Source organism: Glycine max, chromosome 4 (genome assembly GCF_000004515.6).
Source record: "Glycine max cultivar Williams 82 chromosome 4, Glycine_max_v4.0, whole genome shotgun sequence".
In the NCBI taxonomy this organism is placed as follows: Eukaryota; Viridiplantae; Streptophyta; class Magnoliopsida; order Fabales; family Fabaceae; genus Glycine; species Glycine max.
In genome coordinates, this window is record NC_016091.4 from 50,379,324 (window position 1) to 50,520,074 (window position 140,751).

Consider the following 140,751-nt stretch of genomic DNA (forward strand, 5'->3'; position numbering starts at 1 on the left):
TTATCACACCTAAGTCTAAATGGAAGTCTAAATCAATTCTATGATTAGCTATTCTTATAATAAGTACAAAAGATCAATTTCGATGAGACGTACCCACATCTAACATTTCCAATCCTGATCTATCAAGTCTCTTTAGATAAGGTATGATCATATGTACCTAACAACAAATGGTATAAACTGATGCAACAAAAATTCTTAGAGGATAAGGCATGTCCACGTCTAATAACACAATGATTCAACATTCATCCTTCAGCTAAATACCCAATTTAGTTATTGGATGTATAAAGTAATGATACTTGAGTTCCTGAATTTTGAAAATAAATAAAATTTTAGTTCTCAATAATATGATAAATTTATTGTACCTTTTATTTCTTTTGTTAACGTAAACGACAAAGTCTATATGACATCATTAAATCGTTTTGACACTGAGAAATTTGTTGAGCATGCTGATGACTTGTGCGAATTAAATTGTCATCTGAAATTCCGATAGATCAATTTATCAACTCAAAACCAAAATCTCTCTCTCACACACACACACAACTAAAATCGCTTGCTCTGTTTTCTTCTGACTTCGCTATGAGCTCAGATGCGAGTAGAGAACGAGGTGCATCAACCATGGTACATTTTCCCTTCTTCTCCATTAGAAACCGGGAAAGAAATGAGAGTTATTGTGCGGAAAGTGTGGTAAACATATTATGTGTTAGTAGAAGCTTAGAAAATTAAGCTGAAAATTGTTCCTTGACATAAATAAACCTCTATATTGGTAGAAGTTGAAAACAAAAGGGTAGAAGCTGAAAACATAGCAAAAATACAATTTTTTGGGTTAAAAATTGTTACAAATTGCATAAAAAACACTATTTGTGGCGATTAAAAACTGCCATAAATTACTTTTTTTTTTTTTGCAAGAATAAAAGCCATCTTCTTAAATCCAGAAAGAAAAATAAATCTTCTTTGCCACGTTCTTCAATTTTTGTCCCTTTATTTCTCCCATGGCTTTCATGGATGATTCAAACCCTCTCTACAACTTTCAAGGCACAGGACACCATAGGATACTGTCTCCGACCCCAACATCATTTGACACTTACTACTACCAGAGCGTGCTAAGAGGAAGAGGGCTTCTTTTCGCAGATTAGCAGTTCTAGCCTCCGGGTGATGATGTCTCGAATCTTGACGGTGGTGGTGGTGTCGGAGGTGGGTGATGGCGGTGCAGAAGGTGGCATAGAGGCTGAAATTTTTCAGATTTGAGTGTTTTGGGTTTGGATCTCAACGCAAAAATAAGGAACAAGATTTCTTGGAAGTGTGGGTTGGGGGAGGTGATCCACTGGAAGAGGAGGGGGAGAAGGTCGGGCCAGGCGGCGACTATAGACAATGTTACAGAGCTTTTTGGTGATGGAGTCGAAGATAATCAAATTTTTCATGACAAATTTGTCCACCTCAGCACACTAGGAAAAATTTTGCTCACAAATTCGTCCACAAATTCCACCTACAACATTCGTTTTCTTTGTGGAAGATATGTAACGTTTGAATTAAATTGTCGGCACTTTTCGTAAATTTAGGGAGAAAGTTTTATTTGATTAAATAATCATTTTTGTTTTTAATATGTATAAGACTCATAAATATGTTCTAAAATTTAAATTTTAGCTCCGAAGAGATAAAAATCCATTAAAGAGCTTAAGTATGGAGACATAAAAATTTCATAAAAATAATTGTCAAACATGAGTGTTAAATAGATTGGATCAAAACGTAGTACGTTTCCATTGAACTAATTTGTTAAATCGTTTAATTTAAAGATAAAATATAATTTAATCTTCATCTTTCTTCTTTCATTTTTATAGTTGCAAGCATGACATTAGAATAAAGAATGAATTTTTCACATTTTTTTTGCTTTCTGGAATTAAAATTTGAATTTTCATTATTCGAGAATAAATTTATTCGCGCTCTATAAAAAATGACTATTTATTCAATTTATTTTTTCATCTTTGTGAGATCAATGAAGCTGTGGTGCTGTCACGTGGTTGGTACGATGCCTTGTTTGAATGGTCGCGGGCTCGTGGGTATATATTGCCATGAAATCTAGGTGCTATTGATGTATCTTTTACCAGTTAACAAAAACCATGTGGTTCAGGCACACCATCAAATTGAACCTTTGAAAATATTACTCTCAAAGTGCTTACATTATTTTCCTTTTGGAGGGCTTTGTTATTAATAATGAAATTGAGTTCGAGTTTTATTGGTGCTTTTCCTTTCTTTCGACACTGTCCTGCTATAATTATAACCGTAGTTTTCAAACATAGTTACCAATAAGGAAGATAGCGCAGTATGCCTGTATCTAAGGTGCTGAATAGCCTAGCACGGGATTTTGCATATATCATCCTCACAAATTTTGTACTTTTGCGAACAAAGTAGCTCTAACAAGAGCTGGTTTCTATCGAGTGATTAGTAAAGTGAATTTCCAATACATAATTTTCGATTTGTATACTCTGTGGAGGTTCTTACTCTGCCAAGATTACAATGCAAGTATTTTTTTAACCTTTCAGTTAAGCTGGTATTACTAGATTTTCCATCCTAAGTTTATAATGCCACCAACTATAAGGCTTAATGGTGCCCCAAAGATTGAGAAATTTAATCTATTCACTAATAATAATAATAAATGAAAGAAAGAAAAGGTATCGTAGTATACTCTTGGGGATCTAAAATCTAAGAAGGCGTTGAATTCTGTAAAATACGAACAACCTCGGATCTTTGATTGCCTGTGAGTTTTGTTGGAAACTCAACTAGAAATGTAATTTTCAAGTCTCCTCTCTTGCCAGGTTCTCTGGAGATTGGCATGCCTTGGCCAGGGATGATCTTCTCAAAGCCAGGGTGTATGATATTGTCAAGTGTCAAATTCATGTGCTCTCGACCCAATAGTGGGACTAATATTGTACACCCAGTAAGTGCCTTTACTAAGGGAATTTCTACACCCAATTCCAAATCATCCCCTTCTCTTCTAAATAATTGGTGCCTTTTCTCGGAGATGATAAATATTATATCTTCTCTGTATGCTCCTGGTCTCTCATTTCCTTTTCCTTCAAATGTAATCTTTGTTCCTTTCGTCCATCCAGGTTGCACATTTATTGTTAGCAGTTCTTCCTCTTGAACAATTCCCCTGTATGGAACAAATACCAAACATATTCATTAAGCTTTTTCCAAATACATAATCGTGGAAATCCTGATCTTGCAAATGTACTTCCGTACACATATATACATAGGAGACATATCGATCTAGCGAGAGCCTGAGAGATGAGAGTTAGTCTTGGTCGTACAACCATTCATGAATGCTCAGAGATTGTTTTAATTAGTTTTAATCTCGTCTATCTATTTGAATTAGATAGTTATGATTCGTTTCTCCCACACACTCTCACTTAATATGCTCATATAAAAAAAATTGTAGTCATTTGACTTGCTCCTGCTATTATATAGTCATTGTCAAATATTATTATTAAGTCTACTCTACAATGAGTCATGATTCTATAAAACACAGATGGTAAGGATCAATAGACAAACAAATTGATGTATACCATCAGCATTTGACAATGTTAGTATGATGAATCATTCTGTTAGGATAGACTCAATGTTTTTATACTAACATTTCAAATTTTGTTAGACAAAGATTGTACAACAAGAATAAATCTAATGACTAGCATTTCTTTTTTGTTAGTATGTGTATATTAGCAAATCACAACTTGAGATTTGTTAATATATTCTCAAAGTTTACCCAGCTAATATGCTTTCAAAAAGAAACCATAGTATATTAACAGGACTCTCTCTAGATATATTTTGGCATATACATTGACAAGCACTGAATTGTGAAAATCAGAAAGATGAAAGGAACAAGGAACACATACAAATGAATGACATGACATGAAGGGATTGGATGAATATGAAATTACTGACTAACCCTGTATCTGTGAGGACATCCCTTGTGATCATGATTTTTTTCTTGCATCCATAGCACAAGTCTTCCAGAGTGCATTCTAGTCTTTTCTCAATTGGTGGGGGTTTTAGCATCCCAGATGAATTGGAATACATGATTGGAGTGTCTCTCTTACGACTGGCATTCCGTGACTTCAGATCATGTGGAGGCATTCTGAAACTGCCGCTGCTGTTCCATGAAGAAGAAGGGGTTGGAATAAAATCGCAGCTCTTGCTTGAGGCCGGGTGATTAATCTTTCTGCTTGCATTATTTCTAGACCCAGAATTTTCAGAAGGAAAACACGAAGAATTATCTAAGCTTCTATGCCTACATAAACCACATCCTCTTAAACTCATTGGACTATCATCATCATTAATGCTTCTCATACCATTGCCATTCGATCTGAAGCCGTGAATTCCATTCGTGGTTCTGTCCTCTTTCATGTGTTCCTGATGAATGAAATTAATATCAGGAGAAGAATTTTTATTAGATTTTCACATTACCCAACTATGTACATGCAAGCATGCATTCAAATTAAGAATTTCCAAATAAGGAAAAAAGCCATTCTCAATGATTAAATGGAAAAGGCCATTCTCAAAATTGATTTATAACCACTTTTTGTTAACAAAATCAACCGTGATTTACTGTATTGGATAATCATATATGTAACAACCTAGTAGTCAAAATACTAAACTGCTTTGACTTTTGACTTTTGACTTTTGATGAACCGAATTAGAAACGTTAATTTTCCATGAAGAATTAATATAAGAGTGTTTCTAGATTGGATATACCTGTTGTGTTTGTTTCTGGCGTTGCGGGTTATGTCTGCTAGAGGATGATGATTTCTTGTTACGACGAAACCATCTTCTGATAAAGGATTTGTATGGTTTGCAAAGGTCACGAATAGAGTTTTTGCCAAACACGCAGGTAATGCCCACCATGAGAGAGAAAAAAAATCAAGGAACGGGGAAGATCAGATCGATGCAACAACAGTCACAATGTCAAACAGGTTGAATGCATGGTCCCAAATTTGGAACAGAGCCTTTTATTAGCATCGTCTGTTATTAGGAAACGTAGTCACTGTTTTTTATATGTATATATATATATATATAGCTTTTGTGAACTTTATTATTATTTTTTATTGGACTTAAACGTGGTATTTCCAAAGTTGTTGTTGAATTTCAAAATCTACCAATATTTGATCAAGAAAATTTATAAAACTACCGGCCTTAATTTTATTAACCTGAACTGAACTCGTATATGTATATTCTCCCACACGTTTCCAAGTCAAAATGAAGTTACGTGATATGTATCTTATTTCTTTGGTGACTTTCTATCTGTGGATTGCACATTTGCACCACATCATTTGTCTAAAATGTTACATACGTACTTGATTATATTAGTGTTACAAATAGGAGGGTCTAAATCGTGCTGCTTAAGTTGTAAACGCTACTACGCTAGAAGGAGACAAAAATACAACAGTTTGTCCAAGAACATATATTCAACAACAACTGTCCATCTGTAATATAAATAAAAGTATTGACTGTCTGTAATTTATTCTCTTTCTTTAAAAAAAAAAGGTCAAATTTTTAAAAGAATTTCTTTTATAGAAGTAAAACCCAAACATCTAACAATAGTTTAGCACTTTTAAAAGTCCATAACATAGGAGACGAAAATTACCATTCAATACCTAAATATAATGTTTGTAGAGAAAATTCGTTAGATTTTCTTATGAGGACACTGGTGATTTTTATAAGAAATGTATGGACAATATTTTTTCTAAAATATTTAACATAATTATATATTTAATGTTTAAATTTAAGACTATTGATTATTAAATTAATATAATATTATATCAGTTAATTTACTTGTTCAACGATAAAAAATGTTAGATTCTCATATAAAAATATTAGCAATATATTTCAACATTTTTATTATTAAATGAAGTTCGTGCAACTCTTTTTTTATTTAATATATTTTATCTAATAAAAATATTTAAGAAATTAAATTCGTAACATTTTTTTATAATTTTTGTTACTTAAAGGATTCGTTTTTATCTTTTATGATTACTCAAAAAATTTAACAAGGCTTTTTTATTTTAAAATTTTAGAGGAAAAAGACAGACAAATTTTCCTCGTAACCTTAATAAGTCATAGTAATGACGTGAGAAGATTCCATTCCAGTGTGCGTGTTTTTTCTCTCCCTATAAATTGAAATCTGTCATGAACACGCAGACACGCTTTAGTCAGAGCCCTCTCTCCCTCTGCTTCAAGTTTCCAAATTTTCCCCCTTTTCCTTCTCGTCTCTTTGTTTTTCATCACAATTCTCAATTCTGATTTTTGAGAAACCAATCCATTTTTTTTTTCTGAAGATGGTTGTGAAAAGTAAGGGAATTCCATTGGCGACGCTTTTACTCATTTTGTTCCTTTCTGCCATTTTCCCAACCTCTTTCTCGAATCAGGTTCTCAACTCCAAGAAACCAATACCTTCAAGCTCTGCTTCTTCCCTTGGTTCCTCTGTTGCTTTTCAGATTAAAGGAAATGTATATCCACTTGGGTATGTTATCTTATGTTATGATATGTTATGTATTCTCTGACTTGTTCAACAATCTTCTTCTGAAAGTCATACAAACTCTCTTTTTATTGTTCTCCAAAACTTTAAAGATTTTTATTTTTTTCTGGGCATGGATTTTTTTCCGGAAAGTTTTGAACTTGCGGTTCTGTTATGATTTGAACTGTGCTAATTGTTTGTAAAGTTTTCTTTGTATCCCTACATTAAATAAAAATAAATAAAGGGTGTATTTTTTTTTTTTTTTCTGATTTGGTTCTGTATCCCCTTTTCCCCTTTTAGACCTTTGAATACTCCTCTCAAACATTTTCCTCTGACTAGTTCTTCTAATTTCGTAGGAAGTTTCAGAATCATCCTCGTTTATATCGAACTAATTTGATTTTCATTCAATGATCCTACCAATGAATTTCTGAATATATTTTTTAGAGAAAGAAGAATCAAACAAAAAAGTAGTCTGACTTTGCCAGACCCCACCTCCACCAGCATTTGTGAGCACTTTTGTCGACCACCACCCCCCCCCCATGATCATCCTTGCTCATAGTGGCTTTCTAACAAGAAAAAGGTAATAGTAACATGATGGTTTGTTTTGTAAAAGTTAATGAATGAATTCATCCTTCATGTGCAGGTATTACACGGTGAGCCTCGCCATTGGCAATCCCCCTAAGGTTTATGATCTTGACATTGACACCGGTAGTGATCTCACTTGGGTTCAGTGTGATGCACCATGCAAAGGTTGCACCCTAGTAAGTTTCACTTTACAACATTCTCAACTACTTTTACTTACTATTACTAATTACTAACCAATCATCTTATGATGAATGATGATGTTCATTTCCTTAATTGATTTTTTTTAGCCTCGCAATCGACTTTATAAACCCCATGGCGACCTTGTGAAATGTGTGGATCCCTTGTGTGCTGCAATCCAGTCAGCACCAAACCATCACTGTGCTGGACCAAATGAACAATGTGACTATGAGGTTGAGTATGCAGACCAAGGATCATCTCTCGGTGTGCTACTCCGAGATAATATTCCCCTTAAATTCACTAACGGGTCTTTAGCACGCCCTATGCTGGCCTTCGGGTGAGTGTTTACTCTCCATCTATTTCACAGTGCTTGGTTTACTAATTTCAAATTGATCATTCATGATGCTGAAACATTTGTAAAGCTTGATTATGCTTTTGATTCCATAGGACAATATTTGTTTTAAATCTCTTAGAATATAATGGTCTCTTTTACTAATTCATTTATAAAATGTGTCAGATATGTCGTTGTCCTTCTCAAAAAAAATAAAATTAGCCCTCATTTTATGACACTTTTTTCATAAATGGGGAACCAAAAGAAAATGATTTAATTTTTTGGGATAGACAAAAAATATTTATAATTTCATTTTTCATAAACATATTATTATCTTGTCTTTTGTTTAAAACCACAACTATTCACCTTCCTAAATAATCAAGATTTCCTTATTCTGTTGAATGCTAGGTGTGGATATGATCAAACGCATCATGGTCAAAATCCCCCACCTTCCACAGCTGGGGTTCTTGGCCTTGGAAATGGCAGAACAAGCATTTTGTCTCAGCTTCACTCTCTTGGCCTAATTCGCAATGTTGTAGGCCACTGCTTAAGTGGGAGAGGAGGAGGCTTTTTATTCTTTGGAGATCAACTCATTCCCCCATCTGGAGTTGTTTGGACACCCTTATTGCAGAGTTCCTCCGCGTAAGTGTTAAAAATTAAAATAGATACGATTTGACTATTTTGTTTCCTTATGAGATATTGCTACTCATGAGAACTTACACACAGTCTTTTGTTTCAGACAACACTATAAAACAGGTCCAGCTGATCTGTTTTTCGATAGAAAGACTACTTCTGTGAAGGGTCTTGAACTTATCTTTGATAGTGGGAGCTCCTACACATACTTCAATTCCCAAGCTCATAAAGCTCTTGTTAATCTGGTGAGATATGGAATCCAAGGAGCCTTGTTATTGTATTGTATGGCCAATGATAATTACCTCCCATCTTCAGTTAGTAATGTTTGATCTGTGATTCAGATAGCTAATGATTTAAGGGGAAAGCCATTGAGTAGAGCAACTGGGGATCCATCACTACCAATTTGTTGGAAGGGTCCAAAGCCTTTCAAATCTCTACATGATGTCACTAGCAATTTTAAGCCACTACTACTGAGCTTCACAAAATCAAAGAATTCTCCGCTGCAGCTACCACCAGAAGCTTATCTAATTGTCACTGTGAGCACCTTTTTAAGACTATGAATCTACGAGCTACATCTCTCCCTCTCTTTAGTGAAAGGAACAAAAGAAATTATGTGTCTATTGTCTAACATGCTACCCTTTTTCAGAAACATGGCAATGTCTGCTTGGGAATTCTAGATGGCACTGAAATAGGACTAGGAAATACTAACATAATTGGAGGTGAGAAAATTTCAAATACCAATAAATTTTGAGGAAGTCTTGTTTTTCTCTCTTTTTTATTTGATAATTGATTGTAATACATTTTGTTTTGCTCTTGACAGATATCTCTTTACAAGATAAGTTAGTGATTTATGACAACGAGAAACAACAGATTGGATGGGCCTCTGCCAATTGTGATAGATCTTCCAAGTCATAAATCAATCTAATGTAATTTTTTTCGTTAGCTGAGACTGTCGATAGGGCTTTCTCAGCAGGAAATCTTAGCAAACTGGTGCCCTGCAACTTATGTTATAGATTATCAATGAGTTGTCAAGGCAAGGAGGGTTAGGATGTAAAATGGTTGGGATAGCATATATGATTTACTATACAGATTTTCATTTACTATAATAACTTTGTTTCTTCTTTTTTTTTTTTGTCCAAATTATAATTTTGTCTTCCACAAGCTACAATATACGCATTTACAAATTTAAACATCGGCTGAAAGAATTAATCTAGACATTTACTCTGAAGTTTTAAATTCTAAAAGCACTCAAGTTAATTTTTAATATAATATTAAAATTTATTTTAATCACTCATAAAAGTAGGAATTTTAAGTATAAATTATATCTAATTACTTATATATTGAGAGTGAATCTTAATTGGAATTGTCATCAAAGGATTGATACAGCGGTGTAAGACTTTATTGTGTTCACATGAGTGAAAATAACTTATTTAGTGAGAGAACTAGTGTTTGATTCTCATTATTTATAACATACTCTTGGATCAATAATAATTATGTATCATGAACAGAATTAATCTTTAATTTGTGACAAAAAAAAAATTGTGAAATGGATCACTTGATTCAACTAATCTAACCTGACAAATCAAGACATAAAAAATAAGATGAGTCAAGTTGATCCACTTCTTATATTGACTACAGATTTATTAGTTAAACTTAACTTGATTAGTTAACCTACATTTTTCTTAGTTCAACTTAACTTGATTAATTAACCTAAATTTTTCTAATTCTTTTTAAGTCTCAAATTAAATAACCTATTTGATTAGTAGTTAAGCCTTTTTTAACTTCTTTATCCGTTGATAATTGAATGGCTACAAAATGCTCATTCTTTTTATTTCTACTATAAAATTCAAATTGATTAAAATAAAGGTTTGAAAAAACTTATAAATTAAGTAATTAAGTAAAAAAAAAGTTCAACAATAAAATAAACATAATTTTCATTAAAAAACCATACTTTATGAATTTATTTATTTTTAAATTATATTTGAGGTGCAAAAACTTTAGCTATAGATTACAGTTGTCAAATTAATGTTCCAGTCAGGATAAAATGGAATGGTTAGGTCAATCTTTCCCAAAATAGTTGCTCAAAGGTTCGAATTTCTTATAGATATAAGGCAAAGTTTGATTTCACTATAATTAACCTCTAATAGGTAAAGAGTTTTCTGATTAATCTATTATTTTATATAACTTACATAGACTTTGCTTCTTTGCTTCTTAAATATGAGCGTCAAATGTTCGATTTATATTTTCATGTGTTTTAAAAAATATTAAAAATATTAATTTCTTAAATAAATATTAGTATATTAAATTAATAGTTTCTGACTAAAAGCATCTTGAGTAGTTGGTTCACTAAAAGAATCTATTATTTTATATAATATTACATTAATTTCTTATATATAAATTTAGATATTAATTCAATATCTTATTCATAAAAATAAATCAATATACTAAGAAACTAAATCATCATTCATTGACATGATTTTTTATATTATATTTACTTATTCTTATTTCGTTACAAAATTCTCAATTTTTTATTTTAGATTTTGATTTTTTTTCTTCTAAAATCCCAGTTTAATTACTTTTAAAGTTTTATTGTTATATTAAAAACATATTTTTCATTTATACATTCAAAAACGTTTTTTCGTATTTTCTATTTTTCTAATAAATTAAAGTTACTTATATTTTTGACTTATTTATTTAAATTAATTATAAACTATTTTTTTATGAATTTCAATTTTGGTAATTTTATTTTATTTAAAAATGACTGACGCACAAAATACATACAAGTACATTCTTTACATAACATTTCTTTAAATGACGAACGCGTCGATTTCTAGTCATTACCCTTTAACTAATACAAGGTAAGGTCGCGTTAAGTTTTCACGTAAAAAAGTTACTATATAAACACTTCTCTAAAGACCCACTGGCATTTGTTTAAATTAGGAACCAAACACATTCATTTTCAACTCATCCTTGAGATAAAATTTACTTTTTGAAGTAAATATTAAAAATCGTGACGATGTTCAATATCATTCGGAAAGAGACATACTAATCCGCATTGACGCATTTTCATGCCACTATTTTGCTTTACGCATGAAACTTCCAAATTCTCCGTTGGTCGCTTTCAACTTTGCAACTTTCAAACCCAAATTTATAAAGAGATCAATTTTTTCTTTTCTTTTTGAAGGATAGAGAGAGAGATCAATTTTTAAATATATATAGATATTTTATTTAATTGCTAAACATTCATTAGTTAGTAATATGTAAAATATATTTGAATTAAAATTCATAATAAATAAATATTTTATAACATATAAGTTATATTTTAAAATTGTAATAAATATTTATATCATGATACAAATTTATTTTTAACTATAGGTAAATTCTTTTTGAAATATTTTAAAATTCAATATGAAAATAATATATTAGAAAAGATAAAAAAGATTAAGAAAAATTTCTAAAAACATCATGATTGAAGAAAAACTCTCATTAAAAATTAGATTCTAAAAACATTCTCATTCAAGATAACTATTAGTATAATTTTTAACTTAGGAAACATTGTTTTTGAGAATATTTCTTACAAATTTTTTCTCATGAGGGAAATGTTTTAATGCTATCAAAATACCAAATAACCCTTATTAACTCATTTAATAAAATTATATAAAATTTTGAATTAGTTTCTTACTAAAAGTGATAAATAAATAAATAAATTTAAGAATAAGAAATACTAATAAAAATTCTTAGCATGTTTCTTATCGTTTTAAGAATATTATTGCAGAAACATCATGGAAATATTTTTTAGAAAATGTAAAAAAAAAAAAATCTAACATAGAGCAAATGATAAATTTTGTGATGTTAAAATTAAATAGAAATATGAAAAATCATACAAACCTTTTTGTAATTTTTAAATTCATGAAAAATTTTATTTTATAACAAAACTTATCCAAATTATAGTTGATCGAATTAATTTTAAAATTTAACTTAATTTACGTGCAAGAAAATGTTATAATAAATTATTTATGAATGTTATTATCCAACTAGTAATACTAGATAATTTTCATTATTCTATAAAAAAAATATAATTTGCATTAAAAATAAAAATAAATTTCACTACAATTTATTTATTTTGAAATTTAATTCTAATAAACAATTTAATTCTTATTTTTTAAAAAATGGGTTGTCAACCGGGAGAGAGTTGGTGATTTCAATCTTAGTAATGACGTGGGAGATTCCATTCCAGTGTGTGTGCTTTTTCTCTCCCTACTACTATAAAGCCATGTTAGTGTCTGCTTCAACTCAAGTATCTCTTTGTGTTCATAGCAATTCTCTATTCTGAAGATGGATGTGAAAAACAGTGGCAGGGGAATTCCATTCATGACCTTTTATCTCTTTCTTCTTCTCCTTTCTGCCATCTCTGTTTTGTCCCATGCTTCCTCTATTGCTTTTCAGATTAAAGGAAATGTGTATCCACTTGGGTATGTTTATGTTCATGTTCATGCATCCTCTGACTTGTTCTAAAAGTCATACCACATCAACTCTCCACAATTCTTAATTTATCATTCTCTAAAATTTTCAAGTTTTGCTGGACTTGGATTTATATATATATATGTCATGACTTGAGCTGTGGCCTGTGGTGCAGGTATTACTCGGTGAACCTCGCCATTGGCAATCCCCCTAAGGCTTATGAACTTGACATTGACACAGGTAGTGATCTCACTTGGGTTCAGTGTGATGCGCCATGCAAAGGTTGCACCCTAGTAAGTTTCACTATACAACATTCTCAACAACTTTTACTTACTTTTTATTATGAATGATGATGTACATTACCTTAATTGGGGTGTTTTTTTTTTCAGCCTCGCGATCGACAATATAAACCACATGGCAACCTTGTGAAATGTGTGGATCCCTTGTGTGCTGCAATCCAATCAGCACCAAACCCTCCCTGTGTTAACCCAAATGAGCAATGTGACTATGAGGTTGAGTATGCAGACCAAGGATCTTCTCTCGGTGTCTTAGTTCGAGATATTATTCCACTTAAACTCACCAACGGAACTTTAACACATTCCATGCTCGCCTTCGGGTGAGTGTTTTCTCTCCCATCTATTTCACATACATTGGCTGATTGCTTTTACTATATATTTTCAATTTGATCATTCATCATAATATGCTAGTGAAATATTTGTAAGGTTCAAATCTGTTTTTCTGTTTTTGTTCCAGTAAGACAATGTTTGTTTTTAATCTCTTCCAAATAAATCATCTTTTTTTTTTTTTTTATGTGTTGCATGGTAGGTGTGGATATGATCAAACTCATGTTGGTCATAATCCACCACCTTCCGCAGCAGGGGTTCTTGGCCTTGGAAATGGCAGAGCAAGCATTTTGTCTCAGCTTAATTCTAAAGGCCTAATTCGTAATGTCGTTGGCCACTGCTTAAGTGGGACAGGAGGGGGCTTTTTATTCTTTGGAGATCAACTCATTCCACAGTCTGGAGTTGTTTGGACACCCATATTGCAGAGTTCCTCTTCCTTGCTGTAAGTGTTAAAATACATTATTTGTTTCCTTACTAGACATTTCTACTCATGAAAATTGAGAACTTACACATAGTCTTTGTTTCAGAAAACACTACAAAACAGGTCCAGCAGACATGTTTTTTAATGGGAAGGCTACTTCTGTGAAGGGTCTTGAACTTACCTTTGATAGTGGGAGCTCCTACACATACTTCAATTCCCTTGCTCATAAAGCTCTTGTTGATCTGGTCAGATATGGAATCCAAGGAGCCTTGTTATTGTATTGTTTGGCTTATGATAATTAATCATCTCCCATCTCCAATTAGTAATCATTGATTTGTGATTCAGATAACTAATGATATAAAGGGGAAGCCTTTGAGTAGAGCAACTGAGGATCCATCACTACCAATTTGTTGGAAGGGTCCAAAGCCTTTCAAATCTCTACATGATGTCACTAGCAATTTTAAGCCCCTAGTACTGAGCTTCACAAAATCAAAGAATTCGTTGTTTCAAGTACCACCAGAAGCTTATCTAATTGTCACTGTGAGAACCTTCTAAGTCTATGAATCTATAAGCAACATATTTCATTCTCTTAAATGAAAGGAACAAAAGAAAATATGTGTCTATTGTCTAACATGCTGCCCTTTTCCAGAAACATGGCAATGTCTGCTTGGGGATTCTAGATGGCACTGAAATTGGACTAGGAAATACTAACATAATTGGAGGTGAGCTGTATCAGATACCAATAAAAATATAAAATACAAAGAAATCTTATTTTTCTTTCTCTTTTTTAATTTGATAATTTGATTTTAATGCATTTTGTTTTTCTCTTGACAGACATCTCTTTACAAGATAAGTTAGTGATTTATGACAACGAGAAACAGCGGATTGGATGGGCCTCTGCCAATTGTGATAGGTCTTCTCTAATGTAATTTTTTCTTAAGTTGACTTGACATGGCTGATAGGGCTTTCTCATAAGGAAATCCTAGCAAAATAATGCCCTGCAACTTATGATGTTATAGATTGTCAATGAGTTGTTAGGCAAGGAATGTTGGATGTAAAATGGTTGGGATAGCATATATAATCCCATATATATGGTACAACATAATCTATATATAAACTTTATTTTTTTACATTTTACTATATTTTTTTTGTCCAAACTATAATTTTGTTTTTCATAAGCTACAACATACGCATTTACAGATGTAAACATTAACATTGGCTGAAAAGGGATGCTCTACATTACGTTGAGATAGATGAATGAATATACACAATAGTATGTCTATGGACTATGGATATTCATAGGTCGATTAGTTGTGAAAAATGAGACGAAAAAACAAAATTAAACAAAAGAACGTAAGAAAAAATGTGATTGAAATAAATTTTAAATCTAATATAATTAAATTTAAATTAAATTTTAAATAGTTATAATTCCTGATATTCATGATTTCTCATGACCATATTTCTAGACATGAAAATAATTTCCTTATACTAAATGCACCCTTGTAAATAAAGTTCAGTTATGGTGAAGTTTGATTTTGCTATAACTAGACTCTATAGGATAAAGATTTTTTATTTTATGATTGACGATAAAGAGTTCTTCATTAATATATTATTTTATATAAATTAAAGTAACATAGATAATTTTTTCTTTTAAATCTATGATGGATCATAAATTTGAATTCACTTACAAAAATCTATTATTTTATTTATTAGTTAAATATCTTATTCATAAGAATAAAAATATAATTACCATCCTTAAACGTAAACACCTTTTTTTTTATTATATTACTTATCTTTATTTTTGTACAAAATTATCAACTTTCTAACTATGTTCAAATTTCTATTTCACAGTTGGATTTCCCCCCTCAAATCCCAGTTTAATTACTTTTAGTTTTATTTTTATATGAAAAAAATATTTATCATTTATACCCTCAAAAACAATTTTTTAGTATTTGCTCTTCTTCTCATAAATTCAAGTTACTTATATTTTTTACTCACTTATTTAAATTAATTACACACTTTTTTTTTGTAAATTTAATTTTAATTAAAAAATACCTATGCGCGAAATACACAAGTCATTGTTGACATAACATTTCTTTAGATTACAAACGCGTCAATTTATGAAATTAAACTAGCCATTACCCTTTAATTACCTTACCAAAAAAAGTCATTACCCTTTAATTAATGAATTTAATGCTTATACACTATAAAATTATTTTATATTATTATTTAATCAGATGTAAATTATTTTAAAAATTAATAAACTTATTTGTATATAATAAATTACAATTATAATTAGATGATTAATACATAACATTTTTCTCTCTTAATTAATACAAGGTCGGGTTAAGTTTCTATATAATTTTTTTTTATCGATGCTCAAATTTTATCATATAAACACCTCTCTAGTGACAGTCTATCTAGCATTTCTCTAATTTAGGAACCGAACACGTTGATTTTCAATCCATTCCTAAGATAAAATTACCTTGCAAAGTAAGTATTGAAAATCATGACGAGGTTCAATATCATTTGGTCATCATCAGCTTGGAAAGTGGCAGAGACCTATCAGCATTTACGCATTTTCAACCCAATAGTTTTCTACACTCAAAAGTCCAACCCAGGAAACTTCCAAATTCTCTCGCTTTCAACTTTTTATAAGTTTCAAACCCATATTTATAAAGAGATCAATTTTCAAAGGTAATAATATTCCGATAAATTGTTAAACATTCATTAGTTAGTATTTTATTGATCGCCGAAACCAACCACTACAGCCGAAAAAATTAGAAAATATTAGCAATACCTTACTTATTGATGGAAAAAAAAAATCATTTTCAAGTTCAATCTTTGCCTGTTTGGAATTCTCCTGATCCAATCCTTGAGACTTTGTAACTAATGAATCCCTTTATCTTGAGTTTCTTTTGTAATGTTTCCAATGAAATATAAAATCATTTTCTTTTTATGGAAACAAAACTCAAATACAATGTGTATAACCGGAAATTTTAGTGATACTTATTTATTTAATATATTTATATAAAATACCACTTTTTTAATGTAATTTTATTAGATGATATATTATTACGTGAGAGATTTGAGTTTATAAGTTTTCTCTCCTTTTAAAATGTGTTCATGAGAACAACTAACATAAAAAGTAAACACTTTGTAATTAAGGATAAATTACACATGCTGTAAAAAAAATAATTTACACATTTAACCCTTTATCCTATTTTTTTTTTTTAATTTGGTTTGGTCTCTTATCGTAACAAAATATAATTTGGTCATTTATGTTTTTCGATTTCTGTCAATTTAGTCTTTTCAAAATAGTGACCTTTTATTTTATTTTGCAATACGATTTTGAATTATGTTTTTAATGCTTTAAGATATAAAATTTATTCTATTAAATTCACTTATTAAGAAATCCAACAAAGAAGCTGTCAATAAAGAAGATAAGAGTCATTTATATTTATTTTATTAACTTTAACGACAGGGTAGGTGATTTCAATGTTAGGACTTAGGAGTGACTAAGTGAGAAATTCCATGTTAGTCTCTCCCTATTAAGCACGCTTTAGTAAGAGCCCTCTCAAGTGTCCATGAGTATCACGATAACATCTTCATCAGAAGTTAGTTGGGCAGTTATATTAGTTGAGTAGATGGTTAAGTCAGTTTTCTGTAAGAACATCTAATTGTATAATAAAACCTGTTTGTAACCTTTCTTGCTTCAGTTAAGTTGGTTGATCATAATCCTGACGAGCACATTGCTCATCTTTTCTGAGTTCACTGTTCTCTATAGTGCATATAAAAAATATTTCCTTCCTTCCCTTTCATCTCTTTGTTGTTTTCATTCGGATATTGCCGTATCAATCCCTTTTTCTGAAGATGAGCGTGAAAAGGAGGGGCAGGGGAATTTTGCTCTTTCTGCCATGTCCGTTTTGTCCCATGCTTCCTCTGTTCCTTTCCACAAACTTCTTCTAAAAGTCACATAAACTCTCTCATTATTATTCTCTAAAACTTTTAAGGTTTTATGGGCTTGGATCTTTTTTAGATACTTTTGAACTTGTGGTTGTGTCATGATTTTAGCTGTGCTAATTAATTGTAACGTGCTCCGGGTGCAGGTATTACTCGGTGAACCTCACCAAAGCTTTATGAACTTGACATTGACACAGGTAGTGATCTCACTTGGTTTCAGTGGGATGCACCATGCCAAGGTTGCACCCTAGTAAGTTTCACTTTACAAACATTATCAACTAGTTATTTATTACTAACCAGTCATCTTAAGATAATTGATGATGTTGATTTCCTTAATTGGGGTGTTTTTTAAGCCTCGTGATAAACTTAATAAACCCCATTGCAAACTTGTGAAATGTGGAGATCGCTTGTGTGCTGCAATCCACTCAGAACCCTGTGCTGACCCAGATGAGCAATGTGACTATGAGGTTGAGTATGCAGACCAAGGATCTTCTCTAGGTGTGTTAGTCCTAGATAATATTGCACTTAAATTCACTAGCGGATCTTTAGCACGCCCAATTCTGGCCGGTGAGTGTTTTCTCTCCATCTATTTCACAGTGCTTTTACTAATTTCAAATTGATCATCGATAATCCTGACATATTTGTAAGGCTTAAACATGTATTTACTTTATTATGTCTGTAGAGAAATTTATCAGAGGGAACAAATAACAAAGGTCATTCAGCCTCCAATGAATTTAACTTCATCATCTACTTAGTAGTGGTCCACATTTAAGTAGTAGCATAATAGGTCAGCTGAGATATTGAGGAGTTTACAAATATCCCGAGTGTCTTACTTTTTGTCAAACCATCTTTTCATCAATTGCTAGTGACCTTGGCGAGAAGTTTTCTTCATTAAATTTTTGGTTAATTTATGGGACTAAACAGCAGCATAGGGGATCCGCTCCTTTTAACCCGAATTTTTTCTTCTAGAAATGAGGAGGATTGGAATGTTCTATCTTATTTTTGTTTTAACTTGCTCCTATGACCCATAGAGAGTATAATTCAAAAAGGAACTTATGAATTTATTATTTGTAAACTTTCCCATTTCAACCCTCTTCTCTAATGTTCTGTCTGGGAAACAAAGGCAGGGTGGGATAAAAAAGATTAGGATAGTTCATGTGCCGAGAAAAAAAAAGGGATAATTTATAAAAAAAAAATGATCAAGTCATAAGATACCAAATTCCAATACATAGGGGACAGATTTTGTTATAACTCCCCAATTCCCAAACCAAGCCATGATTACATGATTTATTAATGTAATCATGTTGGTTAACCACCCGATATGGGACTCGCAACAGGTAAGACAAGCATTCTGTCTCAGCTTCACTCTCTTGGCCTAATTCGCAATGTGGTAGGCCACTGCTTAAGTCGGAGAGGAGGAGGCTTTTTATTCTTTGGAGATCAACTCATTCCCCAATCTGGAGTTGTTTGGACACCCTTATTGCAGAATTCCTCAGTGTAAGTGTTAAATTATGAGACATTGCTACTAATGAGAACTTACACACGGCCACACTACAAAACAGGTCCAGCAGACATGTTTTTCAATGGAAAGGCTACTTCTGTGAAGGGTCTTGAACTTACCTTTGATAGTGGGAGCTCCTACACATAATTCAATTCCCATGCTCATAAAGCTCTTGTTGGTCTGGTCAGATATGGAATCCAAGGAGCCTCGTTATTGTATTGTTTGGCTTATGATAATTAATCATCTCCCATCTTCAATTAGTAAATCCTTGATCTATGATTCAGATAACTAATGATATAAAGGGAAAGTCGTTTAGTAGAGCAACTGAGGATCCATCGCTCCCAATTTGTTGGAAGAATCCAAAGACTTTCAAATCTCTCCATGATGTCACTAACTATTTTAAGCCAATAGCACTGAGCTTCACAAAATCAAAGAATTCCCTGCTGCAACTACCACCAGAAGCTTATCTAATTGTCACTCTGAGCACCTTTCAAGACTAAATGAAAGGAACAAAAGAATTTACCATGTGTCTATTGTCTAACATGCTGCCCTTTTCCAGAAATATGGCAATGTCTGCTTGGGGATTCTAGATGGCACTGAAATTGGACTAGGAAATACTAACATAATTGGAGGTGAGTAGTGTCCGATACTAATAAAAGTATAAAATATGGTTTTCCTTTCTCTTATTTAATTTGATGAGTGATGACTTGATTGTAAACATTGAACAGACATTTCTTTACAAGACAAGATGGTGATATATGACAACGAGAAACAGCTCTGCCAATTGTGATATACCACAGACCTCCCAAGTCAAAACAATCAATTGTGATTTTAGTTGAGGGTTGAGACAGTCGATACTCACGATATGGCATTTTATTTTAGTAGGGAAAACACAAAACAAAAAACAACATACAAGTAAACAAGCCCAACGAACCGGTGTCGTGCAACTTATGATGTTATGGATTGTCAATGAGTTTAGGCATGGCATGTTAGAATGCAAAATTGCGTTTGCGTTTCCATTCAGATAATGTTTCGTACACTTTCAAATTACATTCAACTCCTAAGAAGAGCGCTATTGGCAACAAATAAGCAACTTGTTTTTATTTTAAACCTAAAATGAATCTAAAATTATCAAATGGTGGAGATAAATTCACTTTACATGCACTCTAAAATGATAAGACTCACGTTAGAGGATTCTAATCCCAACAAAATTTATTGTTTTTTTAATGAAACAATGAGACTTAACTAATGTAATTGAAATTTAAGAGACCAAAATTTGATAATTGTGTATAAAAAAAAATACTCCTTCCCCTTCTTTATTAAGCATCCTATCTTTTTTTTATTCTACTTTATAACAAATGCACATGTATAAAATTAATTAAAAGCTAGTAGGTGGAAAGTAAGGGTATAATTGACAAAAGAATAATTGATAAAAGTAGATAAATAGATTTTTTTTCAAAAATTCAATAATTAAAAAAAATGATTAGGAACATTTTCTATAAAATCAATAATTTTAAAATTTAAAGAGATAATAAATGAAGAAAATACTTTCTATCATAATTAAAATCAAAATATGCTCGTTTTATAAAGATTAAAATATATTTGAGTATCTTTATTTTAAAAAATAAATTATTTCCACTAATTCAATATATATATATATATATATATATATATATATATATATATATATATATATATAACATGTAAAAAAATAAGATAATTATGTTTTGTTGTGCCATTAAATTTTGTGGAATTATTTTATCTGATAAATTATAATATTTAAGAATTAACTTAACTTTAAAGTTAATTTATTGTTAAGTTATTCGACGGAATATAATACAGTAATTATTCTTTTAAATTAATTATCACATTTATACGCATTCAGAGGTCAAATCAAAATTTTGTTCAATCAAATATTAAAATGTTGCCGATTTACATAGATCAATTAACATTTGCCCTATGTTAAAAGAGTTAAAAAAAAAAAAGGAAAAGGAAGAAAACCGTAGGAACCGGAAATTGCGAACTGCACCAGGTCTTTAATCCGCTAGAACTAGAATATGTGTTTGGCGCCACTAGCCTCTGCTGTCACTTGTGAGCGGTGAATGCAAATTTCAGTTCTCAACAACGCACTGAAAGAAGAGAGTGCGTATTAGCACCGTGACCTAACAATGGCGGAGACGAACCATCATATGGACATCGACAGCGACGACCACACTTACACCGCGAGGCCCGACAAGGCTAAAAGTGTCGTCGTCGCCAGCAACCCTGCCGCCGCCGGCAAGGCCATTCCGTGGGTCGAAAAATATCGCCCTCTGTCCCTCGACGACGTCGCCGCTCATCGTGACATTGTCGATACCAGTAAGACTCTATCTCCGCCTTTTATCTCTCTAGGGTTTATGATTGAGGTTTTTCTTTACCTTCCTTCTTTCGCTGCTCACAGAAACATCTCATCAGAAGCTCGATATAGGGTTACTTTTATTACTTTGTTTTGAAAATAATTTTCCCACCTATCCTCGTCATAGCGTTTTATGTATGTGTAAGTGGTGGAATTATAGTTGTTGGATTGTAAAACTTGGTTAGCGAGGGAGCTACATATTTTTATTTTATTTTATTTTTCGGTTTCATTTTTAATTTGGTCTAGTGAAAATTAGGAAATGAAAAGGGACTTGTAGTTGTACGTCTTGTGATTTTTTTTAATCAATGTCCATTTGCAATTTGAGTATTGTTGGTGTTACTTAGATTGCTCATCGTTCTTTGTTTTAAATTTCTCTGTAGTTGATAGGCTGACCACTGAGAACAGATTGCCCCATCTTCTGTTGTATGGCCCTCCTGGCACGGGCAAAACATCAACGATTCTCGCTGTGGCACGCAAACTATATGGTTCACAGTACCAAAATATGATTTTGGAGCTCAATGCATCAGATGATAGAGGAATTGATGTCGTGCGACAGCAGATTCAAGATTTTGCTAGCACTCAGAGCTTATCATTTGGGTTGTCTTCTCTGCCTTTTATTCCTCTACTTATAATTTTTACCATATAGTTGTGTTTACTTTTTTTATGACTGCAGTAAATAGTTCTTTGTAGTTTGTGTTGTTGGTTTGTCTAATTTTAACTTGGCTGTCAAATTGATATTCTTTGAGTTACTTTGTTTTATGTGGTGATTGCCTTAGCTATAGTGGCCATCAATATAATTCATTATAATTGGACTTGAAAGCTTCAGAATTTTTTAGTTTGAATATGCTCCCCATGTTTCCTGTTCAGTGTTGCTTATTTTCAGCGTTCTGCACTTATTCGGGTGTTCCCTCTTCCTATACCAGTCCATTGGTCAATTCAGAAGTTTAGTTTAGGTGATAAAATTTGGGTTTATTCTCTATTCTGCAAGGTGTTCGGTGTCTTGCTAATCTTGGAGTAATTTTGTGAAATAAGCTTTGCAGATTTTGACACATTTTTTAGTATAATTTCCCCGCTGAATGCTAGATAACTAGGATAGTTATATTGTAAACAGTTTCACCCCCTGACACAAATATTAACAAATAAAACATTATATTTGTTCATTTTAATTTTCAGTTGTGATGGTTCTGATTTTCAAAAACCTCGGTTATTTTATTGTTATATTCTTTTCTTTTCTTGCTTTCCTTTTTGTCTTTTGCTTGAATGTGCTGATGTGCATTTGTTTGTAAGCTAATTGATGAAAGTGTAACCAGAGTTGAACATTTCCTTTGGGTTTTTGTTGTTCTGAAAGTGTACTGGAACTGCAAGTTTTGCCTTAACTGACTATCTAAAACTCTCTGTTCAGTGTCAAGTCCTCTGTAAAACTTGTATTGTTGGATGAAGCAGATGCCATGACAAAGGATGCCCAATTTGCATTACGTAGAGGTATGTGCCCATTTTTATACTCTAACTTATGTATGCAGCATCAATCAAGTTTCTTGAGTTGTAATATCCTTCATCTTTTGATGCAGTGATTGAGAAATATACAAAAAGCACTAGGTTTGCACTTATCTGTAATCATGTAAACAAGATTATTCCCGCACTTCAATCAAGATGCACTCGGTTTCGGTTTGCCCCTCTTGATGCCGTCCATGTCACTGAAAGACTGAAACATGTTATCAAGGCTGAAGGGTATGCTTCCAGTTCTCTGTTATCTAGTCTGCTTGTGGTAGTTTGAGTCAGATAATGTCTTTTGCCATGTTACTTTACGTTATCTGGAATCTTTTTTATGAGAATTTCTGTTGTAATCTATTTCCGAGCTAGACATTTGTGCATATTGAGTGCCAATATAATGATAATGAAGCAAATGAAGTTCTCATTGCTTATCTCAAAAGCTTGAATTTATTTTATTAATATTTTAACACTTTTAAATATTTTATCTGCTGAAAGCTGCTGATTGGTCTTTTTCTGACTGTTGACCTTTTTCTAATGCAATGTGCATAAATAAGATTTCATGTGCAAAGTAAAATTCAGTTTCTTTTGGGTAAGCAGGTCATTCAGAGGGAAGGGGCTTGGAGGGGAGAAAATGTGCTTTCTGTCTCTCCTGACTCCATTCACCTTAGCATACACATTTATTTGCATTTAGATTCAGTACATCATAGAATTATACCACGTTCTTATTTGATTATAGTAATTACCCTATTCGAAAGAGTTTCTTCGCTGCACCTTTTTTTCTCCAGTTTTTTATGTAAAAGATCTGAATATTCAAAACATAAAATTATAATGCCAAATGAAAAACATAGTTTGAGCAATTTAGCTTTAACTTTCATTTGATATTAAGAAAAAGATTAACGAATGTTGGTTGTATATGTGCATAAAAGTTTTGGTGCTTACATTGATTTGTATATGTATTATGAAATACTCCATGAAAAGGGATATTATATTCTCTAGTTAATACTGATAATTGAATCATAGGTACAGTCAGAGATATAGAGAGCGCATGCAGATCCCACGGTTTTAAAAATAGTAAGACCTGACTTGTGTGTGCATCTCTCTGTACTGCTTGTACAGTTCAACTGCAAGTGTTATAAATCCTTGAATCTTATAAATTCTTTTTAGTTAACCAGAGTGATTAAATTGTTTAACACAAACTATGGTTCACTTAGATTTTGAACTTATTGAGGAGTCCTGTAGATAAAGTTTTTTGAGGAAACCATTAAGGTAATCATGCAGTAAAACTCACCGCTTTAATCAGATACTCTGTCTTTGAATGTGGAAATGAAGTTATAATATTGAAAGGTGCTAATTCATGTGAAACATATTAATTGTACATGCCAATCCCCTTCCTCTAATGCATCTCACATCTGGTCCCTTGCTATTGGATAATCCCTCCACTATATTATTAATTTGTTCTAAACATTTGTAACATGGTTCAATTTTTTGACTTAATAACTTGCAATATGATGATTGCAATTTTGTAATTTGACTAGGCTTGATGTTGAAGACAGTGGCTTAGCAGCTCTTGTTCGGCTTAGCAATGGTGATATGAGAAAGGCTTTGAATATTCTTCAGGTAGTTTGCTGATAGCCTTCAGTTTTCTTATATACAAATCTATCTCAGCTAGTCCTTTTTATTTTGATGTTTATTTTTTTCAAATGAAGAAGTAATTAATCAAACACCATTTTGGAAACGAGTACTATACTGTTTCAGCATCTGCCCTTCTGCTGCTTAGATGGACGCACATATTGAGATGTGTTTAGAATCACACACTTGTATACATGGAATCATACAACACTTGTATACATGGAATCACACACTTGAGATAGCAAGTATTAATTTCGGTATTTTCACTTAGAGATGACTATGCATGTTACATGATCTGAAAATATAAAACTCTTGAATGACTTCTGTGTTGCAGATTCTTGCTTGACAACTTTCAACTTTAATTTATTGGCTAGCAATATACATTACAACAGCAATATCCTTATTCCATTAGGTGAGGTCAGTACTGGATTGCAAGACACCATTGGGCTCAGTCAACAACCAAATTCTCAAGGATATTATTCACCATGAGATCCCTTTTAATAATTGTTTTCACTGTTCTTGGTCTCCCTCTATCCCTTTTCATAGGGTTAGAAACCATGTGATATACTCTATCACTGGGGGCCTAGTGACATTCTTTGCATATGCCCAAGTCACCTTAACCAAATTTTTGTCTTACCCTTGATAAGTGCTACACCAATATCTCCTTATATGCAATCATTTTGAATCTTGTCCTAATGTCCATTCTCATGTCACTGCATCTATGTCAACATTCTCATTTTTGTTACTCCTATTTTTCTCCTTTGTTGACTCTTTAAAGTCTAATACTGACTATATTAGAGTATAACTAGTCGTATATATTTATAAGTAAACTTTTCTTTGAACTTAGTAGGTATTTTACAGTCACAAATAACTCGTGATGTTTTTTGGCTTTTTAACCACCCGACTTGTATAATGTGTGTGAAATCTTTATTAATTTTCCTATCATTTTGTAATATTGATCCCAAATACTTAAACTTTGAAATTGGTAGTTTGACACCTCCAATTTTTACCTCAAAATTGTTTTCCTCTTGTTTATTGCTAAAATTGCAATGTATATACTTTGTCATGCTCTTACTCAAGCGAAAACCTTTTGATTCAAAGTCTTTCTCCAAAGCTCAAGTATAGAGCTAACCTCATCCCTTGATTCCTCAATTTCATCTGCAAAAAAATGCATTTAGGGATAGATAATTTTTAGTAAATATGTACGTGCAATGTACTGATTATTTGTGTGTACCATGTAAATTTGTGTTTCTGTTTGTGTCAACTAAATTTACCAAATGATAATTTCTTTTTTGGTGAAGCATGGTTTATACCAGATATTATGGCCTTAATCCATCGTAGCCAAGGATGCTGATATCATATGCAATTTCGTTGCATGTGATATTTAGGAATGCTTCTAGACGACATCTTGCCTTTTTATGAACATGTACTGTATAAAGATTTGTGACTAGACTGAATGAGTATATAGGAAACTTTTTTTCTTAAGTAATTTTCCAATATATTTTTGGATCCAAATGCTGGTTAGTGATTAGTGTTCTTAAACTTTGATTTTGACTGCTGTGATTTTCTTTCACTACCAAATTGCAATTTTTAACCATGGGAAAATTGTTATGAATTGTATTTATATCCTGAATTGTTTTGTTTCTTTTGTATCAATGGATCACAAATGACATATTCTGTTGCTTTAATATTTGTGCAGTCAACACATATGGCTTCTCAGCAGATAACAGAAGAAACTGTTTACCTGTGCACTGGAAATCCATTGCCCAAAGACATTGAGCAAATATCTTACTGGCTTCTAAATGAACAATTTGCAGATAGCTTTAAAAGTATTGAGTGACCTGTCACCCTTTATTTGTGTTTAATATATATAAGCAATTTATGATTTTTATTTGGCTTTAATTTCAAATAGGAATAGATGAAATGAAGACAAGGAAAGGGTTGGCCCTGGTTGATATTGTCAGAGAAGTGACATTGTGAGTCTTATGCATCATACTGACTGTCCAACTTCCTGGCAACTTTTTTTTCATCTTATTTTTATTTTATTGTTATTGCAGGTTTGTTTTTAAGATTAAGATGCCTTCAGCTGTTCGAGTACAGTTGATGAATGATTTAGCGGATATAGAGTATGTATTTCTGCCCTACTATTTACATGCTATTGTCCTTCTGCCTTGCCTAATGAACAGATGTGTTGGTTACATCAAACATTTCTTTAGACATAAAATATATATGTACAACTATTTGAAAGGCCTTTAAATAGGATTTTAGGACAGGTCAAGCTTTTATGCTTAATAAAAGGCTTGGCCGAGCTTTAAAAAAGCTATTATAGGTCACAAGTCAGTCTAACAACAACAAAAAAAAACTGGCCTTTTCAGGTGAAGTCTAACTTGGTCTAACCAACCTATTTCTAACTCTAATTATGTATGTGGTTGTGAACAAGCACAATAATGAAAGAGGAAAAATAATTTGGCTTGGATAGAAGAAAAAAGTTTCTCTATCTCTTCTTCCCCATATCATGGGCTGTTGGTTATCTGATCTTTTAATAGAGAACATAACATAAGCAGTTTTATTCTGTTGACACTTTATATATATGAGTGTTAATAGTAAAAAATGTTAATGTGTGTTGCTACTTGCTAGCATTCCTCTTTTATATATTACACACATCTTAAAATAGCAGAAAAAAATATTTTACTTATATATATTACACACATCTTCTATTATCTGTACCAGACACATTATGATGCTTTAGCGGTTTAGCAAGATGCTACATTCATCTTGGAATTATATTGGCCCTTATGATAGTGGGAATGAAAATTTCATCTCTTCCAGGTACAGATTAAGTTTTGGGTGCAACGATAAGCTTCAGCTCGGATCGGTTATTGCTTCTTTTTCACGTGCTAGATCTGCACTGGTTGCGGCTGCTACGTAGCCTACTTCTGAAAATTTGCTTTCACATACTACTAGGCCTGGCTTGTCACTACTGAGAATGGGATTGAGAGGATCTCAATTTGTGTAAAGATAGTAACTGTGTTAATCTTTTTTAACTTAAGATGAATTTTAAACTTTCAAGTACCTTTACAAAATTCTGAAGTAGGGACATCTTCCGTTTTAAAATTTACTGCTGCTAGTTTAGATGACACCATTAGGTTTGAAAGTTAAGATCAATTAGCCATTTTGATATCAATACAATGAAAACCCTTGGAATGCATTAAATTTTGCATGGAAAAGGTGAGGTGTTTCCACATAGAGGCAGCAAGCGCGTAGTAACCCGAAGCTGGTTATCAATTGTAAACCAATTTCCAACTAACGATTTAACAAAAAAAAAGAGTTAAATTCTACATGTCTTATTTAAGGTTGTTTCAGAAGTGAATAGAAGCAGTAGTACATAATTTTCTAGCTCCATCGATGTTGATATAACGCATTACGTAATATGATCTCGCACTCATAAATTAAAGGCTACATGCTTCATTGGACATGGATTGTATATAATTTTTTGGCATACTGCCTTGTGCTATTTTTTTTTTTTAAAAAAAAAGGGTTAACGAATCATTTGATTTTTAATATTAGGAAATTATTGTCTTAAAATTTTAAAGGTTGAGGGAGCACAAATGGTAATTTATATAAATATCATTGTGAAGGACCATTTACGAAAATTTAAGCCGCACTTAAAAGAAGTTACCGTGTCAAAACTCAATACAAATATCGAACAACTCCTTAAACATTCTCTGCCCAAAGCACAGTATCACCTCAATTCACCCCCATTTTTGGTCTAGTTTCTTAAAAGAAACGAAAAAGTTGTTAGACTTTAGTTGAAAGAAGGGCCAAAATGGGATCAAATGAGCAGGTGCAAAAAATAGAAAGTTCCAAATTCAGAAGCTTAGAAGTTAGAAAGACCATTTTTTAAAATAATTCGTTACGAGAGCACCACCAAGATGAGCTATGGTAATTTTTTAGTATTTCGTTAATAAAAGAGTAGGCCTTAGACCATTTTTTTCCCTTGATCTATAAGTATCCTCTACTAACGTATGGACCCTACAAATTACAATTCAGCATAACACATGACAATTCGAGGCAGCAAATGTTATGTTATAATGACAAACAGGGGAGGGAGGAATTGATTTAATTTGGATGGTACCGGAGAAAAGGACATAAACATGTTGATCGCTGAGAACATGTTTTGGCACTGGAATATTTGGATCTGTAGGAATCTACCATGCTGCATGTTGGTTTGGTTTCTGAGCAGACATCTTGACTATTTTTATTGAAAAGAATTATTGCTTTATTATATTACGTAAACCAATCTTAATACATCTTATAAGCTAGTCAATATGTATATTTTACATCTAAAGTCCAGTTCAACTTTATTTGTTATTACTAATCCGTCTCAGTAGACTAATTATCATTTGTCCACTTGATTCGGCTAATAGGTATTGATGTAAGATTGCTTGCTTGTCCATCACTTATCTTCGAGTTGTTTAATGGATTGGTCAATTTCCTCGTGCTTTTACGTTTTTTTAGTTAGATAATTAACTATGGCCAAGTGTTTTATTTTCATATAGTCATTTTTTTAAGGATAGTCAAATACTGTTTTGGGGGGATAATAATTAAAAATAAGACTCTAAACCTAAAAGGTGGAAAGAGCAAAGCTATCAGCTAACAAATGGAACCCATTCCCACTTGGTTTTTGTCTTGAAATTACATTCAACAGAATTGGAAACAATGGGCTTACAGACCCCAATTTTTATTAAACTCACGACGGCCAATCTAATCATACACTTAAAGGAGATGTCTTCCACTTAAAGAAAAGGAGATGTCTTCCTTTGTGGATTAAGGCATTCTTTGCAAAATTAACGCTGGCACACACACAATTTTACAACTAATACATATCAAGGATGATTAGAAAAAGTTATATTTTTATAAATGGCAACATTAATCAACAATTCGTTGGTTAAAATAATATCGGATTCAATCCATCTAAGTAAGATATCGAATTTAAATCTCATGAATGAAAAATAAAACATAATTGAAAGAAAATATCTCACTAAAGACAATCAGTTAAATTTTTTAACAGAAATTAATCATCAACCAAGATAATTTCTAGTATTCGTTTTACATGATTTTATGTACATTATATTTTCACCTATTTTTATTTACCTTTCTTATTTTTATCCATTCTATTCTATTTCTAGTCTATTTCTTTTCCCTACAAATAAAGCCTTAACAATCTCCGTAGCAAGTTTCTATATCAAGTGGGAAAAAATAGAGGAAATTGATAATCGTGCCTGAGATATTAACTAAAGAAATTGACTGACCATTATCATTTGTTAAAACTGAAAAAAAAGATTCAACTTGTGTAGGAAAATAGTAATAAACAACGATTTATAAATTTTGTGTATATATTTCTCCTAATAAATATTTGATATATTTAACCCGTATTTATTATTTAATACGAGCGAAATAAACACAATTTAGACAAGATCATGCATGTCATCTTAAAATTTGACTTGAGAAATAATTTATAGTTTTTAGCAACTAAAAGCTAATTGTAGCTGAATATTTTTGTTTCTAAAGTTTTAAATTTCTTCAACCCAATTAATACAAAGTAAGGCTAGCTAGTTTCGAGATCTTCTGAGTTTGATATAAGTTTTAATCAAATTTCTTTACCTGTGTAGTAGGTAAGGATAATGCATGCTCTGTGGATTTTAAATTAATAGAATGTTAACTTTTGTCGGTCCGGAACATGGAAATATGAGTAATAATTGTCACCTTCACTTCTTCAAAACGAACTCCGGCACATGGATTATAACCCATTTTGCTTTTAAAAATTCAGATTGTGACGAATTTTCTTTATAGCTTGACCATATTGAATATTTTGATTCCCTTTAATAAAATGTTTTCTTTCCAGTCCATAAAAACTCCGGAATTTGTGCAAAATTACGTAAGTGCAACTTATCGAAATAAACACAATGGCCATCTTCATCATCTTAGATTCTTTTATTCAAGTAGAAAAAACTATTAGTTGTCAAAATCAATAACCCGAACCAGGAGATCGAAAGTGGATTAGTATATTTGAAAGACGTAAAAAAAAAAAAGCTAAACTTGTTTTAGACTATTAATTACATTATTACATAATAAATTAAACTAAAGATAGAAAATAAAAAAGTAAACACACAGTAGGATATCACGATACTCGATTAAAAAGGACCTAAAAAACAAGAGAAAGGAGCACCTACTAAATTAGATGTAACACATACTAATGATAATAATTCAACAAATATTAATTAGGGAAGGTCCAAATACACCTTCCATCCTTCTATCAATTTTTATTTTTCCCGGTAAGAGAGCTTCTATGATCACATGACAACAACGTGTAGTAGTGTACCTATCTACATTCTACATACAATAGCTGTACACATGCTACTACTACTAGGGACAGGTCAACAAACATGCACCGTTGGATCGTCATCGTCGTCGTCGTCGTCACATAGCAAAACACCAAAAAGAACCGGTGCAGACGGTGGACCCAACAAACACATGCGTTTCCAGCTTCAATGTTTTTATCTTTCTTTGCCCTAGCTAAGCTAACTTGATAAATAATCGTCTGTGTGTGGTCGCACAGGCACACTCATAGACCTTGAGTCTCGTGCTACCGTGCAAATGCGAATGGGCGGCGTGGATCGGTTTGTTCAGAAGGGCTTGTTGGGCCAGTACATGAACATGTCCTGCAGCGGCGACATCATCTGATTATTGCCCTGGAATTGCGTCGTGAAGCTGTTGCTGTTGTTCAGAGTGGCATCCACGTAATTAAACGGAAACTCGAGGCTTTTCTCCCACTCCTTCCACTTTGGCTCGCTCTGCACCTCGCTCGCGAATTCCGGCGATACCACGTGCTCCGAACAGCTCGAGTCCGTGTGCAGCTTCGGGATTGAATCCGACGGGTCGAAGTACATGTAATCCTTCTTCACCGCCGCCTTCGCTTGCGGCGGCGGAACCGGCGGCAGAAGACAACCTCCTCCGCTTTTCAGAATCTCCGGCTTCCTGTCTTCGATCTCCGATGATTCCATTTTTCGGCTAACAACAACATCGCTGCTTGGTTGGAACTTCTCGATCGTGCCCTTCTTGTTGTAAATACGGCAAAGCACCCAATCATCTAACTGCATAATCGGAAACCAACGTAAGATTAATTTAATCTCGCAGGCGGTGGCAGGTGAGAGTGATAAGAAGGAATAATTTCTAAAAATAGAAAGTGATAATTGCGATTTGGCAGAAGATTTTATATTTTTAATTTTTTCTCTTTCCACATCAATTATTGTTTTTAATGCGATGGCTAAGTCTTCAACTGGTGAAGGTTCTGCGCGGTGAGATAACATTTAAGATATTACGGCCATAGATTTTGCAATTTGCATGGGAAATGATTATCATCCTCAGCTTCAACTTGAGGGCAAAGTCGTAATTTCATGCAATTATCCTATCCTAATAATCTTGAACTAGAAAGGGCATGCATCATCATTCATGTATGTATGTACCCTTAGGCTGTTCTTTTTGCGAACGGAGCGATCTACATCGGCGAGACGATACTCGTGCATGATCCAATTGCTCTTGTCCCCTTTCGGAGCTTTCCCTGCGTAAAACACCAAAGCTTTTTTTATCCCAACCGGTTTGGGGTGGCCAATGGGCTTATCCGCCCCGGTTGCCTTCCAGTAACCGGTTCCCGCCGCCCGGTTCGGCCTGGAACCGTTCGGGTATTTCCGGTCCCGTGGTGAAAAGAAGTACCACTCTTTCTCTCCGTAGGAAGCCAATCCTGTACAATAACAATTCAAAAAATGAATGAATTAAGAATTAAGAATAAGAATATATCAGAAGTTGAAGATAATGTTACCGGGTAGGTCCCAGGGGTCGTATTTGTAGAGGTCGATTTCGGCGATGATGGGAACGGCGATAGGCTGCGATGCGCATTTACGGCAGAGATAGTGCAACACCAGCTCCTGGTCCGTTGGATGGAATCTGAAGCCTGGGGGCAATTGAAGCTCCGATGCCATCTTAATGAATGAATAAACGCTTCCCCCTATATCCCTCCCTCGCTAGCTACACCAACTATGGTGGCGCCGCTTCAAACTTAGAACATAAGAGAGACCCCTTTATTTATAGCCGATACCGCCACACGTGCCGCCAGGAGCCACTAGTTTCTAGAATACACATGTTTAGCCACTGCTGGCTTCTTTTTTATTATTCACTTTTTCAAAGTTTTATTACATTACCCTTGGATCATTTATCTTCCTTTTTTTTGTCTTTTATTCTACATCGTCTAGTATTAGTGTAATTGATGATTCCACGGTTAATTAGTTAAGGTGACAATTTTAGAATTTAATAAATACTAATATTAAATAAGCTAACAGAAGGTTAAAGTAAAAAAAAAAAATGGCCGTTATTCTCTATTATATAGTTGTGAAATGTATATTTCCTTATTATTTTGTATCGTGTTCTGATTCCTTTTACATTTCCTTTTATTTCAATGGCAGGTTTTTAGAAAAAGAAAGAAAAGGAGTTGGGTGATAGGTAAGAGGACACGTGTCGCACTAGCAACTATGGTGCGCGCGTGTGGAGGTCACTGCTTACGACACTGGTTTTGGAGGGAAGTGTGGGGCCCACGGCGTCCATGGTGTTAGCATGAGATTTGACTTTTTGTAGCAGAAATTGAACAGTGGATGGAAGGTACACGTGGGTTACGAATGTGCACTCGCGTTGGATCCTCATCTCGCGTGATTTATGATTTGTAGCTTTTCTTCTACCACATATGGCCCCACCTCACCGCGTAATCTCTAGCGCAGATCCTCTTGCACATTCTTTTTTCCTTTTCATTTATCGTTTAGCTTTTACGTATTGTAATTTTTTTTAGTAACTATGATTAATATTTTAGACTTTGTGGTAAGATTTTGAGTATTCCCTTTAAATCAATTATAAGATTAATTTTCAGTAGAGGATGGCATATTATAATCTATAATTATAATTAGGGATGAACTCGTGCTTTGCACAATTAGAGAGAGAGAGAAAAAAAAACATAAAAGAATGACGGCAAAGGGAAGAAGAAAAAAAAAAAAGGATCCTTATTGCATACAAAGGATGGGCAAATGGTAGCTAGATAGATTTTATGTCATTATTATTGATACCTATGTTATTTTTTTGAGATTGAAATCATAAAAAAATTGTATTCATGAGTCATAGTACTATGCGTATTAAAATGTTTCATTGTATCTCAATAATCTCGATATATAATTGTATTCATGATACTTTATGATGAGATCACCCTAAAAAATGATTGAATTAGGTGAAGACTCGATAAGATTACGACACGATCTAATCTAGTGGAATACATACATAAATCTCTAACCTGAAGCAAAAATACCGAGGTTAAAAGAATAAAAACTAAATATACATGGATTGGAATACGATCCAATTTATAAAAAGGAAAATACACGTACTTGAATCACAATCTTGTACAGTGGCTATTTTTATTTATTTCTCTGCTGCTGTATAGTCATTGTTTTCCGCTTCATTCACAATGGTAAATTTGAGTAGCATTAAATGCTCGAAAGTATGCAGTTTGAAGTTTGAAAATTGATTACACGTGTGGAGCAGAGGAAGTTACCTGGCAAGCACCCGAGTCCTTATTTTTATGGATAGTATTCGGCGCCCCAGTTTTATTTCTCTGTATTTTGCGTCATTTCAACTATAATTTTGTTTCTGTGTTGAAACGAAGAAGAGAGATAAGCATGTGATGTGAGGCGTACGGGCTTAGGTGGGGTGAGTGGTGGATGTATTTCATGCACTTTCGGTGTTCGGTGGTCTGCGTCTTGCTCACTGCAACCTTCCTGTCTTTATGCTCAATTGGTCATGCCATGCTTGGGTCCACATTCCAGGATCACATTTCACTCTTTTTTTTTTTTACACAGCAACAACAACAATAAAATTAATAACTAATGATCATAAATCCAATCGGTTGAAACATTGTTCCAAAGGACTTTCTCATATGCTACTTTAGTAACATTGAGTTTTTTTTTTTTTTTAAAAAAAACTTCTCATCATCTTAATTAGATTTTATATATATTTTTAAATATTTACCTCTTTCAAATTTCAATCTACCGATTTTTTTTTCGATATCTAAATTGAATTTCAATAACTTTTTAGAAGAATTAATAAAAACTTAAACATAAATTTACATCAATGAAAGAATAACTGGGGTATATCGACATTATAATATTTTTTTAGCAATTATTTGAAAAACTTAACCATATTAATAATTTCAAGAATGAGAAATATATGTCTCATTAAACAATGTAACAAGTAGGAACATATTATTTGATAATGAAATAAATTTAGTTTGCATTGACAATAATATATTAAAATTAAATTAAGAACTTTAATAATCAATTCAACAGCAAACATTAAGAAATTCTAATATGCAGATAATGCTTTGCAATCAATTATAATAGCTTAGAACTTAAATTTTTTTAATTAATATTCAACTCTCTTATTATATAGTTTAATAAAACGTGATATCCGAGGAACAAGTCGTCGTCCCCTTTAAGTCCCCGAATTATTCCACACAAGATTTCAACGCAATGAACAAGTTCATGACAACGACAATCTTGAAGAATATTGAGGACACAAATCATGGGGATTTGTAGATGGTGGCATATCCACTTCTATTTTTGTTGAGGCAATGTTTATAGCAAACTTAATTTTATGTTTTACAGCAAATGCTTTCTCACCTTAACAATTAGTGGGGAACATCTTTAACCACATTTGTTCTTAGAATAAACCTTGTAATTAGCCTCATTATAACATTATTTTATTTGCTTAGTGTCCATTTGATCATACGTTGGTGCTGTAGTTTTCTGCATACACAGAGAAACTATCAATTATTTATATGCTTAAAATAAAGTTTACAAACATAAATTCGAATAAAAATTATTATAATATGATTTATATTTAAATATTTTTTATTCAAAAGTATGTTAACAAAATGATTTTTTTTTATAATAATAATCAAAAGTATTTTCACTTCAAGTTTCTCTAGTAAAAATACAAATCAATAATATTTTTACTTTCAAAGTAATTTTCAGGATCAATCTAAATCTAAAGATAAAATAACTAAAATTCAGGTTTACCAACAAATATATTATTTATTTTTAGTTTTTATAAAGTGAAAAAAAAAATCTCTTTCACACACATATATGTAAAGGTCCAATATAACTCTTTCATTTAAAGTAAAAATACTTTTTCTTAAAATTTTTGCTTTTGCAACCTTGATGTTGCTTTAGGTTGAAACCAAGTTACTAGCAAACTTAACTGAGAAAAGTATTTTGAGGAACAACCAAATATGACATCAAATCAAATTTATTGAGATAAAAAGTTAATTAATGACCAAAGTGACTTCCAAATATGCTATGTAACTTTCATGTTATTCACCAATTTAATGAGATTTTTATATTAATAACGTGAATCCAAACATTCACCTAACTTTATCAGAAGCATGAAAAGGCAACATAATTAGGTTCAATCAAGTAGGGCTTGGATGGATTGTGGGTTGGCTTGACCTTTCAAACTAGAGGTCTATGCTTACTATTTCCCCTTACTTTTAGATTCTTGAAACGATAATAATATACTTTTTCTCCCTACAGAAAATTAAAGCCCATGAGAGTGATACAGTTGTAAAACAGTAACAGCTATAGTCGACATGAATTGAACACGTTTTGTTTCTTCGTTTCTACTCACTCGCCTTCCATATTTGATGAGAAACTTGTTGACAAAACGAGTCACGCCAGGGGCGGCAAAATTTGGACTTTTATTTGCCGCCAGTCCTTTTATGTTCATAAAACAACACGCAAAATTTTAAAGGATATATCAAAAGATGCTAATGATGGCCGTCATAAAAAAAGCCTCAATTTCTCACTGCATTCCACACTGGTTTTAATTTATCAATTTTCATGCACCTCTATCACATGAGTTAGATCCAATCTACATTGTAATTCACGAAGAAAAATAAGTTCTTATATATGTAATATATGTGAACAATTTAAATTGAGAAAATTATTCTAAAATTTAAACTACTTTTAATAACTTACAAATATTATGTACTAGTATATAATACTAATATCATTAATTCCTTCATGTGTAATTAGTAATTTAATCCCTTTACAACGACAGGGGTCATTTAATTACTCTCAAAATTTCAGTCGTCTATTTGGATGCATATATGCATGCTTAATGCTTATGCCGTAAGTTTTCCATTTTACATATTCAATCTGTTTTTGTCGTCTTGTCATGATTAGAAATTGACAATTTGTTCTGGGACACTTACAAAGTAATTACTGCTTCCACGCATGGATAAATTTGTTAATTGATTGTTTATTATAGTTTTCCTATTAAGGTAACCTTTGAGGCGACTTTTTAGGGGATGATATTTTTTCCTTCTTCTCAATTTTCAACTATATTATGGGTATGCTTCCAGGTTCCAACAGTCTAACCTTATTTTATCTGTACGTTTGTCAAATTCTTTCTTTCTTTCTTGCATTGTGCTGTGAATTTTCAATATTATCTTATCTCTTTTACACATTTGAAGTGCATTGTAACACCTATAATGCACTGGACAAAAAAGTGCCTTGATATATCTAGCCTTTTGCTAGTTGCAGCCCGACAGACTCCAAAGGAACATAGAGAACCCCCCCTCCTACATGTTCCATCGAACATGCATGTTACATGATAATGGAAAAGCATTATGTTTTTTTAAACAAATTTTGGATTTTTCTGATAACAGTACTCTCAGCGTAGATTGAGATACTGTTTCAAATCTTTGAGGTTGTTTGATCCACAAAAGAACAGATTACGATCTCACTGAGTTGTCATTTTACATTTGATAATTGATATTTTATTTGAACTTAAAGCAATGTTGATTTTTTATTTTTTTATTTTTTAAATTCCTGAATGGGTGCCATCATAATATATAATTAACTCTAAACAAAAGGAAAGAAAATGGCGTAAGAAACAATTATTAACTTTAGAAACACGAGTAAAATCATTTTCAATGGTGTTCATTTAAAATAATTCACTTTTAGATTTTTAAGTGAGTCCCACTATGGCACATTAAATTTAAGTAATTCACCTATATTTTAATCTCTCTTTCCTTTTTTTTTTTAGATTATCCTCCAAAGGTAATAAAGACCTACATTATACTTTAATAATACTATTCTTAACCAATCCATTTTTTTTATTTGCACTTAATTTTGTTTCTCCATTAAATTATTAAAGTATTAGCCTTTTAAGTAATAAATAATTGTTTTATATTCGTAAACTGCTCACCTTGTCAACTAAACACTAAATCACACATGTTTAATTTGAATTAATGTTCTCAGTCACTAAACGTACTTTTAAACAGTCTTTGTATATCTTTTGTTTCAAACATACTTTTGAATACTTTGGAACGATAATTATTAAAACATGCTATAAAATATAAATCACCTTGAAGAGAAAAGAAGACGAAGAAGAAAAAGAAAGAACAGTTCCTTAATGTAAAGGATTCACTTAATCAGCTTTATTAGAGTTTCTCTAATTAAGAATTCAATTTGATCTCGGTACGTATAAAATCAGTCTACCCAATTTAATCTTTGAAGAAAAACAGTCATTAAATAATCACTGAAATTATAAATATGAAGAACTTAATAAGTTCTTGAGTCACTTTACTTCAAATTTTAGAATATAATTAGTCTTTGAAAAATGAAATTATACTAATTTAGTCGTCAATAAAATAATTAACGACTAAATTTTTTTCCTAAAATTTTAATTGAAATTGGTGAAGGACTAAATAATTAACATTAACGGTCTTGAAAGATTATTTGATGACTATTTCTTTCTTTAACTACTAAATTTGGAATGAATGAATGATTGTTTTAGAGACCAAATCCATTTAAACAATAAGCTTTTTTGTTTGAGATTTTTTTTAAAAGAATAATTATTTCCTGCAAATAAGTAGTTACAAAATATGCACTCATGCTTTCGTTTCAATTTAGAGAATACAGTACTATTTAAATGGATTTAAAACTAGGAACATATCTACACTACCAACCACCAATTAAGCATTAATATTCCAGTACCACGCACTCGCAGATTAATTTTACAAGGAAATTCCAGGGATGAAAGTTATAAACCAGAGGGATTGGTAACAATGAGGAATTTAATTTTGGGCGATTATTTGTAATGGTTAAGCTTCCATGCTTTGTTTATTTTCTCAACTACAGTTTCATGCAAATCCAGATTACAATAATTAGTGTACACACATTAATTTTTCAATCCAAACTAAATAACTAAGGGTTCGAAGCCAAGTTGGGAGTTGAAACTTCATTTCCACAAATTGGACAAACCTTCTTAATTTGAAGCCACTTTCTTATGCAATCTGAATGATAAGGGTGCTCACATTGAAGTGCCACTAGTGCTTCACCTTCTTCATATTCAACCTGACAAATCACACAACGATCAATGCCACTTTTGCTTTCAGCACATTGGCAGGTATAAGGGTACAAGCACAAAGAGATTTCATTTGCTGATAACCCTCTTGTTTCTTCTCCTATAAACTCTTCCAACTCCATCAATTCTTCATAAGATAATTCGTCTGGATCAATCTCATCTTCTTCCATTTCCATGTCTTCATCATCATCGTCGCTTCCTTCACCTTCAAGAAACCGAAGGTCGGTTTCAAACTCTTGACTCGCTATAAAGTCAGGATCACCATCATCATCATTATCTATAGAGGAGTCACTTAGATATTCATCACTTTCACTTTCAATAGTTGAAAGCATTGTGAACTCTCTCTCTTGTTCTTGCATGCTCATTGCTAGAATAAAATCAAAGTCAACTTCTTCTAGTTCAACGTAAGGGTTTTTTTGGGAAGACTGTTTCCCCTCCTCACCTTCCATTGAAGGAGAAAAGGGTGTTCCAATGCAGTTGGTGGATTGAGAACAGATAAATGCAATTGGGGTATTTGAGTGGATGAATTTTGAGATTTCTTTGGGAGATGAACAAACTTCAATGTAAAGTAATGGTAACCCTTTATCATGGATTCCTAACATTCCTGATTCTTGTCTATTCCAAGGTATCCCACCGTGGCATTACCAAATATAACGATAATAAACTTTGAACTTTCTTTTTGGATAAGGCAACCTTTATACAAAGCAATAGTAAAACATTCTCCTTAAGCTGCAATATACCTTATTCCACAGAAGAAGCTATCAATTAGCATACTCAGCTCTTAACATTTATTTATGTATTACATTATTTAGTAGTATTTGTCAATTTCTTGATACAGAAATCAAAATCAAAGAAACAAAAATGCTTTGTAGAACCTTTCTCCTAGTTATTTCACAAGAGGGAAAAAACCAAAAAAGATAAAAGAAAACTTCAATAAGAAGTGTTTTGAATGTGCAGCTGTCAAAGTCATCTTCTTTATCTTTACTTGATGCCTTTTTCCCTGTTATGAAAGAATATCTAACAAGGAAATTAAAAAAAAAAATCTTTTTCATCCTACCAAATCACAAAGATGCATTGATACAAAGTGGTTGTATGTGTACCCTCTACTAAAATATTCTACCTTCTCTGCCTTGGAAGAACTCTTTTCCTTTTAGTTATTCCTTTTCTTGCAAACTTAGATGTACGGGTTACCTTGATGTCATGGACTGTGCCTATGTAATTGCCATGCTTAGTGACAATGCTTGTGTAACTGGGATCTCCGTGACTATGATTTCTTTTAATTTTATATCTAAGATCTCTACCAATTTCAACTCGAGCATGATGTTTCCTAGGCTGCAAAGATCTCCTTAAGTGGGAGCCTTTATAGTCTCTCCTTCTACGAGAAATTGAGCTGCTTGTTTTTGCAGACGTTGGAAAATGGTATGAAAGGCTTTCATCTGTGTAATCTTCTCCATTCTTAAAGTAGAACTCTTGATTCATGTCCACTCGGAACCTCCTTCTTCTTCTTCTCCTTCTCTTGAGCTTGTGTAGCGTAAGACACAAGAAAGAGCAAGAATACTCCCAAGCATGGAAGCAAGAAGAGAAACATACCCATATCATTTTGCAAGAAGACCGGCAAAGACATCCACATATGCCCAATTTATGCACCAGATAGAGAAACAACAGAACTGCAAGAAAACAGAACACACATACCCAATTTCAGACGTGTCAAATTAAATAATAGGGGCTATGTTCATGTTAAGTAATAAAAAAGATCATGTTGCAATCTACCAAGCAGTTGAACTCACCAATGTACAATAACATAAATACCATGGCTAGCTTCAGGAGATTGGTAACGCAAAAGTTTTCGATATAGCACATGACATCCCATGTTGGTCCACACACTGAGCTGAAACATATCCAAAGACATATACATGTATCAAGCATGAAGTGGGAAAGTGAAGAAAGACTATTCTTAAGCACAAGGAGCACAAACCACAAGAATTTTAATTATAAAACTACCTACACAACATTTCACAACTACTCTAGAATATACGGTTGAGGCTCTGCTCTATTAGTTGTGGAAATAGCAATATTTAACCGCAACGTCTAAATTCTAAAAGACTATACAGTATACTAGAATGGATATATCATAGTCATGCGATATTGAACTATTGATAACCACTGCATGTTCTTACCTGCAAGACTTTCCGGAAAGATATTCAATTGGAGCATTAAAGAGTTTGCCAACAGCATTTCCTAAGCCCGAAGCAAATGATTCAATGACGTTGCCCATATTCAATAACCAGAGAGCTGTAGGGAATATCATGGAACAAGTATTACTAACCCCTTTCCAGTAACTTTGGAGAGTTAAGAGAAAGAGAAGGTTTATATTTCAATGCAATGCATTCAGTAAGCAATCTACTTATTTCTTTCTCAAACTGATGGCATTAAGGAAGACCACTTTAAAGGATTCTTCCTAACTCCTTTCTTTCAACTTATATCATTTTGTGCTTGCCCATAGTTAAAAATTACTTGCAGGACCATTCGGGTCCCTGGCATATTGAAAAGGCAAAAAATGGAGAAAATGCTAACTGCCTCTCAGTCTACAATTTTACTCTATAAGGATTTCTTAATCAAGAAGTGATTAAATTGTCTTTTATTTGAACATTATAACCTACTAACGGAAATACATGCGCCACAGCACTTGTGTAATTGCATTTCTGTTGTGTTATAATATTTTTATTTCATTAAAATTAATATAATGTAATGATTATTTTTATTATGTATTGATTATTGTGTATATTAATTTTAGTTTAATATTTTCTAATCTTATGCCTCTATAATTCATTTATGTTTTTACTTTTAGTATATTTAATTAAGAACTAATTTTGAAAGAGTGAGAATGAAAATAAATGAAATGCCAATTTTTTTATTATTTCAAATAATTTAATACAGAGCTTAAACAAAATAAACTAAAATATTTATAATCAAATATTTTAATTAATAATATGGTTAGAAAAGGAAAGAAAGCATATAATTAAACATGTTTATCGTAGCATATAAAATTAAAAAAAGATAGGAAAAAGACATTAACAATTGATAAATTAATTTTTGATGTTACAACACATGTAACAAAATTGTCCAGGTAATTGTATATATTTGTATTATTATTTTTTAGTTTTTAATTAAAAAATGAGAGGAGAAAATAAAATAGAAAAATATGAAACAGTATTTTTTTAATAATAATAGAAAAATAAGAGGAGAAATAAAATAATTTAAAAATATTCCAATTTTTTTTACAGAGAGAAAAAATAATAAGAAAAAATAAAAATAAAATAAAAGGTTAATTTAACAACTATCACATTAACAATACCAAATTTATCTGTGAGGACAAAATTCAACATTGTTACAACTAACAACATCTAGGAATTAATGAATATAATACGTTAAAAATATAACATGATTAAGATCCTACCAACAAAAGATATCTGGATGAATAACCATTTTTCAAAGTCAGGGAAAAACTTAACAACTTTAAACCCCTTTTTTGCATTCTGCTCAATGAATGACAAACCATAGATAGAAAATACTACAAAACTAGATTATAAGAACAACACACAAATATATAAAAATCATTATCGTTAATCTACAAAAATTGGAAAAACTGGAGAACACAAAACTGAAAAACTCACATAAAAAAAATTAATTGACCATAGAAAAACTACAATAATCTTGGTGCTGAAGTTCTTTTCAAAGATAGAAAGGTAGAAAGGAACCAAAAGTAACATCAAGTGCACAATCCACTTCCTCTGCAAAGACAAATAACTAAGCAAAAAAAGAAAAAAAAAACATTATTCATTCCAGAGATAAGGATGTTACATAAGAGAGAAACCACATCATTTCATAGGAAAAACAAAGTTTAATTCTTCCAAACAAAATAGGCCTCTGTTCCTATAAAACTGTAGAAGTTCTTTTGTCACTCATTTGATAAATAATGAATTATTTTATCATTCAGTTGACAACTTTGAAATTCCATGGTAAAACTACAATAAGTAATCGCACCCTTTTGATTGTTTAGCACTTGCAAAATTTAAGGGGAAGGATTTGTAAAACAAAAAAGGTATTCTCGGGCCTTTCATTTTGCATGGATATGCAGCCTTTCCTTGTCACTATTTTACCAATCCATGCTCTTCAGGTTAAATTTTTATGTGAATCCTCTTTCCCAATTCAACTATATATACGTACTAAGGGGAAAAAAACTATAATCATTAGTTTAAAAATAATGATAAAATAATTAAAACTTAAAACCTGATTGCAATATGAATTAATGAGTGCAAACGTATAATGTATGAGAGAAAAAATTAAAAATAACTCAAATTTTACAAAGTGAGATTAAATTTTAAGGAAAAACAAGTACCTGATCTGAAATTTGACTAATTTGGAGTAGCACGTCGGTAATGTGAAAAATGAAAATGCCTTCTTTATTGAGATGAGAAAGACAAAAGTAAAAGGTTACACGCAGTACATGGAAATGAGAAACGAGTTTCAAGAAAGTAGTCATAGATAATAGGTGTACGTAGAAAGAGAGTGTGGATAAATGGAAGAAGGAAAAAAAGATAAGAATCATACCTGAGATTGAGATTGAGAATGTATTGTTGTAGTGTGGTGTATTGAGTTAGAAGAAATCCATGGATGATGGGCAGATAAACATGATTTGAAGGCACACAATGAGAGAGAGAGGTAAGTTTTGGAAAAGATAGGAGTAATAACTGCACACACATCGCAAGGAGAAAAAGAATAAGGGAGATTAGCAACGTGGAAGCAGTTTCTAACATAAAATACTTTGGTAAAGGCTAATTTTTAATAAAACTGAAGCTCACCTTTTACTTGAAAGAGAGAAAAAGGAAGTACAGAATAATTAAAGAACATAATTGTCTGAAAAACAAATTAATCAAAAGTGGTTACCATAAGTAATATCCACTTTATCTATTGTTATAATTATAGATGTTATAGATATAGATGATCTCAATATCCAAACATCTAATTTTGCCACAATATATATTTGCATGGTTGCAACTTAGAATATACCTTTATATTTCATATAAAAGTCAAAACACATACATATGTGTATGGAGTACTTATAGCACACACTAAAGTTTACATTAAAAGAGAATGGTGGATAGGTTTTGTTAATGGTACATGTGTCTTAATTCCTTCTCGCAACAACGCAGTATGGGTGAATGCAAATCAATTCGTGGTTAAGAAAAATTGTGGGAAGTGTTTCTACAGTTATTACTGGTAAATCTACACATACATGTGTACTTGTTGTTCTGCTTTAATTACACTAACTTGCGTCCACTATAACTTTGAAACTAAGTGAAGTTAATCTCGTCCCTCCTTCGTTGAAAGGAACAAAACAAAGGACAATGATGTTAATGCTTAAAGAGAATTGAAAAATACCTGTATCTAGATGAACAGTGAGTCGATAAAGATAAATTAACTAACAAAATGGTAGAAGAAACGAAGATGTCAGAAGTCGAAAAATCTAGCATTATTTGCACTCTCTTAGTTCAGGTACATAAGAAGTTAACGAAAAAGAAAGTCGTAACTGCTACATTTTTTGAAAGAAAAAACTGCCGATTTAAAAGCCCGGTCCATTGAACAAGGGCCACACCAATCCATCGTTTGGAGGGTTGGGTTATTTGAGTACGTTCAACTTTTTTAATTAAATATAAATTATAGTTACTCTTACGCTAAAAAACAATAAAATTGTGATTCTTTAATATGGTGAAGGAGATTAGAGTTCATATTTTTAAACTTATGTTTAATCAAATTTTTATAATTTAAAATAATTGTAATTTTAATTAAAAAAACTAATCAAGGACTTATATTAAAAAAATTTAAAAAATCTTTAATTAATAAGAAAACATGACAATTGTATTGGTTAAAAAAATAACAATATCGAAATGAAGAGAGATAGAGAAGAGGGGTTGAGTTGGAAGAAGTGACAGATTGTTTGACGTCCGAGGATAGGAACTAAAAGGAAAAAATTTAGTAATAGTAGGAGATTAAATGAATAATTAAATCTTAAATTGATGAGTTACACGGAACAAAAACAATTTTACAAGAAATTTCTTCCTAAACTTTTTGGGTGCAAGCATGTGGTTTTTAAAACCTGATCAGTAGAATGATATGATACTTTTTGTTTTCGATCCTTGTAGGTTCATGGGGATTACTCAGAAGATGTTGGTGTAAAGGCAGACAGACCTGTTGACGAAACAATGGCTGAGGGAGCCACTGAAGTTGTTGGAGCTTGATCAGTTCATAATGCATTTTTGTTTGTTTAGAATCCCTGTTGCTTCTAATATTTTTAGTTTTCAGTTTTTTTACCTTTAGAAACACGTTTTTTAGGCCATGTTATCTTGTTAGCTTATTAGTTGTTGCATGTTCTTATCTCCAATAATTCTTGCAATCTTGGCACATTATTTATCCAGGTTTTCTAACATAATAAGATGAGATGTATGTAGCATGGGCGCCTCTCAGAATTGAACTTCTACCAACCAGTAACTGCTTATTTCTTGCACCTCTCAGCTTGCTACATGTTTTGCATGGGTTTCAGTTGGCGTTATTATTTGCTCCACATTACACATTTAAGAACCACTCAACAAGTTTCTTATATATAGTAGAATTGTTAAACTCACTTTTGGTGTGCTTATAGTGGGGTTGCTTTTTTGGTGGGTCCTATAATTTCACACGACAGACTTAAGAATCTCAACTAGTTTTCTCTCCAATGGTAAGTATAAGCAAACTCATTTTTATATTGTTTCAATACTAAAATTGCATAAGAATTGGTTTTTAAATTTAAAAACCTCATAAGCAACTAAAACTCGTGAAATACGGAAGTAGCTGCTTAACACTGAAACAGAGTAAAACTTTCTAACAGTTAATAAAGGTATAGCCGTCTGCACAAATTGATGGTAAATGATTTTCAATTAAATCCAAACTAGGATAACAAAATGACAAGAAAAGAGTGATTTGGTTGGATCATAGCATATTTGTTTTTCCATTTGAAATGGTGATGAACGTCAATCCAACAAATTTCCCCTTTCACGTTCAGGCTCCTCGGAAAGTAGGAGTACGTCAAAACAAACACGCTTAAAAGTTAGTCCATTCTTCCTTTCAGTATCCTTTCCTTTACTTCGGTTGGGGTGCTGCAGCAAATAAACAAAAAGACTAATAAGCCACCAAAAATAACAAGTTATGAATAGGAAGTTTAAAAAAATGGAACTTGGAATAAGCTTAAACATCTAAGTGCGATACAATTGCAAATGCCCTAGTTTAAGAGAAGAAAATAGAAAACTAAACAATAATAGTGAAAAAAAGGTAAAATTACAAGTTTTTCTTTCAAAGTGATTACAGCAGTTAGATTCAGTAATCACTAATTCAGTATAAGAGAAGAAAATAGAAAACTAAACAATAATAGTGAAAAAAAGGTAAAATTACAAGTTTTTCTTTCAAAGTGATTACAGCAGTTAGATTCAGTAATCACTAATTCAGTATACAAATGAAATAACACTACCCCCCTCCCCCTTCCTGCTTTATCGTGTATATTGTCAATATTGCTAATTTTCCAGGTCATCCATAAGGTGCATCCATGCAATACCACGGCTTTCAACTTTGACCCTCATTATACCAACACTAAATAGTTAGCACTTAGCAGTCTAGTATATCATAACTAGGAAAATTCATTGTAGCCCATAGAAATTTAAATAGCAACATGTACCAAAACTGCATGTCAGGAGGTAGGTCAGGATTTGTTTTCATAATGCCAAAATTCTTTTTTTCCAGAATATAGCAAAACTTTTTTTTTTGTTGGATACTATGGCAAAACTATCATCAACTACACACACATATGCAAGCACATGAAATATAAAAATATGAATGCTTAGTGCCTAATTCCCAAATTGGATACGGCATTATGCCAAAATCTTATGGTCAACTACGATGAGATGCGGAGATCATAAGCTTACACAACATAAACATGTCCACCCCAGCCACTTAAACAATCACGATCTACAGATGATAGCAGTGCTTGGGAGATTGTCTCGAACAATTCTTCTGGTTCCTGAGTCACAGTTAAGAAACCAAGGGAACATGAATAAGTTTCTTCTCTATGAAGATCATGAAAAAAACTGGATTTTAAATATCTATCAAGTTTCAAGAATACATCATAAGTATGATAGTGTGAGAACTTGGGAACTCTACTGGAAAATTGAGCCTCTATTAGTGGCACCTTTTATTTAAAACTACAAATCTGGTACAACTACTATACTACTATCACAGAACATCTTGTTATTCCATTTCCATACAACAATTTTGTCCCTACATTTAGGCATGGTACACTTAATGTTGCTTTTTTGCAATTGTTATAATATGCATGAGAAGAACCTTTAACATCAAGCACACATGCAGATGCAAGAAATGAAAATAAATGAAGTTTGCTAGTGCTACTATGAACAAAAGATTGTTCAATCCAGCAGTCACACATACCAAGCTTTAAAGCTCTATAACACTAGAACAACTATGATACATCCTGTGATACTGTCTATAGTACATGAATGATATTCTGAATATATGCAAGGAACTATTCCATAATATATGATTATAAACATGTCCACTTGCATGCTTATTTCATAATTTAGTATTAAAACCCAAGCAATACAAACAAAATATAGATATAACTGCAGGAATTTGCAAATTCTAAAAAAAAAAAAGCAACATCAAAGGCAACAAATTGAATTTCGAGACAAACCATGTCAGGCTTAAACATTGACTCACAAGCACCATAAAGAGACTCGGATGCAGTGCCAGCCACTACAAAATCTTTTGCAAGTTCCCTGTCGTACCAAAAATATAAAATCAAAACAAAGTTATTATTATCACAAATACATGGCTTAGATAAAAAAAAAACAAAATTAAGATTATTCTAATGATTAAAGGGGCAGAAGTTGGATAAAATGCACTTCCAAGATAGAAGAAATCTTGAAGGAAAAAATATTAGATTAAAGGATACAAAGAGTGCAGTGTGCATCAAAGAGAGTGAATCAAACAATTTATTTATTGCTTTACTGTCAAATCAGTATATGCATCAACCTTAATTATCACTTATCAGGATTTAGCAACCCTTTTGGGCACGGGGAGGGGGTACCCTAAATCTCATAATAAAATGGTGAAATATTTTTTTCCAGCATATTATAGTTTGAAAAGAAATAAAGCATTCAACGCACCAAGTACTTAGTTGTAGACAGTTGGGCCACTCTGTTTCACTTATTAGGCATAGAAATTTTAAAAACTTAATCTAATATCTGATTCTAGAGTAGCATAAATAGCAAGAACTGATTATAGTAGAGCAAAATTGTTCAGATTTGCAGATGCTGGTAGTCTCCAATCTCCAGCTAAAAAAAAGCATAATAATATCAATGTGAAATCTATTATAGAAGAAATGTATGCAGTGAATATCACTAAAACACTAACCTTCCTCAACACTAAACAGTAAATAAGGGCACAGATTACTTAAACTTACTTTGCTCCAATGGCATCCATTGTGCAAATGAATGGTTTGTCATCATCTCCTAGTCCAGCAATTACAGGCTGGCAAAAGTATGGACCAAACCTGAAATGCAAAAGAATGTATTCAGTTTTTAGAGTGATAAAATAGAATTATGCATGTCATCTATCTATAAAAGTGCATAATCCGAAACAGAATTTGATTGGATACCTTTTCTCGTAGAGAATAGCGGAGACTAGGCTGGCAAAGGTTTGGGGCTTCATGTCCCTCTCTTCGCGGAGCTGATACAATTTGTGGCGGAAAAGGAGGCGCTGGTAGAGGGTCTGGGCGTCGGTGGCGAGGCCGGAGAGACCGATGAAGAGCTTGTCGTGGATTTTTGAAATCCTCTGGAAATCGGTGGCAATGGTCTGGAGCTGAACCCCGAGTCTCCGATCGCTCGCGATGGCGAAGCAGTTCTTCCCCACCATAGCCACTAGGGCACTCCCGTTGTACTCGAAGATCGACATCTTTCTTTCGCTACCAACTTTTCCGATGTAAACCCTTGCGCGATGGTAAAGTTAGTTAATACTATATGTGAAGTTTAGAGAGGTTTGACATATAAGAAAAATTAAAATAAATTTCTTCCTAAGTTAAAACTAAACCTGAAATGATTTTTAATCTATGTATAACGTAATTTTAGCTTCTAAAATGATTTTTTCAAAAGTTCATCTTTAATCTATGTCATGCTAGTTTTTTCAAAAGTTCATCTTTAATCTATGTATAACGTAATTTTAGCTTCTAAAATGATTTTTTTTCTTTTTCTGTAGTGGTTATAAAAAAATTTACCCAACAAATCCTTAGTTAACATTTTTTTACAAATTCTTTTCATAAAAGAACTTATGTTAGGAGTGCTTAAGAAATTATTTACTTTCAAATATATATAATGATATTTTTTTTCTCATCATAATATTGATAGAAAATTTTTTAATGAATTTTTTCTTTTTATCATATTTTTATTATAATTACATTTTTTTATTCAGCTTTTTAAGCTAAGGATTTAGATATAGAGAATAAAAATACATAAAAAATATAAATATAAACATTGAATTAAATATTTTTGTTTGGTCCAAACCATTCAATTAAATATTAAACATTTAACTCTAAATAAATTAATAAAATATCAAACATTTGCATGACTAAAGGAGATGTTAAATCTCGACAAGAAGGAGCCATGAAAGTCTCCAGTTATATCTACAAATACCCTACTGGCAAGTTGAGAGTGCAGCCGTGATGGCAACACTTGGTGATTCCAACTGACTTAAACTGTTCCTGGTTCTGTTGTTACTTACATATATTTATGAGTTATGACACAAGTGTTTCCTCCTCCTAGGAGATGCCTAATATATAATCTGTTTCATTCAAATTAATTTAAATTTATGAAAAAAAAATCCATTTTTATTGAGTAAAAAGACTTCTGATTCAAATTTCAATTTAGATGCACATATCGGCCAATAAGATTTATTCAATTTGGGGGTAAAACATGATTTATATATATTAAAGAGGCACAAGGGGTACCACCCTAATACAAAGGCATACAAGTTACCAGAGGAGAAAGATTCTTTCCCTATGTTCTTTCCCCACATAACTTAGCACTCCAAAAACAAATACATGTACTAATCTACAAACCAGCATTACACTCATGCCTTATACAAACCAATATGAAGGAATCAAATATCTTTACTGTTGCTCTTGTTTATAGAATCTAACTGGTTGAATTTCTAATATCTTTTGTAAACTTGAAATGACAATATTGTTCTGTAAACAAATATTGAACAAAATTCCTAAAATGAGTAGATTTTCTTATTTACCAAATTTAAGGAAAAGATTCAGCTTTAGGTTATTATAGCTGATGACAGGTTATTTGCAAAATTCATAAAATGATGACAGGCAGGTTTAGACGCATATTTTTTTCATTGAACCATAAATCGAAAGACCTTAATATGAGAAAGAATGTTGCAGGTGGTACGTCGGTATCTTCTCCTAGTTTTTATACCTCTAGGAATTGACAACATACAACTTTTTATTATAGTCACAAACTAACAATTAACATTTGTCATAAAATAAAATAAAAAAAACTTTTTGTCATACTAGAATCAAAGAACTTGGACTTAATTTGATTATTGAAGTGATGGATAAAAAGTGAACTTCAACATATTGATTTATATGTTCAAAGGGTTAATGATTTGAATCCTACTGCTTTTGAAATTACATATACTTTACAATTTTTACAAACTTGTTCTTACAGAAGCACTAAAGAGTGTTCATACAATGGCATGCAAAAGATTACATGATACATGGAATTAATTCATTCTACTACAGGCTTTCAGGTGTTAATCACGGCTGTATATCAAGCAGTGATGCTGAAAATATGACTGCTGAACAGTTAATATGGCTTTACTCTACTATGATATTTGCAAGTGTGTGGTGAAACCAATGCTATGGCTTTACTGTAGAATCTCAGGAAACAAGATTGTCCAAGCCTATGAATGAAGTTAAAATACAATTGAACCATCTAAGAAATGCAGACTTCCAGGATCACTACTTTTGATGTTTTATAACAAACGTTGTTGGGTTAGCTTCAGCTGTTTTTGAGAGAAGATGAAGAAGAAAAAGAAAACAAGGAACATGTCGTGGGACAAGACAGAGGAGAGAAAATTTAGGTTTTTTTTAAAAATTACAATAATAACCTTAATATACATTTAATAAAAAAGAGTAATTTAATAATAACTTTAATAAAAGCCAAGCAAAATGTGATTTTCTTATCTAATAATTTTGGTGTAAGTTGCCAACATACTCCAACAATTAAAAAAGAGTGGGAGTATGTTAGCAAATTATATTCTGCATTTGACTTATCTGGATGGAATTGGACGTGTTACTATATAGTGGCACTCTGTTTCTACAAAAGAAAAGAAAAAAATCATAATTGTAACCGTAAAGGCCCCAACTAATCACGAATTCTGAATTATCAAATTTTCATTGAGCTAAGATGGTAATGTCATAATACAAGAAACGCCAGTTTTATGGCGCGAGGTTAAGCCACCAGTTGAGATGGCAAAAGTGGGGTAAAAAATGAACTTGATCCTGTACACAGAAATAATAAAAGCTAAGTGTACAGTGGGTGCTATTTTTACAAGGGGCTTGAATAAGAGGAGACAGCCTCTGATCAAATTTTTTAGTTTCCTCCGCATGAATGCACTGAAAGAACCAACGAAAGGCAACGTGTGGATTGGCCTTTCTATTGCAAGGGTGCCTGAGTGGCTTTTAGTTAATCAAAGTTGGTTCCAAGACTAAGATAAAAAGTACTGTAATCTTTATTCAAGTCTATTTGCTGAAGGGTGGTTGCTTATTTCCTCGCTCCAAGGCATTTCTCCATAGTCTGTACCTTATCCCAAGCTTGTCATAGGATACTGGGAAATTCCACACATTGGCACCATTGTTCATCCGCTCTTGCTGGCCTAACACTAGCCGTAGATCCTCGTTTAAAACCTTTAATAAGTCAACAGCAACACACAAAACAAAAATGTTAAAATAAGGATACGGTAGTATTCTCTTTCAGTCATTCACACTGACTCTACATGTTAATCCAACAAAAGCTAAAGAAAAAGAACATTTTTGTTTCTCTGGAATAAAATAGTTCTTCATCATGCCAAATCATATCAAGATTTCTTATGCCCAATTTGAATTAGCTTTCAGTTTATGAGAACTTTTCATTTGTAAAATCTGTCAAGATTTCCCTAAGCAATGCTGAACTCTAAAGTTTAAATAGGTGATTATAGAAAAGTTAGAAGAGAGAGCTAATGAAAAAGTTGAAGTACATAAATCTTATGTGAGAAGTTCAATTCATTTTTACTTCCTTGATTCATTTTTTGTATAAGTACTTGTTAAGAAGTTTATCTAAATTGACTCTTATTGTGTCGAATTTTGTTAAAAACCTCAGGTCACTGTTTTCACATTCTCTTTAGTCTTTAAGTAACCTCAAATTTTCAAAAGAAAATCATCCTTTATTCCTTTGGGTCATGACTTTTTCCCTTTCTGTTTCCCCATATCTCAAACATTATACAAATGCATGTTGAATAGAATAAAAATTCTACCTGCTCTGCAAAATATCTCCATAGATGTTGCATAAAAGGAATATGCTTAAGCACAGGAGCAAAATCCAGTGACATTCTGTACAGCAATCTTGTTTTTTGTTTTGAAGATGGTAAGCAGACATGAAGTTGGTGCAGGTGTGTGGCACACTGACTGGTGCTTTGTCCTTCCAGTTTACCAGGCTTCGAAATTCCAATGGTTGATAGAACCATGCAAGGTGGCCGAAACTCCATATCAATTGGATAGGGGTCCCAGTATCCTTGTAGGCCAGATGCAGGTGTCAAAAATTTCACCAAGCTGCAAGTTCAAATCCATGCTGAGACTACGTGACCAAGAAATGTATCTTTTCAGAAGATAAAGCTTAGATTTATGCCTTAAATTAATCTCGTTTTATCCATCCTTTCATGCACAATTACAGTAGGAACAAATATATGACACACTGACTACATTATGTTATTAGAGATCCGAGCCTAGAAAAATATCTTGGAAGATCAATTTAACAACCTATTTAATACCGTGCATAACACAATTCCAACTCTCATTTTGTCTCTTTTCTTGTTGAAGTGTTTTATTAGAAACTAAAAATTCACAAGCAAAAAGTATCCTCCTGTCCTCACACACACAAAAAAAGTCAAATTATTAGAGGAAGAGAGGTTACAATCCTAGGTATTTTGATTGCTTCCTCACTTGCAACATGTTTTTTTTTTTTTTTTTAAATCTCTTTAGAATGGCATGATTTTCAGTTTCTAGGGTACAACACAAATGACTTTCAGTTCTCTGGGTATTAAAAAAAACACAAAACCTGGGAACACTCCATCCCTTAGCAAAAGTTGAAGTGTGAGTAAAAGGGGCATGTGCAAGATCCAAAAGGTTGTCCAAAAGTAACCCGTGTTCGATGGGAAGCTCCATGACAATCTGTGGCATATAAAGAGACACCAATTAAAAAACACAGCTTTTTCCTTGAATCGTAATAGTAATCCTTGAATATTCAATTGCTATATCTTATGGGACAATTTTTTTCATAACATACCTCAGCATGCACTTCAAACCCAGATGGAGGTAGCAAAGATGGAAGGGTAGCCGTCGGGGGGTCATTGCCAGGCCAAACCCAGATCATCCCCTCTGTTTCAAAACATGGCAATGACTTTATCTTCACATTTAGCAGTCGAGTAGACGGCATTTTCTCACATTTTCCATCAGTAGTATATTCCCAGCCTAACATCAAACAATTAGATATTTTCAACCTGTAAGTTTTAATGTGTATAACATATAACTCATTGCTAGGATATATTTTCATGTATGTGTATCTTTTGATATATGCATATATGAACCAGTGCATATAACTCATTGCTAGGATATAATCATGTATTGAAGCAAAAATTTCCTTAAGTTGGTGTAAAGAGTCATCATTCACCAACTACTAACCATGGTAAGGGCATTGGATACGACCCTCATTCACCGAACCAAGGTGTAGAGGACATGCTCTGTGTGCACAGGTGTTCTGAACACACCCAGGCTTCCCATCTTTCCCTCGGAAGATGACCCATGGTTCCTCAAAACATTCTATTGGGATCTGAAAAAGAAAAGGATTAACATGCTTAAGAGAATTTACATCCAGATTGGAGTACAGGTAGTCTCTTATCTGACACAGAACTCCGTCACCCCAAGAAATTGAAGAAGGAAAATGTTAAGAAAATAGGGGGGGGGGGGGGGGGGGGGAATGAGGAGAAACTAAAAAATGTTGAGACTTTGTCATTGGTAGAAAAGCATCATAGTAGTCTCATATTAAAAATCACTTGGGTACAATCAATTGGGTTGAAATTTGGGTGAGGAGGGAATAAGTAATATCAATCAAAAGATATTCCAAGTTTTTCTGTTTAATTGTTATTTGTTGAAAGACATTATTCCACTGACATATCATAATAGGCTTCCAATAGATTTGAAACCAGAGGGTTAAGACCAAAAATAGATTTGAAATTTTGCATAGAAGCAGATGCCACAAACATATTCAGTGTATGATATAAAGAATTATATACATATTGACTTACCATTGTATCATCCTTCAAGTCAGTAGAGAAAGCTACAGGGTACCAGAAATTCTTCAAGTGTGGATGGTATGACTGAACTGGACCTGATATGTCCAAGCTTTTTCGTGGCGATCTTCTCTTTTCTATATCTACAGGTTTAAAAGAAGTACTGGGAGAAGAGGATGTCTGGGAAACTTCTGTGGTGCTTCTTTCTTGCAACAACTTATCGTTTACTAATTCTTCCATGTAAGCTAGTTTATCTAAAGCACTGGACACCCTTGCCTCAGATATATGAACCTGTTTTTGTTCAATAAGTAACATGAATAAAGTCTCATATTGATAACTTATGAACAAGTTCCAGGCAAGTTGGACGAATCAAGACATCTCAGCTACATGTTGTGCTGATTACTTATTAACATGTAATGATCAGTACCTGTTGGTGTGCTTGTGCCAATTCTTCCTGCAACTCTGCTAGCTCCTTTTTCATGGTGCCAATGGACTTATAATCACGAGCTAAAGGATTAAGAACCTCCACCACCTACACCCATAATTTTTGGAGGAATAAATTTACCATCTAGTGGCATGTGTAGCTGAAGTGAAAAGGCTATGGCGAAACAATAATATGATCAAATGGACAAATAATCAAAATTCATATAGACCAAACATGATACAAAATTCATCGAATGATCAAATATGATTCTCAAACACATAATTAAGTGATACAAATTCAAACCTTTTCATGAAGAAGCATGATGGTAAGCAAGTCTTGCCTAGCTCGCCAATCACAGTATTGAATATCATATCTTGCAACTTCAAGGGCTTGATATACATCCAAAAACTTCCCTTTATACTGCGGCACTTTAGATCGTGGATCCTCCACATCAAAGAGGGCACTCCATGCATTCTTCTTATCTATCTCTTCTCCATATACAGCAAACACTCTAAACCTTCCTTTTAAACCCTGAAATTTGAATTACCCACAACAATGTTATCTACAACAAGGGCCAGAAAAAATATAGCCTACGAATATGATCACGGGCTCATAGCTAAAGGATTAAGCATCAAGGAGACCAGGGGTTAGTATTCAGCAATGAAACCAATAAGAAAAAGTTCCAAACATTATGCTACCTACAAAAAAGAAAGCCTGCATAAAACAAATAACAAGAACAATTCTGAACACTTAAACACAAGTTGGTGTGATTTGAAGTGAGTTAGACCTTTTTGGTGTCAAGTTTGGATGATTTGGAGAAGGAGAAAGGGAGAGAGAGAACTGCAGCAGTTGCAATAGCGTTCATGGCGGGGCGAAGCTGACAGTCTCTGTCTGAAGAGAGAAAGAGAAACGTGGGGGAATGTTGTTTGTTTTGAGGATTTTGTTGATAAGAGGTTGGAGTTCCGCGCGATCTCGGCTCGCCTTCCGAGGGGCGCCACGTGGACGAGCGTGGACTCCTTGGTCGCACACGTGGCACATGTTCCTTCCACACGCTGAGTTTGATTTCTCACAGTTTTGGGCCCTGACACCTTGCCAACTCGGCTTAATAGGGGAGTAAGAACATCTCTTCTCTATCCGCTCCTCCATTGAGGATTTTGGTGTATAAGAATATTTTTAATTGTGAAAAAATATATTAACTATAGTGGTACTAGTGTCCCATGCAGCCTAGTAGAAAATAGCCATCTTTATCCAAAATATATACGAATTTTTTTTTAAAAGAGTGACAATTTAAAAAAATATGAAAAAGTGATAGTATTGTTTTGAAAATGTTGAAAAAACAAACATTTAACAAATGCGATGTTTAATTTAAAAAATAAAAAATAAACCATCGATTGAGTATGGAAATCTGTGATAATTTAATCCTAAAAATAAAATTTAAAATTAGTCCATGAATATTTAAAAAATATGTGACAATTATTTTATGTAATTAATTCGTATAATTTTATCTTATTATTAAGTTATAAGTAATATTTAAGGATTTATTTGAGATTAAATTATAAATTTTAAAGATAAATTTGTTATTAAATTATACAATAGAACGTAATATGTACATTTTTACATTCAATAATTAAATTATAATTTTTTATCTTTCATGAACAAAAGTATCAATATTTTTTTTCTTTCGTGAAGTAATTATGAAAACCAAAATAATGGTTTAACCCAAAAATAAGTGTGTAAAAGTGATGCAAAGGATCAAAATTTAAAAAAATAATAAAAAGTAAAAAAAAAATGTTGTTTATAACAAAATGAAATGTGAAAAGTAATGTTGGATGGGATGGGTAAGCGAGCCGACCCGTCCTGTCTAAGGTTCGTTCGCGTAAGCTCGTATTGGCAGTGGATCGAGCCAATTCTCGTGCTCTTACACGGATTTAAAATATTGGTCAGTCCCACGGGTCAAACGGGCTAGTTCACAGACCTATTTTAAAAAAAATTAATTTTAAAATAAAAAATATTTTTTTCTCTTAAAAAAATAGTCAATTACACTCAATTATATATAATTATATATATATATATATATATATATATATATATATATATATATTAAAAAGTCTTAATAAATCTCTAACAAATACTTAATTACAAAAAAATTTAACACAACTAAATAAATTTTTAACATAAATGCAAATAAATTTTGAACTGAGCTTTTAAGATTAATTGAGTTTGAATTTGACTTAATCGTGATTGCGAGTTTATGGGTCAACCCGTGGACCAAACCCGCATAATCTACCGATTATGCTAGACGGACCTAAAATCCATCCTATATAGTCATGAATTTTTAAAAAAGATTGATTTGTAATCCGCGTGGACCGCGAGTCCCACAGACTGGTTGATGAGCCTGATTATCCACCTTGGTAATGCATAAAAATATAAGAAAACTATAAAATGAATAAAAGTTTTAAAGATACGATAGTTAATATTTTTTTTACAAACATAATTAATGTTTATTTTATTGAATTTCACTGATAATTCTATTAATTTTATAATTTTTAATAAATTTTAGTTAATAATAAAATGTGTGAAGGTAGACTTATGGAGTGTTTATGGCTTATGGGATAGATTTGATTTTTGTTTGATACCATTTCCTTGAAGTGAAGCAATTGATAAATTTATTGCGATTGAGAATCGGAGAAGAGAAGCAAAATAAAAGGGATGCGAGTGGCGCGAGAAGAAGCAATGGGTGGTGGAAAGCGGAACACGGTGGAGACATTCTTCTTAGCCACTCTAATTCTCTGGTTCGCTTCCCTTTGTTTCCAGATTTTGTTGAACAAGCGCTGGGAGCTTCTCTCTGTCATCGCGGGTTCTATCTTCTACCAGACATCTAACTGCCTCATCCGATTCTTCTCCCCACATAAAGACAAAGACGCTCTCTTCGTTAACACCTCCGTCTCTCTTCTCCACTCTCTCCTCACCTCCTCCTCAGGTCTTTTCTCTATTCACATCTTGCTTTGCCAAACTCTTCCTATTCTTTTGGTCCTTTTTCCTCATCTTTAAATATCATATCAACATTTTGTTCAGACAATACCAAATTTCTGTGAGCAGAGACCCTAGTTTAGGAATATTAGAAGATTTTAAGAAAAATAATAATAAGGTCTTGCTAACTAATGCCCTAAGGGCATTGGATAAGGAACTAAAATGGAAAAGTATTTATCCTATAAATCATAGGAGAAGGTAAAAAAAATCATGCGCAGCGAATTATATTGAACTTCAATAACTTAACCTTCGGTTGAGTTGAAGCGCTGTTATTTTTTTATCCATCAGTTTCTTGTGGTTCATGTCCAAATTGGTCAGCTCAAGTCTCTTTCTCTTGCTAGAGACACAGGACAAGAAAGAAAGAAACAGCAATCTCTGTAACTGTGATGAGTAGTGCTACTAGAGAACCAGTTCTATCAAGGGAGAGTGTTTCAATAATATCCATTTTAATTAAGCTTTCTACAAGTCTTGTTTTGTAATGGACCAAAATCCTCTCATTTTTCATTTAGGCCTTGCTTAGATAAGTTTCTCCATATAATCATTTATTGGAGAAAAATTATTTTAGCTTCTCCAAAAAGTTGATTTTAACTTTATGCATAAGCTAATTTTAGCATTAGGGAAAAGCTTATTCCAATTGTTCTTTTTCTTTTTTTCTATAAATGCCTATGGAGAAACTTAAACAAACAAGACCTTACACTTCTGTTGGTGGTTCTTTGCTAAAATGCTTTTGCTTTTCTGTTGGATCGCAGAGAATTCCAATGTAGATACTGTGATTTTTAATACTTTTCCTCTTTTCTCTTCTGATGGGTGTCTCACTATTATTGCCTTTTCTTTTGCAGTGATCTTCATCTTGTTCAGAGAGTTGTTAAGTAATGGGCCAAGTGGAATGTCTGACCACTCACAGTTGGTCGAAGATGCTTGGTCATGGGCATTTGAAGCGTTGAGCTTTTCTTGTGGTTACTTTGCATATGATCAGTGGGATATGCTTCATTACCGATTGTATAATGGTTGGATCCCCTCTATCCTTGTGCATCATCTGGTTCTCCTTATTTGCTTCACTCTTGCTTTGTATCGAAATGTTACCATCAACTACCTTATTCTCACTCTTATCTGTGAGGTAGGCCACATTTCCTTTGAAACTCTTCTTTTTTGTGTGCAATTGTTCAATATCTAATGACTTTTTTGATTAAAAAGACTAGAAATTTGGCACTAAGGTTTCCCCCCCTTTCTAAATTGTGTATGTATGTGTTGCATCATTGTATTTGTTGACTGTATAGAGAAATTATTAGACAGTCCCGGACCACCTGATGTTCATGGTCATGACTATTTTTTGTGACGTATAGTGGACCATTTCAATTTACAAGTAAGAATTAATATTTAATAACACTTGATTACATGCCATATAGAGATTAGTTTGAACCATGGTAGTCCCAAACCATGTAACAATTTCTCGTTTTTTTGAGTCTGTTGTTAAGCCCTACTGCATAATGCTAAGGGGTTATTGTGTAAACTAAGGAAGACTTTTCTGTGATGGTACAGCTGCATTCCATCTTTCTTCATTTGAGAAAAGTGAGAAGAATGGCCGGTATTCGGGATGCAAAGAGCATTCTTGTTAAGTTAGAATGGTTTTTGAATTGGGTTACCTTCTTTGTGGCAAGATCTGTACCTCACGTTCTCATCACAGCCAAGCTCATCAAGGATGCATACAAATTTGAAAAGGGTATGGAGCTACCACTGGCTCTGTTGGGCATGGCTGGGATGAATTTGCTCAACATTGGTCTTGGCATTGATCTCCTTAAAGCTTTTAAGAGAGAGCGGAAGTCTCAGCAGGGTAATCTTCATCATCACCGTGAATGATAGAACAGAAAAGTGCAATACTACTATGTAATCTTCACCGAAAGTGAAAAACGGAGGGGAAATGATACCACATGCATGAAGAGTGATTGTGTGTAGGAATATGTTCGGTCTCTTATTTTTTCAGAATACAACACAAATAGATTATTTATAATCTCCTCGAGCAATTATTTTGAAGCATCAAGCATGCTGTAAAATGCTTTCCAACTCTCTATAACTTGAATTTTTTTTTGCTACATGGGAAAAGAAACCCATAACATGAATTTAGACACGCATGAAAGCATTGTAATCGTAATTTTATCATATCTCACGAGTAATAGCTATATATACATTATTGAAGGACTTGTCTCTAACGATATTTGACAATATACATATCTCTTCCAAATGCTATTGTCCTGACATTTTTTTTTGCCTTTTTATATGCATAAATGAATTGCTAGATAAAAAAATTAGACTTATTTTCTTATAGTCATTATCAAGCGAATTTATTTGCACACTCGTACAAATTTTCCTTCTCATAAAAAATAAAAATATTTCAGATTTAATTTAACAAATAAAAAATTGAAAAATATAGTTTCCCACACCATTTTTGTAACCGATTTCCACCTGTTTAATGGGTTTTCACTAGTTTTGAAATGATTTTATTTTTTTAAAATAATTGTGATATACATCTAGACATGTTAAAATTATTATACAGTATTTTTTTTATTCCTAAATTGTTATACAAATTGTCTACATGTATGTCATCATTATTAAATGCAGAAAGAAACTATTTTAAAAATTTATAAATTAAAACTAGAAATTAAAAAAAAAGAAATAAAAAACTAAATTTAACCACGTTTAAATTGATTAAAAATATATCTGTTCATGTTAAATTGTGCTGGGAAAGTAAGCTGACATGGCTCGTCATTCTCTTGTTCGAAGGTTAAACAGTGTACCTTTTGTGCTTTGATTTAATATTATATAAGTTACGAAAACTAACTTATCAAAAGTGTGGTGGTGGCGCAGTTGGCTATCGCATAGGTCTCATAGCTTCTGAGTTGTCATCACCAATGAAAAATTATATTCATTCATAGCAAAGCCATAAAAAATGAAATCCATGGTTCAACACAAGCATAGGTTTCAGAAAAAGAATGATATTGTCACATGATAGATACCAAATGATCGAGTGTCTACATGTTTTTCTTTAAGAATATAAGACCTAGTTTCTTAGTTAAGAAATGAACGAGTTCCATCATTATAGTTAGTTCAGTGTCTCCCCACTAGATTCCTAGTTGGATTCCACTCTCAGTTTGAGAGAAAAATTTTGCAAAACCATTTCTACTCTTAGAACTCTCATGATTTGGCAAGTTGGTTGAAGAGGGTGGTGAAGTTTCTTCATTTTTGTTTAAGGGTGGACCAGACCTTGAAGAACCGGAATCTCTTTTAGGTAAGTATGTGTCATTTGAATGCAACTTCTGCAGCATATCTCCACCAGCTCTTGCAATTAGTGATGGACTTGCAGAGAACTCTGGAATGCTGGTAGTGTCAATCAGGAAATCTTCTAGCGTTGCTAGTGAACTTAATTGATTCCCCAAAGATGCTATGGTTTTCTGGCACTCAGCAAGCTTTCCTGCAGCTAGTGCCAGGTCCTCCTGGCATTGAACATGTCACAAACATTAAATGAGTTGTGTGTAAATCATTATTCATGCTAATGTTAGGAACATTAATATAGACGTCAACGATGACCAACCTGCTTTAGCTTCATTTCCGTGTATGAGCCGGTTACTGATCCAAGTTTTTCTTCCTGCTTCATTCTTTCTAGCTCTTCCTCCAATTCTTTACACCTACTTTCAATTTCAACAGACATAGCCTTTTCCTTATCAATCTCTTCTTCTAATAAGTGAACTTTTGCAGTAATTGATTGAGCCTCAGCCTGCATGCTCATTAGTTCATTTTCAAACACTTGCCTTGATTTGTAGGCATTCTCTAGCTCTATTTGCAACTCCTCCAATTTTGTTTCTGCCTCCCTCATTTGTAGCTGTGATGCCTCAATAACAGACTCAGTTTTCATTAAACATATCTTCACTTCCTCTTTCTCTTCTTTGGCTTTCTCTAACTTCTCTTTTAGTTCATCCATTGAACTTTCTTCATGAATGCATTGATTGGCAACAAGTGAGTCCTTGATAAGGCTTTCATTCTTAGTATCAGGCAGTGATGCAAGTCGTTCCATTTCAAGAAAATCATCCATGAGATCAATGTTAACAGAACCAGACGGAATTTGTTTATACTTTTCATTCTTGAACTGATCAGGCTCAGCAATTAGTGCAGATGCCCATGAATCGGAACAACTTAACTCACACATGTCTGGTTCTGAGCCACTCTTCCTGGTGGTATCAATCTCCGTTGCATTAGTCCTCTCTCCACTTTCTGATTGACCATCTTTGAAAGATTCAGCACAAAATGAGGATGATGTAATGGAAGCTCTACAAGCCATGTTTTTCAGTCTCCGACACTCAGCCTCAAGCTTAGCCACTTTATTGATGCTTTCTAGATGTTGCTTGCTAGCCATCTCAGCTGTTTGGGTGCTTAAATCCCTCTCTATTGTCCTGAGTTTCAGCTTTTCAGATTGGGCTTTGAGCTCATGTTTGAGAGCCATGTTCTCATTCTCCAAATATTCAACCTTCTGGATCATATCAAATTCAATTGATGAATGAGAACTAGCATTTGAAGCATCTGATTTGCTATGGAGCTCCTTGAGCTGCTTCTCAAGTTTAGTTTTGGCTGATTCCAACTCTTGTGTTTTCTTTAGCACTGCATCATGAACATTTTGCTCCTGCTCTTCCCTTGTTTGTCTTAGCTGCCTAACACACTCCTTAAGTGCACTATCTAGATGGGTGACTCTATCTTCAAGTGTTGAATTTCGGAGAGTCAGTGCCTCGACTTGCTTCTTTAAACTTGTCACTTCATTTTCGGCCTTCTCCCAGCCTGTAAGTTTATGGAAATTATGCAGTTAAGAGACAATCTAAAAGTGGTAGAAAGAGAAAGAGAAGAAAAGAAATATATACTCAAAAATCATTTACATATAAGCCACTTAAACCAAACTACTATTGACACAGCTCATGCAGTATCTCTTAAACCCTCTTCTTGATGACGAAACTACTTGATAATTTTCTTGCTCAATGATCCACAGTCGGATGAATTTATTTAGACACAAGCTTCACGACACAACATATATAAGGAAGAACAGAGAGGTAACCAATTAATAGAGTATAACCTGTGTTATTGCAAAATCTAGAAACTAGAAAGCTATGGAGGGAATATGCACTGATCATTGAAAACATATTATGCACCTGCAATAGCTTCTTCAGCGACTTTGGCATGTTGCTTGACCAAATCTTCTTTGGCACTTACATTCACAACCTCTGCAGATAGATTTTTTGACATATTCCTCAATCCATCAGTTACATCTCCATCCTTAATTATACTATCATTTGCTCCATTTTCATCTTCCTCCAATAAACCATCATGTCCCTTGTGTGTTGTATGTGAGATGACTTCAGCTGATTGTGCATTGATAAATGACATGTCATTAATATCTTCAGCGATGGCCACAGCTTCTGAGGTAACTTTAGGGGACTGGTTATGTCCAATAGGAGATTCATTCAATGCCTGATGCTACAGAGACACGAAAAACTAGACTTATCATAAACTAGAAGAATAAACCAACAGGATAACAAAGAGATCAACTTCCAGGCTTAAAAGCTATGATATTTACGCTGGTTTAAACTAATGTCTGAGAGTGAAGTTAGTACTGTACACATCCTTGACTGTACTGAATATATACATGGGTTGCACTGTTTTTTTTTTTTTTTATCGTTTTTCTAAACCGCCTACTAAATGCTGCCAGTGCAAATCAAAACACCTATCCGTGTCTAGGCCTCCTCACAAGAAAAGAAAATGGTAAATCCCATTTGCATGTAAGTCAGATTTATTACATTCAATAAGGCATACAAAAGGCGTCATTTTTCACTCTGGAGAAAGGCTCTGTAAGCATCTTCTTCAAATTAAGACAGGGTTTATTGGATGAACTCATTAATTCAAGACAACTCTTTCAGTCTTCCAGGAAATTTACTCATGTTACAAGAATCAACTAAAGCACATAGAGCCAATAACTAATACAATTTATGTGCACATTTATCTCGTATTTTAACATTTAATTACAGAAAAAAGGAAAAAGAAAGAAAAACAAGAAGAAGCAAAACTAGCAAAGACCTTCTTAACTTACTAGTAATTGAATGATTAATTAAATTCATCCATTAAATGAGGACTTTTGTCTTTAGCACACAGGACAGTAGTCAAATTAGAATTTAAAACTTGTATTCTAATAGATATCATATCAACAAGACCCCAGATTTTTTAAGAAGTTATAAAGGCAGAACAAGTCTTAGTGTCACCTCAGCTTCCTAGAATGATTTCAAAAACTACAAATGTGCTATTATGATAGTGGAGTGCTTACCTGTTCATCCGGTTGCTTCTCAGAATGAGACAATTCAGACCCTAAACTTTCAGTTTCACTAGGGCTGTCCTCAGAAGATTTACATATGTTTTTCTCCATCATCCCCTCTAATAACCCGATATTAACTTGAAAAGCTCAAGGAGTTCATCTGTAGACATTACCCAAATGTTCAAAACACTCAATGGCACCACAAAATCCTGCTCAAGACTATAATAAAGTGAATATGTAAACAAACTTGGCTATAATGTTTCAGCTTGTTAGAGAACAGACACATTTAATCTATATGCTTTACCCTTGAGAAAGTGGAAAGTCAAACTCAAACACATTTCTTCTTCAACAATCCCAAAATTGTTTATACAGAAAAACAAAATGATTACTTAGCTTAACTCTTATCTCTGACCATCTTTGTCTAGAATCCAAAACACACCCACAATAAATTCACAGTGTATGAATAAATAATGAACCTTATCCTAATAGTAGTCCCACTCAGGGATAAAAAATTAAAAAATCTAATAGCCTCATGACATTTTGTTTTGCAAATTTACAGACCAAAGATAATGAAACAGTGATTGATAGCCAATGCAAAATGAGTGACCCTTTTCAGACATAGAACACAAAAATGCCTACAACATTCCCGTAAATCAAACAATGGAGCAAAAACTAGTTCTTTGACTGCGTAAATAACTTACGGAATGAATAGCTGGAAGCAAATAAAGAATGGAACTGTAAGCAAAAAAATAGATTCAGACTTGAGAGTATAGACTCAAGGTTTAAGACAATAGAATGGAAGCAAACAAATGCAGTGAATGACAATAATTAAATACTACAAATAGAAGAAGTAGTAATAAAAAGAGCAGGCAAAAAATCTATAGTATCCACTTACATAAAACATAACTGCTACTGACAAACAAAACAAGTAGCATGATAAGAGTTTCTATTTTTTGTTTTTTGGGTTGCCCTTTTCTTTTCTTTTCAAATAAAAAATTAGACGGGCACGTGACTGCTCATGTCCATTTGTGAAATTCAAGGTCAAGGGTTTGCGTGATAATAAGACCACGATTACTTTTTTCAGCTTTTGAGTTTTGAGAACATTTTTTAATTTAATTTCTTAATTCTTACCTTAATAGTAGTAATTTGAATTGAGCTCCTTTTATTCCCGCCATGGACGAGGACTTTGGGTAAGCCTGACATAAATGCAGGTCACTGTCTAGTTTCCTTCTTAACCTGTCTATATCCATACTCTACCATCTACCTGCTCTGCATTGTTTTCTTTTGAATTTTTTACGTAAGACCAGAGATACGTGTCAAAAAAGTTAATTTCAAGCGAAAACGTCAAGTTTTTTGCAAGTGAATGAAAAAAAAAATGTATAAGGGAAAAAAGTGTTATTTTTTATTTAATTTTCTATATATGTTAATGATATGATAATGTAAAAAGATCTAAATACCTTAAACCACCCTCCATTTCACTTGTTTTTACTGTATTACAAGAAAGTTTTGTTAAAGTTTTTTTTGCTTTCTTATCATTTATTTTCAAAGATAGGACGCGTTTGTGATTGTGACTTGTGAATGAGGTCATGATATTCTTACAAGAAAAAGGATAGAAGAAAATTATCGGAATTCCCTATGGTAAAATTGTGTTTTAAAGGATTTTTTCCTTAAAAAAAAGTTTCAGACGTTCATTAATAAGTTTACAATAATAGCGAGTTAGCGACCACATTTTGAGTTTTTTGTTCCAATGAAACCTTTTTTGTTTCTTTCTTATTGGTTTTATATATTTAAAAGTTTATTTTTAAGAATAAATCGCAATTGGACAACAACAAAATGAAATAAGTAAATAAAAGTTTGACAGATAAAATAGGGTAAAAAAATTATTTCTCTTTATTTTGATGGAAATAAAACGAAAAGAAATACAAAGAATGGATATATTATTTTTTATCTTACTTTTAAAAGAGTTTAATGTTTATAGATAATTTTGTAAGAAATTTTATATTTTCAATATATAATTTTTTTCTCTTTTTTAAAATACAAAGATAATCGAGATAGAGAATGCGCGTTTGATCACTTGTTTGGTATATATAAGTATAAAGAGAATAAAGGAGACAAAATATTTTATGGACCTAGGAAAATTTTCCCCTCAAATGTGAGTAGAGATTTCTCTTATTTTTTTCTTCTTTAACTTATCATTCATCTGTCACTCCTTTCTCTTACATACGAGTAAAAATGTCTTAATGCATTTTTTATTTCTTTTTATTCACTCTTTTATTTATCCACATAAAAACAGAGAAAAATTTATTCATTTCTTTCTTATTTTTGTCTTCTAAACAATGTTTTTTTTTTAAACTTGTTTTCTTCTTCTTTTTATCACCCTAACTAACAAAGCATACATATTATAGTAAATACTATTATCTAGGGAAGGGAAAGGCGTGACAATTTTGTAATTTTTTTAATATTAGACTTGGTGTCTATATGGTAAAACAGTATAATCAATTCATCCTACCACCATACACGTTCCAACGTAAAATTTATTATTAATATTAATTCTACTCATTTTTAAAATAATTTTAGGAACCTTTTAAGAGGGTATAAACTTTGGTTGAATTTATATTTTGGGAATTCTAAATCAGTTGAATGATTCAGTTGCTTTCAATTCTAAGAAACAATCATTTGCAATAATAAGTTCCTAGACACTATATGGTGAGATACTGGATTAACTTTCATTAGATTTTGTTAAGAATTATGAGAGATTTTAGATACTAAAATATTATGTAGGGGACTTTTCACTAGATAACTAGACAAAGGGCAAAGGAAGATGAAAACGAAAAAAGAAAATGTTACTTATGCAAATATTCATACAAAATGGATTAAGACGTTGGGAGAGTTAAATAAATTTTTGGACTTGTTTAGATAAGTTTCTCTAAGCGTACATATAGGGAGAAAAAATAAGAAAAAAAAATAAAATGAGTTTTTTATAAGTTAAAATAATTTTTTCATTAGTGAATTATTAGATAATTTATAAATATTTTTTTTATTTTTTAGAAAAATTATACCAGAGAACTCTTACCAATTAATTAATGAAAATTTTATTTTAACTTATAGAAAAATTCAATTCATCTTTTTCTTCTTATTTTTTTTCTTATAAGTGCTTCTAAATAAGGTAACTCAAAAACCCTTTGTTTATTGCTAATGAAATATACTGTTTTAATGAATTATAATTTAATAGTTTACTTTTTAAAGCAACAATAAATTATACTTTCGATAGTTTGTTTATGAACTAATGATATTTATGGAGGAAAAAAAATCCAAGGAAAACCTAAGTCGAAGTCTTTCATTTCAATCAATTGCTAGTTTTATTCATTGAAACACGTAAATAGTGTTTTGCCGTAACAGCAACGCATGTGAGGAAGGTGACATGAATTTCAGAATTTGTGCCCCGATATTTTAAGTTTTAAATCCTTTTTATTTTACACCCAGTTTGTACTTTTCTCTAACTCTCTCTTTCCTTTCAATTACATTAATTTTAAAACACTGGCCACTTACATTCATACAAATGGATATTGAAAAAAGAATTTAAAACACTGACCTGTATTTTTTGTTGACACGAAATTTCCAAATATATAAGTAAAAGAGCATTAATTAATTACTTCCTACAAGCTTATAGTAAACTTATTCTCAATAGAAAGCTGAATACATTCATTTTGCTCATGAATTTAAGAGCACCACCAATACTTCTAAACATAAATTGAAAATAGAACAAATTTGTTTTAGCTTCTTATTTATACCAGTTTATAATTTATTAAAAACATATTTTCCAAAAAATAATCAGAACCATACAATAACAACAATAACAATAAAATTCTTACCTAACTAAATTAAATAGAGAGAACCCAAATATTGTGAAGAAAAAAAACAGAATGAACTACCGACTTTATTTTGGACGAAATGAACCACGGATCAGAGCAGGCCCATAAACTGCCAATCTAGGCCTGATCCATCTTCAGGCCCTGCTTATTGGACTTTTAAATAAACTAGTTATCTTTTTTTTTTTTTTGGTGAAGTCGTTTATAAATTTTATATATTCAATCCGTCCAGTGTCCAGATTGAGTTTTCAGTTTTTACTTCAGACGCGTCTAAAATAATAAGAAAAAGTGAGGAGGGTTTGCATGAGTGGAACATTTCACAAGTATAATTGTCATTGAAATAGATCTAGTTACAATTACAAAACTATGATTAAGTTGATAAATGAAGCTTTCATTTTTTTTCCTAACCCTCAAATTCATCACGAAAATGATCCACTAATTTAGTGTTCAGTTAAGAAATAAATAAAATCAAACAAAAAATTATTTTCACCAAAGCTCAAATAATATTCGAATAAAAAAAACTTTCATATGAATTATTCTATCCAAAACGATGTGTTTTAAAATCCTGAACTATTTGTATTATTTCCTTACCCATAATAATATATTTTCACGTGCATTAACCTTTATTTTAGAGAAATTTTTTATCCTACGATAATTAATTAATATTTTTTTACTAGGAACTAGGAATATCCATTGCACTTGCTTGACGTGTCAATTCAGGATTTGTCGAGTCGAGATTTTCTTGTCCAATCCTCCTACCAGCTAGTGACTAACTTGCACGTTCAGATTCTGGACCGCATAAAACCCCAGTTAGAATTTGGAAGAATCTAGACACATCCCTTGTCCTAATTATTAAGCTGCCATTGCTTTTAAAAAACTCCAGCTTGATTTATGTTTTTATTTTCTTTTTTAAGAAAATGTAAACTAAACCGAAGAAATTAAAATAGAGAGAAAGAAATCCAATAGAGTGAGTGAGTGTACTAACTACTAAGTTTGAGGCATGAAATGAAAGGACCCAAATATTATTTCATCATAATACTTCAAATTAAAACATTATCACCATACCCACAAATAGTGTGGGAGACGTGGTCACTCTAGTTGCCTGTCATCAACTATTACACCACATCCACACCCTTGTTAACTTAAAGATGTTATTCCCATTCTATCACATTTTGGTAATCTCTTAACATATAGAACACTACCCTGAACATAGTAAAGAAGCCAGTGCTAGGATTTGTTAGTGAAGCAATGGCTCAAACCATGTTGCTCATGTCTAGTGTCTCTAGCAGTTATTCCGTGGATTTGAAGAAAGACCTTTTCCTCCAATTGCAGAGTCAAAGTTTAAGGCCTAAGTTCTCTCAGCTCTCATTCAACCCACTTCCATCATCAACTTCTTCCTTTTCTTCACCCCGTACATTCACAACTCTGGCCCTCTTCAAATCTAAGACCAAAGCCGCTCCTGCTAAGACTAAGGTACTCTTTTTCCATATTTTATAAAAGGAAACTTGTGTCTAATCTAATAATGCTTCATTTTTCAGCACACTGAATTTGGTTTCACGATATATTGCAGGTTACAAAGCCAAAGCAAAAGGTTGAAGATGGTATCTTTGGCACTTCTGGAGGATTTGGTTTTACTAAGCAGAACGAGCTCTTTGTGGGTCGTGTTGCTATGCTTGGTTTTGCAGTGAGTAAATCTTAGCTTATAAACTCCTTAATTATCACATCACAGGAGAATTGAGCGTATTTGATTAGTTCGGAAGATTTATAAAAATATACTCTTTTAAATCAAGTTGATTTTGAATTTGCACCACAAGCATTAACAAAATGTTGCATTAATTTGCAGGCATCACTGTTGGGTGAAGGAATAACTGGGAAAGGAATTCTAGCACAATTGAATCTGGAAACTGGAATTCCCCTTTATGAAGCGGAGCCTCTTCTTCTGTTTTTCATCCTCTTCACCCTGCTAGGAGCCATTGGAGGTTTAGGTGACCGTGGAAAATTTGTTGATGACGAACCTACTACTGGAGGTGTTATTCCTCCAGGCAAAGGCTTCAGGGAAGCTCTTGGTCTTGGTTCAGGTACTTAAATTTTTAATTTCTTAACTTTATAAAAGAGTAGTGATTAGTAGTTAAGTCTAAATGAATGTGTTTATATACAATTATCAATATGTAATTGTAATACTAATAGCTAAATGTGTCTCACAAATTATTAATAATATCATAAAAATCTTATTGAAATGTCTAAGTAGCATAAAGTTGCTTTTTAATACTATATATACATCATCATAGTCTAAATTGGTTACATTTTTCATAATATAAAACTTGGGTTTTGGCATTTTTCAGGTCCTTTATTTGGATTCACGAAAGCAAACGAGCTATTTGTGGGAAGATTGGCTCAATTGGGTTTCGTTTTCTCATTGATTGGAGAAATTATAACCGGAAAGGGAGCACTAGCCCAACTCAACATTGAGACTGGGGTACCAATCAACGAAATCGAGCCCCTAGTGTTGTTCAATGTTCTTTTCTTCTTCATTGCTGCTTTGAATCCTGGAACTGGCAAATTCGTTACAGATGAGGGGGAGGATGATTAGACACTAACCCTTTTGTTTGTTTGTGTTTAAACAAATACTCGTTTGCTCATCTATCATAAAATGCATTGAGTTCATCATAAACAACAAATCTATATGATTTTTCTCCATAGTTGCACGCGTCATGATTAGACATTATTTTTTGCTTTGGTAAATTAAAATCATAGTGCTTCGATTTGCCAGTAAAAAATCATAATGGAACTCAAATTAGAACGCCCATGTTCTATATAAAATCTAATGGGGTAAATGAAATGAGATATCATTCCGCGTGATTGAAGAAAGTGAGAAGATATTAGTATTGGGATCATAATACGTATAATCAATTTTTAATGTTAAACCCACTTTCAAGTTGCATTTAACTATTCAAAATTAATTAGTATATTAAAATTAGATTCCAGTAATATTGCATGTCCAGTGAGGAGTGTGGCTGCTTCTGGAAGGACATTTCGTTGTATAATAGATGATTTAGAATTGCCTTTTAATTAACTTTATAATTTATCGCCCATAAACAGACTTATGAAAACGGACTTTTGGAAGTTGTTCCGTTAGTCATCGTTATACTATTCGTTGATCGTTGACCCGGCGGTATCTACTTCATATACACGTGTCACCAAACAGGCTTACTTGGGAGTTGGGAGTTTACTATTGCCTTTGTGTCGGCGCAACATGACAACATGGTTTTTTTACCATTTGGTAATTTTTTTCAAAATTATCAAACGGAGACGTTTTTGAATTAATAAACCATTTAGGATACTTGCTAAAAGTAGTTACGATCTTCTAATCACAAGTTATAAATCTTTATATAATTTCAATTTTAAAAGATATGGTATTATAGTTAGAAGTCATATAAAGATTTATAATTTTTATTTATAAAGTCATAATTATTTTTATGACTGATCTTTAAATAAGAATTAATTAAAAAATATTTCTATTTGATAATTTAAAACTCATAATAAAAAAAAGTTTGATAACACAGAATATTATTAGATAATAGTATTTTTTTCTTCTTCTTTGTTTTGACTTTCGACGTACTAGATATAAAATAATGTTTGGTCTACTTCCTCTTATAGCCTCACCCATGGACCATAAATAAAAGAAAATTAGTTGCATCATGGGCGGTAGCATAAATTTCTATAATAATTAGAAATTTTTAATTGAAAATAAATGAATAATTTTAAGAGTGAAAGTAAATAATAAAAAATATCAATGAGATTAGAAAGAAAAAAATGTTAAGAACAAGTTAAAATATGTACATTTTCACCCAACGTTGTTGATCCTTATAAGATCTTTAAGATATAATTAAGACAATACACACGTGACTTAATGGGAGTGAATGTTATAACTTAATTAAGATAGGAAGTGTGAAGTGGTTTGGGTAGAGTCAAAAGAGATATTTTTTTTTGGTAATCACCTGTTGATTTTTATTTTTATAAGGTGTATTTTATTCTTCAAAATTTACATTTTTTTGTTCATGTAATCACCCATGTTATATAAACCGTTCTTGTAACTACCTACATTTTCATTTTTTTCATGAACAAAGGCACAACAAATGTTCAGTGCAATTTGGAGCAAGTTTTGAAAAAACGTGATGGAATGGCACTGAATGAGGAAGACTACGACAGGGCGAAGATGAGGAATGTGTATAAGTATTGTCTTGACAGATTTTTGTAGTTTTTAAGTAAAAATGTTTCATGCTAATGCTATTAAGCAAAAGTACTTAGCAAAAACTAAAGGAAAAGAGATTCAACATTAGTGGTTCACAAGTTCTTCGCTTCTTTCTCACTATCTACTTGGATGATGAGGTGAATAATCTCTAATTTATGTTAATATCTTTTTATATACTTATTTTAATCTTTTTTATTGTTTTTACATTTTTTTTTCTTTTAACAATGTACAACCATCTTTTTCTAGCGTCAATTTATACAACCATCTCAATTAAATCAAATTTAAAATTGTCTATTTTTTAATTTTAAAATTCATTTTCATTTTGTTTTTTGTTGATTTTAAAGCTCATTTTGATTTTAAAACTGATCATTTTTTAATGTGTTCATATATCATCGTGATAACATAATTGTGCATTTTAAATTTCTCCTAAATCAAATTTGCAAATAACTAATTCTTTTAATCTCTAACTTCATTTTAATATTTTAAATCTATCAACTAATAATAAACGGATTTTTAAAACTTTGCATTTTTTAATTTAAAACTCATTTTATAGATACATTTGTGAATTTTAAAATTATTCATTTTTGTTTTTTTGTATTTTTTTACAGAACTGTTTTTTTTTAAGACTCATTAATCATAACTGCTTCGTTTAAAACAAATTAAGAATTAATTTAATTTTAGATATTTGTTAGTTTTAAAACTGATTTTGATTTTAAATATGCCTAATTGAAAACTTCTCATATTAGTGTTTGATTACTAACATTTATTAAGGATTCTTTTAATTTATTTTTTTGTTGGCTTACATAGTTTGCAGTTTTTTTTATGGTAGCTTATAGTTTTTTTTAATATTTTGGTTTCCTTTTGTAGATCAAAGAAAAAGAAAACAAAGATTATGTATGTGTTATGTGTCATGTGTCATGTGTCATGTTATATAAATTTTGATAACGCTTAAACAAAGATTGATGTAAAAATTTTGCAATTAGGAAAAAGAAAGAAAAAAAGATAGAGGATAAGTAGGATATAAAGTTAGTTACAGGTTTGGATTAGTTTTTAGTTATCTTACTTAAAAAATTATAGTACATATTTCTTGCATGTAATATTTACTTATTTAAGTTCAAATACATGTCACATATGGGCATTGTAGTTAAATTTTAAATTATTACGTTATCATGTCGATTTGAAATAATACATTTAATCATATAAAAAAAATCATGTCTCTAACTTAAAAATAAATATAATATTAATTAATAGTCAATAAATATTTTACATCATATCTAACAAATTTATAAAAAAATGATAGCTAAAATGTGAATTGAACAAAAAAAATTATAAAACAAGGCACATTTTAATATTCTTCTTTAAAACATTAATTATGTTCAAATTCATCTAAAAGGTTCATATGTCCTAAACTAATTTAATAATTTATGTTATTTTGTTAAAAGTACGTGAAAAAACAAGATTTTAAATATAAAAAAGAAAAAAGTACCAAAAAATAAGTATCAAAAATTAAATAATGAAATAAAGAAAAAAAAAGTTTAACATTAGAGAAACAAGTTTTAGAAAGTGATATGAGATATTTGTGATATAATTTATTGAGTTAGAAAAAATATATACATACAATTATATTATTTATTTACAATTTTTATTATAAATGATGATAAATAGTAAAAAGATAAAAATATATTCTTTTCGTTTCTATTTATAACACTCAAGTTCACAGTGTATAATAAGAAAAAACGTTACAATATATTAAATGTAATACAATAAAAATATATTAGCGTAATAAAAATACATTAAATTAGAAAAAAATTAATTTAACTCAAACTAATATTTACATTATGAATATGAGATATATTAATTTTAGCATAATAAAACTTGCACAAAATAAAATGCCCACAGGCGATTGTGCGTGTTTAAGAACAAAGCACAAGTTCACCACAATCGAACTTCCTCCTCCTATTCTTGCTCTTCTCAGAGGGATGTCCGCTACAGGTTCTTTCTCTCTCTTTCATTCTGCTTTTGTTTTTACTTTTTTCTCCACCAAAATTGAAATATGAATTTGCTTCTTTCCAAATGAATACCCGACTGTGCTATTTTTGCATTCCATCCAATATCCCATCACATGTTTTCGGATTCTTTTGGGTTAATATTTGTTTCCTTTGATGCCCTTTTAGTTTTCTCAACTTTTTTAATTACCGTGTAAAGTGTCTAGGCCATGTGAAATTGGAATTCTAACAAATATTCTTTCATATAGATACACTTGAAGATTGAACTTTTGATCATATACTTAAGATGCACGATTATCTTACAAATAAACCATGTTAGTTGGATTGTTTATTTTGAATCTTTATATCATTTGAACACAGGAGATTCATTTTAGGTGCCGTTAACAATCTAATCTATTCAAAAAGAAGAAAATTTTGATGTAATTCACCTATGTCACTATTTGGATTTTGCAAAGATAATTAATCCCGGAGGATCTGTTTGCAAAACTGACAACATGACCAATGTTTTTAGAAAACTATAATCAAATTGCCCTAAGTAGTTATAGTTCGCTAAACCTTTAGTTTAGAAAAGTAGGACAGGAGGTAGCTTCCTCTTCTTCTATTCTTTCTTTCTTAGTATTTTTCCAATATTTGATGATGATTTGAATGGTCTAGCCTGGAGGAAATTCTTTTCTTTCCCAATTGCAACAATTATAATGTCTATATATCTATCTCTAATTTTGGCAGTTGTGGTAAATGCAGCTATGAGCTTAAAGCGAGGCATTATATCATTCCTCAACGTTGATGACAGCAGATTCACCCGTGTTGATGAAATTGAATTCGCCCCATATTTTTCTAAGTACTCGTGGGGTTTCTTCCGCCGAAAAACCAAGCTTCTTTGTCGCAAGTGTTGCAACCATATTGCACTTCATCATTCTTTCCCCTCGTATCAAACAGAACAGAACCATCACCACCCACCGAAGCATCAAGTCCAATGAAATACGACATTCGCATTCGTGCTTTACAGCCTTCATCTTCTCAAGAATATGGAATCACTGTCTTAGCTTAAAATTTTAAATACGTGTTAAAAAATTGTTATCACTAAGTAACTCTACAAGGAGATTCTGATTTCATTTTTTATAGATGTAAAGTTCTGTTTTGGCAAGGGTGTTGTGTTCCCCTTTCCTTCTGTCGCAAGTGTGATCAATATATACACACTCGTATATAAAAGTTGTAGATGTGGGATTTTTGGAATGTTAAGTTACATTTTGCAAAACGACTAAGAAAGAACGAATATTTTTGGCTCGTGCTACTTCGTAAGTCAGAAGGTATTATCTAGCTTTGAATAGTCAGATGTGGATTAACCTCACAATGTATGAATATATTGTTTTATATATAATCGTATATCGTATGATATAATATTATTTTTAGCACGACTTTTCAGTTCAATGTAAATAAGTGGATGTTTGTCTTATATAAATGCCCAAAAGTCAAAAGCAACATAAGATTGTTTGGGGAATGATATCACATTCATCTCAATTTGGACAATGCTGGATTGGCTCAACTACTATTTTTATTTTTTTTTTGTATTCTAATGTTCCAAATGTTCAATCTAAGACTAAAATCTTTTTTAGTAATTAACTTCTCAACTATAAAAAATGTAAAACTAGCCATGATAAATAAGAGGGTACGTCTTGGTATCAAGGTCAATTATAAACAAACATAAAAATCATGAGGCTAGTTTTATGGCTGGGGCAAATTGTCTTTGGACCTTCTTCACATTTAAATTAACATCTCATGGACATTTACTTAAAATAAATATCGCAGACGGTAAGCACCTTTGCAGTTTGCTCAGATTCAGAGTGAATGTGAATCTTCGAATCTCTTTAGGTTTATTTGTGTGGTCAGAAAAAAAAATTATGGTGCAGCTCGTTTATGCGGAAAGAAGAAAAGAAATGAGAAAATAATTTAAAATTTCAGTATGAATTTCACATTTTTACACTACCTTAATTTAAAGTTTTTATCTCAATTACATTTCTTTCTGTTCTATACCTTAGGTTCGAGCAAGGTCAGGAAATTTAATTTTTTTTTATGAAACTAAGGTGATAGATAAAAGAAACTATATTCAATAAAACGAAAATATAAGTCAAAATATCATTATTTGGTTCGGAATTCGCAGATCCGTATAAGTCCAATTAAAGTTTTTTTTAATATTTTGAAAAATATTTGTGACAAATTAATTTAAAATTAATAATCTAAGTAAGAATTGAACATGTGACATTTAGGTTGTTAGCATAACACTTTAACCAACTTAGCTAATGAATCAATTATATTATAAAATAAATAATATTGTTATACATAACACTAAAATTTTTAATGTATATTTAATACGCATGTAAATTTAAATAATAAATTTTGTGACAATTAATTTCGATATAACTTATACGAATTATTTAATCCGTATATTTTTTTATAAATAAAAATATTTACTATTACAAAATTTAATATATATTAAATTTTGTAATAGTAAAAAAATTTTAATGCGCAAATGAGTAATTTAACATATTAATAATTTAAAAAAAATAAAACTTTAAGGAATTAAAAAAAAACCAAAAAACCAATACGGATAAACTTCATCCGTATAAACCATACAGATGAACTTGATTCGTATGCTTTATACGGATGAACTTGATTTGTATGCTTTATATGGATGAATTTTATCCATATAAACCATACGGATTAACTTGATCTGTATGCTTTATACAGATGAACTTCATACTTACGGATCAACTTTATCCATATAATTCATACGGATCAAGTTAATTCGTATGCGAAAAATCTACTTACAAATCACCACTCAACCAAAAAAAACAACTTAAAAAGAAACAAGTTAAGGATATTTTGGACATTAATTAAAAATGTTGGGTGCAGCAGCAATACTGTTAGGTGCACCTAATAACATTCATCCTAAGACTATTTCATCACTATGGTCACTTCTAGTAGTTCTAGTAGACCAGACAAAAAAATATAATATCCTAATTTGATCCAATTCTCAGTTTAGTCTAATATGTTTTAAATCACTTCAAGGCATTATTCTACATTTATTTATTTGTTAAATCATAGTTTTTGTTCTTTATGTTTTTAAAGTCTTTGTCAATTGTTTATGTTTTTTTTTTTAAAAAATTCTATTTTAGTCCTTCCATCAATTTAAATTTAACATCGTTTATGTTTTAAATTATAAACTAATTAATTTAACATTGTAGGGACTAAAAGTCACAACTATATGTAATGATAACAAAAGTGTGCCAAGATCAAGATCACCAACAGAAAAAAGCACATATAATAAAAGAAAGGAAAATTACACAAGATCAAATATTATTCACAACCATTTTCACTCACAACACTTCTCACCTCTTTTTTTTGTTTCACACCCAAATCCCAATACCAATCAGTATATACACACTCGTATATAAAAGTTGTAGATATGGGATTTTTGGAATGTTAAGTAACATTTTGCAAAACGACTAAGAAAGAACGAATATTTTTGGCTCGTGCTACTTCGTAAGTCAGAAGGTATTATCTAGCTTTGAATAGTCAGATATGGATTAACCTCACAATGTATGAATATATTGTTTTATATATAATCGTATATCGTATGATATAATATTATTTTTAGCACGACTTTTCAGTTCAATGTAAATAAGTGGATGTTTGTCTTATATAAATGCCCAAAAGTCAAAAGCAACATAAGATTGTTTGGGGAATGATATCACATTCATCTCAATTTGGACAATGCTGGATTGGCTCAACTATTATTTTTTTATTTTTTTTTTTGTATTCTAATGTTCCAAATGTTCAATCTAAGACTAAAATCTTTTTTAGTAATTAACTTCTCAACTATAAAAAATGTAAAACTAGCCATGATAAATAAGAGGGTATGTCTTGGTATCAAGGTCAATTATAAACAAACATAAAAATCATGAGGCTAGTTTTATGGCTGGGGCAAATTGTCTTTGGACCTTCTTCACATTTAAATTAACTTCTCATGGACATTTACTTAAAAAAAATGCCGCAGACGGCAAGCACCTTTGCAGTTTGCTCAGATTCAGAGTGAATATGAATCTTCGAATCTCTTTAGGTTTATTTGTGTGTTCAGAAAAAAAAAATTATGGTGCAGCTCGTTTATGCGGAAAGAAGAGAAGAAATGAGCAAATAATTTAAAATTTCAGTATGAATTTCACATTTTTACACTACCATAATTTAAATTTTTTATCTCAATTACATTTCTTTCTGTTCTATACCTTAGGTTCGAGCAAGGTCAGGAAATTTAATTTTTTTTTATGAAATTAAGGTGATAGATAAAAGAAACTATATTCAATAAAAAGAAAATATTAGTCAAAAGATATTTAGGTTGTTAGCATAACGTTCTAACCAACTAAGCTAATTAACCAATTACATTATAAAATAAATAATGTTGTTATACATAACACTAAAATTTCTAATGTATATTTAATGCGCATGTAAATTTAAATAATAAATTTTGTGACAATTAATTTTGATATAACTCATACGAATTATTTAATCTATATAAATTTTTATAAATAAAAAATATTTACTATTACAAAATTTAATATATTAAATTTTGTAATAGTAAAATTTTTTTAATGCGCAAATGAGTAATTTAACATATTAATAATTAAAAAAAATAAAACTTTAAGGAATTAAAAAAAAAACTAAAAACCAATAAGGATGAAGTTCATTCGTATAAACCACTTGATTCGTATGCTTTATACATATGAACTTTATATTTATGGATCAACTTCATCCATATAATTCATACGAATCAAGTTGATCCGTATGTGAAAAATCTACTTACAGATCATCACTCAACCAGAAAAAACAACTTAAAAAGGAACAACAAGCTAGGAATATTTTGGACATTAATAAAAAATGCTAGGTGCACCAGCAATACTACTGGGTGCACCTAGCAACACCCATCCTAAGATTATTCCATCACTATGGTTACTTCTAGTAGTTCTAGTAGGCCTGGACAAAAAAGTATAATATCCTATTTTGATCCAATTTTCAGTTTAGTCTAATATGTTTTAAATCACTTCAAGGCATTATTCTACATTTATTTATTAATTTGTTAAATCATAGTTTTGGTTCTTTATGTTTTTAAAGTCTTGTGTCAATTGTTTATGTTTTTGAAAAATTCTATTTTAGTCCTTCCATCAATTTAAATTTAACATCGTTTGTGTTTTAAATTATAAACTAATTAGTTTAACATTGTAGTGACTAAAAGTCACAACTATATGTAATAATAACAAAAGTGTGTCAAGATCAAGATCACCAACGGAAAAAGCACATATAATAAAAGAAAGGAAAATTGCACAAGATCAAATATTATTCACAATCATTTTCACTCACAACACTTCTCACCCCTTTTTTTTTGTTTCACACCGAAATTCCAATACCAATCATAATTGGAGAGAGATGAACAAGACGACCAGATCCATAAGAAATTCTTAAAGTCATTGAAGACTTTGTAACCTATTCCACTATTAGGGTTTCAAATTTGTTCTCACATCTCCCCCTTTTTTTGATCTAGGATTACGATTTAATTTTTGATTTAGATGTGAGATTACAAAAGTGGGATTTTGATTTGGATTTGAGATTTTATTTTGGGTTTTGATTTGTATTTGAGATTTGAGATTTGATGTGGATTTTGATTCGTAGTCCAATCATTGAAGTTGGACGGAGTCAAGTTTACTTCATACATATTTGGAACAATAGGCATCTACATTTGGCTTGAATCATGTGGTATGTATGAAATTTCCACTCCATTTCCTACAACTTAATTTGAGATTGGATAATTGGATCACACATGCTATTAGGTTTGAGGTTTGTGTGAAATTATTTTTTGTTTTTGTATATGTGATTTTTCTGTTGAAGATCTTTATCTAAGCATAGTTGTTTGTCTTTTTTTTACAACAGTAATAGTAGGAAATATTATTTTTTCAAATGTCATTATTTTCCAATTATGGATGCATATGCCACAAGTTTTTTGAAGGTGCCAAGTTGAGTTTGGACACCTCAACTTCCGTATATAATTATGTATTTTTTTTGTTTTCATATTTCTGATATTAACTCCTTAATATGAAAATGAAAAAATTACATAATTACGTATAAGTTAAGGTGATCAAACCTGACTTTTCACTTAAAAAAATAAAAACTTTGACACATATGGATTCATAATTGAAAAATGATGACAATATGGGAAGATAATACTTTCAACCGTTATAGTTGCGGAATAAAGTGAAACAAGTATGCTCAAATAAATATCAACGGATAAATCACATACAAAAACAAAAAATAATTTCCACACAAACCCCAAACCTAACATCACTCGTGGTCCAATTACCCAATCTCAAATCAAGTTGCACGAAATGGAGTGTACCACCAAATTCAAGTCAGATGCAAATACCTATTATTCCAAATATGCATGAAACGATCTTGACTCTGTCCAACTGCAATGGATGAAAAACAAATCAGAACTCAAATCAAATTTCAAATACAAAGAAGAAAACCAAAAAACAAAATAAAAATTATCCCCCTTATCACTAGTACAAGGCCCTATAAGCTCATATCTTCGATCCATGCTTAGCCTGTTTGCGTAACAATTAATGCCATCTTATATTTATATTTAATGTAAAAAAAATCCTTAAAAACAAAAAAAAATAAGTAAAAGTTGTTACCTATTTGCTGATATTCTTTAGTTTCTTTACTCTTTTTTTGGAGTTTCTTGAGAAAACGAGTATCTGTTCTGTTAGACATTTTCTTCTTGACGTTCTAATAAAGGAATATGCACATCATTATTCAAACTTATGCAGATGAGAATTATGAGTTTTAAATTAATTTTTTTGGCTAAAATGATTTACTATGTAACTAGTTAAATAGTGATTTTCAAAAACACTCAGGGCATCGAGTTCCCACCTCACATTGTAAACCACTTTTTTATTATATTTTTGAATTTTAATATATATATATATATATATATATATATATATATATATATATAGAAACCAAAACATTACAAAGCTGGAAGTCGCACGGTTTCACAACAAAGCTCCAACAACAATATTATTTACACACGAGTTGTATTTTTTTGTTTTTCAAATAATAAAATTAAAATGAGATAAATACACCTTCGGATATATTTAAAATAAACTACTTAACAGGGTCATCACTCATGAATGAGGTGACAACAAAGGAGAGGCTCCATTTCACATGGGCTGTTAATGTTGTAAGCTTTGAAATGAAATTGACAAGAAAGTGAGAAGTTAAAGCAATACAGGAAATGAGTGACAATAGATGAACCAATAGGGACAGCGTGGAGGTTGTGAACAGAGGCCTATCTATTAAGGTGACCAGAGTCTAAATTGCCATAATTGATCTTTATAATATTTGGTTTATTGGTTACACTCTACATATAGAAACTTCACTTTATTTTTTTCCAATGTTTGACAAACACATTAAAGTGGCTTATTAAAGACATTTCGACTGGGAAGAGACATTTATAATTGTAGGCTTAATTGTGGCCAAAGCAACTACTGTTAGGTGCACACAGTTGCTATTCTACATATTGTCATTTGTCATGGATGACTTCACTTTACCAATAGTAAGAACTTTGAGAGGTCCATAGTTGCCACTCTCTTTCGTTCCCATCACATATAAAACTATTTTTATACAATGCATTACAACATAACACATTGATATAGCAGAGGTCCAGAGGAGCACATGTGTACATGCAAACCTTCACAGGAAGAGACCACATCTCTCAAGCATACATACAAACACTCATGGATACGGATACACCATCAAGAAAGAAAAAAAAATCAAGATTAGGAATTAAATGTGAAATTACAATGGTATGAGGATGTGAACATATAACCACTTTTTGGGTGGAGAGGCATACTCTACAATTTTCTTAAATTTTATACAATAAATAATTTAATTTAAGCACATTGACAGTATATTACAAGGGGCTAGAAAGCCATGCAATATGTATGGCTTATGCCCTCTCAAGGTCAAGGAATATGAGATACTACACATTCATCATCAGAGTAGTAAAAAAGTAGTGCATGTGTGTTTGCATAGACTACTTTGGACATCCATTTTAGGCGATGTTTAAGGTAATAAATAATTGGTTGATCATGTAACTTTTTTTAGAGATTAACAAATGTGCACATCATTTGTCCATTGTGTATGCGCTGCCCTATCTTCTTCTACGCTTCTCTTTCGTTTTAGTTCACCAATTAGAGCTAAACTCAGATGTCTTTGTTTGAAAGGCAATGTATTAGTTCTTTTGTTGCAAGTATCTAAGCCTAACTCAGGATGAAGCTAGTCATCACACACCTCGCCGGGGCCCTTATATATCCTAATTAACGTAGTCATAAAGCAATATTTATATATATGTTTGTGCAGCATTCTTCAGAATAATTTCCTATGATCCAAATGGTGCCACATTTCCTCCATTTCCCTCATCTGATGGACTCGTTGATTTTTAGTTGGGTGAGGATTCGACAATGTCTTGTCATTTTCTTCTGCTCCGAATAAAGCTTTTTCCCCCATCAGCCCCTTCTAATGTTGTGGTCCTGACGTGGCAAATTCATGTCCCTACGCCTAATGCCATCGATCACTTGGGGACAAATTGGTTTTGTGTAGGGCACCTATCACACCATTAAGCAAATTATAAGGGCCTAAGGACAAGCACATATTGACTATGACTTGCGTGAAAAAAAAAACATATATAACCGTGGTTGATGATTATTGAGCAAATAATTTGCTAGTTAATTTTTTCAAAATTTGTTTACACTGTTTTTTATTTTTATTAAAAAGAACCCACTGAGTGCTATTTAGAAAATTGGAACAAGACATTCTCCCCCTAAGACAACTATAAGACAAGTCCTGTAGCATAATGTTAAAGGGCCCTTATGCCTCATTGTTTCCCACTATGGGTACCTAACATGGGGAGTTTTGGCAGTGCCTCAGTATGGAGAATACTCAACTGTTCATCTTATCTTATTTAAGTATAAATCTCAAAACCAAAGCAATTTCAACAAACCCTTTTACAGCCTGTACTGTCTATAACCATCAAGAAATTAGAAACAAGAAAAAAATTACAAGAAGAACTCCATGATCCATCCCCCAAAACCAAGTGCCCAAAGCATGCAATTGCAAAGAAAGCAAAGCACTAGTACCCTTTTCTTTTCTTTTTTTAATCTAAAGCACATTTTTGAGATAGTAACAAAGCTAATTTTGACTCTAGGAGAGTATGACTATGATGTAACTTTACAGTGCACACTGCAAAGCGAGGAATCCTTTATTCCAAGGTGGTTGTTTTCCTCTTTGTCAGAGTCCTCATCCAACCCTTTCTGACCTTCACCCCCTCCACCTTGGTGCCCACGTGGCACACACCACCGCTCTTCTTCCACCGAATGAGCTGGAGCATGTGCCCTATCCTCTTTCGCCACCTAAACGTGTCACGTGACTTCCCATGCTCTATCACTCTCTTGTTCTCCTTGTTTTGATGGTTCCACGACGACACCTTCTTTGACACTGTGCTCTTTTCCCACGATGCCACCCCATTCTCTTCAAACTTGATTGAGATGAATGACTCTGCAAAGTTAAACTCATTCCAGAATATCATTGTCACACTCCTATCGTAGCTACCAAGACCAAAAGATAAATAAAGCAAAATGCAATTCAAGAACCATTTACTTTAATACACTTTACTATTATGGCCTAAGGTTTGTTTACTTTTTGCTATCTACTTTAAATTATCTAGTGTAGTATTCTTGCACAATTGCACCTAACCAAAACTGCTCATTTTTGGTACATAGAACAAGAAATAAATATGTATTAAATCAAGACAGAATATCTATTGAGTGCGTAGATCAACTCTTACGAAATTATTAGTTCGAGTTGGATTATTTATTCATAGATTATAAAAAAAAATTGAGGTAGTACACGTGTAACTGTTCTTCTTGTCTACTATGCTGCCGACTGATTTCATTGAACACGGATTGAAAATAAAAACGTATTTGTCATTTTTTTTCCACCGTACACAAGTGAAAAATACAGATACAGCTATCATAAAGATGAATGACATTTTGCCAGATTAGTTATGTACCTTAATTCCATAACAAATCCATAGACCATAATCTTGCAAAATAATTTTTGCAGTGTCATAATGCTCTTGGCGTTTGCATCTGACAGCCATATGCCACGCCAAGAGGAAAAAGAATGACACACAACCGAAAGTCTTCACCTCCTCCTGTCTTATAGCACTCTTATTATCGTTGCAGCTAGCTACGCTTTTTTACCTTAATTTCGTAATCATCGCATAATATAATCTTCCACACGAAGACACGCAAACATGCACTGATAATTGATCTCCACCAATAATGAAAGTAATTCATGAACATTCAACGCCAACCCACCCCCTCCTACCCCAACCTCACCACGGACATTTACAAGTAGAAAAATATCCCCCACTAGTGCTAACAATTATAATCACACACACCCAGTTAAGAAAAAAAAAACTTTCCTTGATCTTTATTCATATTGGAAGAAGGATAATAATTAAAAGAGAATAATAATTATAACTATAACTATATATGTATTCAACATTAGGTTGCTATTATTAGTAAAATAATCAAAGTATAATGAATTGGAATGTATTATTACCTTCTGGAGTGGGAGAGACATCATCATAGTCATAGTTGTGGTGGGATTCTGGGCGAGTGAAGAGAGAGCCAAAAGCAAAGATCTTGTGAATAGAAGAAGAGGGTGGTTTTCTGTGTCTGGAATTACTTTGAAGCCTGTGTGAAGATATGGATGAAGAAGAAGAACGGTTGTGGTGGCGACCTTGTTTTGCAAACAGTATGAGGAGCCTCTCATTCAAGCACAGGGGACACACCCCAACAAGTACCTGTTTGGGGTGGAAATAGCAGAATGATTTTTCTTCTCTGTATCCATTCCTAATATTATTCATGTTATTGTTTAATGGGGAGACAATTGGGTGGGAATGAAGAAGGTGGAGTGAAGAAGACACAATGGTGATGTGAACCAATTTAAAAAGGTGGAAGGAATTGTTGGGAATATATATGGTGGGGAAAGTGAAACTAAATGGAAGATCATGAGCATGGCCCCACAAGCACCAAGATGGATGAATCTCAACAATGGATGTAATGTACTAGTGTTGTGTAGTGTAATGTGTTTTACATAGTGGGCTGTGGATTTATACAGCACAACAGATTCCCACTTAATCACTTTCTTTTTTCCCGTTAAAGAAGAGCTTTATCTCCTTCTAGGTTTTAATCTTAAATCTAGTTCGTTATAATATTCTTCTATATATCTTTTATAAAATATTTTTTACTTAATTATTAATTTCTTCTCCAAATTATATTAAATAATTTAATTTAATCCTCAAATTTATATACATGCATAAATTAAATTTTTTTCGTCAAATTGACCGGATATTATAAGATAATTTTTATAAATTAATTTATGTATAAACTAATTTGAATTTGTGGAAAAACTTATTTTATTTTATTTCTTCTTATTTCTTCTGTTAGAAGTTATTCTAGATAAATTAATTCAAACATACTCAAATTTATTAATAATATAAATGTATTAAAAAAATACATAAAAAAGTAGGTTTATAATATTTCTTGTCTAATATAACTCAAGAGTTAAACAATTTGACTCTTAATGTTGGATTATTAGGCCCCAATATGTGTCCGTTGATTACATATTTTATTTGTTTAAATAAGTAAAAGATAACAACTGTAAAGATTTTTTGTTCGATACACCCAATTAAATTTAATTAGATTAGGTTAAAAAATAGACAAAATTTGATGTAATACAGGCCACTTATTTATATATATATATATATATATATATATATATATATATGAATTTTCAACTATTCCTTTAATTTGCTTTTGATGTGAAGTTAACTTAAACAAATAAATGTTTGCAAAAAAATCGTGTATTTCCCAAAATTTAATATAGCCTTCTTATTGACAAAGTCGTGGGTTTGAATAAAGCATGCATCAATGCAAATTAGAGAGAGACTCTTTCAGTTCAGGTAGGTATGAATAATAAATGAAAAAGTATTAAATGCACTTTCTTTTTTGAGGTAACATATAGTATGAGGGATGCAAGCTTAGCTAAAAATTAATAGTATAATAAAATGATTAATCATACAGTTATTTGTTTTACACTATTAATACGTACGTGCATATAAATACGTACTTAAAATTGTTTGTAGAATTTAATTAAAATGTATATATTGAGTAAAAAAATTATATTATCATTCAATTACATTACATGGTTAAATCATTTATTTTTATAATATTAATTACTTGAAATTTATATTAATTTAAAATGATTTTTAATTAATTAATAATATAAAAATATTTATACTAGCAATATATGAAAATTAAATAAATGAATTATCAACGTAGTCCCTAGAATTGTAATAATTGATTAAATTGATCTGTAAAATTACTTATTGTCTAATTGACTGTGACTGAGACATTTAACGTGTCAATTCAACATTTTTAACAATGTTAGAGGACACCATCTACTAACAAGAGGGATTATATAGCTGATGATTTATAATTTCAATGATTGTTATGTCTTTTTTTTTTAAAAAAAAAATTAGAACCAGCTTGATTTATCATCACAATTTCATAGCTGAATTGATTAATAGTTTATAATTTCAGGGATTATTTACTATTTTGTTTAGATATCAATTCAACTAATCATTATAATTTTAAAGACTAATTTGATTATTCTCTCAAATTAAAATTTTCGATTACTGGAATATTTTAGACAGCCAGTATGTGTTAGAATAGTGTAGGATCGAGTTTAATTTTAATGTATATAAACGTATTATTATTTTTTTACTTTCTACTTTTGTATCAATGTATTATTACATAATGAGTTTCACTAATTAGTAATTACATAAAGTATCAAATTTACTAAATGACACAGCAAACACATTAGTGGATATAAGTATAATCTTGTTTTTTACTTATAATTAGGATGAGTTTGTTTAAATTTAAAATAAGTGTTTTTTAAGAAGGATATAAAAAGCAGTTTAGAAAAACACATTAAAAATTATAAAATTATTTATTTTATTTTAAAAATTACTTGTTTTAAAAAATAAGCTTAAATATACTAACCTTAATCAGAATGAAATTCATGATATAAAATTATAATTACTAGTACTTTTTAACGTAGCATTATCACATTTCACCTATTATTTCAACTATCTCAAGTAATTGTACTCCATTAATTATTGTAATTTTTTTTCAAGCAGAAAACCAGATAGTGTTAATTCTTGTAAATCATTTTGTCCAAAAGGAAACAAGAGGAATCTTCAACTATTTTGGTGGGTGTTAGCTAGTGTGTGCATTTTTTTAGAAAAAGTAGGAGTACATCGAGTAGATAAAAGCAATCTTGTTTATTACAGTTTCTTTTTTTCTTTTTAAAAATTATGTGTTTGTTTCAAATTCTTAAAATAACTATAAGCTGAAATTTTTTAAAATTTTATTAAAATAAAAAATAATTTTAATAACTTTTCAAAAACTCAGTTATTGTTTTTTTAAAAAAATATATATTTTATGATTGTAAGCCAACAAATTTGTTTCTTTTTTTCTTAAAATATCTAAGGATAATTATTATAGAGTATTGTTTTAACATCATAATTATATTGTTTTTAGGTCACTGGTGTAAAAAATTTAGTAGTTTTGATGATGATTGATCTTCATTATAAACTTGGTTTGTCACCTTAGTTGGAGTTTCTTTTTTCAACTATATTTTTTAATCTACAAGATTTAAACCTGAAAACTTGTTTAAAAATACTGAATCCATTATTGCTTAGGTTAATGAATTGTTAGCAATAGAATTATTTTTTTAATACGTGGCAATCTGTCCCTTAATTAGCTTATTTACTATCTCAAAAAAAAATGTCAATAAAATATAATTTTTCTTTCATTGTTTTTTGTAAATAAATAAAAGTCTAAAATAAAAATTACTTTATCCTTGTGATTTTTATAATTCTAAAACCATGTATCTTTTATATAAGATAATAAAATATTTTTATATAGACTACATGTATTTTTTTTTTATTGGAAGCAATCATACTCGAATGTGTAAAACCACCACAAACAACAAAGTTTTCTCCTATACATTTTAATGTAGTTGTATATTTGAATTAAAAATCATTAGTTGGACTAAAATAATTTCATGTCAATTAATTCATATATTCAATGGTATAAAAATAATTTTATTCAAATTAAAAACATTTATGATATAATGAAGCTATCTCTTTCAGTTAGGTTTTTTTCGTCCCACACAAAACTAGAATACTATAATTTGTTTGTAATTGAGCTAACCCAAAACTAAGATAAGCCGAATAAAACTAATTCATGGGCTGGTGTAAAACAAATGCTACTTTGAATCGGTCCCCGTTTTTTCTTCAATTTTTTTTGCAAACATATTGAACTGAACGTCTTAAATTTGTGAGCTGATTAAAATTAAAAGAGCAGGAATGTAACAACCAGACAACCAAATCAAGACCAACTTTTGAAAAACAAGCAAATTACAGGAAAACCCCTCTTAACTTTTTATCCAATTATACATGATTTCATTTTTTTACACTAGGTTTGAAAACATTACTGCAACATATTTTTATATGATTAAAACTATTATATTAATATCTTTTTAAATCTTATACTGATACCCAGAGAGAGAGAGAGAGAGAGAGAGAGACAAGTGAATGTGATGGTTAAAAATCCGTTTCCTAAAGTGAAAAAAGAAAAGGAAATTACAATGAAAATTTTAAATTAAAATAAAATGTAAAAATGTCAATCTTACGTAATTTTATTATTTATTTTTCTCTTTTTTAAACAAACACACCTAAAAAAAAAGAAAGTGTTGGTGTAATTACACAAAATAAATCTCGGACATATGTTGTAATTTGCTTTAAAAAAATATGAAAAAAAGAGAAAAGACAAGTAAAGGGGATTCATGGATAAGGTCAACATTTGCGACTGTCACTTAAATTTTGGGTATCAGAGCTTTGACAAGGTCAAAATAACTCATGCGGGTTCTTGGGCTGTGGCCCCGTCTCATTAACACTAAAGGCAGAAAGCGTGTAATTTTACCATATATACTTTCCCCGGATAAATTTAGTTTATTACTAGTATATTTTTGTTTTGGGTCCAAAATCCTATTATATTGTTTGACCTTGATATGGAAAAAGTTCTAGTATTACCATGTGCAGAAAAAGTCTTACTGCAATAAAATTTTGCTAAACTAAGATAAATTATATATTAGTTAAATAATTAAAAAAATACTTCTTAATATTATTAATATATTTGCACAATAATTCTAATGTATTGGCATCGTAATTTTTAATAGAATTCTATATTATTAATTTATTAATTAGTACCCTTAAAATACCGGGACATTGATTAGCATACTCGATCTTGAACTACTACTGATTAGGTCTGTAAACTTTTATTCACTTATCAACCAATGACATAACATAATTAGTGAGCCTTCCAAAAGAAAAAAAAAATAACAACATAACTATAGTGAAGTTAACAAGATATATGACATGGCAAATTGGCAACTAAGCCAACATCTACAGTGACTGAAAAAGAGGAAACTATTTATAAAAATGGCAATTCTTAAAGTCTGAAAAGTTACCGCGAACACCCAAATTTGCCTTCAGCAAAGGTGGGAAGTGGAAAGGGCAGAGATGAAAGCATTCGGTTTTGGATTTTCATGACTAATTAAAGAAATGATAGATAAGTTAATACTACTTGAACTATTTATTTAATTAATTCTTAAAATAAGTGACATCGCTCATAGTCACATATATATAGCCCAGAATAAAAGATTGTTTGCGCAAAAAACTCTTCATCCAATATAACGTGTCTGCGTGCAAACATGTAATATACACTAGTTAAGGAAATACTAGTATGATCGAATATTGTTCTTCGTTATCTCTCTCCTTTTATGAAGCATGTGACAGACAGAAGACACAAGGAGATGACCAGTAGATGCACTTGCTTCCTCTATCATCAAATAATTTTTATCTGATAATATTTTGCAGGTTACTTTTTAATTACACTACTTTTTTTACTAAATAAATAACACATAAACATTCAAACGTACTTTTTTAAAATAAGAAAAAACTTCTCAAATTAAAACACTAAGAAATAATGCAACATTGTATATTTGTAAGTGATAAAAGACATTCAGACATAACCCTTTATCTATACTTTAGGAAAAGAAATAAAGGGGAGGGGAAAGTATACTTAAATTGAAGAAAAAAAAGGGAAAGCAGCATTGGATGGAGAATTTGTGGAGTATCCATGAAACATCCGAAAAGGCTTAAAGGTGATGGAAACAAACAAACTAATGGTCACATGGGAAGAAGATGTGGGGACTGTTTCTGATTTGGTTGGATTCAAGTCATGCTCACATCATGGCCCAAAGTTGGATGTGTTTTTCCTAATTCACTCTCCCTTGCCTCCTTCATTTTAGTTGTTCTCATCCTATTTTTCAACTTGTGTTTCAATTAAAACTAACTCTTAAATTAAACACTTGGAATTGAATTCCAACACTGATATGTATAGAAAACTACTTACTTCTCCAAAATTAACTTTTTTTTTCCACACCACTTTGAAGGCTTGAAAGGAATACATTACTCAAAATCATATATAACAACTTATTTATAGCTTAACCTGAAGGACTGATTATGTCAGTTTTCAGTTGCACTGCTAGCTAAATAAAAAATTTGCACTGATTATTAAGCAAATGACAAGTTCTTCTAAAGAGAAAAAGGACAACTATAATGAGGTGGATGTGCATTAATCACTGCTAATCAGTTTCCTTTCATTGATACAACCAGAGTCAATAAGTAAATTGATATTTGAGAAAAAAAGAGAAAAAAAAAGAACAGAAATGATGCATGCAATCCAAGTAGGATGAAATGTTTGAGAGACACATCCGATTGCTATGAGGTAGTCCATTTTTTGGTAAGATGGGAGTGGCATGGTAGGGTATGCCATCTTTTGGAGTGGCATAAATGTTGTTACATACACAACCGTGAAAATGTTGTTTGTTTTATAGTAGTGACACCTGACACGCCTCTCAAATGATATATCACCACAGAAAAAAAAAAGGGTAGTTTCAATCAATTGCATGGACAAGTACACTCCGTTTGTAGTAGCCGAAATCATAAACAAATAGGCAAAAGACAGTTACCACTTTAACGAAATTTCGGTATAATCAGCCAAACATTATTAAAACTCATTATGTACTCTGTAAGTTATTAATGAAATTTCATGATAATAACATTAATTTCTTGTTTTTATATTGAATTGAAAAAAAAATAGCTTAAGATTTTTTTTACTAAACAATAAAATTGTTTCACACCTTTTAAGTGTAGAACTAAGGAAGCATTTTAATAAAAATATATTTTTGTCCATTTTTGCACATAAAAGTTTTAGGTAAGAGGAGAGTCTCCTTAATTATTTTAAGCTCAGAGCAAACCATCTACTTCAGCTATAACTTAGAATAGTAAATAATCTATTATTGGGGATATCTAAACTTGAATTCAAGTCATGCATTCCATACACGTAAAAGGTTTAAATGGCAAACCTCTTTATTTAGAGTAGAATTTATGTAAAAATAAAAAGTGATATCTGCATTAAAAAGAGGTTAGGTCTAGTAAAAAAGTTAATATTTCATTACTCACCGAACCAAACAAAAAACTTCTAGCTAGTTACCAAGGTAAACTAAGCTAAAAGTAGAATAACGAAATAACTAGAACCAAATACGAAGTATTTACATGTACAGGCTTTATCAAACCAGTAGAATCCTTCTTCCGAATAAAACGATCAGCAATTTCTATGATTGTTCTTTCATGGAAGGAAGGATTACAGGTAATATAAATTGTTGCCTGCTTGCAGCTTGTCACATAAGATCATGGCAAGATCTTTGGAAACCTTAAGTTCTTGAAGTAAAGGTCAGAGACAAGTTATCACACTAGTGATCATCATCAGCTTTCAAAGCCACTATATTTTACTTTCCAAATCTCCAAGAGAAATACACACGATAACTACAGATTGATATACTACTATTTGGACATGTTCCTCCTGAGGAAAAAAAGAGAACATTGCCAGGAGTGTTTTTCGGATTTCTGTTATCGATAAACAAGATCAAGATAAGTAGTTTTAGGTTTAGACACAAAATGCCCTAGTTTGCTAGAGTAATTAAACACAGCACATATGATTGGTGGCATGGAAATGGTGTCGGTTAGTAATCAGTGATCACATAGTTAAGTGTGACTAAATCTAGTAGTTCCAAAATACTAAAGTTTATAGAGATAGGCCAGAAGTCAAAAGTCCTAATAATGATATGGTTAAAAAAGAGTAGAAATTGAGTAAGAGTGAAAAAGTAATAGAAAGTTAACCACCTCTTACTAGCTAGAAAGGTTAACTGAACCCAAGCAACTATACAAAAATAAAATAACTAATACTTGATTAGCTTTAGTTACCAGATTTCCGATGGGATTCAAAATGGTACACTAGGCTATCAGTTATGTTTGGATTGGTGGTAAAGATCAAAGCGGAAGGAGTCAAAATATAATGGAGTGAAATGGGTTTAAAATACCATTTCATTGTTTGGGTAATTTATAAAAGGATGGAACAAATATTCCATTCCATTGTTTGAAAAAGGAATGAAACAGAATAAATTATAACTTTTCATTTTATATTATCCTTATTTTAAAGTGATTTTTTTTATGATGCCGGGTGCTGTGTGTATAGATATGAGAAAATATTCAGATATCAATTTTAGCCACTACAACAAATACAAGCCCGTCATTCGCAGCAGGCGTAGTTTTAGCTTGCAAACTAAGCGATTATACCAAACGTACCTAAAATCGGTGCGTTTGTTGAAAAAAATAGCAAATATCAATTGTCCATAGAAAAATCAGTACACACCAACTCATTCAGAAAAAATATTTATATTCCTACAAAAAAGTAAGTATGTAGTATCTTTTACGTTCTATGATTAAAAGCATAAATTCAATGTTTGCAACTTAAAATCCGCACGTAGGGAGAACATATATTCTTACGTTTTCTGTTACAACGAGACTATTTGAACATTCTGAATTCATTTACTTCTGTCCATTCTGCTTGGGAGAAGGAAAAAGAGCAACGCTCACCCGGAAATCGTAACCCGACATCCACCCTGGAATTATATTGGTAAATATGATTAAATTTTATAGGTGACCAAAAGTATATCTGTAAATGAATATAATTATTGTAGCTTAACTAGAACTCTTAATTTGATTGTAGCTTAACTAGAAGTCTTAATTTGAGTTTTAGATATGTAATTGTTTTAAATACTTAAAAAAATATTTTGTAACTCATTTTTTATTTTACGTGATTTAAACATTATTGTCTTCAACTTTTATGGAACACACCTATCTACGTCCTAAAATAAAGAAATAAAATTGTCAATATTTGACTAACAGTGTCTCGAGATAATTGAAAGACAAAAATAAAAATAGGCAATCAGCCCGCAACCCAAAGTGTTCCAAGAATACTATTCACTTTGGGTTGGTACTTTTGGGTTTTGGATTTAATAATTAAACAAAAAAGGGACTTGAGTCCTCAGAATTCAATTGCCAACAAAAAAAACAATCTTATATTATTAATCAGGCGAGTGTGGGTTAGGAATTTTTTTCCCATCGAAACCTACATCCGGCTGTATAACAACCAAACGATTTTGAATTTCAATGTAGTAGATTCAAAATTTACATTTTACAAAGTTAAATATTACATGCTTAAAAAAAGTCAGATATTTTAGAGCATTTCTGCATCTACATGCAATCCTAGATATTAGAGCAACGAGAACACTTTTTCTCATATTCTCAAAAATCACTATTGAGTCCCTGATTTCCATTTTTTTTTTAATTCCTTCCCCCAAAATGGTAATTCTTGAGAGCGACAAATGAGGAAGAGCGTGACAAAAGAGGCTTCCTTTCCAAATGTATGATTCTAGTCTTCTTCACCTTCAAGTCTCCAATCTCATCTTTGTCTCCGCCAACGATACCGTAAGACGCATACAATGAGCGACTACCTGAAGTAACCTCATCTTTTTATGGCCCATGTGTGTTATGACCAATGAGCCACATATATAAATGACCTATAGGGCCTAAAAGCTCACAAAGTCTTGTGGGCTAGGGTTGGTCCATGGCCATAAAAACTACCTTTTTTTAATTTTTATAATTCAAATATCTATTTTAGTATAATACTTTTTTATTTTTGTATAAAAGAGGTTGGGCAAAATTGGTTAAAATTAACCCTAATGAAGGTTGATAAAAAATAACTTTGATCAAAATTAATCTTAGTCAAGGTTGATAAAAAATAATCCCAATCAAGATCAATAAAAAATAACTCTAATTGAGATAAACCAAAATTAATTGTAGATGGTCAGCCAAACATAGCCTTGAGCAAGATTAGTCAAAATTAATCCTAGTCGAGGTTGGCCAAAAATAACATTGACTGAGGCTGACCAAAAATAATCCTAGGCAAAGTTGGTTGCAATTGACCTTAGTTCGGTCAACCAAAAAGAGTCCAGTCGAGGTTGGCTTAAAATAATCTTATCAAAGGTCGATAAAAAATAATCCTAGTCGAGATCAACTAAAAATAACCCTGCTAACATAAATGATCAAATAAATCATCTAGCCTTTTAAGATTTATGTGCATATTTAGTATATTCTCAAGTCATTTTCTTTTCTGTACATAAATTTTAAACAAATAAGCAATTTTCAGCCATAGTTTAAGGTTCTATATAGGTACACCAAATAATTACAGCAATTTTAAACAAATGAGAATTTTTATTCTTCTTCCCATCTAACCTTGTCCACTAAATTAATAATATTGTCGGTGAAATAAGCCTGTCATTCAAATGTGAAATATATTTGAAAAAGGTTGCATATCTTAGAGTGAAAATGTACTGATATTAACGTATGGTTCATAAAATAAATTATACGATGGTTCATAAAATAAATTATACGACCTCTCAAGCTTTAGTGCATTACAAGTGATCGAGTCTATAGCAACGATTATAACTTCTTGTATTTGGATACAATAAGATATTGACAGAACTTTTTTTTTTTTTTCCGGGGGATTGGGTGGAAGAACTTACAGTTTAAATCAGGAAATAAGAAAATAGTGTACCTATTACTATGATTAAAAAAAGAAGAAAGAAACAATCACACCGATTACCAAATATAAAATGTGGTAAAGCAATGCACCAAAAAAACAGAGGAATAAAATGATCATATGATGGACTGGTATGGTGATAAAATACTTAAGCAACGTGATATGCCTATCGGTAAGGATGGCTGTACTACTACTACTACACCAGGCTCATGGTGAAAACCTTATGTGACCGTGATCGAGGAGTTAAATAAAGCTGTATTTATGAATTTAATAGTGGGTTTGATATAGTATGTGTTTCTTCATAGTTGATACTTGAATGTAAAATTCTACCTCTTGCAAGGTTTGATATCAAAAGACTATCTAACAACATATTTTATTTATGTGTATAATATAATTTAATAAAAAGCTGGTAAAAAAATTTAGATTTGTCTCTGTCATTCTCAAATGTTCGTTTTGCATGATAATTTTTTAAATTTCTATTTGGTTTGGTGTGCTACTTGTTTATCCCTCACTCCCTTTGGGCCATTGAGTTATTAGTAAATTAGATTTTTCGGCTGATGTTTCTATTGACGAATTTAATTTGGACCTAAGGCATTGGTCCAGTACATATAATTTCAAAAAATATATGAATTATTTAATTATGTAATTATAGAATAAGTTTCAAAATATGGTACAAAATAAAAATGTCTAATTTAGTAGTTAAATTGATTAGAAAGATATACTATAGGCAAAGTAATTAATCGAATAGTGCAAGATTTTTATTAAATAATTTAATATAAAAAATCTATATATAGATGAAAAGTTGCTATAATTGATCAAATTCTTAAAATTTTAAATTATACCTTATGTCAATTGGAAAATTTGACAAAAATTAACAAATTATTTCACATTTTTTTAATATAATTCAAATTCGTTAAGATAAATAATCTGAGGTATAATATTCAATATATCTTTTGAGGTTTCAGTGTGTTTATCAACGAAAAATTGACATTTAATGGTAAGCTATTATCTATACTTATAAAAATTTATTATTTCTTTGAACATTTCCCAGCCCATGTATAATTTCTCGCTCCAGTAGCTGACTTGCATCACCAGGCAACTGCAAAGATGTCATAGTATGAGATAGAGATAAAGTGAGTTAATCAAATTAAATTAACGGTAGTTTTCTGTCGTAGTCTCCTATATTTCTCAGTCACTATTATACTTTTTTTTTTTTTACTGGAACACTATATTATATACTACCTTTTATTGGTGCAAAAAAAGAACCAACTTCTCCATCATGAATTAACAACACAAATACAATCAATTGTCACTGGGAGAAAATAATACAGGCTAAGGGAAATAAAATAATTTTATTGGCTGATAAATAAAAAAAAGAATACAGGCTAAGGGAAATAATTTGGTTGGTTGGGTTTTTTTTTATCGGTTAATTTGGTTGGTTGGTTGAATTGATATTAACTCCTGTTAAGATTTTTAGCATGTCTTGATCTTGAAAAGGGCAGCATATTCTTTTCTTAATCATTTTATATATTAAACCTAATGCTAATAATAGTTATACGACACTTACAATTAATTGAAGCTGGGCCATAATTTTCAATTTGCATACCCAAAAATTCGCAAGATATCTCATAGATTGCATAAACGAATCACATGGAATATGCCACAATTGTTAAAAGTTCCTATTGCTGTGCCTTACTTTGCCAAACTTGTGCAGCCACATTTATCACTCAATTTTTTCAATATGATCGTGATATGTCGGATTAGTCTAGCCACATATTTAATAAAAATTAATTAAATTAAATGTTAAATAGGGAGTGAATCATTTATTCGTTTAGCCTATGGGTGATTTTAATGAGTTGTTGATCGAACACTTGTATTCATGTCATGTTCATGTTCATGTGAAGTTGTGAACTATGATGAGTTTTGTAGACCTTGTCATCTAGGAGTAATTTTTGAGATGAATAAGTTAACTCATACAAAGACAATATTTATTCTCCTCTTGCACATCTTGTGATTCTCCATTGAGACCATGCGAATTCTCATTCTCCTTTTTCTTCTATAACTCAATCCTTTTACATATATGTCATATTTCAACATTAAAGATTTTTTATACCAAATTTTTACCACGGGTAGCAATAGAAATATGAGTTGACTGTTATGTCAAATACAAGGGGAACGGCCATTGACGTAGACTTTCTGAACCGAATTAGAAGCAGTGCTTTGAATCCATGCAGCTGCAGGCAAGGCAGAAGCAAAAACAAACTAGTGCTTAATTTTTGTCCTTTTACTTTTCTAGGAGGTTTGGGGGATATACATTTGGCTTTTGCTGACTTTGTAAACTCCACCGAACAAAAAGTATACATCAAACATCGTGCAACTATGCTTTATACGGCTAATTTGTAGGTGCATCTTGTCACTTTTGGTAGCACAGAGCGAGAACAAGCCAATTTCCTATAAATATATTATGTTCATAATAAATTGTTGTAACATTTTATATAATTTATTTGTTATTTTTCTATCACATTACTCATTTTTTTAATTTATCATTTCTATTTAGTTTATTAGTATTTTGTAAGGGTCTGTCGGTTGCTGTTTATAAAGTGTGTTTTAGTACAAAGAGAAAAAACACCCTACAAAAACTAAAATAATCCTCTAGGAAAAAAAAATACATGAGACTCGTGGACTAAGAAATTATATATTGAAATAAAAGATGCAAGAAAAATCAAATGCATCAAAATAATTCTGTGTAGACAGCTCAAACTTTGCTAGCTTTCCCTGTAGTGTGAGTGAAAGAGACCTACCAACACCATGCTGACTTTACCCCATGCAAAATCCCTAATAGCTCAGCTATAAGAACAAAACAAGCAAGCACCCATATTGTATAACCGAGAAATATGAAACTCCCACCATGGTCCCAAATCAAGCCTCTAGCTAGTTGGCCATGCCAGTTAATTGTTCAATGATAATTAACTTTAAGCCTTCGTTTGGTACGTATGAAGTAGTAGAAATGAAAAGAGATAAAAGTTGAATAGTGATTGTGTTTAGTAGAGGTGAAAATATGGGTGATCTTTTTCGCTCTCTTTCTACTTTAGTTCACTTCTTTACATTCATTTTTTTCTTCACACTTTTATTAATTTTACTTCAACAATCCACACAAGCTAAAACAAAATCAAAGAGAGGAGGAGATCAACCTAATTATTTATCTTGTAGGATGTACTACAACTCTTATACTGCGTTCAATATCAATGAAAGTGTGAGATAAAATAAAAGTGAGCGGAAAGTAAAAGTACCTGGTGGGGCTCATGACTTAGAGGATACCATTTTTTTTTTTTTTGAAGCACCCGTGAGACTGTGAGAGGCTTGCATTTACTGTAATTGGATCTCAACAGATTGAGTTCTCATTTATTTATTTATGAATTCTTAGGCAAATATATAAAATATTTAATTATCACATTTTCAAAGATTAATTTTCTGTTTTAAAAAAAAGGATCAATTTTATTTAAAAATATATACCAAATTAATGCATCATTTTTTTTACTGCTAACAGGAGGAAGTACATTTGATTTGATGTTTTGACAATTATGGTACGTGCAGTTTTTATGGACGTACTTATAATAATTAATTTGCGTCCAATTAACTAGGGAAGGTCCTACTGGTGGTAACTCTGTGTGGCATTGCCAGTACTCTGTACACTGTCATTTATTTTCTTAAAAGTGCGTTTATGGGTAATATTTTTAGGAATATTCTAATTGTAATTTAATATGTTAAGAAAATACTAAATTACAACTTATATATACAATTTTATTTCTGATTAGTTCCCCAATATAATCACTCATATCAGTGGATATGATCTAATTTTAACAACTAGTACTAGAAGTGTGAACCAGATTACTACCTGGGCGCTGATAAATTGAAAAGCTACCTTAATTAAGAAAGAGGCTTTGGATCCCTAATCTAATCCGAGATCCCTCCTATAATGTTTTTACTGTCAGTCCTCAAATCCCCATGTCCGCTAGTTGGGTTGCCGTGTGAAAATTTTGAATTGAAATTCATGCAGATCGAGTTACTAAATGTGGGGAATAATTTTTTTGAGGGGCATATTTTATTAATCCTTTTATTTATTAAATTTAAAAAATTGAGCATTTTTGAGATTTTAAGACATTATATATATATATATATATATATATATATATATATATATATATATATATATATATATATATATATATAAAGAATAATACACGTTTCTAAAATTACAAGTATGTATAAAGTATAATTCATATTTATTTTATAAGTTTCCGTAACAAAAAATTTAAAAGCATTATCAAACAAGAAACTAAAAAGTTAAATGTTAGCAAAATTTCTTACTTTATTCGTATTGTAACATATCATATTTGTATATAAATACAATAAAAAATTAACATAAATTTCAATTTTATGAAATACATTATAACTTCTCCTTGAGATGGAAAATAAAATTATAATTATAATAATAAAATAAAAGATGATGTCGTCTGTTATCTTCCCTCGTGGTTTTTAATTTTTTGGGCTGGTTTAACTCCTTTATATCGCATTAAAAAATTAAAGGACAATACTACAAAGATATAACTTTTCTACCAAAAAAGTATAACATAATTGGTAAAAAAATTGAGTTCTTTAAATATGTTGAGAGTATGATTACCATTACCTAACCGTGCACATACTTTATAGCAATAAGATAAAAATAAAGCTCACTTCAATAATCTTTACAAGAGATATTAATTAGTCTTATTACTTCTGATTATGAAATATCTTAATTTAAAAAAAAAAGAAAAATATTTTTTTTCTAAATAGAATATTGTAGGAATATGTATCAAATAATTCATTCTCAAAATATATCAAATTATTATTTTTCTTAAAAATGCATATTTGTATAATTGCAAATGCTTCAGATTCTCAATTATAGAAGGAGTTTGCGATACATGTGGATAAAGACAAGATTTGAGTATTTAATTAACTAAATAAATTAAGTATATTTTCTTAACAAGTTTTTTTTATATGATTAGTGTATATAATAAATTTAAGAGTAAATTACACCAATATATATTAAGATTTTTTTGAGATTACGCATGACCTCTTAATTTTTTGAATATATATTTACAAATGTAGGGATAGAGTGTAATATGTTTATTATGTAATAGAAAAGTTGATATAATGTGTTTCAAAATATTGAATGAATACCAACATTAGGTTGGTTTATGAATAGAAAAGTTAATATAATGTGTTTCAAAATATTGTACCAACATTAGGTTGGTTTGAGTAAGATTAGATTCAATAATATTTCGAATTTAAATTTTATAGAAAAAATATAATAAAAAAAAGAAAGTTCACTTTTTAGTGGTACTACAGTAGTAAAAAAGTAAATACTTCACATTTAAAACATAGTAACAAAAAAATAAAATATTTTAAGAGGTTAGTGTAGAAGTGAAAAAATAAATGATTATTGAGAGAAATTTCATGAAATATGATGAAATGTAAGTTTAATTTATTTATTCTAAAGATGAAACTTATTTTAGTTAAAATTAAATTGTGTTTATAAACGTTATTAATAATTTTATTAAAATTATAAAAATACTATTTATATCTAAATATTGAGTACTTGTTTATTTTAAGCAAATTTCACATTTAGAGACATATTCAACGGAATTCTACTAACAGATTTTTTTTATGTTTAACTTAATTCAACGCGTTCTCAAACACGGCTTAAACAGTTGCTAAAACCTCTATAAATTTGTTAATCTCAACACGAAGTAGCATACTATTGTAATTGCCAGCTTGGTTATACGTTAAAGAAAGAAAACGAGTATCACTGTGTAAGCATTTTTTGAAGTAACATCTGCGTCCGTATTTTTAAAATTTAACGTTATTTTATGGTTAAACGTGGGTTAATCAATTTCAATTCTAGCATAACTATGCCATCACTTTATCTTTATAGCCTGTTTGGCAGACTGTAAATGCGTACAATTACGTTTAATCTGGGAAGAGTATATATATATATATATAAACTACATTTGTTAGTTCTGATCATGAGAAAGATGCGCATAACAATTCATTCAAACACATGACTAAATATACTATCAATAAAAAAAAAAAAAACAATTGTCTACGCGATCTCAATGGTAAAGTTTGTTTTTTTGTCAGATTTGAAGTTCAATTTTTGCCGTAAAATAATTTTTCTTAAGGAATATAAGTACAGATATAAATTAATAACAACTTTTTTTTTATATGGTTGTAGAGCTTCGCTCCAGTAGAAGTTAGTTTCACTGTTGCCGACAAGAATATTATCCAAACATGCCGTAACATTTATTTTTTACATCTAAATTACATCCTTCTTTTAATTTATTTTTTAACGATTATATTTATTTTCTCTTAAAAATTAATGTGTATTATAGTTTAGTTTATTTTAATATAAAATATTTTTCAGAGAAATTTTTTCTCCTCTTAATATATTCAGTATAAGTTAATTTCAAATTTTTACTTTAACTTTAAATAATAGAGAATGAGACAAAAATATTTAGTGTCATATTTTTTAGAAATCACATATGTTCTCAATCTCAATCGGACACAATTTTATTCAAATCAAATCAAGTCATCACGAGTGACAAATTGTTTTTAAATACTTAATGCAACAGTCATCTATTTAGAACTTAAATTCAAGACTACTCTTACTCCACAAATATACTAAGTTATATTTACTATTAAATTTTTTTATAAATTGAAAAAACATCTAAAATTAATTATTGATGATACTTAGAGTTTTAGAGAGAGATAGAGAGAGAATATCCTTGAAAAGGCATATGATAATCGCCATTTTCGTTTAGGTTTTCTTATATTGATATTGATTAAATATAGCACATTCTATATTGATATTTTTTATTAATAATTTAATAATACTTACTTATTTATTTCAACAAAGCCTGTAATTTTTAGTAAACTTACTTATTTATCATTCTTTTAAATAATACTTTAAAGAATTGATTAATAAAATCTTAATAGAAACTATTATTTATTGTTCTTTTCTATAACACTTTGAAGCATTGATTAATAAAATCTGAATAAACATTATTGTTTGATCTTAGAATAAAACATTATTGTTTATCATTCCTTTAAAGTAACACTTAAAAGCATTGATTAATAAAATATGAGTAAAAATGATAATGATCTGAATGAAATTTGCAATCTGTATCTAAACAAGGAATTGAATTAACGCTTAAATATGTTTTTTTTTTTTTTTTTATCTAAGTTAGTGTTCTTGTAAGTTAATTTTTTTAATTTTAGTTTAGATAAGTTTGTGTTTTTTGAATTTTGATTTTTTTGTAAATTTTTTTATGTTTTATTTTTTTGGTGTAAATTTGTGTTTTTTAATTTTGATTTTTTTTCATTTATAATTTTTGTAAGTTGGCACTTATAAAAAGTAAAATAAAAAAAACGTAAACTTATAAAAATTAAAAATAAATAAAAAACTAAAATTAAAAAATAAAGATTTATAAAAACTAAAATTTTAAAAATAAATTTATTGAAAATAAAAATAAAAAGTGTTAATTTATAAGAAAAAAACATATTTAAACTTGAATTAATTACTACTGTAATTACATATTCAGAAAGTAGTATTGAAAAAAGTGGGGAATGCTGATGGAGAGGCAGATCTTGAACTGTGACCGAATTGACCCCGAACCGGGGAGGTGGGAATAGCATGGGACCCACGAAGCAAAGCAGAAAGAAACATAAAATTTCCATGGCGTGACGGGGAGAGAGCCAAATCGAACCGAAAAGTTTCGAAATTACATACATAAAGAGGGAGAGAGAGGGGATGCAAATTCCATGAGAGCAGAAGAGGTGCCTCTTACTCCGTTACGAGTTCGACCCCTCCTCTCGCTCTTCTCTTCTCTTCTCTTCTCTTCATAGCAAAGCAATAATCCTATTAGAATATGGAAGAGAGCTTCGTTTTCCAGTGGAGCGTTATCAGATCTCTCTTGTCCATCCTTCAGTGGTGGGCCTTCAATGTCACTGTCATCATCGTCAACAAGTGGATCTTTCAGGTTCCTGCTATCTCCTTCTTCTTCATCTATTTTCAATTTCCAAACACTCACCAATTCGCTTCTTGTCTTCTGATTCTCGAGATTTTTTTTCTGTTTACGTTTATAATAATGTCTGATGTCGTGGATTTTATTTGATTTGGCTGTTAGTATGCTTGAGATTCATGCTTTGTGTATAATGAAATTGTCCGAGGGTGCTGTCAGAATGAAATTGCCATGGATTACTGTTTTTTTTTTTTTTTTTTGAGTATTGGTATTGATTGCTATTTTCGGCGTTACGTTTTGATTTGTAGAATTTTGGTTGTTTGACGAAACCTTTATTCTGCGTTTGGATCGAGTTTTTGTGTGTTTCAAATGGCGTGTGAAATTAATAATGAAAGTGATTCTTCTCTCAAAATTAATGAATAACCAAACGTGATTCCATTCCCAGCCTGTTCACTAAGCTAGATTGAAATTCCAAAATCGTGTTTCGTTACTGATCTACGTACTCTTCTGGTACTTCTGACGTTCATGTCGTAGGTTTCTCTTAAATTCTCAAGTTATTAGTCTTGATTTGATTTTCTCTCTGGCCGAGATTTAAATCCATATGTTCTTCTTGATCGTGCATTTGAGCTAAATTGCTTGATAACCATTGCAAAATCCTTCTGTGTTTAAATCTTAGATTGTGTTGTATGAATTTAAACAGCTGAACCAAAACGTGTAAAATCTTATAACTGTCATTTAACTTTCCTACTATAGAACATAACTTAGTTGATTTTAAAATGAATTAAAATTGATCGTAACAGGTGGTATATGTGATTAATTTGTGAGCAGTATTTGCGGCTCCAAAGCTTCTAGAAGTGTATCTTTTTTTTCCCATGGAGAGTGGGCTTTCTCCTGGTGTATATATTGTACAAGATTCAATTATGTTTTTTGCTGGTCTAAAAAGGTGTGATGGTTTTCTTAGGTTTTATCCCTGGTTCTCAGAACTCCATTAATCCATTTGGAAGGGAATTATTTTTAAATATTTGTTTCATGATGACATTGATGTGTAGATTTTTATTTTTTATGTTGAGCTAAATGATTGTGATCTCCAGATTGTTTAGATCTTCTATGTTTGTGTTCCATCTATAATGAAGAAAAGATTTATCAATCTTTAGAATTATTCCACAATCCATATCTGTGTATTTAGGATTCATTCTTACTCACCTTTGCTGCTCAATCATCAATTCATCATATTAAAAACTTGTATGGATTATATAGCAAACACTAACATTTTTGTTTTGTTGTTACAGAAATTGGATTTCAAGTTTCCCTTATCAGTTTCCTGTGTCCACTTTATCTGTTCATCCATTGGAGCATATGTGGTAATTAAGTTGCTGAAGCTTAAACCACTGATAACTGTTGACCCTGAAGATCGCTGGAGAAGAATCTTTCCAATGTCATTTGTGTTCTGTATTAACATTGTTCTGGGGAATGTGAGCCTACGATACATTCCAGTTTCTTTTATGCAGACAATAAAGTCATTCACACCTGCCACCACAGGTAGGTTTAATAATCGGTGTTAACATTTCTGCCATATATTTGCTACCTGCTTTATATTGAGACTTAAGGATATTTACATCTGATTTTGGTGAACTGGCACAGTTGTTTTGCAATGGCTAGTGTGGAGGAAGTATTTTGACTGGCGTATTTGGGCTTCTCTTATACCCATTGTTGGAGGGATTCTTCTCACATCTGTAACAGAGCTTAGTTTTAATATGTTTGGATTCTGTGCTGCCTTATTTGGCTGTTTGGCTACATCTACAAAGACTATTCTTGCAGAATCTCTTCTGCATGGATACAAATTTGACAGGTACGGTCTTTATTTATGGTTGCATTCCCTTTGCTGTTATTAACTTGGTATTTTGGTGTTCTTTTTTTCCTTTCTCCATTTTTTTGTCTTTCTGGATTTTCCAGTATATAACCTTTCCACTTCCCAGTTATTTCCATGTCCGTAATACCTATTTGTTGTGGAAAATGGGAGCTTCCCAGTTATATCTAGAGTATGAAAGTCTTTATTGTTGTAGGCTTTTAGCTAAGCAGTGTGCCTTAGCATGTATGGAAGCATTTCTGATCAGCATCCATTGAGGCACCGAGTTTACAATGATGTTTCTTGAGTTACTTTGTATTTGTTTGCTTTAAAAGAAACAGAAAAATGTTGTCCCTGGCAAACTGGTGATATTTTATTTTTTGGGGTATTGGAAAGTTTACAGGCTTTAACCTCATATTCCAAGGTTGGGGGCATGCCTAAGACTCTGTAAGGGCTTTACAGTGGTACTTGTAGATGACCTACTAATGAAAGTGTACACCAACAGGAATAGCACCCAATACGTTTTTTTTTTGGTCAACTACTTTTGATCTCGTTATTCCTTGTATCTTGGCTATGCTATACTTTGCTCTACTCGGTTCTTGTCTTGGTTTCTCGGAATTGCTTTGCCATTACTTTTATGCAGTACGCAGGCTAACTTTTCTTTTCATGTATCTCAGCATAAACACAGTTTATTACATGGCACCTTTTGCAACCATGATCTTGGCGCTTCCTGCCATGTTACTTGAAGGCAATGGAATCCTTGAATGGCTAAATACTCATCCATATCCTTGGTCGGCTCTCATCATTATTTTTAGCTCCGGGGTGTTGGCTTTCTGTCTTAACTTCTCAATTTTTTATGTGATTCACTCCACCACTGCTGTAACATTTAATGTTGCCGGAAATCTTAAGGTAAGAACTACCCCGCGTAATGCTTCAACCATGATGAACAGCAATTGGTTCAATTAATGTATTTTTAGAAACTGTTCCATTTTTTTTCCTACAAGAGATGCCTTTCTCCCCTCTTGCATTTTTTCATTGAATTTATTAATATTCATTCTTCAAATTTGCATATTAGTCATTAATGCCTGTTTGTGTTGTTAGGGCGGCATAGTTGGTTTTGTTAATGGCCAAACCGAACTATGATATATAAATCACACTCCCTCAATTTCGGTTTAATTTGTAACTTTTGGAATATTTTTGTCTCAATTTTTTTATCACTTAGAATATCAATAATACCCTTATTTATTGATATTTTTTTACCTACAATACACTCATGAGTTCTTTTCACTGTCTATAATGAATAACAGCATTTTAGTTAAACAAGCATTATTTTGCCATGGTAATTGATATAATCAATCATTTTCTTAGGATGTAATTATGCATTAAGACAAACAAAATGAGACGGAAGAATGAATTAATCAGATCAGAATCATGTTTTTTGTGCAGGTTGCAGTTGCCGTCCTTGTTTCTTGGCTGATATTTAGGAACCCAATTTCGTATTTAAATTCTGTTGGATGTACCGTGACTCTTGTGGGATGTACATTCTATGGTTATGTGAGGCACAAGCTCTCCCAACAGCCACAAGTCCCAGGAACTCCTCGGACACCCAGGACTCCCAGGACCCCTCGTAGTAAGATGGAGTTGCTTCCTCTTGTAAATGATAAATTAGAAGATAAGGTCTAGTTCATTTAGCTACATATGATGAGGTTTCAGCCTTTTTGAAGGCAGTAATAGCAATAGGTACAAATACATTAAAATAACTTCGGTTATTATTTGTTAGATTACCTCCGAAATCTTTAATACAAGGTTCTTTTTTTCCCCCCTTCAACTTTCATAGTCTTTTCCATCTTTTGTCGATTCTCTTTTTTCTATTTACCCCCTCTAGCGAAGAGTGCTTTTTTGTCTCCATTTAGCTTTCTATATTCCCCGTTTGATTGTATGCACTGTAAACACCGACGATTATTGTTAATTTATTGTTATTTTTGAAAGTGCAAAACGAATTCCTATAACAATAATTTTGACAGAGTAACGTTTATTGACAAAATTGCCTGTTCCTAGTTAAACGCGAACATTGGGCGGAAATTGTCTACCACCAGTGATTCGACTGCATGTAATTTTAAATACAGCGAAATTTTAACGTCATGCTGGAAATTAATGCTCACTGATAATGACCTTTTTTTACCATCTCTATAACTGAAGGACCTACTTATGAAAGAGAAACTGTTCACAAGCATGGACAATTTGATTATTTTTACTCATAGTGACATTAGTACACGATATAGTTAGAACTAGTTACAGGGTGATATAGATGATTATTTTTACTCAGATTATAGATGATGTTGCAAATACTAAGGTTAATTTTACCATTTCCCCATTTATCCCCTCTAAGATCTGAACTAGCAGCAACTAAACTTTCAATCTAAGCCAAAAGCCAGAAGTTCTTCTGCCATCTAGTGCTGACAAGGTATCCATTCGTGCCCTGGCTTCTCTTCCTCACTCCAATTGTCAAGCACTCTGCTTTATTGATGCAATGCTCCACAAACTCCTCTGTACTACTGCTTCCGCTGCTTCCACAAAGACTGCAAAAATAGTGATTAACTTGTTAAAATCGCAGACACTGAATCACTTAAAAACTCAAATTGAGTAACAAGAAATTTTAAAATTTGATATCAATGGTTGCTGATTAGCTGATTGCAGTTGTGTAGAATGTAGAATCTCACCAGCTTAAAAGAGAAGATGGCTTCTTTTGGCCCAGTACCAGGACAGAGACCTCCAGCTTCTTTACTTGGCTCATTACAGTGGCCAGTTTTGGTCCTTGGATTAAGAGCGCTTCCACTTCCACCTATGTCAGACCATGACCTTATCAGTAACTCTCTTTTTTCAGAACATAGGAAGAACTGTGAAAAGAAAAAGCTGAAGCATCTGAATAGTTCTCATGATTTCGCTCTGAAAAGTGAAAACAAAAGGAGGACTCATGCAAGAAGCAAGACAGTTTGCCATCTAAAGAAAAGAAAAGCTGGAAAAGAATTAATAGCAAAAGAAACATTGTAAAAAAGATAAAAAGAGAAAGGGAATGGACTTCCTACTCCAACATTATTGAACAACATTGAAAACTCAGAACTACTCTTGGATCAAGATCTACCAAGCACAATAACTACATCATTGCATGAAAGGATGGTTCTCTCTATTTGAACTCATTAACTGAAGGGAAAATAGTAAAAAACACATAATTATCATCCTTGCTACAAACATAACCAACTTACCCCAGGCTTGCAATCTTTGCAAAGTGACCCAAGATAATTGACAAGATAAGTGGAGCAAGAAGATTCAGGACCCCTGTGAGGAGGCACAACGTGAAGAAGAGTCAAGGAATCACCCTTGTTGGCAACATGAGTGAGTGCCCACAACATTGCATGCTTGGAATGTGAGGTGTCATCAACCACCACCATCACCCTCTTCCTCCCCACATTCCCCTGCATGTTAAACCCTTCCATTAGTTTCACACTTGCCTCACACCCTCCAAAGCTCATTCCCCAGCCACCACTACCACTATTATAGTATCTCTCTTTCCAACCCTCCTTTTTTGCACTTAACTGCCTCAAAAACGAAGCCGAAGAAGAACTGAGCATTGAACTATGAACTCTCTCTCTCTCGAACACTAGATAATGTAGTACTATTATTACTAGAAAAAGTGGGGGTGTAGGATGCTAGAGTGTAGCAGAGGTTTTGTTTGATAGATTACTATAGCTGGGAAAACACGCTTGCTATTTCCTATAGAGAGAAGGGTGAGAGGTGCAAAGTAGGTAGAGGGTGATGTGTGGGGGGATACGTGATGCAAAATTTGCGAAGTTGGGGGCTTTTATTATTTTTTTGCGCAGATTAAAGTGTCACGGGAATCTGTGGTCTCAGTTTTGTGCATGATGCAAAAATAGGATCTTTTGTGAAATCTTTTTCATCTATTCCAGAATCTTTTATACTATAGTAGTAATACTTGTTTTGTCATGATAAATTAGATCCTTAAGTATTGTCTACGTAATAATATCAATAAAGAACGTAATACCCATAACATATGATGGGTTACCTCATGCCACATGATGTAAAGTGGTCCATCAAAAGACTTAATTATCCTCAGCTCTCAATTCTTTTAGTCAGTATAAAGATCGAATCGAGATTTTGGAGGCAAATTCTTGGATCTAAAATGCAATTTTTGCATACAATACATACTCATGTTGCATTGTAATCTCGTTGTGAAAGAAGTTTGATGCATAAAATATGTTTGCATATGGTTTTAAAAATGAATTATAGTTATGTTAATGAGAGATTACAATGCATCGAAGAAATTACCCACAAGAAATTATGTTAAATACGACTCTTAAATTTGAATGAACAATTAAAAGTCTCTCTCTCCTGAACTCTTAAATTATTATTACTATTAGGAGTTGGATATAAATGCAACTCAGTTTCATCAAAACAGTGTCCACAATTGAGCTTGCCCGGGAAATAGTGTATGTGTTTATTTAGATTAAATTTCTTCTTTTTTTTTTACCAAAAAAAGAGATTATTTTTTTGGAACTAAGAGTAATAAACATTTCTTTGAAAACTATTACAGAAACAAGATGTCAATAATTGTGTATATCTGTGGTGCTTTAACTCTGTACTAGGAGTAAAGTTGAAGATGGAGATGATTTTAAGTTTCAACCATTTTAGCAGGAAGCTTCAGTGGGATAACCTCACCTTCCAAACTAAAATCTATTGATTGTTTTAGAGACCCGAGTAAATAGGCATGGGAAGTCATTAATGAAACAATTAAGTTTTTGAAGAAAGTACTGCATTATTAGACAAATATAAAGATACTGACACGCATAGTATTATTACATCTCTTATTAATTATAAGATATTTTTAGCTAATTTATGTTCTTTAAGAAAAATAAGTAATTTAGTTAGTTATATTCAATGTTAAATATTTGTATTATTTAATTATTTTTTTATTAATATTTAGATAAGAAAATAATTAAATAAAAAATAATTAATATATCTAAAAATTAAAAAAAAATTATAATTAAGGAGGAAAGAAATACTAAGGATTTCAAAAGTGGTTGTATTTCCCCTGCTATCCAATAAGTGTCTGTTGGTTTCGCAAGAAACTACCATCAATGAAGAAATGGACAGAAACATCTAGTTTCTGTTGTTCGTTGTGGGAGTAAGTGTAGAGAAAATTGTTGTAGAAATGACGGGTCTCAGACAATTTCTTTTCTCTTCAAAAACAGATCCCATAAAGCGATAAAAGTGCATGTGAAAATCATTTTTCCAAAACTGTCTCTAGCCTTCGAGACCTTATGGACTATGCTTTTGTTCTAAGCACTATGGGAATCAACTCATAATATAAACTTTGACCAAAAATGAGAACCAATTAAATCGAATGTGCTCATAACAAATAGAAAGATACATATAATTGTGTACTCGAAAGTAAATAAAACCGAATGTGTTGATAACCAAAATTGAATTTGTGGGTAGGATATTCGATTCTATCTCTACCATGATTGAATACATGTTGTTTAAAATATGCAGTTTTTTTTTTGAAGGACATAAATTATTATACCTGATAAATTTTAAAAAAATCATAACAAAATCAAAATCAAAATCAAAATCAAATGAAATATATATAAAAAGGACAAAATCAAATATTATTTAATACAAGCCCACATGAATAAAATTAGAATTGTACAATTGATTTATTTAAATTTTTTATTTAATTATTCATTATATCACTTTTTTTCTTCTCATTTCACATCTCTTTGTATCTATCAAATAATCACATTTTTCATCCTCTTTTATTTATTTATTCTTCCTTTTCATTCTTTTTTTCTCGTACTTTATTTCCTTTTACTTCGTCACGAACCAACACAGCCTAAATCAAATCCTAACAAGTACTGATAGAACCCCAATATCACTCTTTTGGCATTGATGTTAGGAATAATTGGATGGATTAAATTACAATAATCAAAACAATTACTAAATGACTGCATAGTCTTCATTGCACAAATATTTTTCAATAAAATAACAGTTTCTTTACTTCTCATTCACTCGTCAGAGGTCAGGCAGCAATAAAGAATCCTGACCTGAGAGGCGATAATAATAATAATAACAAATTTGAAAAGATTAAAATAATGGGAGGGTTTTATTTATTAAATGATGAGTTATTAATGCAAGGGTGTCAGAAATGAATAGGGACCCTCGTGAATTGGGTTTTTTTGTTTTGTATGGTTTTGGAAGGCCTCACAACGCAGAAGTTCGTACCTCCAAATTATTGCTCCCTTATACCTCGCTGAACCAACTCAAGTACTCAACTATTCATGATACGCTTCTACATAACTACTATTCTACCCTTTCCTACCTTTCTCATTTACCACACACAGCCATTGATTCAGATTATTTCACAATTGAGTTGTTTTCCCTCCTAAGCTTAATTAAATTAAGATGGAAGGGCCGTGTGGTAATTTGATTTTCAGGTTGCATTAACACGATTTTTCTAATATAATGTGTTTGAAAATTAGTTTAGAGCTTGAAAGATATAACTATTGGTTTCTGAAAATTACATTCAAAACAAGAAAAATCATACCCGAAACGTGGAATTAAACACACTATTAAGTTGGTGAATCAAGTTAAATTATCATGGACGTCATTCTTACCCACTTCATTATTCACATTTTTACTTGTTAACGTATACACCTCAAAAGTCCTAAAAGTTGAAGGCTGAAAAAGTCTCCGTGAAAACTTAAAATTGTGTAAACCTAGGATATCAAAGAGGATCAATCTTGTCTATTGGATCAAAAGTTCAAGACTTAACCATCTTATGTTGGAGAATATGGTTAAAAACTCCAATTGTCTTCTATGAGAAGCCTATTTATTATGCCCGGATAATCTACTTGACTGGATGATCCATTTTCAAGTTGTCTATTGGTTTAAAATTATAAAATTGATTTTTATATTTTTCAGCAAAAGTCGCATGTTTTAATATAATTATCTGTTTTAGATTAATTTAGAATCATATTTTGATTACATTTGATAATTTAAAATTAATTTTATTAAAATTAATCCTACAATCTCTTAATTAACCAACAATAAATGTAATAACGCCAAAAAGATTAGCTGTTCATGTGAGTTAATGCATGAACTCTGTGCTGCCATTACTTATATGTATTTAGTTTATTAAATTTGATTAAAATGTGTTTGATGAATTTTATATATTAAAACTTATGTCATAATATGTGAAATTAATTTTAACAATAAACCAAACTTCCCTTACTTAAGAACATTACCTTTTCTTTTGTGGGTTGATGAGGAGACGGATTCCAAACTGGTTCACCTTAGATTTGGTCAGTTAGATTCTAGCAATCGGTGATGAGCTTTATTTTAAGTAAATGGTTAGAAATTTGAATCCTTACTCGTACGTATGACCTTATTGGAAGGGATAGTATATATATATATATATATATATATATATATATATATATATATATATATATATATATATATATATATAACATGTATATGATAAATTTACTTTTGACCAAAAAATATATATGATAAATTTACAGATTACAATGCCTGGTAGGGTTGAGATGCACACTCTGATTCGGCAAATAGCAATTAATATATGTATATATGTAACGTTAAATGGCAGTTAAGGGAACATGAGAGCATGCCATTCATTCAAATGAGCATTGAAATGAGCAACAAATAGAGTACAGACGAAATAGAGTTCAGCACTTGGCAACTCGTGAAGTACTATCGATATTATGTTGTTTTATCATAAACATTAAACAATACGACACAGTATATAACATATAAGATCTCCTTGAGGGTGGTGCATACGTCTTTCTCAATTGATCCTAACCGGATCCTTTCCTTCCTCACGATATTCATCTCGAATTAGGTCTTATGAAACTAGACAAGGTTTTTTCATAACTAGGATCCACGTTGAAAAGTAGTTTTCATAGACCATAGTAAACATCGAACAATGACAAGCATGTATATATCTCATATTGGATAACCTATATATCCACCTCAGTTGGGTAGAGAGGACTTAAAAATAATACCAGACAGAAAGTACTTTTCATTTGTTATTTTAGGAATCATTCCCTATTTCACTATGTGTTTATTATTGGAGTGGCTAAACATAATTATATAGAATCAACATGGTAAGGACCAGAGCAATCACATAAGCGGAATGTCCAATCAATACGACAGATATCTATATAGTCTAAACTTTAAAATACCAAAAGAAAACTAATCAGTTAGGATTGAATGTTGTTGAGTGGTACAAGAGTAGGGTTTTGGATTGTCATCGGTTCCTTTGCAACTCTCCTTTTTCCCCTTCTTTTCCGATTTACTTTGGATCTCTCATGATGATCAGAGTTCGCGAGGGCCAAAATTTCCCTCTAATAATAATTCTGGTTGCACCAAGTGCGACTTCTAATTGTATCACATGCAAGTTTTAATTTTTTTTTCGCTGTTTGAATCCATGATTTTAATCTATTGATTGCATTGTTACAAACATCGTGTGCGAGTTCTGATAGTATCCCTAAGAGTGTGTTTGGATGAAAGAATTTAAAATTATGAGAAATTTTAAATTTTAAGAATTTCAAATACTTCAATTGAAATTCTTTTATTTTAAAAATTTTGTGTTTGGATAAAAAAATTAAAATTATGACGGTGAAAAAAATGAATGAAAAAAAAGAAGATAAAATATGATTGGTGTACTAATTATACATGTTCCTCCACGCTCACACCCAATCGATGTTCCACGAGATCAGGCAATATTTCTTGTTGCAGGAGATTGTAAGAAGAAAATTTTTATTTCTCACATTTTAGAAGGAAATTGAAATTTCAGATTTTTAGTTGTTTAAAATTCTGTTTTAAAATTCCAAAATTTTAAATTCTTCACAAAAAAACATCCAAACAATAAATTCTAGGTTGCAGCAATTCAAATTCTTTGATAAATTACTTTCCTTAGTTAAAATTCTCTATCCAAATGCACTCTTAGATTTAAAGTGCAGTTACCTTTGATTTTTTTTTTTATATGTATCAATTTGTTCACCCAAAATGGAACTCGTGTTTAAAACATTTTTATATTTATTTTAAAAAAATATATGAATTTAGTTTTTAGTTTTAAAAAATCACACACTCCCTACGTTTAATAATGACCCTTTTCTGCAGTAAAAAAAAAAAAAACAATGATCCTTTCTTAGTATAGCTTTGATAATTTAAGTAAAAAAAAATTCCCTAATTCTTAAAACACCCAAGATATGGGAATCTTGTCCCACAGGGCACCATTAAATCAACGTTGTCAAATTACTATATTTTTTAGGAGTAATGCTACTTCAACAATTTATTATTTATTATTTAATATGAAGCTTAACTGCGTTATGTATGTCTTTGATTTAAAACTGCATCACATTTCATATTCTCAGCAAAAAATACAAGTATTAACTACGGGGTTTGGTCATGTGGAAGCGTTAGTAGATAGTAAACTAAAGTTACAAATTTCTTTTCGGAGAAATACTTATATTTAGCGTTTGACATTATTTTGAACAAAATTGTATTCAAAGAAAGATACTTCAGAAAAAAAAATATATATATTAACTACGGGGTTTCGTATTATTGCTTCCGAGCACCAATCTTATTATTAAACACGGATGTGGGTACGGGTCTCAGATACCAACTAGATCTTGTGCATCTTCATTTCCAGATACAAAGATGAAAGACATGCTTTGCAAAAATTATTTCTACACTCATTTTATGCTTTGTAAGAAGATAAAACATTTTTCATAAATTGGGTCAATTCCTACCTCTTCTACTTCTCATGTCACTGCTCAGTTCAATTTACAATCTTAGCTCGTGCCGTGACCATAATCAAACAAACTACGCGGACCTATCCTATGTCAACCGTCAACGCGTTCTTCTAATTGCTTATGTGCATTATGAAACCTATACAGAAGTTATAATTTGCCTTCTATGTTGTATGTTGTGAAGAATCCTTTCTGTACAGATTACCCTCACTCACCAAAGATATATCTTCAGGAGACAACGTGGTACATCTGCTCAAGTAATGATGAAAACCACGTACCCTGCATTGAAACGTGGTTGAGAAACTATTAAAGGAAGCCTGGTTAACTTATAATAAATCAAAAGGCTTAAAACAGAATTGATCAACATGCACTACCTTCCTCTTCTATTCTTTTCAACTTCTTGTGAAATGCGGGAAGCTTCTGACCTCGTAATTTCGCGTAATGAAGATAGATATTCATTGAATGCACCACCTTTCAATGCCAAGGATATTCTTGCAGGAACAATGGATTGGATGGCTTTGAACTGAGATGTTTTGTTTTCACTGCATTAAAGGCTACCATAGTAAGGTTTGACATCGAGACATGCCCAAAAAAGTTGTAAAAAATTTACCAGAAAATTTGTCACGAGAGGAATTGAGTATTAACTAGAGATGAAAGGCTACCTCTTCTGCGTACTATTTATTGGGCTTTTCCACTCTACTTCCTTTCCAGTATAGATAACTTTGCTTTTTGTGAGATCCTGTCCGGATAATTTAATGGCGGAAGCCAACATCTCAGAAGTAATATCAACACAATTTGCACAACCCAACTTTGATGCTTCATCTGCTATAAGCTTAGCGTAAAAGCAAAACCCATGTTCAGCAACAGTGGACGTCATTATTTGTTCATGATACCAGCTAGATGTGGCTTCACCAGAAAGGAACGTTGAAGGTTCCATAATATCCTGCACATACATTTATTGTCAAAATTGAGTGCCAAATACACAGAAAAACTTCACAATATTCATTTCAGTTATAAAATGCACTTACACGTTTATGAAATAAGTCAGCTTCTGAAATTAGATTGTTCAGCCCACTAGCAAGTTTAACAACTTGAAAAGCACCCAGCTGTTCCGAGGTAGCATGCTGTTTTAAATCCATGCGACGCTCACGAAGATCTTTCCACAATTTTTGTATTTTTTCTGTCTCTGTTAATGGATTGGACTGCAAAAACATTGGCTTTGCTTTGAAATCCACACGACTGCACTCATCCATCACATTAACAATTGTTTCTATATGTTCATCTAGAACATCTTGCAGAACCCCTTTAGGAGAATGGTCTGAAATTTCAGTATCCAACAAATCTGGATTTTGCGACAATTTTGTTAAGCGCCTTCGAACACAGAATGGTTTCAACTCATTATTCACAGAAACTTCCTGATCCTGAGGACCAACAAGAGGGCCAGAAGACACTGCTCCAGAAATTGACTCCGTTCCATTTTCAATTTCAGTCTCAGGAACAAACGTTGATTCTGGCACACAGGATGCATCTAATGATTTACATGTTTCATTTAAGCATGTATCATCAGCTGTTTCTGAATATTTAAAATGTTCCTCCTCTGAATGCTCAAATTCAGAACAAACCAGCTTGCGAAGTGTTGTGCTGGGGTAGTTTCCATTTAATTGAAGCTCAGAGGGACATTCATTATTTTCTTTCATCAATTGTCTTGTATTAGCTTCATCATGTGTGTCTACAGGATATCCATTATTTGAATCCTCATCCTCAGAATCAGAGGACATGACTACAAGTTTCCTTCGACCATTTTGCCGACAGGATGTAAGCGGGGAATCAGAAGAATTGGCAAACTCAGAAATAGCATTATATTGAATTTCAAGCTCGCTGTAATCTGTCAAAGAACTATTTCTCTTAATCATCTCCACCTTCTTGGCCTCTATATAATCAGCTTCCATACACTGCACATTTAAATCATTTTTCTGTTCATCTGTGTGAAGAAGCTCTGTAACCAACCCTCTAGAAGTTTCTTCCATTTTATTTGTTGATTTGGTGATTTCATTCTCAATTAGTTTGGATATCTCTGAGGGGAAATCCCAGGGCATAATCTTCGGTAGTATCTGATGGCCAAGCTCAAGATCAAATGGAAGCGAGCCATAATGTGTTTGTGCCTTTCCATCTGTTCAGTAAAGGGGAAATCATAAGGTTTTGCAAGCCATTGCAATGGCAAGAAAATAAACCGGATTGTAAATAATATTATATTCCGACTATTAATTCCTAAGCACAAATATAATAGCAAAAAATTAAAAAGCTTTTAGTGTTGTTAACTTGTGGAAGGGTGGGGGGATCTACCAAAATGGAGTCAAAACAGTTAAAAAATGGGGAGTGAAAGTAAAGGAGAGAAACCAATATTCACTAGCAAGATTTTCAAATGAAGTAAATAACACTGGTAAAAACAGGTTATTGCACTAAAATACTAGGTGACTACAACAAACTACTTTCTTAAATACTTCACACTACTTAAAATCACTTCCTAAACACATAACACTTCTCTAAATCATGTCCCAACAAACAGTGAAAGGTCAAGACACAAAAAAAAGTGAGGTAAAAAGGGGGAATACTGAATACGTGTTGATGCTGATTTTAAAACAAACTTTTTCAAGACATATCAATCAATAATCATACAAACAAAAGCAATCTGTTTTAGGAATAAATAAATAATGGTTCGATTAATTTCACTGCTTTTCCTAGTTCATTTTACCCTTAAATATGGCCACTCTCACCTTTTAAATATTATTCCATATTCAATAAATGCATACAACAAAATATTTTCTTAGATGTGTATATGTTACAACGTACTGCTAACACAAATTAATAGTCTAGAAACACAGAAGAGACCAAATGCTGTGGGGTATACCTTTTTGAAATCTTTTACCCTGAAACCAGAACTGAAGATGCATAATGGATTTTCGGATATCTCCATCACAAGAATGTATAAACTTCTCCAGTAAAAGAGGATGGATGTTGACTCCCTCAGTGAGACAAACCTGCAGGTCATTCATATCAGATTAATATAAATTTGGACAATTTTATTTTACTGCTTTTGAGTGCAGAGGGGAGGGAAATCCTCAAGAATTGAAGAACATACAGTATACAAATGGCAAAGCAACTCCTTTGGTGATGGCAACACGAATGAAACATGAAGCACATCAAAATTATCTGGCAGGCCAGGATTATCACCTAATTTACAGAAACATGTCTTCATAAATATGAACATCTGAGAAAATCTGTAAATTAAGCAAAAATGCATTATTCTAACTGGTTATCTTACTATTACTGGTCAATATAATTGGCCCCTTTGCAGTCTCAGCAATCTGTTGGATGGCAGCAATACATCCACGATCTTCAGGAGAAAGGATGTCCACATCCTCAATTAGAATTAAAGTTTGCACTTTATCACATGATGCAACTACATTGTTTTTGCCAAGTAACTTCTGTAATGATCCACTGGGGATATGAGCTTCATCATCAGGTATGGTTATCAGTTCATCCACCCCATCATTCACCTCATCAGCAGCTTTACCACTGAACAAAGCCAAAGCCAAGGGGAACTTCGTAGTTTTCTTCTGTGGACTTGCAGTGTTTTCTGATGACCTGAAATATATACGCATCAAATAATATATTATTGCAGTACAAGTTAACAGAAGCTTCTTACAAGAGTAACTTGGTTCTGCTAAAATACAATTGAATCAAGGCATATCATGTAATAAAGCAGTTTATAAATGTCACACTCTTATTTTCAGTTGCATGAGGGCATCTACATTCCCAAGTTAAATAAACTATTGATTTCCTCTGAAATATACTCCCCAAAAAAACAGAACACTCAACTAAGCCAACTAATATTGCAGGAAAGTGAAAGCATATGTAACACAATTACAGTTAGTTAAAATTACTCAGTTCCAGAAGATTGGAAGCTATCGGCAAGCATTGATAGAACAAGTTAGCAAACCTTTTGAACCCAAGTGAACCAAGAGCATCTCCAAAATAATTCCTGACAGCAGTTCCATTTCTACAATCTGATGCATTAAGCTGTTGAGACAACACAAACCGTACTTAAGTGTGACCAAGTTCATGGTTGAAAAGACATATAAGACAACAACGAAAATGAATCTTTTAACAACTAGCAGATGTTTTAAAAGAAAAAAAGATGCTGACGGAAGCTTGAGAGGATTATGTTGTGCACATCTGTTTCTCAAGAAATTTGTATGAAGCCTATACTAGCGACTGGGCAATACAATTAATTGTTTCCACCATACTTTCTCAATGTTTTTAATGACAAATAACAATCTTTCAGACTATCATTCTTCCACTGAGCAGGAAAGACCGATCTTAAATTCAAGGTTAAGAGAAAATAGCAAGCTTCTTCAAGCTAAATCCAAATCTGGCCAAATAATCACTGCTTAATCTTCAGCGATGCATATAAATAATTAAGGTGGTTATTTAGAGGATCAATGAATGTTATTACAAATGTATATCAGTTTAAAAGCATAAATTTCAAAAATATATTAATAAACTTTGGTACCTCTAAAATCTCAAACCCTTGCTCTTCGGCACAAGCATAGACTGCTGCAGACTTTCCACTCTGCAATATTAAACTTATGTTTAGCCACCAATATGAACATGAAGTGTTTTACGCTGGTAAAAAAATACTGATTCTAGCTACATTTAATAATGATAATGCTTTGCAACTATGTTAAAGTTATCCAAGTAAAAAAAACATTGAAAAGGCATGGATAGTAAAGTAATAGATTTTATGCAAATGCAAATAACTTTTGTTGAATTGCTCTCCACAACAAAGACCAACAATCCTAAGCCCTTGATACCATTGTTAGAACTCAGATTAAAGAATTAATAATAATGATTTTCCTAATTATTATGATCATACATAGATAATAGATGAACTGAGGAAATTAAGCTGGAAAAGTAAAATAAAGACAAGTTTAAAATACAATGACTAAACAAATAAAATAGGGATTTGGCTATTGCCAGATTAACCTTGGAGAGGTAAAGGATCATTAATAAGTAATAACCATAACTCTAGTAATAGAAACAGTAGACTTGTAAGCATAGAGTTGTTACTTGGCATTCAATAAGCCACAAAGAAAACCACAAGAATGTATTCATTCCTAATCCTAGCATGATTTTAGAATAGAGGATAAAAGCAGCCACATCTAGAGCGTTTTGGTGCCTTTCAAGTAAAAGGAATGCAACAATTTTCAGTCTCTATTTTGTTCATAATCGAATGGCTCAAGATTTGTGTACCCATGGTTTCATTATTTTTCAATTTTGTTTGATCATCTACATTTTACTTCCCATGGTTTTATGTTGTTTTCAGTGATCAATAAGGCATTAGCTTTTATCTTGATTTAAAAGAAATTGTATTTGAAAAATTATCAAGTCTTAGTTGTAATGCCCTTGATTGTAAACTTTTCAACAACTCACTCTTTGATACTTCACATAGTGACATTTCACTCAACGTCCTTGTTAATCAAAATCCTCTGTCCATCAAAACTCTCTATAGGTAACTGTAGAGTTCTTAAGTGATATGCTACTGAAAAGTAGATGCATCTTGTTGATATAGATAGTACCACTTAATTCCTTTAAGTCATTTTCAATTGTACAATCTCATACATGCATAACCTTTGGATTCCTCTTATTTCAGTGTGATTTGTCTGAAATGTTATATTAGTATGTATCCTAAAACTACTCCACCCATTAGAAACTGACCATTATATTACTGAATAATAGTAGCCTTCAATATATGCATAAATGATGAGCATAGGAGGCAATTTGTGTAAAGAAGTGTATGCAACAATTTTGAAGTAGATTTCCACACACCCCAATTGGTCCCGTAATTAAAAGAACATTCTGCAGGGAATCCTCCTCATTTATATCTTCTGAATCGTAATCACTATAGGAGCATTTATAATCATCATCGTCATCACCAACATCTCGCATGTCACTTTTATCCATGTCAGAGATATCCTTCCTGCTTTTATAACGTCTTTCATGCCATAGATGTAGCCAGTCACGCAAGAAGTTCACTGATTCATCATTACCACACACCTACAAAACACAACCAGAAATGCAGAATTTAAGATAATAGAAAATTGAAAAAAACATGCAACCTTAATTTTTAAAAAAGAAAATTACCTCAACAGCCTTTGTTGGCTTGTATTTGTATGTCCATAAGCTGTTCTCTGCCTTATCTACACAACTACAGTAATAAGATCTCATACTGCAAAGCAGATTCAGAGTACAAGGTTAAACTCACTATCAGGAAATAAACATCCTATGCAAATCTAAAGTTTATAGAACTGAAAAATGAAGTCACGCTGATTAAAAAAAAAAAAAAAAGCAACAGGGTACAATTATTCTCCATTTTACAATTGATAAATTCCAGTGTTTAACTACTTGGGGAACCCAAGTACACCAGACCATACTTTAGTAGGCTGAGAGATAGAGGATCAAGATTGCAGAAATAAATTGTTGTTATCAGGAAACCCTGACTATCGAGATGGGCACCAAAAGTTATCTAAACCCATCTTGCTTTAAGCCAAGAGAAAATCTCAAATAAGCCAATCAGTTAGCGTACATATCTTCCTGGACAAAACATTCTCTTGATTGGATCCAAAAAACAGTCCTGGAATGGCTAGTGAAAGATAGAAACAGTTTAAAACTTTCTATTTTATCGAAATTAAGCAACTTTGATTGAATGCATCTTTCCTAAGTTTGCATTAGTTGGGGGTTGATTTCAGCACAAGTGAAAAAAACACCAGCTGGGAGACTCCTTAATCCTTACTGTGTCATAATCATAATGATATTAAGTTTATGAAATGAGGTATTTCTCTAGAAATTTGGGATTTATATGGAACAAGCAATTTTCTGACTCTCATTCTGTAAGTTTCTGGCAATTAATTTGATTCAATAATAAACAAGCTTTTAGAGCTCTGAGAGGCAAAGGGTATCAGGGAAAAAGTTGGACAAACTTAATAAACAAATAACCAACCGTACACATGACTGACGGCTGTTACACTTATCATCTCCCTAGGTCCTTATATATACATTTTTATAAATAGCTTGTACTTCATCTTATTATTTAACAAAAAAAATCAGATGAACACTAGGAGATATCCTTGTAAACAAGAAATCGATTTGCTTCCTTAAATATATTTTCAATTTTTCTTCAAACATTTTTTTACTCGGATATCTCTTTACCAAGTTATTTACAAGAACTTTCCACGCATTTCATCAAAAAACTGTCCCAGACTGTCATTTATTGCTGAAGATGATGTTCAGCAATAGGAATTACTTACAATTTGCAAATGCTTGAAATGAACATATATATAGGGGCTAATATAATGAGAACAATTTTTATTTTAAGTATGTCAAACTATAAATCTTGATTATATAGCCATGCATGAATAGTCAAGATTAAAAATTACTAAGTAACCACATGACCAAAAAAGTCAAGTGGATTTATATTTTAATCTTGACTGTTTAAATAAAATTTAATGTTTCATCATAATTATATATAATGGGCCACCTGCTATAGCCATGTACTAATGCTATTGCCATGATGATATTGGTGGGGCATGAGTCATGCATGTGCAAACCTTTCTTGAAGAAATCTAATTGGTGGTTCAGTATCCGACTTTCTAAAAATGCCAGCTTGCACTGTTGTAGTAGCAGATTCATCCACCTCCAAGTCCTGAAAACAACTTTTGACCATCAGTTAACAAATAATTAAGACAAAGGGGATAGTATATGTCACCCTCTAAACTAGATTTTGTGGATTGCCTACATACCACAACTATGCATAGAGGGCAGGTAACTAGGGACAGAACTACAGAAGTCATCCATTAAAAATATATGAGAAATGGTATACCAGTTTGGCATCTTCACATGTCGGAGGACATGTTTGCTTTGCTAGTGAAGCTGAGTTTGATGGTGATAGTTCTTCCAGATTTTCTGGATGTATACAAAGTCTATCTGAAGATAAGGAATTCTGAGAAATTGAAGTGCCTGAGGGATACAAGGAACTACGAAGCTTATCAAAATTCAAGGATTCAACAGAAGCCTCCAAAACAGATGAATTTAAACTTTCTGAACCATAGTTCATAGAGGTAGTATTCTCCAAAAACGTCCAGTTTCTCCAGTCAAGGGATGAGGTGTCATCCTGCATGAGCAAATTTTACACCTAACTCAAAAATATGGTGCTACAGAATTCAAAACCCAAACACCAACAGAATATATATTACCCCTCCCCCCCTTCTTGTCATCACATCACATCAAAGCAATAGCAAATCCAAGCCACAAGTAACATACCTGAGTATTTTCAAATACATGAATAGGACCACAGGTAGTCCTTTCATCCTCACTCTTTGTTGTTGATAAATTACTTCCTGAATCAGCCACGTCCTGAACTTTCTTCCCCGCCTTCCACAGTGAAAAAAATGGATGTATCTGCCGTCCTGTGAATATCCTCGAATCTTCCTGGTTTAAAACAGGTTAAAAAAAATAGAAATGTCAGAGATTGTCATGCCATAGTTAAGTGGCACTGGAATTGAGAGTATGGAACCGAAGCTAAAGCCACAACACAATGAAGTTTCAGGCCAATGTCTTCTTATATTTACAGCATTCACGGTTTCGCCCAATTTTTGTTATTTCGCACAATCAAAAACACAAAACAGTGACGTGCTAACCTCAGCAGCCAATTTCGCTTCTAAAAACAAATCATGCACCGGTGCAATAACCCGATCGGAATCAGCTAACACCTGCCGCGAAGTGGACCCCTTGTTAGTCCCATTAGCCGACACATTTTTCTTTGGCGTGGCATTCTGCTCGTAGAGAAAACAACAACACCAAGTAAAATACGATTAGAATTTGAAATCCTCAATTTTCTCACCTTCCCAGCAACACTTCAATTTTACCGCGACATTAGTAAGCACTTGACATAAACCAAGTAGATTTCATAATTAAGGTTTTAAAAAAAATGAAATTTAAATTAAAAAGTTTTAACATTTAAATTAAGAAAATAGAAGATGAACTAACTAACTACCTTGGAAGCTTTTTTTCGAGGAGTTGTTTTAGCCTTGGGTTTCTTCCTCTTCTTGTGATTCTCAGAGTCGGAGTAATCCTCGTCGCGTTCGTCCTCTTTGTCGTTCTTTTGATCAGGCTCCGGTGGCTTGTGAGGGAAGAGCGTCGACTGGACCAGTCGCCGGCGGACACTGCGGCGCGGCGGTTCGGCGGCGGCATTGCAGGAGGGACTGAGGTCGGTGACGGTGGCGTCCATCTGGATGGAATTGAATTGATGAGATCTATAAGATAGGGTTTTGGGATTTGGGGTTAAAGGAAAAGAGGAGCGTGATTTTGAGAGTTGAAAATAGGGTGAGAAAAATTTGGAGGGAAATCGGTTTCCATCTTTCCGAATTTGGAGGGAACTCTTTTCAGTTTTCATTAATGATTGATGTATCGAACTGGCCCACCGTTATGCTTCTGTAATGTTTGGCCCAATCCAAAGAGGAGTAATGTTGTTAGATAATGTTTATTTTAACAGTTCACTGCTCCTGGTACATGTAGCGAAGCATGTGCTTGATGTAGGTTTTTTTTATTTTTTTAACCACAAACAATTTTGAAAAATATAAATCAAACTCACGTCTGTTTTTTTTTCATTCATTTTTATTTTCATGATGTTATTTAAAATATTGCTTGACACATCAATAATTTTCAAATAGCACAATTTTACCTCGGTGTTTTTATCTTTTGCTTCTAGTCTAATTATTTTGCATATTTTTCTTCAAAAGGCTTGCCACTTTAGTAGCTAATTTGTTCTATATAGTGTTTTTTTATTATTATTATTACAGTTTGTTCTATATAGTGCTTAAATTCGTTTGAGTTTACTTACTCTGAATGGTGAGATTAATAATTGAGCTCGCATCAACATTTGTATGAATTAAAATCATCTGTTCTTTCAGACCCAAAAAATGCATCATATGCATTTGATTCCTGCCCCTGATGAGGTTAAAAAGAGACTGGTGGTTCTCAGATTTGCTGACTTTTAAAAAAATAAAAATAAACAAACAAGTCATGTGATTCTGTTCTCATTTACATTAGGTTGCACCCCTAAATTGGACCATCCCAGAGAAAATTGTTAACGAATATCTAAAGAAAGGTATTAGATTTGGCAGAAAAAACAAGATTGTCAATTAACTTAGCATCACAAAAAGGAAAAAAAATAGTAATAATAATAATAAAACCGATTTAGAGCTTCTATACAGATTGACAATAGATTATACCTAAAATTACTGACAGTAGATAAACACGATAATTCAGCAAAGCACCAAATAATATATGGCTAAGCGTGAGAGGAAACCCGAAATCCCATAGTTTTCCAGATTCACGAATCAGTTCAAGAGTACAAAATGAATATCAGCAACTACGATAGACAGGTGCACCTGTGACAAACACAAGTAGCAGGCCAACTATACCCCCCACAAAATTGAGAAGATTACAATGCCACAGGTATCATCAACTTGACAAGCAATAACACAAGTGCATTCGTCAAAGTGGGCAATGGTTTCACCAAGGAGCATGCAACAGAAGCCCCGGAAGAAATGCCGCTAATAGGGCCATTTGCAGGAGAGAATCCTCCTGGAAGCCCCGCTGAAGGCACCAGCGAGGATTTGGGTGATGCTGGACCAGCTCCATCGAACAGTGGTGCTGGTGCTGGTGCAAACACTGTGTCCCTTGCAACGGTTGTAGGTGGAGCAACAAGGGGAGGGAATTCCTGCAGCCCTGCAACATCATTTAAAATATATTTAGAAGGCCATTCATGAATTACTAAATACTGAGTGTCACCAAATTTTCTTTTGGGGGCTAGGGGTGATGGGAGTAGGTTAAATTAGGAATTGCAACTAGAACATCTCTGATGACCCTAGAACAAAAAGCAGATTGTTATGCTTCTTGCCATCACTTTAGTCTGAATTATAATTATAATAATGCCACACGATATCAAACCTAACTAAATTCTAGTTCTGCAAATAAACTCTATATTTTAAACTCAGAATTTGCATACAGTTGCTGACAATATGCATAGCACATAGAAAAAGCATGATGGGTAACCATGATTCACTCTTTGTATCTCTAGCATATTGAAATTTCAGACATTCAAAGTTGTCATCTCCAACACACCTCCCTTGCTCAACCCCATATATACACTGTTTTGTCCATATCACTAGCCAATGTAGGATCTCCAACACATCTCAGTAAATAAATCATCCAGAATGAAAAGTAAAACAAAGATATGCACAATCTATTTAATTTAAATCTTTATAATGGAATACAAAGATTAGTAAATGAATTATACAATGCATTTAGGGTGTGTGCGCGTGTATAACACTAACCTGGACATCGAGGCTGAAGAGAGGGGGACAACCTGCAGGGTGTCAAGAAATGTTAAACAAGCTTCAATTCAAAGACCAGTTAAGCAAAATAGACATTACTAGAATATGTAAATCAGAAAATGCAGCAGGTATGCAGACAGAGGATAAACATACGTTGTTACAATGCTGCCATTAACAATGCCATCATAATTGCAAGACGTAACATTGCAACCACCACTAGTCTGCTGCACTGTAACATTCCCAAGCATAAGGTTGCTGCCTCTACATTGCATGCTGGAGCAAGAAACAGCCAGAGAAGCCGGCATACAGTACAAACTGCGTAAAAAGCAACAACATTAAAAACATTAGTAACAGGCAGCACCTTCTCAAACTCTACAATGCCCGTTTTTCACTTCACACCCAAAAAAGAGATTCGAAGCTAATGGCTAATGCACAAGGGGAAAAGCAATAATAAACTATAAACAGAAAACAAAGAGGTGCTTAGTCAGTACTCAAGGTTTTTGGGTCCACAGCTACATTGCACACAGTGCCCCGCGGTAATGGCATAGCTTCCATTAGGGACAAGCAAGCCAAAATCAGAGGCGGATTTCGGAAAATTCGAAGCACAAGCTGCAACACGAGAAAATAACAAAATAAAAAAAAAAAGTTAGCAATTAAACAGAAAATTATAAATTGTAAGGAAAAAAGAGAGGCAATATTTAATTACCGGGAATTGGAACAGCGAGGATATCGCCATCGTTAATAGCAGTGCTTCCCATGGCATTAACATTCATCAAATCAGTGAGGGTGGTGAAGTACCTAGCAGCAATGGCAGCGAGGGTATCAACGGGGCGAACAACATAAGAGAGGTAAATCGCGGGGAGAGAGTTATCGGAGCCGTTGAAGCACGTGCAAGGAAGAGGAACGACGAGGTTCTGTCCGACATCGAGAACCGAAGGGTCGGAGATGGAATTGGCCTCGCGGAGCTGGTCGGAGGAGACGAGGCCGGCGTAGACGGCGTCGGCGATGGAGGAGAGGGTGTCGGAGGGGCGGGTCTTGTAGTGAGTAGCGACGGATTTGCGAATGCCGTCGACGCAAGAGCAGGAGATGGGAATTTTCAGGAAGAGCTTGGAGGGGAGGATGTGGTGCTCGACGTCGGGGTAGGAGATGTCGATGGCGTTCGCGGTGAGGAGCGAGATGGGGTCGATTTGGAACAGCGACGCCACCTCGGAGACTTTGAGGTCCGTGTAGAGGGTGTAGCCCAGAAGCGCGTTGCATGAGTCGGAGTTCGAGCATGGCTCGATCGTGGATTTTGACGATGCCTGAAGAAGCAGGCAGAGGAAGACAAAGCTCTGCAGAATAATGTGCTTTGGATTTGGCATTCTGGAAGAAATAGAAAGTGAGTGAAGCTAAGCTACTAAACCAGTAACTAATTCTAGGATGTCGGAATCTACAAGGTTTGAGAGGGGTTTAGGGTTTTCTGAGTTTCACGAAAGAATGTTGTGTTGTGTTGTGTTGTGTTGGGGGAGGGGAAAAGCGAACGAAAGAGGAGTTTAGAGTAGGAGACAGGTGTTTTGCATTTCACGAATAGAGCCGCAAGGAAGGACACTGTTTCCTCACTAGTTCTACTTCGATCATAGAGATTTCAACCTTTTACTTGCTTCGCTGGACATCTTTGTCCCTCTCTCTCTCCATAATCATTCCTGTTTTTAAACATGGTAAATAAATTATACATTTCTGTTGCAGGACAGTAGATTGTGATTTGGTTCATTTAAAGAAGTAATTATTGATTTTATGCCGATGAAAATTTCTTTTTTAAAGATGGAGTGCTCCAATATCTTATAAGATTTGAAATGTTTTGATTTAGAGGGTGGAATTTTTATTATTATGGTTTTGTCGGATTGGGAGCACCGCACGATGGGGATGTTTGGGTAATTTAGCAGAATGCTTTCTTGTATTTGCGGACAAGCTGGTGTGGCCCGCATTGAAGTTATATTGGTTCGTATAGTTTGCTTTTTCAGGCGTTTGGGCAAGGAATTTATAGTTTTCTTGCTGCCCTCGTATGCCAATGCCATAGATTATAGATACCTTGGCAAACCACATAGCTAAATTAGCTAACGAGGAGTCAGGGAGTCCCATGATGGAGTCGAAATTAAATATTTTTTTAACACATTTTAATGATTTATAATTAATTAAGGTAATTGTTCAACAAATAAAAAGGTGGTTCATCATCATCACCATTCTAACAAATCTATTCAAGAAATCAATTGTAAATTATGTTAGGTGTCTCTCATATGCAACATACATGTTTGTGTCAGTGAATAGTGGTGATTGTCTAATTTCAGGAATCGAACACCAAGTAGCGGTGGGTATGGATTGAGGCTCACAAACTGACTATTTAGCGTGCACTTTACAAGTTTTAAAATATTCAATTCATCTTACTCTAGTGGAATTTTAGGTGCTTTTTAGCATGAAAGATACAATAAATGGTAGGAATTGTGATTTAACATATTTACATGTCCCTAAAAAATAAATCATTTTAAGTGATTTTAATTGTCATTTCTTCGGGACTTCTTCTAAAACCTTGATGATTGGGAGTGAGAAAACAATATGATTGTTGTTTATTTAAACTCACATGTTGACAATTGATAAAGACCATCTTTGGTTGCCCCATATACTAAAACTTTTCATTGTCACACTGTCCTTAAAAAACAAATTTGTATCAATAGTGGTAAAACGAATAGCAAACTTTTCAGTGTTTATGGTGTTGTTGGATAGTGGTCGCCGACGGCCTTATGTTTTATGAAATATTTCCATGTTTCTACAAATAAAACAATCTTCAGTCTTGTGTGTATTCATAGCCACCGCAAGAAAGGAGAGAAAGAATATGGAGAATCAAAGGCAAAGCGAGAAGATGGTTTCGCGAGTATCAGTGTTTTGGACGTGAAAAAAAAAAAAAGTCTTTTTGCATAACCATAGAAGAGTTTTTTTTTTTTTTAAGAAAGTAGAAGAGTATGGGAAAATGTCTTCTAGTTCTGTTTTTTAGTTTTTTTATTTATGTTTTAAAAATGTTTAAAATTTAACAGAAGATTAAAAAATAAGAGTTATTAAATCTCATATGACAGTTCTAAATTATTGATTGATTGCGAAAATATATACTAGAGAAGTAAGTGCATGCAATTCAGATACATCATACATGATCTTCCGAATTGATTCCTCTACAGAATTCAACACTTGTTGTTGTATAGTCAAACTCGATGCTTGTCTGAGAGTATAAAGAGCTTGTAAACACCTAACTTTGTCCGAATTTACCACTATTTTTATGAAGTTAAAAAAATGAGAGAAAAGAAATTAATAAAACGGAAAAAGCAAAGAAAAGAAAAGAAAAGAGAGAAAAAAAAACTGGAAAATTAAAAAAGGAGAAGAAAGAAAGAAAATAAAAATATTACACTCAAAGCCCAGAGCTATTGACCCATTGAAACTAATTCAAGCCATGCCCACGTTAAACTCAACTCACTCTAACCTAAACTAATTTTCCCCCTTTAACAACCGTTGTGTAACATCCGCATACATCTGTTAGCCACTACGAGTGAGTGCTTCTAAAAAGCATTTCCATCTTCAATTTGGGCACTGAACTGTTAACAAAGGCAAACTTCAATTGGTAATCCATCTTGATTTTCTCTGTAATTGTTGTATAAAGAGCATGTCTTCTATTGGGTATTCTTCTGATGTTTCCCTGAAGTATCCTTCTTGTTTTAGCCTTGAGTTGTTACTGGCTTTGAAATACAATTTGTTTGCTGCTATGCGGCTTGTTTTGCTCTCGCTAGCTAGTTGTTCGACAAAATGCATGAACTAATAAAAGTTGGTAATTAAGAAATTGTTCCTTAGTTTTAGTGTTTTTTTACTTTTCAGGAAAATAACTTATAACTTGGGCCTCGAAGCCCGGGAAGTGTTATTGCATCGTTGTGCTGCCACGAAATGAGTTGGAAGTGAAAGCAGAAGACACAACCCACACTATACCATGCCTTCTGCTCCTTCCAAACTCTACGCAGGTTCTCTGCACTCTCTCAATCCCTTATTCACTCCATACCAATTCCATTGACCCCTTTTCTTTCTTTCTTTGCAGATGACGTGAGCCTCCTCGTTGTGACGCTAGACACCAACCCTTTCTTCTGGAGCACTTTTCCCTTCCCCTTCGCCGAGTTCCTCTCTCAAGTAACACTCACACAAACCCTAATTCAACACTTCACCCCTCCGATTCCAGTCTCAAACTTTTTTTTTTCTTTCCTTTTCCCAGGTACTCGCTTTTCTCAACACGATCTTGCTCCTAGGCCAGCTCAACCAGGTCATCGTCATCGCCACCGGATGCAACTCTTGCGGCTACGTTTACGATTCCACTTCCGACAAGAACCATGGCTCCACCACTGGTACAATGCCCGCGCTTTATTCCAATTTACTTCACAATCTCGACGAGTTTCTCGCTAGGGACCGGCAATTAGACGCCGACGCCTCTCACGCACCGGGAATCGTTCCTTCTTCGCTGTTATCGGGCTCCTTGTCCATGGCGCTTTGTTGTATCCTTCTTCGCCAATGTAATTGAAAACACCTTATTTTAACGATTGGGGCTTTTATTTGTTTGACCTGATTGGGTTATCAGATATACAGAGAGCTTTTCGTTCGGGACCAATGCCTCCTCAGCCTCGGGTGCGTGATTAATCGCCTAGCTGTTATTGCATGGAGTTTTATGTTATACTTGAATATGATATAAGTTGCAACTTGCTACTGGAGCTGTAAGTCGACTATGGTTGACTTTTGCCTTTTATTGCATTAATGAGCAACATTGTGGGTTGTTATTGGAGTTTGAAAATGATATGCGTGTCCTCTTTGTCAACTTAATGTTGATATTGCAGGGTTTTGGCTCTTTGACACACTCTTCTTTTTGGTGTTCAGTGTTTGAATTCATTGATGCTAAATATTGTGTTTAGTATTACGCTTACTATTGTTTTTGCTTGTTTGTAGAATGATTGAACATAAAGATTGTGTCCTCTTTAAACTTTACTAGTGCTCAAAATTGAATTGGGTGCTCCAAGTTATGAATTATTTTCTATATCTAGTTTATTTTGATCTGCTTTAAACTGGAGATGATTTTTGCAAACTCCCTGCTGGAAATTCGTTTACATGATTGGTCTCGTCTTTATTTTTGATGTTATATTGGCTGTTGCTGTTATAGGAATCTAGTATTTTCAACTGATCATGATTTTGTTTTTTCTTCTGTTTTTTTTTTTGGATTTCTTTCCTACTTGCTGATTTTGAATAACTGTTATTTTACTTTACTGATTTATGAACAGATTTTATGTTTGCAAGGGGCTGCTGATGGACCAGAACAGTATGTTCCTCATTACATTTACTTTTTATACATTTAAATATTGTATCGACCCTTGAATTCAAATCACACCTTGTATCCTTTTCAGGTATGTGGCAATCATGAATGCAATATTCTCTGCACAGCACTCTACAGTATTTACTGAATCTTCACTTTCTTTTTCTTTTTTCTTTCAACTTTGGCCTTTTCCTTGCCAACACACTGTTATGTAGATAGGCAATTCTCAGCAATATAACTAAGACATAAAGATTGTTTGTATTTTTATGTGTAACTAATACCCATGCGTAACTAATATTTTATATTGTAGGTTCCTATAGATTCTTGTTATATTGGTTCAAACAATTCTGCATTCCTCCAGCAGGTAGATAAATACATAAACACACACACAGAGACACACTATTGAATGAGTTGGTATTGCAGTTGCAGAATATGTTTTATTTATTCTAGTCATTTCTTTTTGTGTTATGAATGGCAGGCTTCATACATAACTGGTGGAATATATTACAAGCCTCCCCAATTGGACGGGCTTTATCAATATCTTTCAGTAAGCTTTTGTATAATTAACTGCTTTGAGAGGAAGTTGTTTCACTGACAGGATTAGTTGACACAGCTAGTTTCTATTCAACAAATAAGTCCTTAAAATCTGTTTGGTAATACTAGAAATTGGACAAAAAATCGATTTAATAGCATCTGCCATGTCAGCATTCTCTCCCTGCCCCTTGTTTTTCCTAAATACTGTGGGCTTGGGCTGCTGATGTGTTAACTGTCCATTTGGGTCCACATTCTCTTTTAGGGTCCTAACAGGTCGGGTTTGGTTTCTTTGTTTTATTGACTATGTAGTTCCTTAAACAGAACGAAACAATTGACTTATCATTTTCTTCTAAAGAAACTACATCTCAACCAAATAATGTAGCAAAAGTGAAAAACTAATGTAATGACTCATTATACAACGGTCTCGAACATAAAACTTTAATGATTGGCCTCTAGCAAAGGAATAAACAAATTATATTTTTCTTTCTATTCAGGTTCAGGTTATTTGTCTTTTCAATTTTACTTTTTGTTTTACTTCTGACTGTAATCTAACCTTGTGTATGCAGACAGTGTTTGCAACTGATTTGCATTCTCGTGCATTTTTACGGCTTCCTAAATCTGTGGGTGTGGATTTTCGTGCCTCGTAAGTTTTTCCTTTCCTAGTTAACCTTTTTAGATTTCTCATTTTCATTTATTTTCTCTCCTGTAAAACTACAAACATTTGGGCTACAACCTAGCTATCATTATACTTGTGTTTTTTAACTCCAATTGGTCCTTTTTCTTCCTTTTTTAATTTATGTTGGTTTGAAGATACACACCTATTTATGGATCTGTTCTTATATTGCTTCTGTACGGTGGAGACTTCAAATTGTTTTTTTTTAACATAAAATGAGATTGTCCAGCCTGCCAAAGTCTTTTAGGTACCCATGGTTGACTGATATCACATATATTTATCCGATGCTTTTGAGCTGTCATTGACACTTGACAATCCATGTTTAGTGAACCACAATTTATGCAATCAGTAACCTAACTTTTAAATCCTAAGTTCACTAAATATAGACAGGTGATTAAGGGACACTTTCAGATACTTCCTCAATATAAATTAGTACAATGTTAAATGAATCTGACTGAGTATTGAACTTCTTTTTGTGACGGATGATATATGAAATGTAATTTTAGTGGATTTATACAAGTTGTGTGATGTAGAACTCCTTTTGTGCTGGCAATTCTTCTGTTTACTATAGAAATTTTGAGACCCGCACCTTGATAAACTGTATGTATTGTGCAGGTGTTTCTGCCATAAACAAACAATTGACATGGGCTATGTGTGTTCTGTATGCTTATCCATATTCTGTGAGCACCATGATAAGTGTTCAACCTGTGGGTAAGTGTTTATTTCCCTAACTTATTGTGGCCATTTGTCATTCTGTTTCCATAAGCTTCTCCATATGTTATGCTTCAAATGAGTATAAATATTCATCATTTAGTTAGTAGATTGTAAGAACTTGTTCAATTTTTACAGAAAATTCCTTTTTCAATTGTATGCTTTTGTAATTTATTAGTTTATTATCAGACTTCTATTGCTTCTTCTTTTTTCCCTTATAATTTGATACAATTATTAGAGTGTCTCTCTTTAGCTTAATTTTATAGCCATAGCTGAATGATACTGTATTTAATTTAGGGGTTAGCATGTCAAGAAAAGCTATGAGATGAAGGCAATCCCAGCTGATTAAGATGAAGTTTTCAGTCCTGTATTTGGATAATCTCTTGATAACACCTACACAGCCGCAACATTTCCATGAGCAAACAATTGACATGGGATATGTATGTTCTGTATGATTATGTTCCAGCATTTGTTTCTACAAGGAAAATTACATTTTAGTCTATTGGCTACTAAAAATTTCTACAAGAAAAATTACATTTTAGTCTATAGGCTATATTGGCTACTAGCCTATGAATCCAATTGTAGCTTTTATTTTAATGTATAATACTTAGCCACATACTATTTTGCCAAAAGATCTCTACTTTTGGATTAATATCTTGGTGATACTTGCTTTTCTTCATTAGTTTGAATTTTTGTTAGCACAAGATTGTGTATGCAGTATGCTCGTTTTTTTTAATCAGAAACAAAACTTACAAATAGCATGTGAGGATTAAAATGAAAATACTGGGTATCGACCTTCGAGAATCCCTGGCTTGAGAGTTTTAGGGGAAAAAGGAAATTCCTTGTGAATTTATTATCCCGAATAATTTATCATAGAAAAGATTAGTTAAAAGCAGACCTGCAATATATGATGAATCTATTGTCTTCGCCTCTTTGTTAATTTGAAAATAGAATAGAAAATTCTGTCAATCATGAGTTGAAGTTTCACAATGAATGTTAACTAACTAGAGAAGCACGAATGTAGATGCATGTTAGATTGAAACACGAGTGACCAACATATTTTTGCTTCAGCATTCTGGATGTCTCTATTATTATTGAGACCTCAGTTGGTCAGTCGTTACTTCATTATTATCATTTACCTCCATTGGTAATTTGTGTCCTTGCACTTTCTGCAGGTCTGTATTTGGCCAGGCTCAACTAGATGCCTCAGCAGCCGACCGGCAAAGAAAGGCTTGAGATACATTATGTTGCATCTGAGTGCATAACATATTTTGTCACATTTATCAAGAGAGCTGATCGATTAACTTTCTTTTCATACCTGTAGCATGATGAAATTTTGAAATCAAGTTTCTTTTCCATCTGTCTTAGTGGGAAACTGAAGTTTGTCATGGAAATTATTGTAGGCCTATAAAAAGTCAGCATCGAAAAAACATTTTATCTGAAAGTTTAATTCCCTTTGAAATCCATGATTTGCATTATGTTCACATACATGGTCGACTGAGCTCGTTTTCTTAAATAGCATATGTTCCTTTCTGACGAGCTATCATGGCTTTTTGTTGTACCGGAGAAGGCCTACAAGATTATATTAAAAGGTGTGAAAGACAACGTAATAAATAAAGTGGATTTGGATTGAGAACTTTATGAACAAATGTTGAGTCTCCAACCCAAGTAGCCAAGCTGTTTTATTAGTTTCTTGATGCTTGGCATATACAATGAAGTATTCAAACAATGGAGTTTGTAATAAAAAAAATTGACAATATTTTTAATTGTTTTATTTTTCAATACTAAAATAAAAAGTGATATTGTTTGTTGGATATAAATATAAGTAAATTTAATTAATTTTATCTTATTTAATGTTATCATTCCAAAAATAATATTTAATTAATTTTAATTTTATTTTTAATAATTTTTTTATTTATGATAGAATTTGAAGTTTAACCCATTTTCATAATCCTTAAAAAAATTATTAGAAGTGAAAACGAACAGAAAAAATATGAAGTGGGACCTACATTTTTTTTTCATTTTCAATAAATTTTAATCAAATATAGTAAATGTGTTCAAAATAATGTGTTTCCAGCATATCTTTTAATTAATTTTTTTAAAACAAGATTTCCCTTAAAGTTAGTATATCTTAAAAGGTAACTAGGTGCTTGTGTGTCTTAATAAATTCCTAATGTTATCTTAAATTACATTAAAACAATGATTAACTAAAATATAAGAAGTATCTTGAGGATTGAGTGTGCGTAAAAAAATATCTTGAGAATTGAGGGAAAACGAAATTTCTTTATAACATTGTTAATCTTTGATATGAATTGATTGCATCACAACTAAAAGGGAAGATATGCTGGTGTGCGCGCTTGAATGCTTTGTCATTGAGATGGGCACAATTTTCCCCTTTTTCTTTTTATAACAGTAAGTCTATATTGCCTTAAAAAAACAGTAAATCTATATTTATTTGCTACCCATTATTAAGGTAAAAGGTCATTCTTGATTATTGTCATCATTTTGAGAAGGATATTGAACCTAGTTGCAGAACTAAGTCCCATAAACAAAAGATCAAACATTCATGTGTTGTATAAAATAAAATAAACTAATTGATTCTTTAGGACACGCTTTATTACATACAAAAGACTATAAAATAAAATAAAAAACTATATGAAAAGTCTTTTGGAAATAGAAACTCAATAATAATAACAAAAAAATCATATGAACCAATTGAAATTATTTGAAAATGTACTTTCAATCTGATATGACTTGATAATTTTGTTTCCTTTTGACAAATGGATAATCAAACGAACCATATAAAGTAAAGAAGGATGAAAAGAATACCTTTTCCATTTCACATAAAATAAAAAATCACAATACAAAAGAATAAGTCAAGAAATATTTTGTTAAACATATTAGATAAAACATTTAAGGGAGCTGCTATTGAAAATATCGATTTTAATGTTATTTCAAAATTATCCAGCTTATAAAAACATAATTTGTGGTATAAATCTATAATAAAATCGTGTTTTATTAAATGATACATTAAAAATATAATTTTATTGTAGACTTGTATAACAAAATTATGTTTTCGTTATATTTTTTTATCATAAAATATGTAATAAAAATATAATTTTATCGTATACTTGTATGATGAAATCATGTTTTCATGGAAAAAATAATTTTAAAATAACATTAAAATTTATTAAGATCTGAATTCAAAATATCATGATTATTTATAATTAATTTAAATTCATTTTTTAATACACCTAGAATTTAAATTCATTTTTTAATACACCTAGATCTTAGGTCAAAATATCATAATTATTTATTTTATATATATATATATATATATATATGTGTGTGTGTTTTTTTGTATTTAATAAAAGATATTCAAACGTAACAACACTTGAAATTTGGAGGTAAAAATTTTGACACATTTTTTTGTAAAAAAAAAGTAGAGATTTTGAAAAAAACGAAGTTTTAACATAATTGTTTTTTCAAAGTAATTAACTTGAGAGTTACAAAAATTATTTTTTGCAATATCCATGTTTGCTTAGTAAAAAATTATTTCGGATGTGAATGAAATAATTTTGTATCACACAGAAATGAGAAGAAAATAGAAAAAAAAATAGTAGTTTTATATCACATAGATATTAGTAGAAAATAGAAAAAAAATGGGAAACAAAATTTCATAATTAATAGTCACATAATAGGAGAACAGAAGCATATGCATCCGCGGGGTCACAGGCACAGGTATTTCGAACAAACACAGCACTGAGGAACAGAGGAAGTGTGTGTGTGGGTGTGTCTGAGGAAGTGTACCCTAATTTGAATTTGAATGCAATTTCACTATTAGCAATTAGCAAAGCGAGAAGTGGAAGTTGAGAATTCACAGCGAGAGAGAGAAAGAAATATGGCAGAAGCCAGCGAAGGGACGACGAAGAAGGAGGAGATTTTAGAGTCTCAGATTGAAACGGCTATGCGTTCTCGCGTCTCTCACTTCAAGGAACAATCTGAGTGAGTAACTATTCTCTCTCTTCTTCTTCTTCTTCTTCGTTGCCGCTATTCTTAAATCTTAAGTACCGTTCTTGCTTTCTGTTTCGCATTTCAATGCAGCTCCTTGACGTTCGAGGGTGTTCGTCGATTGCTCGAGAAAGACTTGGGATTGGAGGAGTATGCTTTGGATGTGCACAAGAGATTTATCAAGCAATGCTTGCTCAAGGTACTTTTTTTCGCTCTTAATTCGAATCCCTAATTTCAACCTAGTTAGTATGTGTAAGTGGAAGCTACTAGGGCATCACACCAAAATCAGTTTTTTTTTTTTTTTTTTTTTTTTTCTGCTTTATAGCGTTTTTGTTTTTCGCTAGTGAATGCATTCGGTAACCAACCCTAAGTCATGAACGAGTAACCTCTTTAGCAAAACAATTATTCGCGCTCTGAATTCGCAGAATTAAATCTTATGGTTCGAAGTCACGTGTACTGTTTGTTTAACATTTAGTAGCTGAATAAATTGATTTCAGTAAGCACAACTGTCATTACTTGGATTTTATGAGGGGCAGTTGTTCTCTTTATTTAACCAGGACCTCAGTGTATTATGTTTAACCAGATTTATGTATGATTGGTATTAGTTTTAGTACAGTTGACAAGTGTATGGTGGATCCGGATTTTTCAGAACCCTATAATGTGGCATTTTTCAATCCCTCCGCCACAAGCAGTCTGTGAAGGGAAGCCCGCTATAGTGGTACCATAGGCTGCACTGGCGTGTTTATTTGGTGGAATTTTAGCTTTCTACCATATTCCGCCATTGGCAACCTTGATAACGTATTTGTGTTGCATTTGGTTTAATTTTATCAATTCTGATGTCATTGAAGAATGCTTGGATTTTTTTCATAAGTCTTCTTATCAATGTGTGTTTTTTTACCTCATTGCTGGTAGTGCTTAGAAGGGGTAGGAGATGATGATGGGCCAAAGATATCAGGGAAAGAAGGGGAAAAAGGTTCAAGTATACAAGAGTCAGAAGAACCAAAAGAAGAATGTGAATCAAAAGATGCGAAGGATCTTTGCCCTGAAGATGAGGAGAAGATGGAAGACTCTCCAGTCTTAGGTCTTCTTAAAGAACAAAAAAGGGCTAAACTTGAAACCAAGGATGATAAAGGCAATGGAACCAAAGTAGTTCCAAGTGAGGCTCTAATTAAGAAAGCTGTTAGAAAAAGATCTTCGTACATCAAGGCTAATGCAGAGTATGCCGCTGATTTTTTCAATTATTTATAATTCTTATCTCTCTTTATGACAAATGACAATGCACTACATGTTCTTTCCTTTGGTACATTTATTCACATCAACTGATTGTTTGGCTATAATTCTTATGGTATGACACGGGGCACTTTTTTCCACTTGTTAATTTTAGGAAAATCACTATGGCTGGTCTTCGTCGACTCTTGGAGGAAGATCTTAAACTTGATAAATTTACTCTTGATCCCTATAAGAAGTTTGTAAGTCAACAGCTTGATGAGGTGAGTGGAAAATCTGTGAAGTGTCGTTGATGCCCCTAAGAAGCACAAACACACGCTATCTGATGCTTAGCATGTCTCTTTTAAATGTGAAGGTATTAACATCTTCAGAAGTTCCCGAACCTGCAAAGAATGCTAAGAAAATTGTTAAGAAAAAACCTGATACCAAAGTAACTAAAAAGGTCAGCAGTGAAGAGAACTCTGATACTTCAGATAAGGAGACCGATGAGGAAGAGAGTGAGGAAGATGAAGTTAAACCTAGAAAAAAAATTCTTCCAAAAGGCAAGGTGAAGACTTCTGTCCAACCCAAAAAGCGTAAAGGAGAGGAGTCTGATCTATCCAGTAAGAAAAGGGTCAAACCTGCTAAAGCAGCCTCAGAAGACAATAGTGATGCAGAAGATAATGGGAAGAACTCTGAAGATGATCAGTCCCATTCATCACCAGAGAAACCTTCCAAGGTCATACTAATTTATTGATCTTATGCTGATTGCAAATAGAAATGCCTGGTATAATTTGAGGAGTTAAGGCCATAGCCATAATTATTGAACAGTCACAATCTTTTAGTGTTGAATAACAATTCTTTAT

At 32.1% G+C, this 140,751-nt stretch overlaps 18 protein-coding genes, 2 long non-coding RNA genes and 1 pseudogene across 25 annotated transcripts in view; 11 read left to right on the plus strand and 10 right to left on the minus strand.

Annotated features, from left to right (window-relative positions):
- Positions 1–2,697: 2,697 nt before the first annotated feature.
- On the minus strand, positions 2,698–5,145 carry LOC100782604 (uncharacterized). The gene is made up of 4 exons (XM_041014680.1): positions 4,747–5,145; positions 3,933–4,404; positions 3,799–3,841; positions 2,698–3,148 (listed from the first exon to the last, which is right to left on the minus strand). The coding sequence occupies exons 1-4, from the start codon at positions 4,894–4,896 to the stop codon at positions 2,698–2,700; spliced, it is 1,116 nt and encodes a 371-aa protein (XP_040870614.1). The 5' UTR covers positions 4,897–5,145.
- Positions 5,146–6,131: 986 nt separating this feature from the next.
- On the plus strand, positions 6,132–9,337 carry LOC100803640 (aspartic proteinase Asp1). The gene is made up of 8 exons (XM_026128317.2): positions 6,132–6,511; positions 7,149–7,266; positions 7,378–7,604; positions 8,007–8,240; positions 8,338–8,476; positions 8,573–8,767; positions 8,878–8,950; positions 9,052–9,337. The coding sequence occupies exons 1-8, from the start codon at positions 6,327–6,329 to the stop codon at positions 9,144–9,146; spliced, it is 1,266 nt and encodes a 421-aa protein (XP_025984102.1). The 5' UTR covers positions 6,132–6,326; the 3' UTR covers positions 9,147–9,337.
- Positions 9,338–12,526: 3,189 nt separating this feature from the next.
- Positions 12,527–14,866, plus strand: LOC113001467 (aspartic proteinase Asp1). The gene is made up of 8 exons (XM_026128318.2): positions 12,527–12,703; positions 12,868–12,985; positions 13,082–13,308; positions 13,518–13,757; positions 13,843–13,981; positions 14,082–14,276; positions 14,386–14,458; positions 14,571–14,866. Exons 1-8 carry the CDS (start codon positions 12,567–12,569, stop codon positions 14,663–14,665), a joined length of 1,224 nt encoding a protein of 407 aa, XP_025984103.1. The 5' UTR covers positions 12,527–12,566; the 3' UTR covers positions 14,666–14,866.
- A 3,954-nt stretch (positions 14,867–18,820) lies between these two features.
- Positions 18,821–19,990, plus strand: LOC121174744 (aspartic proteinase Asp1-like; annotated as a pseudogene).
- Positions 19,991–21,159: 1,169 nt separating this feature from the next.
- On the plus strand, positions 21,160–27,923 carry LOC100805231 (replication factor C subunit 3). The gene is made up of 9 exons (XM_003523392.5): positions 21,160–21,558; positions 21,976–22,192; positions 22,998–23,077; positions 23,164–23,323; positions 24,622–24,703; positions 26,415–26,544; positions 26,628–26,691; positions 26,773–26,841; positions 27,545–27,923. The coding sequence occupies exons 1-9, from the start codon at positions 21,369–21,371 to the stop codon at positions 27,642–27,644; spliced, it is 1,092 nt and encodes a 363-aa protein (XP_003523440.1). The 5' UTR covers positions 21,160–21,368; the 3' UTR covers positions 27,645–27,923.
- A 2,947-nt stretch (positions 27,924–30,870) lies between these two features.
- NAC022 (NAC domain-containing protein) lies at positions 30,871–32,885 on the minus strand. The gene is made up of 3 exons (NM_001254029.2): positions 32,595–32,885; positions 32,242–32,516; positions 30,871–31,869 (listed from the first exon to the last, which is right to left on the minus strand). The coding sequence occupies exons 1-3, from the start codon at positions 32,752–32,754 to the stop codon at positions 31,402–31,404; spliced, it is 903 nt and encodes a 300-aa protein (NP_001240958.1). The 5' UTR covers positions 32,755–32,885; the 3' UTR covers positions 30,871–31,401.
- On the plus strand, positions 31,793–33,644 carry LOC106798451 (uncharacterized). Its single transcript, XR_001388097.2, has 2 exons — positions 31,793–31,922; positions 33,235–33,644. It is a non-coding gene; the product is annotated as an uncharacterized lncRNA (long non-coding RNA).
- Positions 33,645–38,965: 5,321 nt separating this feature from the next.
- Positions 38,966–39,720, minus strand: LOC100526881 (RING/U-box superfamily protein). Its single transcript, NM_001248518.2, has one exon. It carries the CDS (start codon positions 39,682–39,684, stop codon positions 39,076–39,078), a length of 609 nt encoding a protein of 202 aa, NP_001235447.1. The 5' UTR covers positions 39,685–39,720; the 3' UTR covers positions 38,966–39,075.
- Positions 39,721–46,071: 6,351 nt separating this feature from the next.
- Positions 46,072–49,384, minus strand: LOC100306084 (putative proteasome beta subunit C1). The gene is made up of 5 exons (NM_001250349.2): positions 48,996–49,384; positions 48,801–48,890; positions 48,030–48,114; positions 47,248–47,342; positions 46,072–46,428 (listed from the first exon to the last, which is right to left on the minus strand). Exons 1-5 carry the CDS (start codon positions 49,289–49,291, stop codon positions 46,380–46,382), a joined length of 615 nt encoding a protein of 204 aa, NP_001237278.1. The 5' UTR covers positions 49,292–49,384; the 3' UTR covers positions 46,072–46,379.
- Positions 49,385–51,769: 2,385 nt separating this feature from the next.
- LOC100806298 (chlorophyllide a oxygenase, chloroplastic) lies at positions 51,770–56,275 on the minus strand. The gene is made up of 9 exons (NM_001367944.1): positions 56,158–56,275; positions 55,674–55,901; positions 55,374–55,478; positions 54,962–55,237; positions 54,339–54,486; positions 53,944–54,128; positions 53,716–53,828; positions 52,916–53,210; positions 51,770–52,310 (listed from the first exon to the last, which is right to left on the minus strand). The coding sequence occupies exons 1-9, from the start codon at positions 56,233–56,235 to the stop codon at positions 52,146–52,148; spliced, it is 1,593 nt and encodes a 530-aa protein (NP_001354873.1). The 5' UTR covers positions 56,236–56,275; the 3' UTR covers positions 51,770–52,145.
- A 1,785-nt stretch (positions 56,276–58,060) lies between these two features.
- Positions 58,061–60,593, plus strand: LOC100806828 (TLC domain-containing protein 2-like). Its single transcript, NM_001255647.2, is given in 3 exon segments — positions 58,061–58,350; positions 59,240–59,517; positions 59,940–60,593. Coding segments are annotated over 3 exon segments (867 nt in total). The 5' UTR covers positions 58,061–58,079; the 3' UTR covers positions 60,258–60,593.
- A 781-nt stretch (positions 60,594–61,374) lies between these two features.
- Positions 61,375–65,769, minus strand: LOC100783676 (filament-like plant protein). 3 transcript variants are annotated; one of them, XM_006578908.4, is made up of 5 exons: positions 65,636–65,769; positions 64,753–64,900; positions 63,587–63,911; positions 61,987–63,221; positions 61,375–61,888 (listed from the first exon to the last, which is right to left on the minus strand). In XM_006578908.4, exons 2-5 carry the CDS (start codon positions 64,852–64,854, stop codon positions 61,517–61,519), a joined length of 2,034 nt encoding a protein of 677 aa, XP_006578971.1. In that variant the 5' UTR covers positions 64,855–64,900; positions 65,636–65,769; the 3' UTR covers positions 61,375–61,516. The 3 variants fall into 3 exon arrangements, with proteins under 3 accessions (XP_006578971.1, XP_006578969.1, XP_040871008.1); XM_006578906.4 differs by lacking the exon at positions 65,636–65,769 and adding an exon at positions 65,442–65,618; XM_041015074.1 differs by lacking the exon at positions 65,636–65,769 and having other exon boundaries at positions 64,753–65,618.
- Positions 65,770–69,531: 3,762 nt separating this feature from the next.
- LOC100807355 (photosystem II 22 kDa protein, chloroplastic) lies at positions 69,532–71,280 on the plus strand. The gene is made up of 4 exons (XM_003523396.4): positions 69,532–70,082; positions 70,180–70,293; positions 70,453–70,687; positions 70,952–71,280. The coding sequence occupies exons 1-4, from the start codon at positions 69,858–69,860 to the stop codon at positions 71,197–71,199; spliced, it is 822 nt and encodes a 273-aa protein (XP_003523444.1). The 5' UTR covers positions 69,532–69,857; the 3' UTR covers positions 71,200–71,280.
- Positions 71,281–74,651: 3,371 nt separating this feature from the next.
- On the plus strand, positions 74,652–76,394 carry LOC121174811 (uncharacterized). The gene is made up of 2 exons (XR_005891218.1): positions 74,652–74,853; positions 75,609–76,394. It is a non-coding gene; the product is annotated as an uncharacterized lncRNA (long non-coding RNA).
- Positions 76,395–83,906: 7,512 nt separating this feature from the next.
- On the minus strand, positions 83,907–86,118 carry LOC100808431 (uncharacterized). Its single transcript, XM_026128319.2, has 2 exons — positions 85,599–86,118; positions 83,907–84,527 (listed from the first exon to the last, which is right to left on the minus strand). Exons 1-2 carry the CDS (start codon positions 85,903–85,905, stop codon positions 84,232–84,234), a joined length of 603 nt encoding a protein of 200 aa, XP_025984104.1. The 5' UTR covers positions 85,906–86,118; the 3' UTR covers positions 83,907–84,231.
- Positions 86,119–103,896: 17,778 nt separating this feature from the next.
- LOC100809511 (UDP-galactose transporter 1) lies at positions 103,897–107,912 on the plus strand. Its single transcript, XM_003523399.5, has 5 exons — positions 103,897–104,256; positions 105,528–105,777; positions 105,880–106,087; positions 106,762–106,993; positions 107,531–107,912. Exons 1-5 carry the CDS (start codon positions 104,146–104,148, stop codon positions 107,765–107,767), a joined length of 1,038 nt encoding a protein of 345 aa, XP_003523447.1. The 5' UTR covers positions 103,897–104,145; the 3' UTR covers positions 107,768–107,912.
- Positions 107,913–108,317: 405 nt separating this feature from the next.
- LOC100810043 (uncharacterized) lies at positions 108,318–109,958 on the minus strand. 2 transcript variants are annotated; one of them, XM_041015075.1, is made up of 3 exons: positions 109,348–109,958; positions 108,805–108,981; positions 108,318–108,663 (listed from the first exon to the last, which is right to left on the minus strand). In XM_041015075.1, the coding sequence occupies exons 1-3, from the start codon at positions 109,711–109,713 to the stop codon at positions 108,637–108,639; spliced, it is 570 nt and encodes a 189-aa protein (XP_040871009.1). In that variant the 5' UTR covers positions 109,714–109,958; the 3' UTR covers positions 108,318–108,636. The 2 variants fall into 2 exon arrangements, with proteins under 2 accessions (XP_040871009.1, XP_003523448.1); XM_003523400.5 differs by having other exon boundaries at positions 108,805–108,926; positions 109,348–109,947.
- Positions 109,959–115,856: 5,898 nt separating this feature from the next.
- On the minus strand, positions 115,857–125,600 carry LOC100784209 (uncharacterized). Its single transcript, XM_006578909.4, has 16 exons — positions 125,048–125,600; positions 124,692–124,826; positions 124,315–124,482; positions 123,875–124,165; positions 123,603–123,697; positions 122,140–122,224; positions 121,825–122,052; positions 120,509–120,568; positions 119,936–120,015; positions 119,258–119,580; positions 119,075–119,166; positions 118,844–118,973; positions 116,964–118,105; positions 116,598–116,878; positions 116,310–116,477; positions 115,857–116,214 (listed from the first exon to the last, which is right to left on the minus strand). The coding sequence occupies exons 1-16, from the start codon at positions 125,444–125,446 to the stop codon at positions 116,100–116,102; spliced, it is 3,792 nt and encodes a 1,263-aa protein (XP_006578972.3). The 5' UTR covers positions 125,447–125,600; the 3' UTR covers positions 115,857–116,099.
- Positions 125,601–126,316: 716 nt separating this feature from the next.
- Positions 126,317–129,064, minus strand: LOC100808966 (lysM domain-containing GPI-anchored protein 1). The gene is made up of 5 exons (XM_003523398.5): positions 128,098–129,064; positions 127,883–128,000; positions 127,545–127,706; positions 127,392–127,423; positions 126,317–126,783 (listed from the first exon to the last, which is right to left on the minus strand). Exons 1-5 carry the CDS (start codon positions 128,750–128,752, stop codon positions 126,497–126,499), a joined length of 1,254 nt encoding a protein of 417 aa, XP_003523446.1. The 5' UTR covers positions 128,753–129,064; the 3' UTR covers positions 126,317–126,496.
- A 1,474-nt stretch (positions 129,065–130,538) lies between these two features.
- LOC100810574 (general transcription and DNA repair factor IIH subunit TFB4) lies at positions 130,539–136,152 on the plus strand. Of its 2 annotated transcripts, none has more exons than XM_003523401.5 (12): positions 130,539–131,031; positions 131,283–131,422; positions 131,497–131,585; positions 131,668–131,944; positions 132,028–132,074; positions 132,719–132,756; positions 132,842–132,887; positions 133,061–133,114; positions 133,229–133,297; positions 133,851–133,927; positions 134,573–134,668; positions 135,844–136,152. In XM_003523401.5, exons 2-12 carry the CDS (start codon positions 131,392–131,394, stop codon positions 135,902–135,904), a joined length of 885 nt encoding a protein of 294 aa, XP_003523449.1. In that variant the 5' UTR covers positions 130,539–131,031; positions 131,283–131,391; the 3' UTR covers positions 135,905–136,152. The 2 variants fall into 2 exon arrangements, with proteins under 2 accessions (XP_003523449.1, XP_006578973.1); XM_006578910.4 differs by lacking the exon at positions 135,844–136,152 and adding an exon at positions 134,966–135,347 and having other exon boundaries at positions 130,548–131,031.
- Positions 136,153–138,373: 2,221 nt separating this feature from the next.
- LOC100784738 (DNA ligase 1) overlaps positions 138,374–140,751 on the plus strand; it is a 4,374-nt gene continuing 1,996 nt past the window's right edge. For both annotated transcript variants that reach the window (XM_003522532.5, XM_006578911.4), the window contains exons 1-5: positions 138,374–138,673; positions 138,773–138,878; positions 139,592–139,896; positions 140,064–140,169; positions 140,262–140,624. In XM_003522532.5, the coding sequence (XP_003522580.1) occupies positions 138,570–138,673; positions 138,773–138,878; positions 139,592–139,896; positions 140,064–140,169; positions 140,262–140,624 (984 nt within the window). In that variant the 5' untranslated portion in view covers positions 138,374–138,569. The remainder of the gene's footprint in view (positions 138,674–138,772; positions 138,879–139,591; positions 139,897–140,063; positions 140,170–140,261; positions 140,625–140,751) is intronic.

Coding starts and splice junctions, on each gene's coding strand:
- LOC100782604 (XM_041014680.1), bottom strand. CDS start 4,896: ATGGTGGGCATTACCTGCGTGTTTGGCAAAAACTCTATTCGTGACCTT. Junction 4,405..4,746: donor GCCAGAAACAAACACAACAG/GTATATCCAATC, acceptor TTCATTCATCAG/GAACACATGAAAGAGGACAG. Junction 3,149..3,798: donor ATATATCTAGAGAGAGTCCT/GTTAATATACTA, acceptor TGTTCCATACAG/GGGAATTGTTCAAGAGGAAG.
- LOC100805231 (XM_003523392.5), top strand. CDS start 21,369: ATGGCGGAGACGAACCATCATATGGACATCGACAGCGACGACCACACT. Junction 23,078..23,163: donor CCAATTTGCATTACGTAGAG/GTATGTGCCCAT, acceptor CTTTTGATGCAG/TGATTGAGAAATATACAAAA. Junction 23,324..24,621: donor CATGTTATCAAGGCTGAAGG/GTATGCTTCCAG, acceptor TAATTTGACTAG/GCTTGATGTTGAAGACAGTG.
- LOC100810043 (XM_003523400.5), bottom strand. CDS start 109,713: ATGCTCAGTTCTTCTTCGGCTTCGTTTTTGAGGCAGTTAAGTGCAAAA. Junction 108,927..109,347: donor GCAAAGATTGCAAGCCTGGG/GTAAGTTGGTTA, acceptor GGTCTGACATAG/GTGGAAGTGGAAGCGCTCTT. Junction 108,664..108,804: donor CCATCTTCTCTTTTAAGCTG/GTGAGATTCTAC, acceptor CTATTTTTGCAG/TCTTTGTGGAAGCAGCGGAA.
- LOC100808966 (XM_003523398.5), bottom strand. CDS start 128,752: ATGCCAAATCCAAAGCACATTATTCTGCAGAGCTTTGTCTTCCTCTGC. Junction 127,707..127,882: donor TGTGGACCCAAAAACCTTGA/GTACTGACTAAG, acceptor CTTTTTACGCAG/TTTGTACTGTATGCCGGCTT. Junction 126,784..127,391: donor TCTTCAGCCTCGATGTCCAG/GTTAGTGTTATA, acceptor ATGATGTTGCAG/GGCTGCAGGAATTCCCTCCC.
- LOC100807355 (XM_003523396.4), top strand. CDS start 69,858: ATGGCTCAAACCATGTTGCTCATGTCTAGTGTCTCTAGCAGTTATTCC. Junction 70,294..70,452: donor TTGCTATGCTTGGTTTTGCA/GTGAGTAAATCT, acceptor ATTAATTTGCAG/GCATCACTGTTGGGTGAAGG. Junction 70,688..70,951: donor AGCTCTTGGTCTTGGTTCAG/GTACTTAAATTT, acceptor GGCATTTTTCAG/GTCCTTTATTTGGATTCACG.
- LOC113001467 (XM_026128318.2), top strand. CDS start 12,567: ATGGATGTGAAAAACAGTGGCAGGGGAATTCCATTCATGACCTTTTAT. Junction 12,986..13,081: donor CATGCAAAGGTTGCACCCTA/GTAAGTTTCACT, acceptor TTTTTTTTTCAG/CCTCGCGATCGACAATATAA. Junction 14,459..14,570: donor AAATACTAACATAATTGGAG/GTGAGCTGTATC, acceptor TTCTCTTGACAG/ACATCTCTTTACAAGATAAG.
- LOC100783676 (XM_006578908.4), bottom strand. CDS start 64,854: ATGATGGAGAAAAACATATGTAAATCTTCTGAGGACAGCCCTAGTGAA. Junction 63,912..64,752: donor AGAAGCAACCGGATGAACAG/GTAAGCACTCCA, acceptor GTGTCTCTGTAG/CATCAGGCATTGAATGAATC. Junction 61,889..61,986: donor CGGAAATGAAGCTAAAGCAG/GTTGGTCATCGT, acceptor GTTCAATGCCAG/GAGGACCTGGCACTAGCTGC.
- LOC100803640 (XM_026128317.2), top strand. CDS start 6,327: ATGGTTGTGAAAAGTAAGGGAATTCCATTGGCGACGCTTTTACTCATT. Junction 7,267..7,377: donor CATGCAAAGGTTGCACCCTA/GTAAGTTTCACT, acceptor GATTTTTTTTAG/CCTCGCAATCGACTTTATAA. Junction 8,951..9,051: donor AAATACTAACATAATTGGAG/GTGAGAAAATTT, acceptor TGCTCTTGACAG/ATATCTCTTTACAAGATAAG.
- LOC100808431 (XM_026128319.2), bottom strand. CDS start 85,905: ATGAATAATATTAGGAATGGATACAGAGAAGAAAAATCATTCTGCTAT. Junction 84,528..85,598: donor TGTCTCTCCCACTCCAGAAG/GTAATAATACAT, acceptor TTAACTTTGCAG/AGTCATTCATCTCAATCAAG.
- LOC100809511 (XM_003523399.5), top strand. CDS start 104,146: ATGGAAGAGAGCTTCGTTTTCCAGTGGAGCGTTATCAGATCTCTCTTG. Junction 104,257..105,527: donor TCAACAAGTGGATCTTTCAG/GTTCCTGCTATC, acceptor TTGTTGTTACAG/AAATTGGATTTCAAGTTTCC. Junction 106,994..107,530: donor ATGTTGCCGGAAATCTTAAG/GTAAGAACTACC, acceptor TTTTTTGTGCAG/GTTGCAGTTGCCGTCCTTGT.
- NAC022 (NM_001254029.2), bottom strand. CDS start 32,754: ATGGCATCGGAGCTTCAATTGCCCCCAGGCTTCAGATTCCATCCAACG. Junction 32,517..32,594: donor CGACCCCTGGGACCTACCCG/GTAACATTATCT, acceptor GTTATTGTACAG/GATTGGCTTCCTACGGAGAG. Junction 31,870..32,241: donor GCAAAAAGAACAGCCTAAGG/GTACATACATAC, acceptor CCGATTATGCAG/TTAGATGATTGGGTGCTTTG.
- LOC100810574 (XM_003523401.5), top strand. CDS start 131,392: ATGCCTTCTGCTCCTTCCAAACTCTACGCAG. Junction 132,757..132,841: donor GCTGCTGATGGACCAGAACA/GTATGTTCCTCA, acceptor TATCCTTTTCAG/GTATGTGGCAATCATGAATG. Junction 132,888..133,060: donor TCTCTGCACAGCACTCTACA/GTATTTACTGAA, acceptor TTTATATTGTAG/GTTCCTATAGATTCTTGTTA.
- LOC100784209 (XM_006578909.4), bottom strand. CDS start 125,446: ATGAAAACTGAAAAGAGTTCCCTCCAAATTCGGAAAGATGGAAACCGA. Junction 120,569..121,824: donor TAATTACGGGACCAATTGGG/GTGTGTGGAAAT, acceptor TTAATATTGCAG/AGTGGAAAGTCTGCAGCAGT. Junction 116,879..116,963: donor CTGACTTATTTCATAAACGT/GTAAGTGCATTT, acceptor ATGTATGTGCAG/GATATTATGGAACCTTCAAC.
- LOC100806298 (NM_001367944.1), bottom strand. CDS start 56,235: ATGAACGCTATTGCAACTGCTGCAGTTCTCTCTCTCCCTTTCTCCTTC. Junction 55,479..55,673: donor TCATGCTTCTTCATGAAAAG/GTTTGAATTTGT, acceptor TTATGGGTGTAG/GTGGTGGAGGTTCTTAATCC. Junction 53,829..53,943: donor GGTTTGAAGTGCATGCTGAG/GTATGTTATGAA, acceptor TATATGCCACAG/ATTGTCATGGAGCTTCCCAT.
- LOC100526881 (NM_001248518.2), bottom strand. CDS start 39,684: ATGGAAGGTGAGGAGGGGAAACAGTCTTCCCAAAAAAACCCTTACGTT.
- LOC100306084 (NM_001250349.2), bottom strand. CDS start 49,291: ATGTCGATCTTCGAGTACAACGGGAGTGCCCTAGTGGCTATGGTGGGG. Junction 48,115..48,800: donor ATGGATGCCATTGGAGCAAA/GTAAGTTTAAGT, acceptor TTGGTACGACAG/GGAACTTGCAAAAGATTTTG. Junction 47,343..48,029: donor CAATGTTTAAGCCTGACATG/GTTTGTCTCGAA, acceptor ACTGTGACTCAG/GAACCAGAAGAATTGTTCGA.